The following is a 144,179-nucleotide window of genomic DNA, read 5'->3' on the forward strand; positions in this document are numbered from 1 at the left end:
CACACGCCACAGCTAGAGAGAAGCCCGAGTGCCGCAAGGAAAGATCCGGAGTGCCGCAACTAAGACCCGACTCAGCCAATAAAGAAATACGAGAATGAAGGGGTTTTTAGACATAGGAAATAACATAAGCAAAGAGAGCAGCAGAAGGACATAGAGGTCAGTTATAGAGAAAGACAAGTAGTCAACATAGGGTGTCTAAAGGGGAGGACTGGGGCATGAGAGTGGAATGGAAGGCTGGGGTCTAATCACTGGAGGTCCTTGAATATCTTATTAAGGAATTTGAACTTTAATACATAGGAGATGGAGAATCATAAAGATTTTTTAAGTCAGGGAATAAGATACATGATCAATTGTGCACCAGTCTGGATTACACTAGCTGCCTATGGATAGAAGGAACTGGAAAAGGCAGGACTTAGTGGGAAGATCAGATGGGTGGCATCTACCATCCTCTCAGTTAAAGGTGATGAGGCCTGAACCAGGGAACTGGTGGCAGGAACAAAGGAGAGGGCAGAGGTTGCACATCCAGTTACATCAGTAACTGGATGTGTAATCTCTGCTCTCTCCTTTGTGTAGTAGGGAGGTGTCAAAAGTAATTCAAAGCTTTGGTGGCTGGCTGGTAGGACAGTAGTATCATTAACTGAAATTGGAAACAGGTAGGATCAGATTTGGGAAGGGAGAGTTTGGTATTTAATAAAGATTCTATTCCTTGTTGGGTGTTCCTTTGGGGTCAGAGCTGGGTTGATAGTAGGCAGAGGAGTACTGACACATTGCTGTCACTTTCCCATTCCATCAGCCTGAGCCCTAGAATTTCTCAATGAATGCTATGGCTTCATAAAGTCAACAATTATTGAACTTCTACTATGTGCCTGGCACTGAGCTTGGCAGTGTGGAGGATATACAGAAAAATCTTCATCTTTGATGTTTCCTTGCTAAATCCTGATGCATAATCCTGTTACTAATGGTATTTTACTTTGCTTTTATCTTTCTTGAACACATAATCAAAATGTTTGTGTTCAACTCTATATAAAACACTCTAAGGGATTAAGAGAAAAAAGGAAGTATAAGAATCAGTCCCTCCCTCTCAGAGCTTACAATTTTACTGGGAAGCAATGAGTACAAAATGAACTGCACTCTGATTCTGAAAAGCCAGTAAGCTTACATGGGACAGGGACTTAGATCCTAGAGTCAGGGAGGCCAGCCAGGAAAACGCTGCAATAATTCAGACACGAGATAAGGGGGAGGTGAAGGTATCCCTGGCAAACAATAATGGAAAGGGTTCACAAGGCCTGAATTAGTCACTGAGGGTGTTGAAGAGGGAGTACTTCCATGTTGCAAGCCCAGGCAGCTGCGGCAGATAGAAGAACCCCTACTGGAATCAGGCAGCTGCACATGCCTTCACACAGCATACTCTCTACACGCCAGTCTGCCTCTTTCGCTGACACCTTGGCTGCTCAGAAAATCACTTTTCATTTTCTTTAATTTTTTTGGCCATGCCACGTGGCTTGTGGGGTTTTAGTTCCCTGACCAGGGACTGAACCTGGGCCACCGCAGTGAAAGCACCGAGTCCTAAACACTGGACCTCCCGGGAATTCCCACTTTTCATTTTCATCTTTTATTTTGGGGCAGGGATTTTTCTATTTTAGAGAAATAGATCTGAGCAGCCAACCCAAGGTTCAAGTTGAATAGCTTCTCTTTTGTCAAGGGGAGAACACAGCTGTACGAGAGTAGGAAAGAAATAGACAGTGTACTGTTCCTTCCTGAAAGTTTGAGGAAGAGAGGAAACTAATTTATCACTACAGATCTATGGTTAGCTTTTGATGCTGAACTTTCCCTGCCTTCTGAGACTTTTCCATACAGAAGAGTAGATAGAGGCTTTTATCTGCTCAGTAACAATTAGGACATACTTCCTTTTACCAGGTAGCTCTCAAGCACTGTAGTGGTATTAAAGTGTTGAGGAGAATAATTCAGGACTGGTTCTGGTATACAAAACTCCATCTAGAGGGCAAAGGCCAGGCAGATGTCTCATCTCATTGCCCTGAAGTCCATCCAAAATCCCAAAAATCAAAGCTAGAAATTCCAAACACATTTAGTGAGCACCTATTTGCCATACATTCTACTACACACAGATTGTACATCTAAAATGCGCAAAAGGATAGAAATAGAAGAGAATCTGGGGGGCTTCCCTGGTGGTCCAGTGGTTATGACTCCTCACTTCCAATGCAGGGGGGCACGGGTTCAATCCCTGGTCCGGGAACTAAGACCCCGCATGCCGCTCAGCAAGGCAAAAAAAAAAAAGAATCTGGGGAAGGGTGGAAAGGAGGTGCACATTCCAAGACAACTACATAAGACTGAGAGAAACGTAACCATTACTTCCTCCCACAGCATAAGCTTTCCCCTCTACTTGGGCAGGCTGAGCTTTGAGAAGCACAGTCTAAACATCATATGGTTCATAAGAATCTATGATCACTTCAAACAAGATGTTATTTGTAAACCATAACTCCCTCCATCCCTTCCCCACTCGAGTGGATGGGGCAACAATCACGACAGACTCTAAGTTTCCACAAATCATTGGTTTATTAGAAAGTTCCTTTCCCTAATTTTACAGCATATATATCTCTATCATATGTGATAAAGTTAAATACAATCTGTTATGCTTGTAAGTAAGGATAGGTTATTTCTTTCTTTTTTTTTTTTTTAGTTTTAAAATCACTATTCTGGAAATTAAAGGAAACTGCCTCCAGGAAGGCAGAGAGGCAGCCAGAGTATGGCTCAATCTACAAGCTAATGGGAAGCAGCACAAAAATGTTAATACTGTATTATTTAAATATTTACATGGGCTGAAAGCAAAGAAAAATGAGTCCCTTCACTTCAAACAGATGATTTCATTTTCCAGTGCTAGTTATCAAATAAGCGATGCTTCTGAATCAGATGAGGAGCACTGAACAGGCAGAAGGCTGTCAAGAGTCTTGTTTGCCCAGCACTTGCTTGTCATAAACTCAAAGCCTTTCTCTTTTGGAAATTGAAGAAGAAAGGCAGAACAGAGCCCTGGCCCACGTAAGAAGGGCTTGTTTTTCCTGTCAGGGGACCACCCAACCAATTCTAGCCACAGGAATAGGTAGGGATATGCCAAACAGGTAAGTACTAACTACACCAAAGAAGATGAGACCTACAATATAAACACCTTTGGGTCAGTGTATTAACTAGGTCTGAGAGCCGGGTGAAACGCAAGAAGAGGAGGAAGAGGAATTGAGGTGGTACTTCCCCTGATAAGTGTCATGGGAGAAAAGAAAAAAGGTATCTTTACTGCTTAAACTAAGCTGGGTAGAAGGCATGGAAACTATGAAGCAAAACAATCTGCAGAATCCATAAATGTGCTCACCTCCCAGTAAGTGGAAGAGGAAAAACTGTCCCAACTCTATCATCCTCCAGTCTACTTCTACTTCAGTTTCTAGCCAACCCAAAAGGCACATTAAAAAATTTTGTCAGAGGGGTCTAAGTACTAGGAAGGCAAATGGACTGCCTGGGACAGGCACCCCGGAAACCCAGGAATCCCCCAGGACAATCATACTGAATCTCACTGCTTCCAGAGTATAAAGCTCTTGAATCTCTCTCTCCTCCTCTGTGGGGCGCACCTGTTTCTCTGTATAAAACAGCAAAGCACGTGAGGGAGACTCTGTCGTAACTGAGTATCCCTCTGACACCCCCAGCTGACTGCTGCCCATTAGTTCAAAAAGTCTAGTGCTGGGGGCACCACTTACTGCAAATTTTGTCTCTGCAAAGAATGTTAAACAACGTTCCTTTTTCTGTTTTAACATTTTTATAGTTCATAACTTCAAAAAATACATGAGCTTGATAAAATATACATGCTAATCATTTTTGCATCTAGCAGAAAACAAATACTTTATTTTTTTGTTTTCATTTTATAACCTTTAAAGTTTCTTAATTCAACTAGGGCAAACATATTTACACAAAGCCACCAGAACAAGGATCACTTAAAGAGCTGGATGTAAAAAATATTATTGCAGTATACTACAAATATGGAACCTTTTTTATATGAGCTACAAAAAGCAGCATTTACGTTTATAGAGTTCAGTGCAATTTTTTACATTAAAAAATCCTATAAATTAAGAAGGAAACATCAACATGACAGAAGAAAATACACCCTTCAGACACATGAGCTCCTCTCTGGGGAAGCACATGGGCGACTCTATGTTCCGCATAGCTTCTATTCATGATAGGATCTTCTTTTCTGGGATATGCAGATGTCTCTTCTGGGATGAGGGACACGAGGACAACAGTGCCAAATGTGTGGCTGTTTGTGTGGGAAGTGGATCGAATGACAGCCTGAGTGGCACCTGGTTCCAGGTCAGACTCCCTTTCCACTTCACCCGGGATAAATAAGGTCACCAAGGTCAAAGACACTGATAAAGCAGGACCAGATGGAAAACCCGCCAGCCAGAGAGGAGGAAAATGTTTAAAAATTTATAGACAAGTGCAGAGGAAAGTAGAGAGAGGAGGGGAGTATCTAAACTCAACAGTTTGGAGATGTTGCCAAAGAGGGGTGGGTAGCACTTACTGGTGTTCCCAAGCTTAGAAACACAGGAGAGGGAGGGACAAACAGAACAGGGAAAAGGGAAAAAAATCCCTGATAGTAAACCCAAAGCAAACCTCAAATCTAAAACCACCCCTGCAAGCCAAAACTCAACTCTTTGGCTGTCAGACACTGCCCATTCCAGCTTCTACTTGCTGGTATTAATGGCTCAACACCCCAAGGGAAGATTTATGGGTCACCTTCCCTGGCCCTACCTGGGCTCCTATCCAACTCATGTTCCATGGCTGGGGGGGTGCTGCAGGTCCTGACCTGAGAAGATGGGGTGAAGTAGTGGGTGAAGGTGGAGGGCAGTGGCAGCTGCTGCAGCAGGCCGGGGGGCAAGCAGGGTAGGGTAGAGGGCAGCATGTGGAACAGGGTGGAAGGTAAAGGGCCCAGGATGGATGGCTGAGGCGGGAATGATATGGATGGGATGGCTAGCTAGAAAGGTGGCAGGATGGCCAGGGATGATTGAGTGAGTGAGGTGGGACAAGGAAATGGGGGTCAGGTGGGGCTGGGGAATATGATGTACTTGGGCAAGTGGCTGGGGATGAGGGTGGGGGTGAATGCCAATGGCAGCAGCAGCTGCTGCGGCATGATGTTGTAGGATGGCATGCTGAACAGTTGTGATGGAGGTGGCAGAGGCTGTGGCCGGCTGCTGAATGTGGATGGGCTGCAAGGCTGGAGTGGCTGGGGCCAGGGCAGCCGAGGCGGGAAAGGCCTTTACTTGCTTGGCCAGAAGCTGCTGCTGGATGTGTTGCTGCGCGGCCTGCTGGAGCTTGCTGTACTTCTCCATCTCCTCGGGAGTGAAGGTGATGGGCTGGCTTTCCAGTGGGGCTAGGGAAGCATCCTCAACCCCATCAGCTGACTCAATACTAGGCTCCCCACTGGGAGGTGCATAACTGGGGAAGTGCTCAAGGTCTGACGCTATAGGCAGCAAGCTGGATTCCACAGGGCCTGGCTGACTGCCACTATCCAGGGACTCGAGGGTGTCCCCATCACTGGGGTCAGGGAGGTAGTTATGGGAGATGGATGGGTCCCCAGGATAGCAGTCAGAGTGCACTGGGGTGCCTAACGGAGCCACAGGGTGATCAGCAGTAGCTTCTTCAGACTTTGGCTCTTCTGGGGGTGGGTCTGATAAGGGGCCAGCTGTTTCCTCTGAGGAGAACTGATGTCCAAATGGGGCATCACTATTCCCTGGAGGCCCTTCTTCTGTCTCTGACTGCTCTTGCTCTTCCCCCCTTTCTAAACCAGACTCTTCACATTTCTTGGTGTTGGGCTTTCGGGTAGCTGGGAGCTTCCCTATCAGTGGAAGGACAGGCTTATTGCCAAGAGAAGGGGGGAGCTTGGGCCCAAAATAACCTTGTGGAGGGTCCTTGAGCTTGAGCCCGGCTTTATTAGGGGTGGCCAGCACCTCCTCACTCACACTGGGTTTCCTCTCCACTTTCCTTGACTGGATCTTCTCCAGTAGCAGTTTGGCAGTGACAGAGTTCTTGTCTTCAGGGTTGCAGTCACCTTCTGACCCTCTTCCTGGGCCAGTGTTGCTGTTCTGGGAGGGTGGGCCTATCCCTTTACCATCATCTCCTCTGCCATCTTCTTTCTTCTTCTCCCCGGAACCTTCTCCCCGGCCTGATCGGAAATAGTGGGGAGACTGGGAGCGGTAGATTTTAGAGCGAATGAAGTCTCGACGACCAGAACGCCTCTCCTCAGGGCTCTCGTGACCCCATGATCCCTTCCTGGAGCCTGATCTCTGTGAAGGGCTCCGGGTGCTGCGGCTGCGGTCCCGGCTATAGCTCCGACTCCGCTGCCAGCTGTGGGCTGTGGTGCTGCGGCTTCTCCGTTTGCTCCGGCTGCGACTACAACTGCTGCTGCGGCTGCGGCCCCTGGATCTTGAGCGCTCCCTAGTATGACTCCGAGATCGGCTTCGGGACTGGCTGCAACTGAGGCTATAGTCGTCATCAGAAGATGAATATTTGTGCCGCTTGGACCGGTGCTTGGAACTGGTATAGTCTGAGTCATCAGAGTCGTGGGAGCGCTTGGAGTGCCTTCGTGATCGGTCACTATAATCACTATAGCTGTCATCAGAGTAACTGTGTTGTCTACTATAGCAGCTCTGGTCTGAAGAAGCATCTGAGCTACTTGAGTAAGAACGCCGGGAGGAACGGCGAGAGGAATGGTGCCGGCCAGACCGTGAGCGGCTACGGGAATGCTCGCTGCCCGACTCTTCTTCCTCTTCTTCCTCCTCCTCCTCCTCACTGTACTGGGATGGAGACTTCTGGTGCAGCCGGCGTGATGAAGCATCATCACTATCCTCATCTCCACTACTGGGTCGACTTCGATGGCTGGATCGGCTGCTCCATTTGCTGCTAGCTCTTTGCTGACAGGATGAAGTTGGAGGTTCACCTTTGTGTTTCCTCCCACCATGATCTTGGGAGCTGCCACCGCCTCCACCTTCATCCTTCTTGCCACTGCTCCCTTCTTCAGCTGGAATGGATCTCCGCTGGGAATCATCTTGGGCTCGCCGCCGTCTTCTTGGTGGTGCAGGGCTACCACTACCAGGGGGTTCTGGTTTGGGCCCCCGTTCAGAATCTGCTGGGGCTGATGACTTATTCTTCTTTCGTTTTCGCTTCTTGCGCTTCTTAGACTTCTCCCCAGACTCTGCCTTAGAGCTTTTCTCTTCTGGGTCAGGCTTGTGTTTCCGTTTGTGTTTGCTGGATTTTTTGTGCTTCTTCTTCTTTTTGTGTCGGTGGGACTTCCCAGATCGTTCTTTCTTGCTAGGAAGGCTTCTCCCTGTGTCTTCTGTCTCTGACCCATGGCTACCCCCAGGCTCCTGCTTATTCAGGCTGCTACAGGCCGACCCTGAAGCAGGTGCATCTATTCTGCCTCCTGAAGAATGTTCTACATTCTCTCCCTCCTCCTTGCTTTTATTTGGCTCACTAGGATCAAGGCTTTGGAGATGGTCCTTTGAGGAGCCTCCTATATCCTTTGGTTTTTCTGTCCCTTTAGCTCTGGCATCTTTGTTCCTTGAAAGCTTGAAGTCAAAATACAAAGGATTACAACTGTAAGAAATGGAGGGTTCTGCCTTCGTGAAAATTAGCAGTTCTGATGGCCACTGGAGGGCAGTGCTTTCATCTTTGCTTAAAACAGGAAAGAAGGGACCAGTAGGATGTTTGGGTCCCTCCTGGCTTTCTTTCCCTGCTGGGGTGGCCTGAGAGATTTCTTTAGGAGGATTAGACTCACACATTTGGACCTCTGAATCCTTCTGACTCTGACTCTCTAAACTATGCTCACTTACATCCCCTCCTGAGGCCTTCTTTGTCTCAGCTTTGCTTTCAGGCTCTGAGGGCTCAGCCACACTGGTTTCCATCTGCTGTTCAGAGACTTCACCAACTGTCTTTTCTGCTCCTTGGCTTGCTGCCACCTTGATGCAGCCTTTAGGCTTGGGAGAACTACTTTTTTTGCTGTCTAGGGCATTCTTTGGGTGTGTACTATTATCACCTTCCATTTGTTCACTGGCTCTCATAAAGAGTAGGAAAGGAAAATTAGGTTTTACTTTGCAGTGTGCTGGGGGGATGTAGTGGTAATACTCTGGCTCTGTAGCCCCAGCCCCTTCTTCTCGCTTCATTCTTTTTAACTTAGATAATGTTGAGGCAAGGGACCCTCCGTCCTGAGGGTCTTCATCCTCTTTTTTACCATCGATATTACTGCTACCATCGGAGTCTCCCATCTTCTGCAGTCCTTGGTCTGCACCCTTCTCATCAGCTTTTGTTCCATCTTCAGAGGTCCCTTCCTCTGCATGGTCCTTGAAAACTGATGCTATTGATTCGAGTTTGACAGGAGCCTTCTTGGCAAAAGAAAATGACACTCCCAATTTTTGCAGTGGGGTCCCCAGATTATTCTTAATGCCAAAGCTGATGCCTTGAGAGGCTAGCCCAGGAGACTGTGTCAGTCCAGTGGTATTAGTGATTTGTACTGCAGTGAAAGGGCCTCCTTTATCTGTGGAGAATTCAGATCCCAGGCCACAAGTGGCAGTGGCACTTGTGCCACTGTTTGTTGCTGATTCTTCTTTATCATCATCTCCACCTTCTTCATCTACAGCCACTGTGGTTGGTCTGAACATGGGACCACTTCCAGGTGCACTACACAATGGTTTAGAAAAATGAAAAACAAAAAAAACAGGTTTAGGGAACATTTCATACCTCTTTTTTTTTTTATTTTTGGCCTCCCCACGCAGCATGTAGGATCTTAGTTCCCCGACCAGGGATCAAATACGCACCCCCTGCAGTGGAACCATGGAGTCTTAACCACTGGACCACCAGGGAAGTCCCTCATACTTCTTATATGATACTAATCCCTTATGCTTGACCATTCATCACAGGCAGATCTTAAAGACACTGAGTGATGGTCATTCCCCAGCCCTGTGCTAACAAAAGGAACTTCCTCAGTGAGGTTAGGCAAAGTCTCACACTACTAATCTACCAAGCTACATTTGCAGGGATAGCCAGTTACTGCTGTTTCTTCCTTAGCTGTATAAAATATAAAAACTGAGGTTTACCTCTCAATTCGAATACACTATCATTACTGTCTGGTACAGCCCACCCGTCCTGTATCCATTCTTAATTCTTATTGTATCATCCTACCCATCAGTATGCTATCAAACATATGGCTGAACATCTATTCACAAAGGTTGCACAGTTCACCCTTGAATACAGGTTTGCAGGTTTGAACTGCAAGGGCCCACTTATGCACAGATTTTTTTTCAATAAATACATATCACACAATCTGCGGTTGGTTGAATCCGTGGATGTGGAACCGCAAATACGGAGGGTTGACTACAAAATTATACACAGATCTTTGACTGTGTAGGTGTGTGAGTGTGTGGGGGGGCTGGGGGTCATTGGCACCCCTAACCTCCACACTGTTCAAGGATCAACTGTATTTCATACAGCTAAAAAACAAAACAAAACAAAAAACCCCTCAATTTCTTTTGTGCTTTCAAATTTCAATTTTTAAAAACGTGCCTATTCCCTGAGTTGAACACAGTCAGAAACCTCCACTGTGCTACGCTATGATGGTTTGTGGTTAGGTTAGTATGTCTGTTATAGAAACTAAGAGTCTGTGCCTGTCTCCTGGCACCATGCCCAAGCATCAGCTTTAGTTTTGTGATACTTTCTGGGCATTCCATACAGTGATCATAATTCTACCAAGGACCTTCTCAGCTTTGAAAACAGGAGCACCAAGGAACCTCAAAGCCAGTGTTTTAAACTCCTGTCATGTCTGAAATTTTTACAGTGTGTGGATTATACAGGTATCTCTCAAGCCAAACTCAAGAACTGAAGAGAATTATTTGGATGAAGTCCTTTTAATCTAAACCCTAGCTACTAGCTGCCCTAAACTCAGGGACCATTGGATAATACAGTATCCCCTTTGCTATCTGAACTGTTGTTATTGTGGGATGGAACCCACAAGATTTGGGTAGCAAGAGATACTCTCACTGTGTCACAAAACCTATCCCATGGCAAAGAAACCGTCAAATTGAATTTTTAAAAATTATTTTGACCTTTTGCTTAGTCTTTGCCACGCTACTTCAATAACACTATGGGGTCACGCATTACTCCTAGGACAATGAAAGACCTGATGATGGGTCAAAACCTTCTTTTATTCTCCCAAGAGATTACTTGGTCATCTTTTAACTGTTTATTTCTAAAACAGAACTAATGCTGCACAGCGTGGCCAAAAAATAAATAAATAAATAAATAATAAAACATTCACTACCAAAGAAAAACACATATTAGAATATGTCCCAGGGCTTCCCTGGTGGCACAGTGGTTAAGAATCCGCCTGCCAATGCAGGGGACATGGGTTCGAGCAGCCCTGGTCTGGGAAGATCCCACATGCTGCGGAGGAACTAAGCCCGTGCACCACAACTACTGAGCCTGCGCTCTAGAGCCTGCAAGCCACAACTACTGAGCCCATGCACCACAGCTACTGAAGCCCACACGCCTAGAGCCCATGCTCTGCAACAAGAGAAGCCACCGCAGTGAGAAGCCCGTACGCCGCAACAAAGAGTAGTCCCCGCTCGCCGCAACTAGAGAAAAGCCCATGTGCAGCAATGAAGACCCAATGCAGCCAAAAATAAAATAAATTTATAAAAAAATAAACAAATAAAAATAAAATAAAATAAAATATGTCCAGAACTAGAAAGTGGTCTGGTATATATATTTTTAATATTTTATTTATTTTAAAAATAAATTTATTTATTTATTTATTTTTGGCTGCGTTGGGTCTTCATTGCAGTGCAAGAGCTTTCCTCTGGTTACGGCGAAGGGGGGGCTACTCTTCATTGTGGTGCGCGGGCTTCTCACTGCGGTGGCTTCTCTTGTTGTGGAGCACAGGCTCTAGGCGCGCGGGATTCACTAGTTGTGGTTCGTGGGCTCTAGAGTGCAGGCTCAGTAGTTGTGGCACACGGGCTTCGTTGCTCCATGGCATGTAGGATCTTCCCGGACCAGGGCTCGAACCCGTGTCCCCTGTATTGACAGGCGGATTCTTAACCACTGTGCCACCAGGGAAGTCCGAGGTAGTATATATATTTTTAAGGAGGTACCCTTGCTACAAGTCCAAGAGGAATGTGTTTAACATAAAGAGCTGCCAAAGAAGGAATCAGAACCAGTTTAATAGGCATTTTAACTCAACATTAGAGCTCATGGGTTAATTCTGTTTCAAAACTTACACTATATGTATTCTTTCCCTTCCTCCTTCCTCCAAAACACAAGAGAAGTAAATAAGTAAAAGGATCCAGAGACAAAAATCCAGAAAGTCTATGATCTTGGAAACTCTGGCCCCAACTTGGTTGTAAAGTTTTAAAAGGCACAGTCACAGCTTCTCCTTCCACCGTAACCAGTTCCTCCTTTGTTACTGGCCAGCCATTAAAAACAAACATAGGGACGTAAGTCCTTCAGATTGAGGCCCATACCTCATGAACTCTCAGATGCTCAAAGACTGGGTCCCCAAAGTCTAGTCGCTTGGAAATTCAGCCCTAGGTGGGATAAATTCCACCTCAGGCTAAACACCAGCCCCAAATTTATCATCAAGAACCATGAAGGAACATTAAAAACAACACTCAAGATGGCAGGAATCTACAGAGAAATAAATGGATAGAATTTCCTAGGTTTTAATGTTTAGTTCTAACTCTACTCTATAGTACTTAAAAGGCAGTTACAACACTTGAATCTGTGCCCAGTAGAATACTGTGATGTATATGCTTTTCTACATAAGGATAATAGTGGAGGGGAATTCCCTGGTCTAGTGGTTAGGATTTGGCGCTTTCACTGCCGTGGCCCAGGGTTCAATCCCTGGTCAGGGAACTGACATCCCACAAGCCGTGCAGGGCAGTCAAAAAAAAAGAAAAAAAGGGTTGGAAAATGGGAATAATAATTGTTGCATAATTTACTGATTTACTGAGCATCTTCTATATGCTAGGAACTCTTTTATAAGCACTTTGATATAACAACTTAATGACTTCTCACAACAACTATAAGAAATAAATTGTGATCATTTCATCTTACAGATAAGGAAACTGAGGCAAAGAGCTTGGATAACTACGGTCACAAAGATCATAGGATACGGCCTCAGGAGTGCATATTCTTAATCAATATGTTATACTCCAAGTATAGATATGCTTTTAGTTTGAAAGAAGGATCTATTAAATTTATTTTATTTTTTATTTATTTATTTTTGGCTGTGTTGGGTCTTCGTTGCTGCACGTGGGCTTCCTCTAGTTGTGGCCAGCGGGGGCTACTCTTTGTTGCGGTGCGCGGGCTTCTCATTGAGGTGGTTTCTCTTGTTGCGGAGCATGGGCTCTAGGCGCGCAGGCTTCAGTAGTTGTGGCTCGTGGGCTCCAGAGCGCAGGCTCAGTAGTTGTGGCGCATGGGCTTAGTTGCTCTGTGGCATGTGGGATCTTCCTGGCCCAGGGCTCAAACCCGTGTCCCCTGCATTGGCAGGTGGATTCTTAACCACTGCACCACCAGGGAAGTCCCTGAAAGAAGGATCTATTAAAAACTGAAGGATTGGGCTTCCCTGGTGGCGCAGTGGTTAAGAATCCGCCTGCCAATGCAGGGGACACGGGTTCAAGCTCTGGTCCGGGAAGATCCCACATGCCGTGGAGCAACTCAACCTGCGTGCCACAACTACTGAAGCCTGTGTGCCTAGAGCCTGTGCTCTGCAACAAGAGAAGCCACCGCAAGGAGAGCCCGCGCACCCCAAAGAAGAGTAGCCCCCGCTCACCGCAACTAGAGAAAGCCCCACGCGTAGCAATGAAGACCCAATGCAGCCAAAAATAAATAAATAAAATTTAAAAAAAAAAGAAAAGAAAAACTGAAGGATTATATGTCAATTATACCTCAATTTTTAAAAAAACAGATTATAATTCTTAAATCTTAAGGGTTATAATTATTTGTAGAATCCTCGGAGAGAAGATGTCCTCACCATTCAGCTTGTTTTCTTTGCTCTGCCAACTCGTGGAGCCGCCGTAGGGCTTTCTCCTGCTTCTTCTCATCTTTGCGGGATCTTGAAGAGACATTTCGAGCAAACTCTCTCTGCTTGAGATCTTTCAATCTCTGGGTAACAAAAGAAAGGAACAGGAAGTGGGTGATTTAGAATAACTTGGGGATCCTGAAAGCAAGGCTTTCAGAATATTTACCCATAATCAATGGTTATAGCACTAGCGTAGAATACATTGTTATACTCTCTTATGGTAATTGAAAACACAATGGCTGATTACTTTGGGTAAAGCACTTGGAGTATCTGCATTCATAATTAGGACAGCATACCATTTGCTTTATTGGGCAAAATTAAATAATTTCAGAAGCAACAAGCAACATTAGGAGAAAAGAACACTAGAAGAAAAGAAAAGGGACTATTTAATCACCTGCTCTTCCAGGATGCAAAACTAGACAAATAGAACATGAGTTAAATTGTAATAACACAAGCCAAAGAGAACAGAAAGGGGTTAAGCTAGTATAGAAAATTACCCAGGTGTAAGATCTTAAAAAGCAATGTACAGCTTACATGGGGAGGTTATCTGAATCATTCGGACTAATAGAAAGCATACTTTTATTTCACCATAAAAAGGTGCTATTCTTTTCATCATGGACAGTTTTCTTGCTAACTAATCAAACAAACCATCTTCCAGTGCTTGCATGTTCAGAGCTCACCAGTCTGACCACTTTCATCTGGTCAGTCTGCTGAAATTAGAGAGTAATATGTGTGGCTTTTCATTCCTTCATGGCCCTGAGAGGAACATCCAGGGAATGAGATGGGAGAGTACAGACAAGTCAAAGTATTACTTAAAATCCTGATAAAAGAATGGGTCTTTTATTCTCAGAAGCTACTATATATAATTTTCCTTAAAACAAAACAAAAACAGCAACGTTATGACACACTGATGACAGACTCCAGACATATCTATCTGCAATGAAGACATAACTAAAATTATTTACAACATACTAGATAATATAAAAGCAAACAAACCAAAACACATACATTAACCTATGCTTTTACAATAGCATTGGGAAAAGGAATCTGACCCAACATAAAGTGGACATTGCTTTGTTGGAAAGGCATGATGTTCAACAGACAGAGGAATTTTCTTATCTAATATTTATGAAATGTGTTTTGAATCTTTTTGAATTGGGAGGGGAAAAGGGTAGAAAGACACACACAAAAAAAGATACACAGCTAAAGACACTAGTAGAAAAACTCACTCTTGTGATCTGGGCTCCCAAATTAGAAGGATTTGCTTTCAATACATCAGCTGAAAATGTCACATCACAAAGAAAAAAAAAAAAGTAAAAAATAAAACAAGAATGGAAGAGAAAAAAAAAATAAAGCAAGCATTACTACACAAGCTCTCTTAGTGAATGTGCAAACTATTATACTGAACAATCAGGGATAAAGCCATCAACTCTAAAAGGGTTGGGGAGAAGGGAAGTACCTATACAAAACATGTATGTGTACATACACACAGACTGACACAGTAATAATCCCTTCTAGATAAATGGAACCATCTCCATTCCTTTAGGAAAAATGGTTACAGAACTTTAGGAAAGACCACTGTGGTCTAAAAGCAGTTAGTCTTATTTTCATTTACCTTTATTTTGGGGGCGTTCAAGTAACCAAGAGATGGCAAAATTGTTTTACTGAGGCTGGCTGCTCAGAATTAAGATTTTTATAAAAATCACTTCAAGATGGAGGAGCTCCAATTTCCTCCTTCCAAGGAGAATTGGGCAGAGAGAAAGAGCCTGTCAGGACTACTGTATGATTATTTTAGGCCACAAACCTAGTTTTTTCCTGCCCCAAACACTTAACAGGCTCTCTAGCCAAGATTTAAATAGAATGATATGTTTTTCTCATTTCTGCTGTCTTTTCTCTAGCCACCTCATAAGCCTGGAAAATCTCCCCATGCCCAGTCATTCCCTTCCCTCTTACACTTTTAGGAGTTATTTCCCAAACTACAGGACACTGTCTAAAAGAATGAGCATTTTATCAAACTCTGGAGTCTCCAAGCTAAGTCAATGATTTCCAATCATTCAGCAGCCACCTGGTACAAACTTGCAGTTGAAGGGATAGAACTACTTCCACATCAGCCTGAAGACACCCTATCTCAAATTCCCACCACAGTATAATTAAAGGTAGGGAGGGAAGAAAATGGGATGATGTCAATAAAACAAGTTCAAATCGTGGTCCTATATGGGGTGTAGCAAACACTCCTGTATCACCTTTACAAACTTTATAGTTAAGACTGGGGTCTTAAAAATAGAATTGGGAACCCTAGAATTCTAACCCAAACCTTAAAGACAGGGCTTGGCAACTCTCCCAAACCCAAAATGTATATTTGGGGTCTCTCTCAGATAAGGGTGTTCTGATGATAAAAATGGATTCCTAACTCCAAGTCTCTCCTTTCTTCTCAGGGTCAAACTAAATTCCCCTCACAAAGTCTCTACTGATCCCTCACATAAAGTAGCATTTTTCTTCTTTGTGAACTGTCTTATTAGCACTTTGTTATAGCAGTGATCTAGCAATCATCATATTTAGCCTGACTATACTTATTCCTGTCTTTCAGAAGGGCAGTTTGTGTAAAATTTCAGAGTCAGAAAGACTTGGGTTCAAATCCATTAATTACTGGCCAAGTGGTTTCACCTCTCTGAGCTGCAATTCCCTCATTAGAAAAACAGGGCTATCTAGCAATAGATTTACGAGATTAAGTGTCAAAATAAATACAAGTAAAGCACTTAGTTTGTCCAAACTGTTCAATACTGCCCCTTCCCCTTTATTTGGGGCAGGGACTATGGCTTATCTTTATAATCAACCCTGCAGCGTAAGAAGCAGCGCCAAGGCTACAGAACTCATCTGGTAAATGGCTGGTGAATAATTTGGCTTAAACACTGGATCCTTGATTTTTGACAAATCTTCGTTACCACCTGTAGGAAAGTTTGATATGAAACGTTTTCATGTATCAATATTTACTAGGGACATATTCAAGCTAAATAATGTTTTTCCTAGTTATTACTCTCATACAGTAAGGAAGTCTCTCTCTCTCTTTTTTTTTTGGCCACGCTGTGTGGCATGCAGGATCTTAGTTCCCCAACCAGGGACTGAACCCAGGCACCGGCAGTGAAAACATCAAGTCCTAGCCACTGGATCACGAGGGAATTCCCCGAAGTCTCATTCCTTAGAGAACCAAAAAACCTAAAAATTTAAACCCCTTACTCCTGAACAGAATTGGGCCAATGACAAAAAAGATACTGACCAGAAACTTCTCAATTTCCCATCTAAAAAGTAATTTTCATAAAGGTACAAGGCCCTCATTCAGAATCAGATTTTCCAGTTGCCTATTTTATTCCAAAAGGCTACCAAGCTTGGCTCATATGCCACTGAGTACCCGTATGAAATTCTCTCTGTGTGTGACCTGTACTTTTTACTTTCCACTTAAATTCTGAAGAGGAACTCAACTTTAGATAGCTTTTTCAAGGCAAGAATAGAGGAGCAACATAACTGACTGTCAGAGAAGAGACAGAGTTCAAGTAAGGAGACCAAAAAGTACAGATGTGTCATCAATCCAAAAACTATTTTCAAAGGCTGAGCAAATTCCATACTGTACACACAAATTCAAGTTAGCCTCCAAACTAGCACACGGTCTAATCTGAATGGATCTAATTAATCATTTAAGGTGACTCCAAAGCTACTATGTCCTTATCTCGGAAAATTATAAAGTATGCTTTCTGAAGAGTTACTAATAAATTTGCTTATTTATTTATGTTTACTAATATAAATTTAAGCCACATAACACATTTTTAGCTGAAAAATATTTGATTCAAGGGAAAGGAGACCAAACCCCATTCATAATGAAAGGGTTTGAAGATCTTGTTCTCCTGAAAAACGAATAGCATATTTCCATAAAAGTATACATCTGTGGCAGAGAACATAATTTCTCACTGATTTTCACTCACATGGTAGCTGGCGTTTCTATTAAATTTCCCAAAAGACCAGTAGAGGGAAGAACTTAACTAATAACCCAGCACTTGAAATACCCATCCACTGTTGGGCTAAAGACCACTTCAAATGTAAATGACATTCTAGTTCTTAAAACTAGCTAAACAGCACTGTGTTGGCAGAAAAATATCTACTCCAGACACAAAATCCTGCTCCACTATCCATCTGCAAACAAATTAAACCAGAGAAATGAAAATCTGGTAAATCTTACCAGGTTTTCAGTGTAGGTGATATATTTGTCCACATTATCAATAATGTGGAGTGTCAATAGCAGGAAGTGGCACTGTGTTTGAGCTGGGAATGAATGAGACAGTTTTCCCTATCAACAAAAGATAACAAGGATCTCAGTCTAATAAAATACTTTTTATATCTTTTGATGCTACTTTTCTCTCTTGAATCACAACAAAATTTGATGTTAGAAGCTTATATTTGATTGAGTATACTTTACTAGGAATAAATCTATTATCTTTATCAAGTATTTTAAATCTATTATTGCAATTTAAAGAATAAAAACACTGTTTCCATGTGAAGGGAATTTCAGGCATCAGAAAATAGGCAGAGTATTTTCTATTGCCACTAAAAATCCTATGTTCTAATATTTACTCAATTCTAAAGAGAAACCTAATTCTGTCTCTTCAGGGTCAGAAGATTATCTGTGATTTCTTTTTCTCACCAGACAGCAATCTCACTCTCCCAGAGATTGTTCTCAGTTTTCCTTTATAACTAACCCTGCAATGCACACACCATTGTCTATGGCACAAAAGAGACGTTCAGTAAACATTTATCAAACTGGTTTCAGTTTTAAAATCAGTTATTGCGAAAGGGAACACATACATATTTTTACGTATTATTTGTTGGTTACGAACAGAGATGGAGAATGGTGATCAAAGAAGCAGTGGTTGCTTGCAACTCAATCTGTTTTTCTGCCTAAACATGATCCAGCCCTTTCTGAACTCAACTACTCCCTTTCCATTATGCCAACAACCCCACATACCCAAAATCCATGGCCTCTTCTTCCCACTGTTTCCTGCCTCTCTCCAATGACATAACATTAATGAGGAACTCCTTTCCCCACCAAAACTGGAGTAGTCATGCTGTAGCTGCTTGGCCAGGTTACCCACTTCAAGTCTCAGTGTTTGATGCCTCTGGATGAGACCAGCCAGAACATCGCCATGTGATGAGGGAGGGAAAAGACCAGTAGAGAACACAGAAAGCCTCAGCGTTAAACTACTCACAGAAAAAATATTATAGTTGAAAGGTTAAGTAAATCCAAGTTACTGGGCATGAGGTGTAAATTCTTCTTTTAGCACATGCATATCAGTAAGTGATGAAAATGAGTTTTATTCAGTAACAGAGAAAACCAAATGTTTGGTTAACAGAAAACACTAATGATGATTACAGATACTGAAAAAAATCAGAGGGGAAATAGAGAAGTATACATTCTTTTGGCTAGGTAACAGTAGTTCTAATAGTCATTTACGGCAATACCATTTGTGCCCAATTACTCTGAAACACAATGACTTAATATCATTTGGTTAATATCAAATTAATTTGTCATAAAATCACTGTGTTATATTTGCTTTATATTCAGAAATACAGCAAAAAGCCTTAAAAGTATGTTATACTCTTTAATAGCACCAGGTGTATACTGCTTTAAGGTATTTTTCACACACACACATCCCACCCCCCCGTATTCAATATATGAAGTCACCATCATCACTACCAAAATTTAAGTTTGATAATGAAGTTTTTAAAAATAATTTTATTGCTACGTAATTCATATACCTTAAATTCACCCACTTAAAGTATAAAATTTAGTGGGTTTAGCATATTCTCAGAGTTGTGCAACCATCAGCACTAATTTTAGAATATTTCCATTATCCCCCAAGGAAAACCTATCCATTAGCATTCATTCCTCATTGCCCCTTTCTACCCAGTCCCTGGAAACCTGAACTATACTATATTATCCATAGATTTGCTTATTCTAAACTTTTCATATAAATAAAATCATACAACATAAGGGTCTTTTGTGACCGGCTTCTTCCACTTAGCGTAATATTTTCAAGATTCGTGCATGTTGTATTTATCAGTAAGTCATTCTATTTTATTGCTGAATAACATTCCATTGTATAGCTGCACCACATTTTGTATATCTATCCATCAGTTGATGGATATTTCGGTTGCTTCCAATTTTTGGCTATGATGAATAGTGCTGCTGTGAACAATCTTGTACAAGTTTTCGTGTGGACATATTTTCATTTCTCTTAAGTATGTGTTGGTCATCTGGTAGCTCTATATTTAACATTTTGAGGAACTGTCAAACTGTTTTCCAGAGGGGCTGCGCCACTTTACAACCCCACTAGCAGTGTAGGAGAGTTCCAATTTCTCCATATCTTCTCCGGCACTTACTGTGTCTTTTTCATTTTAGCCATCTGAGTAGGTGTGAAATGGTATTCCACTGTGGTTTTGTGGATAACAAGTTTTAAGTATATCTACATAATCCTCTAGAGATCATATCTGGAGGCAAAGATTTGCCCTCTAGGTAAAATCTGAAGGAGCATAATTCGAAAGAGTTGCTTAGGTCCAAAGCGAATGGAACAGCAGCATCCTAGTTCAGAGTTCTCTTTTCAGTACTGTCGCTCACAAACTTATCATTATTCCTTAAGTTGCTTTAACTTTTCAGACTACAATAGAACATAAAGCCTCATCCCAGAATCTCTGCCACAGTGCATCACTGTGATGAATGCATGTGTTCAGAAGCAGAAAACCAGTTGAAAGCTACAAAACATAAATAAGGTAGAATCATTTTTATTCACTTTGGAATTGTGTGCCAAGATAAAGAACAGAGTTAGAAATACATAGTATGAGAATACAGGGTTCACCAGCAACCTTAGCTCCCAAAGGGTCTGTTTAGGGTTACCTCGGCGCACAAAAGCAGACAGCTTCCCTAAACAGATGCAGAGTTTTCCAAGGTTAACTAGGTTGTGATAGCAGGGTGTAAGGAATCTAGTCTCAACAAAAGCACAGGTGGTGGGTATATAAGATTTAACGACATTCACAGAAAGACAGACAAGATGAAAAGGCAGAGGGCTACATACCAGATGAAGGAACAAGATAAAACCCCAGAAAAACAACTCAATGAAGTGGAGATAGGCAATCTTCCAGAAAAAGAATTCAGAATAATGATAGTGAAGATGACCCAGGGCCTTGGAATAAGAATGGAGGCAAAGATCGAGAAGATGCAAGAAATGTTTAACAAAGACCTAGAAGAATTAAAGAACAAACAAACAGAGATGAACAATACAGTAACTGAAATGAAAACTACACTAGAAGGAATCAATAGCAGAATAACTGAGGCAGAAGAACAGATAAGTGACCTGGAAGACAGAATGGTGGAATTCACTGCTGCGGAACAGACTAAAGAAAAAAGAATGAAAAGAAATGAAGACAGCCTAAGAGACCTCTGGGACAATATTAAATGCAACAACATTCGCATTATAGGGGTCCCAGAAGGAGAAGAGCGAGAGAAAAGACCAGAGAAAATATTTGAAGAGATTATAGTCGAAAACTTCCCTAACATGGGAAAGGAAATAGCCACCCAAGTCCAGGAAGCACAGAGAGTCCCATACAGGATAAACCCAAGGAGAAACACGCTGAGACACACAGTAATCAAAGTGGCAAAAATTAAAGAAAAGAAAAATTATTGAAAGCAGCAAGGGAAAAACGACAAATAACATACAAGGGAACTCGCATAAGGTTAACAGCTGATTTCTCAGCAGAAACTCTACAAGCCAGAAGGGAGTGGCATGATATACTTAAGGTGATGAAAGGGAAGAACCTACAACCAAGATTACTCTACCCGGCAAGGATCTCATTTAGATTGGATGGAGAAATCAAAAGCTTTACAGACAAGCAAAAGCTAAGAGAATTCAGCACCACCAAACCAGCTCTACAACAAATGCTAAAGGAACTTCTCTAAGTGGGAAACACAAGAGAAGAAAAGGACCTACAAAAACAAACCCATAACAATTAAGAAAATGGTCATAGGAACATACATATCGATAATTACCTTAAACGTGAATGCACTAAATGTTCCAACCAAAAGACACAGGCTTGCTGAATGGATAGAAAGACAAGACACATATATATGCTGTGTACAAGAGACCCACTTCAGACCTAGGGACACATACAGACTGAAAGTGAGGGGATGGAAAAAGATATTCCATGCAAATGGAAATCAAAAGAAAGCTGGAGTAGCTATACTCATATCAGATAAAATAGACTCTAAAATAAAGAATGTTACAAGAGACAAGGAAGGACACTACATAACGATCAAGGGATCAATCCGAGAAGAAGCTATAACAATTATAAACATATCTGCACCCAACATAGGAGCACCTCAATACTTAAGGCAAATGCTAGCAGCTATAAAAGAGGAAATCGACAGTAACACAATAATAGTGGGGGACTTTAACACCTCACTTACACCAATGGACAGATCATCCAAAATGAAAATAAATAAGGAAACAGAAGCTTTAAATGACACAATAGACCACATAGATTTAATTGATATTTATAGGACATTCCATCCAAAAACAGCAGACTACACTTTCTTCTTAAGTGCGCACGGAACATTCTCCAGGATAGATCACATCTGGGGTCACAAATCAAGCCTCAGTGAATTTAAGAAAATCGAAATCATATGAAGCATCTTTTCTGAACACAACGCTATGAGATTAGAAATCAATTACAGGGAAAAAAACGTAAAAAACACAAACACGTGGAGGCTAAACAATATGTTACTAAATAACCAAGAGATCACTGAAGAAATCAAAGAGGAAATCAAAAAATACCTAGAGACAAATGGCAATGAACACACGATCCAAAACCTATGGGATGCAGCAAAAGCAGTTTTAAGAGGGAAGTCTATAGCTATACAAGCCTACCTAAAGAAACAAGAAAAATCTCAAGTAAACAATCTAACCTTACACCTAAAGGAACTAGAGAAAGAAGAACAAACAAAACCCAAAGTTAGCAGAAGGAAAGAAATCATAAAGATCAGAGCGGAAATAAATGAAATAGAAACAAAGAAAACAATAGCAAAGATCAATAAAACTAAAAGCTGGTTCTTTGAGAAGATAAACAAAATTGATAAGCCATTAGCCAGACTCATCAAGAAAAAGAGGGAGAGGACTCAAATCAATAAAATTAGAAATGAAAAAGGAGACATTACAACAGACACCACAGGAATACAAAACATCCTAAGACACTACTACAAGCAACTCTATGCCAATAAAATGGACAACCTGGAAGAAATGGACAAATTCTTAGAAAGGTATAACCTTCCAAGACTGAACCAGGAAGAAACAGAAAATATCAACAGACCAATCACAAGTAATGAAATTGAAACTGTGATTAAAAATCTTCCAACAAACAAAAGTCCAGGACCAGATGGCTTCACAGGTGAATTCTATCAAACATTTAGAGAAGAGCTAACACCCATCCTTCTCAAACTCTTCCAAGAATTGCAGAGCAAGGAACACTCCCAAACTCATTCTATGAGGTCACCATCACCCTGATACCAAAACCAGACAAAGACATTACAAAAAAAGAAAATTACAGACCAATATCAGTGATGAATATAGATGCAAAAATCCTCAACAGAATACTAACAAACAGAATCCGACAACACATTAAAAGGATCATACATCACGATCAAGTGGGATTTATCCCAGGGATGCAAGGATTCTTCAATATACTCAAATCAATCAATATGATACACCATATTAACGAATTGAAGAATAAAAACGATATGATCATCTCAATAGATGCAGAAAAAGCTTTTGACAAAATTCAACACCCATTTATGATAAAAACTCTCCAGAAAGTGGGCATAGAGGGAACTTTCCTCAACATAATAAAGGCCATATACGACAAACCCACAGCAAATATCATTCTCAATGGTGAAAAACTGGAAGCATTTCCTCTAAGATCAGGAACGAGACAAGGATGTCCACTCTCACCGCTATTATTCAACATAGTTTTGGAAGTCCTAGCCATGGCAATCCGAGAAGAAAAATAAATAAAAGGAATATAAATTGGAAAAGAAGAAGTAAAACTGTCACTGTTTGCAGATGACATGATACTATACATAGGGAATCCCAAAGATGCCACCAGAAAACTACTAGAGCTAATCAATGAATTTGGTAAAGTTGCAGGATACAAAATTAATGCACAGAAATCTCTTGCATTCCTATACACCAACGATGAAAAATCTGAAAGAGAAATTATGGAAACACTCCCATTTACGATTGCAACAAAAAGAATAAAATATCTAGGAATAAACCTGCTTAGGGAGACAAAAGACCTGTATGCAGAAAACTATAAGACACTGATGAAAGAAATTAAAGATGATACCAACAGATGGAGAGATATACCATGTTCTTAGATTGGAAGAATCAATATTGTGAAAATAACTATACTACCCAAAGCAATCTACAGATTCAATGCAATCCCTATCAAATTACCAATGGCATTTTTTACGGAACTAGAACAAATCATCTTAAAATTTGTATGTAGACACAAAAGACCCCGAATAGCCAAAGCAGTCTTGAGGGAAAAAAAACGGAGCTGGAGGAATCAGACTCCCTGACTTCAGACTATACTACAAAGCTACAGTAATCAAGACAATATGGTACTGGCACAAAAACAGAAACATAGATCAGTGGAACAGGATAGAAAGCCCAGAGATAAACCCACGCACGTATGGTCAACTAATCTATGACAAAGGAGGCAAAGATATACAATGGAGAAAAGACAGTCTCTTCAATAAGTGGTGCTGGGAAAACTGGACAGCTACATGTAAAAGAATGAAATTAGAATACTCCCTAACACCATACACAAAAATAAACTCAAAATGGATTCGAGACCTAAATGTAAGACCGGACAGTATAAAACTCTTAGTGGAAAACATAGGAAGAACACTCTTTGACATCAATCACAGCAAGATCTTTTTTGATCCACCTCCTAGAGTAATGGAAATAAAAACAAAAATAAACAAATGGGACCTAATGAAACTTCAAAGCTTTTGCACAGCAAAGGAAACCATAAACAAGACGAAAAGACAACCCTCAGAATGGGAGAAAATATTTGCAAACGAATCAACAGACAAAGGATTAATCTCCAAAATATATAAACAGCTCATTCAGCTCAAAATTAAAGAAACAAACACCCCAATCCAAAAATGGGCAGAAGACCTAAACAGACATTTCTCCAAAGAAGACATACAGATGGCCACGAAGCACATGAAAAGATGCTCAACATCACTAATTATTAGGGAAATGCAAATCAAAACTACAATGAGGTATCACCTCACACCGGTTAGAATGGGCATCATCAGAAAATCTACAAACAACAAATGCTGGAGAGGGTGTGGAGAAAAGGGAACCCTCTTGCACTGTTGGTGGGAATGTAAATTGATACAGCCACTATGGAGAACAGTATGGAGGTTCCTTAAAAAACTAAAAATAGATTTACCACATGATCCAGCAATCCCACTACTGGGCGTATACCCAGAGAAAACCATAATTCAAAAAGACACATGCACCCCAATGTTCATTGCAGCACTATTTACAATAGCCAGGTCATGGAAGCAACCTAAATGCCCATCGACAGACGAATGGTTAAAGAAGCTGTGGTTCATATATACAATGGAATATTACTCAGCCATAAAAAGGAACGAAATTGAGTCATTTGCTGAGACGTGGATAGATCTAGAGACTGTCATACAGAATGAAGTAAGTCAGAAAGAGAAAAACAAATATCGTATATCAACGCATGTATGTGGAACCTAGAAAAATGGTACAGACGAGCCGGTTTGCAGGGCAGAAGTTGAGACACAGATGTACAGAACAGACATATGGACACCAAGGGGGGAAAACTGCGGTGGGGTGGGGATGGTGGTGTGCTGAATTGGGCGATTGGGATTGATATGTATACACTGATGTGTATAAAATTGATGACTAACAAGAATCTGCAGTATAAAAAACAAACAAACAAAACAACTAATACTAAACTTTCATTGGGTTATTTGTATGGAAATATGTTAATATAAATGTTTCAGACATTACATGAAATTTCTAAAAATCTTATATGTTCTGGTATAATGTTATAAGTCATAATTCTAGTTATTACTTTAAAATGTACATCTCAGAAAAAAAAAAAAAGATTAACTGTGAGTTGAACCTGGATGATGGATACAGAAGAGTTCATTATACTGCTATTTTTGTTTATATTTTATTATTTTTATTGTTTTCTATAAAAAAAAAGATTTAACAAGTGAAAAGGCTCAAATCATGCTCAGTTGTTGGAAGACTGCCCAAATGATGTCAATTCTCTTATTAGACAAAACAGTCCCAAAGAAAATGGCATCCACAGTGGTACAAAATATCACTGAACCTAAAATTTTCACCTCTCTGATACAGGTTATTAAAATACAACTATAATATGCTTTAGTTCTGAGATACATTCTTCTCTTCACACTTGCTTTTGCTTCTCAAAGAATAATCTCTTCAGAAGTGAACTGTGCTATTTAAGTCAACATTTATGAAGCTTGGGGATTCATAAATACTTTATGATTTTCCTAACCTGTTTCACATCTTTACAATAATCAATTTATGGTTTTCTAAGTATAAACATTCTATAAACACCTGAAATATACAGCACCTATGAAATATCTTCATTGGTATCTGATCTTAGTGATTTCAATTCTTAGAAAGGTCCTTTTCTTTTTATTTTAGCCCTAGAATTATCTTTTCTCACCTTGCCTTTTTAATTTTGTTTTTACTTCTGCGCCCCCCCCGCAACACCTGCACTGAATATCAAAGTTGCACTGAAAAAGGAATACAGTTACATTTCATCAGATCTGCAGTGGCTTCCCAGAGGTTCAACTGGCTTTGGTGTGCTTACTGTCCTGATGTTACATGTGCCAAGCATACAGAGGATCAAATGCATCGAGAGGCAAAAAAATCTGACCTGTCAATAGTGAAACTTTAGGTGGAAAGTACTCCGAACTTGAATGAAGTTCATGTGAAGTCCAAAAATGATCATTCCTTCTATCACCAAAGAATTTCTCAGAAAATACTTCAATTCAGAAGTATTAGACAAAGTTTAGACAAAGTTAACTAAACCATGTAGTAGTTATAGATTCTATTCTGTACAATTCAGAATAGAGAAATCACTAATGGCTGCTACAGGCTTGATTTGTTTTAGTTCAGTCATTTATAAAGCTCAGGAAACCACTACTTTTACAGCTAAAACAGACCTTGGTATTTCTTTTTTAAAAAAATATACTGAAGTACATGGGTTTTCATACTGAAGCTATCTTAGCAAAAAGAAGAGGCAGGCTGCAAGCATTCTTTCCTCTGATGGAGATACTGATTCTTTGTACAAGTTAAAGGAATTTCTCAAAGCTGCATTACAGTACCAGATTTTGATATTGGATTGGACTACCACAGATGGTTTTGAAATTGCAAGGAAGTTATACCCAACAATAAGGAGGAATAAGAAGGCATCTTTTCAATGTGCTACTTCCCTAGTGTCAATGAGCTACTTCCCTAGTGTCAATGAGAACCTGTGAGAGCCTGTGTGGAAAAGAAAGAAAGGTACAGGCCTGGGTCACAAATTCAAATGTTTAGAGGGATTTGGTAGGTAATGTAATGAGTTTCACAGGCTGATGTAAGAGAAGAGATGAAGTGGAAACCATATCTAATTGGAGAATGAGAACATGCCTTTCTAAAGAGAAGGCACTACTCAGCTTTACCCAACTGTTATGTTGACATACAGGCCCAATGTTCTCAGAGGTTTCAATTCTTCAAGATAAGCCAAAGCCTGAATGATATAATATCTCATTTTAAAAAGTTGGGAACCAACTGAAATTAAAGGAGAAAAAAACTGACACCACAAAGACCAGGCAAAATACAGCTGACCCTTGAATAACATGAGTTTGAATTGTGCAGATCCACTGATATGTGGATTTTTTTCAATAGTAAATACTATAGTACTATATGATCTGGGGTTGGTTGAATCCACAGATATGGAACCACAGATAGGGAGGAACGTCAGATATGGAGGGCTAACTATAAATCATACACAGATTTTCGACTGCATAGAAGGGTTGGCACCACTAACCCCCGTGTGGTTCAACGGTCAATTGTACATCTGTGGGACAATTTGTGATCTCTAGTTTATGTACTGGAGGCTAGTGAGGACAGCCCCTTAGTGGCACAAATAAAAGAGAGTAAGACTGGAAGAATCCTGAGTGGGTAATAAGGCACCAATAAAGCAAAAGCAAAACCAAAACACACCAGCATTAAAATAAGGCACCAACTACTGTGCTGCCACAAATTTACCTCTGGGAAAGAGAATATTCTTTGGAGTTTGAAATTTAAACCTTGCAAGGCTAAAGAAATGGTTTCCATTGTTATATCCATTAGCAGATATGTTTTTTAAAAAGATATGTAAAATAAAGAGGCACGGAGGTAGAGATGGAAAAATGTTTAGTTTCAAAGTCAACTTTAACTTATAACTAAGCCAACAAAGGTAGAAGATGAATACTAATGTTTATTGAGCACTCAGGCTTATCAGAACTTATATAAAAATGAATCATACATTGGGTTACCCCTTGAGGAATGGAAGGCTTACCCTTGAAGATCTCAAAATGTATGAAATTACCACTTTTAAAGAGGATTAAACTGCTAAAAAGAGCCAAAATATCTAATTAGGTTTTTTCATCTCTGAAAATCAAGCTGGGTCTTAATATCTGTGTATTAATGACTCTCTTCACAAAATATCTTAGAAAATTTGAGAAAAACTAGTGAATAGTGAGATGTATATAGCACCAAAGGGCAGGGGGATAAGAAATCACCACAAATGAGGGTGACCACATAGCTCCTTTTTGAGAGATTACTTGTGCTTAATAAAGATAAGGGCATGTTCAGGATCCTGCCGACACTAGTAAGTTTACCACTAACATAATAGATTATTTCTCTGGAAAATTTTAATGGTGAAAATTTGATGAAAGATGCAAACTAGGGATTTACTAATATAGGGTTGAATGTACTTACCTATTATCTCAGATTCATAATAATCCTGTGTGCCTTCCTGGAAGACAAGACAGGGTGTCTTTATGATTTTAGAGCATAAATTTGGAAAATGGTAGGTCCATTTGTATGGTAAGTTCATGTCCGTCAAAGAGGAATGAAAAATAGGACCTACCTCCTCCTCTTAGGGATTATTTAGCTGTGTTGTACCAAGGTCAGTTAAAGTCTCCTTAGAAATTCTAAGGGCAGGGAAAAGTAACTATAAAAAATTCAGTACTGTGCATTTTTTTGTTTATATATTTATAGCATTCTGTTTCAAGATTCTACCACTTGCATTGAGAACAGTATAAAGAAAGATGAAAAGCCTACATTTTAACCAAATAAAGAACACTACCAAAAACCAAACAAAATAACAAACTTACACCACATCTGTTCTTTGTTTAACACCTAAGATGGGCTTTTGATCAAGGTGAACAAATAAGCTTACATGCATTCATTAATCACACCAGCTAAAGACTTTCTTCCCAGACCAGGGATCACAGATATATTCTATATTAATGGATAAGGTAGTTCAATATAAGAAATCCTTAATTTTGTATTTTCATTTTGATGATAATCTAAAAAAGAGTAATAATAATAAATATTTGAGATCATTTAGATGAGAACAGTAGAAATGTTTACAACATAACTGGGGACTTGAAATGAAATTGACTGGTTTGTACCAAACAAAGGCCAAACAATATCACAATATCGTATGTATTTTAAAGTTTTTCAGTAGTCTTAAGAGAACAGAGTTTCTCAACCTCAGCACTACTGATCAACATTTTGGGCCAGGTAATTCTTTGTTGCAAGAAGCTTTTCTGTGAATTGTAGGATGTTTAGCAGCACACTTAGTCTCTACCCACTAGGTGCCAGTAGCACCATCTCCCTAGTTGTGATAATCAAAAATGTCTCCAGACATTGCCAAGTGTCCCCTGGGGGACAAAATCTCCCCAGATGGAGAATCACTGCAAAAGAGAAAAGTGATGAGAGAACAGAGCCAACACAAGGTGCACGGGAGAATAAACATGTCAAATTCAAATGAATCAGTTGTAATAATTTCTACTACTCTCAAATTGAGAGCAACATCACTAAAACATTATCATCCATCACATTAATGTTGTCAATGCGAATTTTATTAGTTCCGTATTTTTGCTCAGATTTAATTGTAAATCTGTTTTGCTCTGATAGAATTTTTTCCCCTTAAAAAGCAAGTCTATACATGATTCAAGTTTGAATCACACTTTTCCTGGTTCATTTTTTTCTAACTGAAAGAAAGAAACTTCTTTCAACTACGAATGTAACCTTTCTAATTGTTCTTTTTTGGTGCCTAAAGTTTCCTCTGGAGTCTTTTCATTTTTTTAAAAATTTTTATTTTATATTGGAGTATAGTTGATTTATAATGTGTTAGTTTCAGGTGTACAGCAAAGTGATTTAGTTGTACATATAAATATATCAATTCTTTTAATTTATCATACACAATTCTTAACTGAAGAAATTCTCAAGAGCCTAAAATGGTAGATATGTATTTAGGTGCTAAATATCTTTGTTAATTCCCCAAAACAAACAAAAACAAAACCCCAAATTTGAACTACACACACACCAAAAAGCTGGAAAAGTTACTGGATAAGCAACATTCATTGTTGCATCTGTCTTTCTTGACAGATGATTCTTTGAAGTAGTAAGGTAATTGCTAATATATCTTGTCCATATATATGCTCTCTAGATTTCTCTTCCTCAAATCAAGCAGAGCTGACAATAGATTAAAACAATGTCCAAAGTTGTATAAAAAGTTGAAAAGCTGTCTTCAATATAACTCTATCAGTGGAAGAATCTTAAACTGGTTAGGTATGGTTAAATGTGGAAAAAGTATAAGACCACAACCAGCTTACAAACTATTCCTGTGCCAGTAAAAGAAAACTTAGTCAAAGCTTGCCTTTTATGTGCACTAAAATCTTATGGTTGGTTGGAAGATGAAACAAAGGTTAAAAAAAAGTTGCTTCGACAGGTCCAGCTTATGAGAGCATTCCAGCAATGCTCACAAATCTTACAAATTTAACAACTACAACCATTGTACCCCCAAAGACTTAGCAAGTTCTGCTAAAGTCACCTAAGATCGAATGGCTCAAAATTCTTTAATAAGTTAGAATTGTTCTATAGATGTAAAGATTCATTTCCTCCTTCTAAAATCCCCCAAGGGAATTACTGCCGCCTTCTTTATGCCAGTACTAGTTAGGAATAAGTTTCTTTTCTAAATCAGTGAAAGAAAGAAAGAAAAGAAAGAAAAGAAAAGAAAGAAAAAGACCATAAAGAAGGTGTAATTCATTTTTCAGCAAGCTCTTCAACATGCAGCATCAGAATTTTCTGTTGAAGTTAAAATAGCATCTAACTTTATTTTTCTTCTCAAAAATTATCTATCCTCCAAGGTATACCAAGTAACAAAATGACTTACTGATAGGAAATAACCAATACAGCATGAATTCTTAGATACAGAAGATGAAATGACCACAGTCTGAGATAACTGTTCAAAGTTTAACAAGTTCAGAAAGGGGGAGAAAGGGAAACAAAGCTCCCAGTGATCCTTAGTTGAAAAATACAAATTTAGAAACCACTCAAAGCCAAAAATTTTATGCACGATTTATGAAGCTCACAATTCTTCACTCTATATACAATCTTGGAAGGATGAGGTCAATGTCAGGACTCTGTCACTGGAGAAAAGTCAAGTCAGTCAGATGACCTCAGATAAAGACAGGCAGATACAAGAAACCATAGTCAACAAGTTTTTTGGGGTACACTCATAAAATTCAATAGTTATAACAAATAAAGTATGTTTTTCTTTGTTAGAAATTAACTGTTCCTCACCTGCTTGTGTGCATGATCATAGGAGTTGATATGGTTGTCAAATTCCTGATGTTTCTGATATTGCTTATCACAGAGTTCACAGTAAAAGTTGGCTCTGAGGTCTTCCAACGCTTTGGCAATTGCCTTCTCTTTATCAACATAATCCTGTAAGAACCACAAAATAAAACAAAAAATGACTTGGTAGAGTTTTAAGTGAATGTTATAAAAAAGTAGTCTTCCCTGAAGAGGGAAAAAGGGTTTTTCATAACATTTAATGGTACCAGTTAAAGTCAGAGCAGAAGTAGCAATATGGTGGGGTAATTAGCATGTGGTTATACTAACGGTTGTCTTCAAACAAAGTTCAGAGTTTAATTTTACTTTCTCTTTTGGCAGTGCGGTGGACTAGATACTGTGGCATTCCTTACTCCTATCCCTGGCTAAAAACCCCTCAACCAACCAGATACATAAAACACAATTTTCACTGCACTGCAGGAACCACAGAGAGAAAAGTAAATCCCCGAGAAGGGCAATCGGAGAAGAAAAAACAAAACAAAATTTAAAAATCAGCTATGACCTGAAACTGAAATCAGAGCTGTGATGGGCGAGGGCTCTCCTTAGGACATGTGGGTGACACTGGAGCTTGAGGTTTGAGCAAGGTGGGGGAACTAAACTTGAGAAGCCTCACTAATAAGGAAAAGAACCTGGAAGTAGGCTGGAAATCCCAGGATCTCTGGGTCTTGGCAGTGGGAGTAAAATATATTCTCAGAAAGCATCCTCAATTTTGCTCCCAAATTTTTTCCTAGATTAGGATCAATAAAATATGAGTTACAATCAAAGATTACTACACACACAAAAGGAAATCAATCTATCACAAGCAAGAGTCACAAAAAATAAGCAATAGGTTTAGTCCCCAAGAACTCAGATTTTGGAATAGTCTGTAACAGAATATAAAGTAACTATAAAATGTTTAAAATATAAAATGGAATTACAAAAATTAGCAAACATAAAACACTCTAAAAAATCAAAACCGGGCTTCCCTGGTGGCGCAGTGGTTGAGAGTCTGCCTGCCAATGCAGGGGACACGGGTTCGAGCCCTGGTCTGGGAAGATCCCACATGCCATGGAGCAACTAGGCCAGTGAGCCACAATTACTGAGCCTGCGTGTCTGGCGCCTGTGCTCCGCAACAAGAGAGGCCGCGATAGTGAGAGGCCCGCGCACCGCGATGAAGAGTGGCCCCCGCTCGCCGCAACTAGAGAAAGCCCTCGCACAGAAACGAAGACCCAACACAGCCATAAATAAATAAATAAATAAAAATAAATTAAAAAAAAATCAAAACCAAAAAAATAGGCAGATTGCAGAAAGAACCAAATGAGATTTTTACAATTGAAAAACCTAATTGTAAAAAATAAACAAAAAAATTCACCAACTATCTACGGGATGGGTTAAAAGACAGTCAAGATACAGCTCAAAAAAATGTAGCAGGGTGGTGAAAACGTTCTGGAATTAGATTGTAACAATGGTTGCATGACCCTGTGGAATGTACTAAAAACCACTGAACTGTACACTTTAAAAGGGTGAGTTTTATGGTAGGTGAATTATATTTCTATTGATATAATGGCTGAGAATTTTTCAGAACTGATGAAAGACATGACTCCGCAGGTACAGGAAGCACAGGTATACCACACAGGCTAATAAAAATAAGCACCTAGAAACACTCTAGTGAAACTGAGTCCCATAACTATGGGATCAAAGACAATGAAATCATAACACTACCCAGAAAAAAATTAAGGATCACCCACAATCAGATTGACAGAAGATTCAAAAGCAACATCAAAAGATGGAAGATAGTATGCTTTGGTGTGTGAGAGAAAACATTTTCATTTGTATACCAAATGAAAATATTTTTCAGAAATGATGAAATAAAGGCACTTCCAGATAAAAAGAGAATTTACCACCTACAGATTCATTAAAAAGGAACTTCCTAAAGCAGTATTTCTGAAATCATAGATTGTGACCCACTAGTGGGTCACGACATTGATTCCGTAGATTGTAACACGCAGAAAAAAAGGAAAAAAAAAAAAAAGAATAGAAAAATACAGAGGATATTTCACATAATAAAGGTAAATACTGTCTTGTAAAACTTTTGTTTCAGTTGTGTTTGTGTGGTTGTAATATTAAAAATATTTCTTACTGAGGACTTGAAAGTCACTGTTCTAAGGAAGGAAAATGATGCCAGACAAAAGGTCTGAAAAACTAAAGGTAAGTGGTAAGAAATGAAATTAATAAATATATAGATTAATAATCACAACAGTAACAACACCACCTAGCTTGCAGGATGGAAAAGGGTTTAAAAAAAAAATGCTAGCAGACACAGCCATATATAATAGGAGAGGGTGTTTGAAATTAAAGCGTTCTAGAGTCCTTCTACTGATTGAGATGGAGTTAACTTTAGACTTTGTTAAATTAAGCATAATTTGTATTAGAATTCCAAGGGTTGTTACAAGAATAGGAGTAGTAAAGGGGGAAAGATTTATAAAGGTAAGACAGACAACAAAAAACAGAAAAATCAGGAAAATAGAAAGTAAAAAGATGTAAGAAACAGATTTATAAGTAATCACAAGAAATGTAAATGTACTAAAATAAAAAACTGTCAGAAAAACAAATCCAACTACATGCTGATTATAAGAGATATCCCTAAAACATGAGGACTTAGAAAGTTGAAAGTTAAAGGACAGAAAAAGATATGCCAGGCAAGTTACTAACCAAAAGAAGCTGGAGTAACTATTAACGTTCAACTTTTTAGACTTTATAGCAAAAAGCATTACTTGAGACTGTGGCCAGCTATGGGGTTAAACATTACAAGATTATTCTCCAAATAAGCTGCACTGCTAATTTTGAAAAGCCAGCACAGATATGTTGGTTATCCATTAGTCTTAATAAGGTTTTGGCTCTAAACTGTGGGACTGACCCAAAGAGGTGCTCCAATTTGCCTCAGCAGTTCCACTTAAAAACTAGACATCAAAAGACATCTCAAAGCAAGTTGAGTATATTCATTTGCTATAAAGCAGCACAGAAGAGTGAGAAGGGGAAAGGAATGATAAATGATTGCTTGCTAGCCTTCTACAGCAGGGTAGATGAGTAGCTCCTTCTAGTTAACAGACCTAAAGATAAATCTCATTTCAAAGGCTCTACAATCAGCTTTTCTTTTATTCAGTTTAGTATCTTTTGGATACACTTTCAAAGCATCTCCATCATCTAACATCTGTCCACTATTTCTCACATAAGCTATTTAATCAGTATGCAAGAGAAGGCTGATGTATTTTGTGGAATGCCAGTACTGAACTCATTTGGATACATTAGTTAAAATTGAAAAGTGAATATATAGCACATTATGATTTTTTCCCGATTCGATCCTTCTCAATAGTTTTCTCTCAGAATCCTGGGCAATTTCATGTTGTCTGGCTATTAAGCAACTTGTGGATATTCTTCCTTATCAGTGCTAGTTTCCCAGACAGAAGTCAGAAAGCTCACTTTCCCAACTTCCCTTAAAACTAGGGTGCAGACATACGGTCTACCCTCTTTTCCTGTGAAATGCATCTGCATGAGACTTTCATTCAAAAGTGGGCAGTATAAAGAAGCAGGTGCCAGGACCTCCCTGGTGGTCCAGTGGCTAAGACTCTGTGCTCCCAATGCAGGGGGCCTGGGGTTCGATCCCTGGTCAGGGAACTAGATCTCACATGCCGCGACTAAGAGTTTGCATGCCTCAACTAAAGATCCCGCACGCAGCAGAGAAGACCCCGCGTGCTGCAGCTAAGATCCGGCTCAGCCAAATAAATAAATAATTTAAAAAAAAAAAAAAAAAGCAGTAGGTGCCAAGTGGAATCCATCTTCTAGCAATGGTGGCTGCAGAAGCATGTTTTAATTCTATTTTGGTTTTTATTTTTAATTCCATACAACATTGGTTTTTTATAATGTTTATATAGATTTGGAAGATTTACTCTTCCAAAAAAGAGATCAGAAGACTGGATATTAAAAAAACAAAAAACAAAAAAACCACATACAATCCAATTAAATATTGATTATAAGAGATTCCTTATTGCATCTCAAGTCTTTCAAAGGGAATCACATTCCTTCTTTCTTAAGTACTTTCTTTGAAATTTCTTTTAGAAGAGTCTTCTGGTGGCAAATTGATTTTTTTATCCGAAAATTTATCTATTTTTAATCTCTACTCTTAAAGATATTTTTGCTGGGTGTACAATTCTAGGTTGATGGTTGTTTGCTCTGAGCACATTCAACATTCCATTAGATTATAAGAGAATTGACACTGTATTCTGACTTCCGTGTTACTACAACAGTTCTTCAAAGATTGTGTATTTTTCTATGGTATTGTACAGTTCTACCAGGATGTGTCTACATGTAGACTTCTTTTTTATCTTGCTTGAGATTCATTAGGCTTCCTGAATCTGTGAGTTGTGTCTTTCATCAAATTCTGGGATCTCCTCTGAATGCTGCCTCTGCCCTATTCTTTTTCTTTCTTTTGTTCTGGAACTCTGTCTAGACACATTAGAGCTTCTCATTCTTTATCATCTAACTCTTCATCTCTTCATGTATTTTCCACCATTTCTCTTTCTTTCTTGCCCTCCCTCTCTCCATTTTTTGCTGCATCCTGATACTTCTTCAGATGTGTTACAATATTCAACTTTGTGCAAAACGCTATTAAATCCTCCCATTGAGTTTTTATATGGTCTCTTGCCCTTTACTCATGATCTCAATCCCTTTTTATTCTTAAACATATTAAATATGCTTGTTTTACACACTGTAATCTGAGCTGACAATTCCAATATCTTAAGTCTTAAGGGGCCTGACTCTGCTCTTTTTTTTTCTCCATTAACTCTAGCCCATAGTGTCTAGTTTCTCAGTTGGATTTGTGATATGACTATGATCTTCTGTTTTGGGGAGCTTTATCTAGGAGTTCTTTTTTTTTTTTTGGCTGCGCGGCTTAGTTCCCCAACCAGGGTGTGAACCCAGGCCACAGCAGTGAAAGCGCCGAGTCCTAACCACTGGACCACCAGGGAAATCCCTATCTAGGAGTTTTTTGAAGCCTAAGTTGTTCTAAAGAAGTTTGAATTTTCTTCTTCCCAAGGGCCTGAGACCACTTTACCATATATCTCATTTACTCTTAAAATGTCATTATTTTATGTCCCACTAAAAAAAGAAAAGAAAAAACTTCTTAGCCATCATCTCTTGGAATCTATCCCATTTCTCTCTCCTATTGGGACTTTAGTAATATTGTATTAAACTGTCTGGATATTACCCCATTGATCTTGGATAGTCTGTTCTGTTATTTTACTTTTTCTTTCAATTTCAGTTTGGATAATTTATATTGACTTGTCTTCAGATTTACTGATTCTATCTTCTGCTGTGTCTAGTCTGCTGATAAGCTCATGGAAAGAATTCTTCATCTCTGATACTGTGTTTTTCCTTTCTCCCTGGGTGATTTAATCCATTTCAGTGACTTCATCAATATACTAGACATCTCCCAGTCCAATATTTCTTGCTGAGACCAAGAAAAGAATGCAGAAATAAAGAGGAAAAGAAGTGGGGAAAAGGGAGGTGGAAAAAAAAGAAAGGACAAAATGAGATGGCAGATTTAAATCCAAATATACTGGAAATGACATTACCTATATTTAGATTAAATACTCCAATTAAGAGAGACTGGGGCGGTGGGGGAAAGATATTGGAAGACTAGATAAAACACCTACAAATAACCCAACTAAATGTTGATTATAAAAGCTAAAAGAAAAAGGGTGGAAAAAAACATCAGAAAATACACTAACCAAAATAAAGCTATCAAAATTGGTATCAGACAAAAGAAACTTTAAGGCAAAAATATCACTTTATAATAATAGGCTCAATCTATTAACAATTATAAAGTTGTATGCAGCTTCAAAATACATAAGCAAAAATGCCAAAGCTATAAGAAGAAATGGAAAAATCCACCATCAGTGGGAGATTAACATTCCTCTCTCAGTAACTGATAGTTCAAGCAAGCAAAAAAATTTAGTAAGAGTATAACTGATTCAAGGAATATAATTAACAGTCTCAAACAAATAGGATATGTGTAAAACTGCAGCCAACAACTGCAGAGGATATATATTCTTTTCAAGTAAACACAGAGCATTTAAGAAAACTGACCACTTTAACACATTTCAAACAACTGGTATTATTCTCTGTATTACAATTAAATTAGAAGTCAGTAATACAATAATCAGGGGAAAAAACAGTCACATATTTGGAAATTAAGAAACACTTTTAAATAACTTAGTAAAGAAGAAATCATAATCAAGTAGAAAATATTTCAAACTGAGAGATAAAAATGACACACCTCAACTCCTAAGATGTAGCTGAAATGGTAACACTGAAGTGAAATGGGAGGGGAGGGGGAAGGGGAGGTAGAGGGTGGAAGCAAGGAAAAGGAAGGAAGGGAAGGAGGGAGGCAAGAAAGGTGTAAAAAATGGAAAGGAGGATGCTGAAATGTCACTATTTGCAGACAGTATGTACAAAATCCAACAAACTCTTCAGATAATAAACTCTTACCAAACACTAGTAATGGAAGGTTGCTGGATACATAAAAAACAAACAAACAGATCATGTTTCTGTACATCAGCAACTAACAGAAAACAACAATACCAGGATTTCTGGTATGAATGTGGCAACACAGGAAAACAACTTTCTTTTTCTCTGGAATACTACCCAAAAGCAAAATGGTGATATGATCTGGAGAATGAAAAAATGCATAAGAGAAAAAGGCATAAGAGAAGTTATGTAAGGAGAAATGAAGCAGAAGCCATTCAAGGCCAAGTGAGCAGTGAAAAAAGGCCAGCAGTAGCAGACTTCAGAAAATGACAGCAAAAACATACTTCAAGTATGATAAACGGCTCACTTGAAGTGATACACCTACATCTCTTGCACTCATCAAGAATTTCTGAGATCTAGAAAAAGCAGAGGGAAGAACTTGGATTGGAGCAATGGGAGACATCCCTTCAAATATACAAATATCCAAATCCCTTCAAATATACAGGCCAAAAAACCAAAACCAAAACAAAAAACCCCCACCACATGCCTTGATCTACATGTTGAAGGGGCACATTTTGTGCCAATGAAAACAGTCCCAAAACAGTGGTCATAATCAACACTGTAGTAAAGTTATTGAATCTTAAAGGTAAAGAAAGACTCCTCTGAGCAGCTAGGTAAAACCATCAAAGGGAGAAATCAGCTCAGCCTTCAATTTCTTCAGGATTATATTCAATTCCAGAAGCCAGTGGTACAACACTACAAGATATCTAGGGAAAGAAAGTATTAACCAAGGATTTTATAATGTACATATATTTATATATGTGATTGAATTATTTTTATAGGTTCATATAACATATGAGATTATATAATGCTTATATTATAAATATATAATATAAAATATAATCTCATATATTATATATATTTTTATATATAAAAAAATAATTCAGGAAATATTGTTTGTACAACCCCCTTTAAAGAAGTTACTAGGAAATAAACAACAGAAGTGATGAGGAAAAACTCAACAGAAGTACTGGAAGGCTGCTTTGAATACATTTACATGTAGAATTGAGGTTAAAAGGAGTGGGGCTACTAGGGTGTCAGATTACAATGTACATGTTATATGCCCTCACAAGAAAGAAATGGTGTAACTAATATAACATGGGGAGGGGGGTAGAGATAAGTAAATGGGAATTAGAATTTGCCTTTCGTTACAACTATAATAGACGTAAAAAAGAACTCCATTTAAAACTGAAAATTAAGTAATGTAAGTATTATACAACCATATTTAATTGTATGCTACATACACACTAAGTTTACTGATATTAGGTGGTAGACGAAATGAAAGGGAGGAAAAAGAGGAAACAAGGAAACTTTCCCCTGCTTACAGTATGAAAATGATGGATACTCTCTAAAAGAAATAAAGAACGAAAGGTAATTTTATTACGTTATAAAGGTAATTACAACAAAAATATAATCCAACCTATATCCACCTAGCTATATCTATCCATCTATCTATATAGCTTTATTTACCTTACACTCATAGAAGAAAAACAGAGCACAGACTCAGTGACTTAAAAAGATAAATATGAACTAAACATATCTGTCACATAAAATATAAAAAATTAACTCAAAAAAGTTTTTCATACTGTAACACAAAGCAAAACCCAACTCCATGATGATCATAAGGGGCACATTCCAAACAGGGTGATTCAGAAAGACTCAAAAGGATGGAGACATACTGAGCAACACATATACAAAAAATGAAAGCAAGAGTCAGGGTTTTTACTTTCAATCAAGGTAGAATTTACATTAAAAGCTTTAAACAAGATAAAGGTACTTATAATGTCAATGAGGGCAACTCATGGTATCTAAAAATCTTAATATCTAACTATCATAATCTAGTAGCAACATCCATAAAGCAGAAACTAGAGGAGATTCAAGGGAAACACATGAACATACTAAAGTAAGGAGACTCAAATCATCTCATTTCATGACAGGTCAAAGAGATAAAAAATAAACAAGGATACAGAACACCTTAAGGATATTTTAACACGGTTATGTGCCTGAAAATAGGGCATACATCTTTTTTAAAAGTACTCATAGAACACTCACCCCAAAAGACCCTACTAGGCTACAGAGGAAACCATAATAAATCCCCCAAAGAAGAAATAATAAAAGCAACATATATGAACACAGTACAATGAAACTGGGAATTAACATTTTTAAAAAGGCCTTTCTACAAATCTGAAACCAGAATATCTAGGGAAAAAATGATAATGACAACATTATATATCAATATACACAGGCTACAGGTGAAGCAGTGTTTAGGAAAAACACACAGGTTTAACTACTTTAAAGCAATCAAATAATAACAAATAAAAGCCATACCCTGGATAAACTCTCATACGTGTATACCAGGAAATATATGAATCCATTTATATAAAAGTCAAAAACAGTTAAATTAAACAATACACATTTAGGGATATGAAACACATGGTAAAACCATCTTAAAAAGGAAGAGAAAATAAAAGAGGTGATAACACTTTCTAATTCATTCCATGAGACCAGTATTACCCTGATACAAAGACATCACAAGAAAACTACAGACTAACATCTCTTATAAATATAGATGCAAAAATCCTGAACAAATTGCTAGCAAACCAAATCCAGCAGCATATTAAAAAGATTATACACCATGACCATGACCAAGTAGGATCTATCCCAGGAATGCAAAATTGGTTCAACACATAAAAATGAAATCTATATAATATACCACATTAATGGGGGTGGGGGGAACCTCATGTTATTTTTTTCATAGATGCAAAAACAGCATTTGACAAAATGTAACACCCTTTCATGAGAAAAACACTCAACAAACTACAAATAGAAGGGAACTTCCTCAATCTGATAAGGGCATCTATGAAAACCCCCCAGCTAACATCATACTTAAAGACTGAAAGCTTGCCCATTAAAATCAGAACAAAGATGTCTCTTCCCCTCTAAGACAGAGCTATCTGCTCTTGTCATTTCTACTCAACATTATATTGGAAGTTCTAAGCAGGGCGATTAGACATGTTTAAAAAAAAAAGGCATCCAGATGGGAAAGCAGATGGAAAAAAGCAGAAGTAAAACTATCTTTTTTCACAGATGATATGGTATTATATGTAATAAACCCTAAAGGATTCACAAAAATAACTACTAGAGCTGCTAAATGAGTTTAGCAAAGTTGTAGGATACAAGATCAATATAAAAAAATCACAGTAGCATAAAAAATGAGAATTCTTAGGATTAAATTTAACAAAAGAAACAGAGCTTAAAAAAAAACATTATTGAAAGAAATAAAGAAGATGTAAATAAATGAAAAAACATCCTATGTTCATGGACTGGAAGACTTAACATTGTTAAGATGGCAATACTCCCCGAACTGATCTACAGATTCAACATAATCTTTATCAGAATCCCAGCTGACTTCTTTGTAGAAATTGACAAGCTGATTCTAAAATTCACAAGGGACCAAGAATAGCCAAAACAATTCTGAAAATGAATAAAGTAGAAGGGCTCACACTTCTCAATTGCAAAACTTGCTACAAAGCAACAGTAATCAAGACAGTGTGTTACTGCAAAGACATAAAGATCAATGGACTATACCAATAATTGAGAGAAAAAAACCCACATATCTATGGTCAACTGATTTTTGAATGGCCAAGACCATTCAATGGGGATAAAATAGTCTTTTCAACAAATAGTGATGGGACAACTGGGTAGGCACATGCAAAAGACTGAATTTGGACCCCCTACCAAACATGACATATAAAATTTTTAAAAATTTATTTATTCATTCATTCATTCATTTATGGCTGTGTCGGGTCTTCGTTGTTGTGCGCGGGCTTTCTCTAGTTGCGGTAAGTGGGGTCTACTCTTCGTTGCGGTGCGAGGGCTTCTCATTGTCGTGGCTTCTCTTGTTGCAGAGCACAGGCTCTAGGCGTGCAGCCTTCAGTAGTTGTGGCACGTGGGCTCAGTAGTTGTGGCTTGCAGGCTCTAGAGCTCAGGCTCAGTAGTTGTGGCACACGGGCTTAGTTGCTCCGCCGCATGTGGGATCTTCCCGGACCAGGGCTCAAACCCGTGTCCCTTGCATTGGCAGGCAGATTCTTAACCACTGAGCCAACAGGGAAGCCCACATGACATATAAAAATTAATTCAAAATATATCAAAGACCTAAATGTTAAGAGCTAAAACTATAAAACTCTTAGAAGGAAGCATAGGTGTAACTTTTCATGGCCTTGGATTAGGCAATGGGTTCTTAAATATGACATCAAAAACACCAGCAACAAAAGAAACAAAGATAAAATGGACTTCATCAAATTTTAAAACTCTGAGCACCAAAGGGCATTATGAAGTGAAATGACAACAAAAAATGGAAGAAAATATTTGCAAGTCATACACCTGACAAGGGTCTCATTCCAGAATTCATACAGAATTCTTATAACTCAACAATAAAAGGACAGCCCAATTTAAAAAATGGGCAAAAGATCTGAATAGACATTTCTCCAAAGAACATAGTTAAAAGGCCAATAAGCACATGAAAAGATGCTCAACCAAAACCACAAGAAGATACTACTACTTCACACCTACTAGGATGGCTATAATAAAAAAGACAGAAAACAACATGTGTTGATGAGAATGTAGAGAAATTGTAACTCTCATATAGTACTAGTGAGAATACAAAATGGTGCAACCATTTGTGGAAAAGAGTCTGGCGGTTCCTTAAAAGTTAAACACTGAGTTACCATATAACTAGCAATGCCATTCCTAGGTATATACAAAAGAGAACTGAAAAATATATTCACACAAAAACTTGTACAAGATATTCAAAGCAGCATTATTCATAATAGCCAAAAAGTGGAAACAACTCATATGTCCATTAACTGATGAATAATTAAACAAACAAGTATATTCATACAATGCAATATTATTCAGCCCTAAAAAGGAGTAAAGTACTGATATATGCTATTTATATGGATGAACTTTGAAAACATTATGCTAAGTAAAAGAAGTCAGATACAAAAGGCCACATATTGAATGATTTAATTTATATGAAATGTTCAGAATAGGCAAATGTATAGAGACAGAAAGTGGTTGCTGGGGGAGGGAGAACACGGGGAATGAGGAATGACTGCTAAAGGGTACAAGGTTTCTTTTTGGGGTGATGTAAATGTTCTGGAATTAGTGGTGACAGTTGTACAACATTGTGAATATGCTAAGTCACTAAACTGTATATTATATAATGGTTAAAACAGTGAATTTTATCTCAACAACAGCAAAAATCTACCTGAAAAAATGCAAGTGAATGATAAACACAAAATCCAGGACAGTGCTTACCTCTGAAGGAGGAAGAAATGGGACGGGATCATAAAGTTATTGATATGTTCTTCTTAAACTGAGCAGAAGACACACAAGTGTCTGTAGTTACTCTTCATATCTTACACATATTTTTAAAATATCTTATCAATATTTAACAAGATACTAAGGGTATCAAAACGGGACTGCAATTTTTGTTTTTGTTTTTTTTTTCAGTTAAAAGCATGGTAGAGCTATTTGGCTTTAAAACTATGTACAACTTTCATAAAAATGAAAATTAAAAAAAGAAGAATAGAAGGCAGTGAGTGTAGAGACTATTCTTTCAGAATTTTGGTTCTAAAGACAAGTAAAAAGAAAAGATGGTAGCTACAGAGAGTAAGAGTCAACAGAGTAAGGTTTTTTTTATTAGTTTTAGTGGTTCTTTTCCCCCAAGAATGTGTGAGCATGTTTACTGGTGATAGGAAATGAATGAGTGCAAAGTGAGTTTGCCAATATAGGAAAAAAGATGTAAGGTCCTTGATAATACAGAGAGGATTAGGATCCAGAATTCAGGTGTAGGTAGGAATTTTCATTTGACAGATTATGAAACAAGGGAGAAATATTTAAGGATGGAAAGAGATAGACCCAAGTTTGATGGCAGATATTACAGGTAGAAGAAGGCACTCCCATTTGATAGTCCAAATTTTCTTTAAGTTTTCTACTAGGAGTAAGGGAAGATGGAGGAAGGACAAGGGTAGCTGAGGGAAGATGAGGGCTTAAAGATCAATGTTTGAGAATGACAGTTGAAGAGACTAAGAGGGAGTTGATGCGTGAAAGGATTCCTCGGCAGTTCTGGGAGTCCAGTGAGTTGGCACCAGTCCCACACTGCACTACAGTAAAGACGTAGAAATGAAGAATGCAAGTATTTCTACTGAGTGGGGATAGGTTCTTGGTGAGTAGGTATGACAAAAGAAGGATTAGGAAGTAAAGAAGTTGGAATCAAAGTGTTGAGAGAAGTAAAAAATCAATCTGTGGTGCTCAAGAAGTATAAATTAAGGAGGGGCTAAGTTACTAAAGTCAAGGTTCCGAGGTCATGTGAAGGTGAAGAACAAATATGAAATAAAGGCGTGACATCAAGAAGGGGAGAGGGTTTCGCAAGCTGTATCATTCAAAGTTGACAAGATTTCTGAGTAAACAGTCTGATCAATAAAATGGGAGTAAGTAATTCTTGTTGTACCTACCACAAAGAGTTCAAAAGTGAAATAATTTCTTGGTCGGGAGAGAAAGGGCCTCAAAATATATTGTGTAATCTAATGAGGTTGTGAATTACTCAGCTACTTCATGTATTTATTATTTACTTGATAGTGTAACTTTTACTTGAAAAACAATAAAAATGTATTCTCTAAAATGTTTATATTTCTGACAGTATACCAAATAAACCTGGTTTTCTCCATCATTTCCAAGAATTTATTTGTTCGACTCATATTTATTGAGTACTTATGTGCCAGGCACTATACTGGATGCAGTATACATATTGCCAGACAAATAGACAGTTTCTCTCCTCAAGGCCCTTTCTTTCCAGTACTGTAGTCAGCTTATAAATAAGGTTACAAGCAAAAATTTATAATTATAAATTATATATGAGAGTGTTGCAAGAGAATAAAGTAGAGGATTTATTTAAATTGGGTGGTTAGGAAAGATTTGTAGTGAAGTAATATTTAAGCTAAGACCTAAAGGATAAAAGCCAACCACGTGAAAAATTTCAAAACAGTGGCATGACGATTCTATGCTTAAGGACAGTGGTTAGACAGAGAAAGAGGGCCCAGGTCCTAACCTGAAGAACTCCAACATCTAAAGTTTAGGCAGCTCTTTTTTGTGGTGCCTCGGAGGCAATCAGCCACTTCAGGATGGAGCGGAACATCTCTTTCCCGGCTACTGGCTTCCAGAAACTCATTGAAGTGAACGATGAACGAAAACTTCGCACCTTTTACGAGAAGCGTACGGCCACAGAAGTTGCTGCTGATGCTCTGGGTGAAGAATGGAAGGGTTATGTGGTCCAAATCAGTGGTGGGAACGACAAACAAGGTTTCCCCATGAAGCAGGGTGTCTTGACCCATGGCCGGGTCCGCCTGCTACTGAGTAAGGGGCATTCCTGCTACAGACCAAAGAGGACTGGAGAAAGAAAGCATAAATCTGTACAGGGTTGCATTGTGAATGCAAATCTGAGTGTTCTCAATTTGGTCATCGTAAAAAAAGGGGAGAAGGATATTCCTGACTCACTGATACTACTGTGCCTTGTCGCCTGGGGCCCAAAAGAGCTAGCAGAATCCACAAACTTTTCAATCTCTCTAAAGATGATGTCCAACAGAGTGAAGTAAGTCAGAAAGAGAAAAACAAATACCGTATGCTAACACATATATATGGAATCTAAAAAACAAAAAAAAAATGGTCATGAAGAACCTAAGGGCAAGACGGGAATAAAGACGCAGACCTACTAGAGAATGGACTTGAGGATACGGGGAGGGAGAAGGGTAAGCTGGGACAGTGAGAGAGTGGCATGGACATATATACACTACCAAATGTAAAACAGACAGCTGGTGGGAAGCAGCTGCACAGCACAGGGAGATCAGCTCGGTGCTTTGTGACCACCTAGAGGGGTGGGATAGGGAGGGTGGGAGGGAGGGAGACGCAAGAGGGAAGAGATATGGGAACATATGTATATGTATAACTGATTCACTTTGTTATAAAGCAGAAACTAACACACCATTGTAAAGCAATTATACTCCGATAAAGATGTTAAAAAAAATAAAAAATAAAAAAATAAAGATGATGTCCGCCAGTATGTTGTGAGAAAGCCCCTACACAAAGGTAAGAAACCTAGGACCAAAGCACCCAAGATTCAGCATCTTGTTACTCCATGTGTTCTGCAACACAAATGTCAGCGTACTGCTCTGAAGAAACAGCGTACTAAGAAAAATAAGGAAGAGGCTGCAGAATATGCTAAACTTCTGGCAAGAGAATAAAGAAGGCCAAAGAAAAATGCCACGAACAGATTGCCAAGAGACGGAGGCTGTCTTCTCTGAGAGCTTCTACTTCTAATTCTGAGTCCAATATAAAATGAGATGTTCTAAGCATAACAAATAAATAAGAAGAGACAAAAAAAGTTCAGGCAGAAGAGAAGGAGTCAACAAAGGAATCTATATAGAAGCAGCAAGAGAGATAAGGAGGAGGAATCTAGGAAAGTATAAAATCTTCAAAAGCAAGAGGAAAGAAATTGTTTTAAAGAGAAAAGAGTGGTCAATTGTATTGAATGATGCAAAGAAGCAGGACGTGGAAGAAAGTAAGAACTTTAAAAGGTCTACTGGATTTAGCAAATAAAGGTATTTTGCAGCCTTGAAAAAACTGGTTCAGTGAAAAGTGCTAAAGCCAGTCTAAATGGGTTGAAGAGTGCATAAAGAAAGGGGTAGGGAAAAGAGAACAGGGAAAGAAAAAAAGGAAGAGAAGGAAGAGAGAGATTTCACCATATTATAACTCCGGATAAAATAAAACACAAAAAATTTAATATATAGCTGAGCTCAACAAGACAGGGCAATCCCTAGGCACCTAAACATGAGGCCTCAGGACCTTGATGGTAGAAGGCCTACTAAGCTCTCCCTGCGAAATGCTCAGAGAGATGAATGGTTGCCTCCATCCTTGAAACAGGGACTAGAAAAACGGCACTACATCATCACCTGCTATCCCCTGAACGCATCAAAAAACTCACCATCTACCAAGGTATAAATGGAAAAGGTCATGCATAGAAGGTTGGAATTTCAGACCACAGTCATTGGTGGACCTAAAGAATTTACACCTTTCATCCAAAGCAGGAACCCTTAGCTTAGGTATTAACATTTTAAAACCAGTCCATATAAAGTTCTCAGGTCTTCAGTTAAAGACTTGAGTCTCTAGCAAAAGCACATATGGAACTGCCCCATAAGAACGCCTCTAAAATCCAGGATACGAGAAACATCCAGAGGATGAGATGACAATCAAAACTGCAAACCACACAAGGAAACAAACCACTGCAAGAAAGTCAGAAGCAGCAAACTACAAAAACGCTTACGAAGTACTACAGATAACAGAAGATTTGAAAGAAATTATAAAATAAGAACATTTAGAATGTTTTTTTAAAAAAGGCAGAAACAGTAACCAAAAGGCAAAAAATTTTGTTTTTGTTTAAAGAACAAAAAAATAGCAAATTTTGGGGAAAAGAATCAAAAAGATATTTTAGGAACTAAAAAAAGGCACTTAAAAAAGTGATTGATATATAATAAAACAATATTTATAAGTGTTAATTGTAGAATATAGGTGGTAGGTATATAGGTATTCACTATATAGATCTTTCAGTTTTTCTGTATGCTCAACAATTTTCATTATAAAGTATCACTGAAATAAAAAATAAGTAAATACGTCAGGTGCGGTGAAAAGAGAAAATCCTCTAATATCTTCTAAGCTCTATGTTTTTTCCTTTTACATTTAAATCTTTAATCCACCTGCAATTGATTATTGTATGGTATGGGGTAGAAGTTCAAATTCACTATTTCCCATATGGATAACCAACTGTCTCAGAACCTTTTACTGAAAAATTCATTCTTTCCCCCACTTATCTGCAATACCATCTTTGTCTTATCAAGTGGTCAAATATGTAAGGGTCTGCAACTGGGCTCTCTTTTCTGTTCCATTGGTCTAACCTTGTGCCAATATCACATATCTTAATTACTTTAGCTTTCTATCTTATACTTTAAGAATGCTTTGACTATTCTTGGCCCTTTATACTTCCATACAAAATTCCATACAAAATCCTGTTGGGATTTTTATCTGATTGATTTGAAATATATAGAAAAATTGGGGGAAAACAGATACCTTTACAATATTGAGTCTTCTAATTCATGATCATTAAAAAATCTCATTTTTAAAATTCATTATTCTTTAATGCCTCTAAATAATGCTTCAGAATTTTTGCCTCAAGTCTCCCGCATCTCATTAGATCTATACCCAAGTGTTTCATGTATTTTTTTTTGCTATTACAATTGGTGACATTTTTGTTATATCCATTTTCTAATATGAAAATTTAAATGTATGATTTTGTATCTAGCATCCTGCTAAACTCCGTTATTTGTGTAACTAATCTGTAAATTTTCTTGCATATCATGAACATAATCATATCTGCAAACGATGACAGTTCTGTCTCTCCCTTTCATCTCTTGTATCTTTGTTTGTTTCTGCCTATTTGTCTTACTGTGCTGCTTAAGACCTCCAGCACAATGTTTAATACAATGACAGCAGGTATCCCTGTTATGTTTCCCCATCTCAAAAGGAAAGCTTTCGACTTTTCAATATTAAGTATGATGTCTCCTATATAGTTTTTGTAGGCATTCCATCTGGTTAAAAAAGGTCCTTTCTTTGTCAAGTTGGACAAGACTTTTCATCATGAATGAATGCTGTATTTTATATAATGCTCTTGGTTTTTTTGCATCTATTGAGATGATCATATAAGTTTTTTCCTTTAATCATTTAATATGGTTGACTACATGAATTGATTTTAACATTAAATCAATCTTGCATTCGTGGGATAACTTGGTCATGGTATATCCTAAATTGGTTCTGGTGTTTTAAGATCTGCATCTGTGTTATACATCAACGTCATATAATTATTCTTATCATACTGTCCTTGACAGGAGTTACCATCTAGTCTCTAATTAAATGAGCTGGGAGTTTTTCTTCATTTTCATTCCTCTGGAAGATGAGAAATTGTGGGTCAAGACTGAAGTTATTTCTTTTATGAATTGTGATAGAACTCATTATGAAATTATTTGGGCTGTATGGAAAGATTTTTCACCACAGATTCAATTTATATAATTTACATATGTTAGAGGATTACCAAGGTTTTCTATTCTCTTCAAGTCTATTTTAGCAAGTTATATTTTTTAGGAGTTTGTCCACTTAAACCTATCTTTGCATTCAAAGCATAAAATTATCCATACTATTTTTATCTTTTAGTGCCTGCTGCATCTGCAATGATATCCTCTTTTTTTCATTATTGACATTGGTTTTCTATGTTCTTTTCTTTCTTAATATCACAAGTATGTCAAAGAACTAACTTTTGGATTTGTTGTATGTTTGTTTTCTGTTTCATTCTCTTTTGTTCTTATCTTTATCTTATCTTCATTATTTCTTTTCTTTAACATTCTTTGGGTTTATTTTGCTATTCTTTTGCTAACTTCCCAAGAGGAACGTTTACTTCATTTATTTCCTGCCTTTCTTTTTTTCTAAGATAAGCATTTAAGGACATGTATTTGCTATCAAGACCTAAATAGACATTTCTCCAAAGAAGATATACAGATTGCCAACAAACACATGAAAGGGTGCTCAACATCACTAATCATTAGAGAAATGCAAATCAAAACTACGATGACGTATCACCTCACGTGGTCAGAATGGCCAGAATGGCCATCGTCAAAAAATCTACAAACAATAAATGCTGGAGAGGGTGTGGAGAAAAGGGAACCCTCTTGCACTGTTGGTGGGAATGTACACTAATACAGCCACTATGGAGAACAGTACGGAGGTTCCTCAAAAAACTAAAAATGGAACTACTGTACGACCCAGCAATCCCACTACTGGGCATATACCCTGAGAAAACCATAATTCAAAAAGAGTCATGTATCACAATGTTCATTGCAGCTCTATTTACAATAGCCAGGACATGGAAGCAACCTAAGTGTCCATCGACAGATGAATGGATAAAGAAGATGTGGCACATATATATGATGGGGCACATATATGATGGAATATTATTACTCAGCCATAAAAAGAAATGAAATTGAGTTATTTGTAGGGAGGTGGATGGACCTAGAGTCTGTCATAGAGAGTGAAGTAAGTCAGAAAGAGAAAAACAAATACCGTATGCTAACACATATATATGGAATCTAAAAAAAAAAAAAATGGTTCTGAAGAACCTAGGGGCAGGACAGGAATAAAGACTCAGATGTAGAGAATGGACTTGAGGACACGGGGAGGGAGAAGGGTAAGCTGGGACAAAGTGAGAGAGTGACATGGACATATATACACTACCAAATGTAAAACAGATAGCTAGTGAGAAGCAGCCGCATAGCACAGGGAGATCAGCTCGGTGCTTTGTGTCCACCTAGAGGCATGGGATAGGGAGGGTGGGAGGGAGACGCAAGAGGGAGGAGATATGGGGATGTATGTATATGTATAGCTGACTCACTTTGTTATACAGCAGAAACTAACACACCACTGTAAAGCAATTATACTACAATAAAGATGTTAAAAATAAAAAGGACATGTATTTGCTATCATATATCATATTGCTTTAGCTTATCTTACCAGTTTTGATGTGTAGCATTTCTATCTTTCAGTCCAAAATATTTTCCAATTACCATTGTGATTTCTTCTTTTACTGATAGGTTATATGTAAAAATGTGCTTCTTAATTTTGAAACAGAGATTTTTAAAAAATTGTTTTATGGCTTGATAACTTGATTTCAGTTCTTTGAAATCTGTTGATACTTTATGACACAGAACATGGTAAAAAATTTGTTTAAATAAATGTTTCATATATATTTGAAATTTGTTACTTTCAAAGTGATTGGGTGCATAGGTCTATATAATCATTTTGAAATTTGTTAAATGAGATGTTCCAGTCTTCCAAACATCCTTGCTGATTGTTTTCCTCTACTTTTATCAATTACTGAGAGGTATATTAAAATCTCCAACAACTGTGGTAGGTATAACATTGCTCCTTGTAGTTCTGTCAGTTTTTGCTTTATATATTTTTTTTACGGTAGAACAGATTTTTAAAAATGAATCCCTTTTCTCTCTTCTCACCTTAAGTATCATGACCAAAATCAGTTTCTATATGATAATCTTCACTAATTCTGTTTCTTATCTTCAAATTTACCTATTTTATGGTAGAGATTGGGCTTACTAAAACATCTTGAAAGGCATGTACCCTTGTCAGTCTTTTTGAAAGCTAACTTATAACATGTTCTAAGCTGCAGTTTCCTATAACTACCTGCTTAAAAAGGAAGATACTGAAGTTCTCAATTGTTTGTCATTCTTCAAACACCTCATCCATTAAAAAAGGAAAGGCTTATCAATAGGTATCAAGCTCTCAAAGGACTCACCAATTTTTACTGCTATTACTACCTAATGTATACCAGGCACTGTGTTTTCAAACACTAATGCACTCTCCCCAACAGATAATAATACAAAGTGGTTATTATTATCTCTATAGTTTTTACAGAAGCAATAAATAAGAAAGTAACAGAAACCCGAGGTCTAAGACTAATCACCACCAAAGGTCAAACAAATGTTGCTGTCAACAGATTCTTTCCACCAAAATGAATATCTCAGTGTGAACACCCCACATGCAAGAATGGCTTCATTTAAGTACCTTGTACTTCTGTCTCAGTTCTTCCGTGTCTTCTTTTTCCACTTCTAGGACACGGCGCCGTTCGGTAGCATCTTCGGCATAATCAAGCTTAACAAAAACAGATATAATTAGTCTTAATTCCTAAAGTACCCCCAATTAGTCATAAAAAAGTCATTTACACAACTACAGTATTGTATGAAAATAAGAAACTTCTAACTTTTTGCTCAGCTACCTCTTGCTTTATTGTCACCCCACAGAGAAAATAGCATGCAAAATAGTTCATTAATCCTTTCATGCTGGTGGTTCCCAACAGGCACATGTGTTGATGATAACAGACTTTACTTCAATGTTCAATGCCAAAGAATTAGGAGTAAATGGAGAAAAATATTTCAGGCAATGAAAAGAAGATATCACAGATGACAGCTGTACACAGCTCTACAGAGACAAAGCTTCTACCACAGCAATTATTTTAAGAGTTGAGCAACACTGCCTATGGAAATGAGCACCGGGGTCTGGGTTTAAATCTGACCTTGCCTTGTGGCATAACCCTGGGGAAACCATTCAACTTCTTTATAACAGGGGCATTATTTGCCACCCACCTGCCTCAAAGGCAGCACTAAATGAGAATGTAAAATACATTTTAAAATTTCCCCTCAAAAACATTAAAACTACATCTGAATTTGGAATTAGTATCAATTTTAAATATCCCATAAAACAAGTGAACCAATGAGATCAATTTACCTCCATTTCCATGCGACCCATGCCCATGACATCATACTTGACAACGATTGGAATGGGATCTGTTCTCCCTGTAACAGGAACATATAATCAAGGTGAGATGCAAAGCTAAGTCAACAGTTCGCTTTACACATTGGGTTTGGGTGGTTAGAGATCTTGCCTTGGAGTGCAGAGACCAGAAAGCTACAGTGAACCAAACACAAGCCATTCTCACAGCTTACAACCAAACCTACTTCTCCCAGTTTAAGCCCAACTAACCACCTTGGTTGACCTGCCAGTTGGGGATGATTCCAGATTACTATGGCAAAATTAAATAAGTAATGCAAAAGCACTTCCTAAGCAATGGCACCAGGAAGTTTAAAATCAAAAACATTAGAAATTCCTTTTTAAAAAGACCTCCAAATAACTTTCCACCAAGAATCACTTCACTCTTACTGTCCACTGACATCTTCCCACACACACTTTTAAAACTGGTAATAAATATCTCAACTGACATGTTTAAATCGGAAGAGCACAGTTTCAAACATGATACAGGAAAATTCAATAACAGCAACTCAGAGTGTTTAATATTTTTTTTATATTCAAAAGATGCTTTACAATTAAATGAGGTGGTGAAAAAAATTAAATAGAAAGCAACAGTTAGTTGCCCTTAGGAACAAAAAATAGTTTCACTTTTAAACTGGTGCTCTGAGGTCCCATTTTCCAGAGTGGATTTAACACTGGCTGTGGCAATCAGTAAGCTGTGAAAAGGACTAGTTGCGAAGAAAATTGACTTTAAACTAATTGATCTATGCTGGAGATTTTAAAAAATGTATATTTAATCCACTCATAACCAGCCAAACAAAGCAAAATGGGGCAGACAAGCACTTTACTACCACAGCTGTTTTACATCACAACTTGCGCTGTTTATTGTGATGTAAGTCCACTGAAAAGAGGACTTACCTTATCCGTTGTATACCTTTAGTGAAAAAACACAATGTTTACTTCCCTCATCATTTCACTCAGGCTGGTGTAAACAATTGTTTTTTTATTTTTGTTTTTTTGTTATACACACATATATATTATACCTTTGGGCTAAAAGTTGAGTTTTGTCAGGCTAAATCTGAGATATTACCAAAAACAAATTTGCAAAAAGAAAAAAGCAATAAAAGCCATGATCATGACTAGGATTAGTCCAGGAGGAAAAAAAAAAGAAACTGTTTCCAAAGTGACCAGCAACCACTTGCATCCAGTTGCTCTGTATTTGTGGGATTAATGTGTGTTTCAAAAAGTAATGAAAAACAAATTCAGAAGTTCAATTACTTATCACCAATATCCCATTATTGCTTGTGAACAATAAGAAGGTAATTAGGAACAGTGGAAAAAAATGTTTAATAAAGAACATCTCATGCCAGAAAAGAGAACAAAGTTCTAAAATACAGCCGTCTTTTAGATACTATCAAATACTGCCAGTTAAACAAAATAAAAATGCATTACTATGCCCAATGGTATAATAAATAAGCAGTGACTGCAATCTTTAGCAAAAGAACCAAATTAAAGACAGGTTATAAAAATGACTTCCTAGGTGCAATATCACTTTCATAACGTCTCAATCAGGGATTTACTGGTAAAAAGAAATGGTCCAATGAAAGAATTGAAAAGAAATGTCAAAGTAATTTTACTTTTTTTTAATTTGATATCTTTTTCAGTTTGTCAGAATTTGCTTTGTAAGAAAATTTGGTATAAATTCATTACCTCTGTAAACCCCTGTTATAAACTCTATATTAGTACTTTTGCCTTCTAAGGCAGTCAAAGTTTGTTTTAATTTATTTATAGATTGCAGTAGCAAGTGCTAGTGCCCATTATATTGTGGGGAAATCAAGTTTTTACAGTATTAGAATTTAATGTTTTAACTGATTTTTTTTTTTGGCAGTTCTAACACAAACAGATACATCCCTTCTTAACATTACCCTTTAATGAACAAGGATCAGACAAGTTGCATAAGGAAAGGAAAGGAAAATGAAAAAGACCAAGCAGAAGGATGAAGGCTACAACAGAGAAAGTAAGCCTAACATATTGGTGCACTGATGACAAAAGGAGTAATTCAGTCTGAAAATAAAAAATTACCACTGCTAAGTTTACCATCACCACAACAAGTCCAGGATCATAATGCTGTAAAAAAGAAACACCATTTGTTAGGCAGAAACCATTAGGGTAGGAAACAGGCCTTCTAGCAGGCAGACAGGATGGGGTAAAGTAACAATTGGGCTTTGTCCCTCCCCCAATTTCAGCTGGGGACACAGGAAGGACACTTTGTGCTACAGCGGTTGTTTTCATACTGGTTAAGTCAGGGTGTGAGATTTTTGTACTGCTACTTGAGAACATGAACAACCTCCTCTAAAATAATGCAGGGGGAGGGGGGAAGGTGGGAGAAAGTGAAAAAACTGGCTCTAGCTTCCGATCTCTCATTTAACTACTCATCCTGGTAAATCAGTACTCAGGGCCCAAGGTGGGACTTTTTCCTTAAAGAAATAACATCAAAGACAGATCAACTGGACAGTGACCATCAAGTCATTTGCTACACTAAAAGAACTCTAAGAGGATTTGGGGGGTGGAGGGGTTCATCAAGACCTTACTGAAAATATATAATAAGTAAAAGGTCTGGAAAATAACCTTAGATCTTCAGTGCTTGGAAAACTTATGTGCATTTGAGTTCTGTTATGAACGAATAAAACTCTTGAACAAGGGAGCTTTCCTTAGAACTTGTTTCCTTTTAATGAAGTCTTCCCAAGTCCGCCAACATCTCTCTTTCTGCACACAACAAAGCCAAGCTCTGAAGAACACCAGTAACTCCAGAGAAAGTGGCATTAAAAGGGCTGTCACATTTACAATTAGTCCACTCAGAGGTAACTCACAGAAAACAAACAGTCTGGCTTTAAAAACAATCTGAAGGCAACATTACTGCCTGCGCCAAATAGTAATTTCTTTCATTAGAGGCTCCTGACCAAGGAAAAATCTCACTGGGAAAAGACACTGAACAATACATACAGGAAGAGGTTGCAGCATTTAAAAAAAGAAAAAAATTCCCTCAATTTATTCATTTGTGATCAATGATAAATCCTATCATAGAGCACATCACTGTGGAACATCTGAATAACAACCTATAGTTATGACTTTTCAAAGGGTAGGTAGCAACAGAATGTTTGCTAATATAATATTCCCTAGAAAACTCAACTTCTTTTTAAAACAAATTGAATGAAATCCAGGTTCCCTATTTCTTGGTTTCTCTTAACAGGGACAAATATTTCTTAAAATCCATTAAAATAAGAACATTTTGTTGTTTATTTCATTTCAAAGGAGGCAGCTTCAACCAGAACACTAAATACTTTCCTTAAAAGAAACTGTCCTCTTCAGCCAAAGATCTATATATAGATACTATGACTGTGATCTAGCCAACTGGACAAGGAGGGAAAAAGGAAAGAAAACATATCACATCTAGAATGTTCCAACACCAATGTATTCATGTGATGGGGAAAAAAATTGATATTCATATTTTCTAAATCAAAACTGTAAATCTATATGCAAATATCAAATCATTATGTTGTAAACCTGAAACTAAAATAATATTGTATGTCATTTGTACCTCAATTAAAAAACTTTTTTAGGGGCTTCCCTGGTGGTATAGTGGTTAATACACCTGCCAACGCAGGGGACACGGGTTCGAGCCCTGGTCCGGGAAGATCCCACATGCCGCGGAGCAACTAAGCCCGTGCACCACAACTACTGAGCCTGCGCTCTAGAGCCTGCGAGCCACAACTACTGAAGTCCACGTGCCTAGAGCCTGTGCTCTGCAACAAGAGAAGCCACCGCAATGAGAAGCCCGTGCACTGCAACGAAGAGTAGCCCCCGTTCTCGACAACTAGAGAAAGCCCGCGCACAGCAATGAAGACCCAACGCAGCCCAAAAAAATCAGTTAATTAATTTAAAAAAATTTTTTAAAGAGATGGAAAAAACTTTAAATGATGTTTCGTTAACCAAACAGTATTGTACATTCTGTATTTAGAAGGTAGGCTTACTTCTACAATGACAAACATGCTAAAATGTTCACATATTCATCTCTTGCTAAAATGTGATGGTATTATGACTTATCATAACTGAAGAGAGAATAAAGCTAAATACCAAAATCCACTGATTGCTTATAGCCACACTGTTTCTGAGAATAATCCCTCACATTAATCAGTTTTGATTTTGAAACACTTAAGGATATACCAATCTACAAAACTGGCCCAAAGAACTGGACTGTGAAGAAATAATTTTTTTTTTATACAAACACTATTTTTTAATTTTATTTTTAAATTTTATTTATTTATTTATTTTTGGCTGTGTTTGGTCTTCGTTTCTGTGCGAGGGCTTTCTCTAGTTGCGGCAAGCGTGGGCCACTCTTCATTTCGGTGCGCGGGCCTTTTCACCGTCGCGGCCTCTCTTGTTGCGGGGCACAGGCTCCAGACGCGCAGGCTCAGTAGTTGTGGCTCACAGGCCCAGTTGCTCCGCGGCATGTGGGATCTTCCCAGACCAGGGCTCGAACCCGTGTCCCCTGCATTGGCAGGCAGACTCTCAACCACTGTTCCACCAGGGAAGCCCTATTTTTTTATTTTTTTTTTAAGATTTTTTTTTTTGATGTGGACCATTTTTAAAGTCTTTATTGAATTTGTTACAATATTGCTTCTGTTCTATGTTTTTTGGCCGCGAGGCATGTGGGATCTTAGCTCCCCCACCAGGGATCGAACCCACACCCCGTGCAGTGGAAGGTGAAGTCTTAACCACTGGACCGCCAGGGGAGGCCCACAAACACTACTGTTAAACAAACTAACTCCAGGAATAGAACAACTGGGAAGAAAATATTAAAGGACAACCATAATCTGGTAATCAGCACACTTCAGAAACAGAAGACACGTGACTTCTCCACAGAAATAAATTAGAAATGAAGACGCTTCTGAAGTGATTAAAACACTAGTTGGATATCAACAGAGGTAAGAACACCCAATTTACCTCAGCTGCCTTTTCCTTTACTGAGAGTCACTCAGCAACACTTACTGAATTGCTACTATATACCAAGTACTCTTGGAAGGCTTTGGGCATATGGCAGTGATTAAAACAAAGTCCTACACCCCATGAATTACCTATAATTAGGCAAAATAATCTTACCAATTTAAACTTCTGGCATGGGGGGGTGGCGGGCAGAACACTTGTGGAGCCAATGCACATATGGTTCAAAAAGTTTTTAAATGTCTAATGTTCTTTTAAAGATGTTTAAAACTGTTTTTAAAGACTGACCCTAATAAAGCAGAAGTAAATATAAATGCCATCAAAAATAACACAACATTGTAAAGCAACTATACTTCAATAAAAATTAAAAAAAAAAAAAGCCATCAGAGAGTCACAAAATCTACTTCCAAAAGGCCACTAATAAAAGCCAAGAACCTCACCTGACATCTTTAAATCTATTTCATACTTTAAGCAACTCAAATACGTATGTGAAAATCAAGAATAATACAAAATTAGGATGGTGACTACTCTCTGATTTGCAAAACTATTCAAAATAAGACTCTATAGTAAGCTATGTTAGTGTGTTTAAGTATAATTTCATTTACTAAAACAGTGATTAGATAAAACTTTCAGAAATACTTCCTGGGTAAAAAGTGGTACGTTTATTTCTGAATCAAAGCTTCACTTTTGCAAATTTCTCCTGAAAATAATAGTCTTCAGTAGCATAAGAACAATGATTACTTTCAGCATCATTTAGATATTTTTTCCTTAGGAAACATCAAGCATATTAATTATTCCCTATCGAGTTTCTAAGGTTTTTTTTTTTTTAAAGGCTTCCTACTCAAAAGAGAATCCAAATTCTCTAGCACTACAAAAACTAACTATATTCTTGTCACAGCCTGTTTAATGATCTATACAACAACCGGGTTATTCTGATTTTCAAACACAGGTGTTTTTTTAAGAGCACAGAAGTTTAACTGTGACCAAAAGATCCTTCCATCTTCCCAAAGTATCAGAGCTGCCTTCTAGGAGAAAATAGTTCAGTTTTAATCATATAATCTAATATATTAATAAACAAGGACAGAGAAGGGGCAAAATAAATTATAAATTAAAATAAAGTGTTAGAATCAGATTGTTAAGCCTGGAAAAGATATCTCATTCAGGGGTGACATGAGATACTCAAGCCCTCAGGAGAGGTAATAAAGGGAATGCCTGAGGTACCATAAATTAAAAAAAAAAAAAAAAAAGTCACCTAAAGGAAATCATACTTTCACTCCAAATTTAGCTTAAATCACATCAACTCACTGAACACTGCCTGCTTCATGCTAACCATTTGGTAAGATAAAATCAATTTATTTTTTAAATGAGAAAACCAATTTAATAAATAAATTTCAGGGTAAAATAATCTAAAATATGAGGCATAGGGGGACAAGGTAAAGCAATTTTAGGTTCTTAGTTTTTAAAAAATGGGGGAACACTTTTGTGCCCTGAGTTTTACTTATGTTTATATCCTGAATAACTGACACAGTACTGGGACATAATTTGATATAACAAATTAAAAAGCATTTGTTGCCTCAAGAGAATGAACGTGTTCATAGTGGGTCTCACCTTGTTCAGGTATAAATAAATATTTAGTCATCAGAGTGCTTTCTACTTGATGCCACAAGATACTGATGATTTAACTGTCTTGTAATCAAGGAATTATTTTATCAAACAGAAGGTATATGCTATATTATACAGGTCTCCATATCTCAAAAAATATATAAGCTAATATAAAGAAATAGTTGAGTTTTGCATTACTATTCATTACAATCTTGTTCAATTTCTTTTATCTATCATCACTCATTAGCAGACAAGAAGCAGGCACCAAATGTTTAAGGAGTTAGACAGACTTAATGGTCTCTAAGGTTCACTACAATTCTTAAGTTTGAAGAGTAGAAAATATTTTGGGGAGTTACGTAGGTAGTAGCCAGTCCTATGGTACTGTAATAATCCAACAATCCAATACCTTCTTAGAGTTGTATCCTCTTACTATTGGTTAAGTACTTCCATTAACTACACTGAGAATTTCTTAATATTCCAGGATCACTCTATAACCCCAAAAGACCTTCCAGCTTCATTTAGATTGCTCTTCCTTTACTCTACACATCAACACCCTCCTCAACTCATCTTTAATTATTTTCTTTCTATATTTTTCTAGGTAGTCCCTAAAAACGCTGGCTACAAAAACTCAGTTCTCCAATGAGGGAATTTCTAAACACTGTGTGACTTTTGACAATCAGCACATGAGTCTCAGCAGCCTCTCCTGCAAAATGGAGATATTATCTTCACTTTCAGGATTGGCATGTAGATCAAAAGAAACAACAAACAGAAGATGCTTTGTAAACCCTAACGTTTCACTATAAATCACTATTTAGGATGCTGTTGAACTCTTAACACTGTCATCTTCTTAAGGCCTCAGAAAATTAAAAAATCAATTTGTTCTTTCATTTCCAAAACTGGCAATAAGTACCTTAAAATTAAAGACACTCTTAAGAAGCTGTGATAAATTTTAATGTTCTACCTACAATTTGGTGATAATGAAACAACCCTATTTACAGATGGAGAAAATTATCACCAAAGTATTACCCTCAAATCCTTCCCATGTTATCATTCCATTAACAAAAGAGTGACCACTGAGTTTGAAAAGCAAGGTTACACAAATGTTAAATCCAAGCCGAAAGAATGAAGCATACTTTAGCAAGACCTTCTCCAAATTAAACATATAGTACAAATCGTCTAAGAAAATTAATTAAGCCTAAGCAAAACAGAATAAATTAAAATGCTTACTATTTTATTATTACTGTCATCTGGAGGAAGACAATAGCACCTATGTATGTGTATTGAACAGCAAGTTATTAATCCATAGTATGCCAAATTTGTAACAGATGAAGTCCACGTGGAATGTAGGAGTAAATTCAGAAAGTCAAGTAGATTGAAATTACTCAAAAATCCTCCTTATTTCCTCTGAAGTCTGCTAAAAAGCCCAGAGATCCTAGGTCATCCACAGAAATTTTCTTTTCCAATTCTAAAGTCTATGATTCCATACAACTTTGAGGGCATTTTTGTCTCCTCTTAGTTCCTACTTATCAAATATTGGTTTAACTAGTGAAAGTTTATATTTTCAACTATTTCCACCTGATTGGACTACTCTAATTACAATGAAATCACTGTCACTCTATACTTCTAATTTTAAAAGTTTCTTGGACACTCCACTTTCTTGCCAAAGTAAGAAACCAGTTTCCACACAAACCAATTTCATTTTAATCATGCAAATTAACCTAGGGCAAGAAGTCCATAAGTAATAATGTTGGAAACAGTGTAAATCAGGCTAAGACTATAAGAAAAATAAATAGCATTATACTAATTCGGACTAAAAATTACTAATATATTTTGGATGAGCAAAAGAACCAACTGTCTACCCTACTTACTACAGTCAAGGTAACATTCTTAGAAGCTTATTTTATTCATACGGTCCAAAGCAAATTATTTAGGGAGCCTGTTTAAAATGTTACTTCCTGAACCCCACCCCAGACCTGCTGAGTTGTGCTGGTTGGGAATCCACATTTACAAAAAAAAAAAAAATTATATGTATATATATATATACATATAATTTTTTTTTTTTTTTGGCTGCGTTGGGTCTTCGTTGCTGCACGCGGGCTTTCTGTAGTTGCAGCAAGCGGGTGCTACTCCTCGTTGCAGTGCGCGGGCTTCTCATTTGTGGTGGCTTCTCTTGTTGCGGAGCATGGGCTCTAGGCGCACAGGCTTCAGTAGTTGCAGCACATGGGCTCAGTAGTTGTGGAATGGAGACTCTAGGGCATGCGGGCTTCAGTAGTTGTGGCTCTTGGGCTCTAGAGCGCAGGTTCAGTAGTTATGGCGCACGGGCTTCGTTGCTCCACGGCATGTGGCATCTTCCCGGACCAGGGATCAAACCCATCTCCCCTGCACTGGCAGGAGGATTCTTAACCACTGCACCATCAGGGAAGTCCTAGGAATCTACATTTTTAACAAGCACCCAAGGTGATTCTGCTACACACTAAAGCTTGAGAATCATAAGTCTAATGGAAAAAGTACTGGAGTAGAGGTCAGAAGACTTATAAACATAGCTACTATCCTCAGCAGTTTGACCATGGATAAACACTTAAGTTTCTCCATCTATTAAGTGGCATTATCTCCGCTCCATGTATTAGAGAGGAAAGTGAGATAGGACACAGGTATAAAACTTATATACCATCATGTTTAATTTCCCCAAACAACTCCCAAATCTTTTAAAAATTTGGGTATATTGAGGTTATAACAAGGTCACACCACTTACTGGTTGTAGAGCTTGAATTTAAACCCAGGTCAAATTTCAAATGAGGTCATAAAGTGGTAACCTGTGGATCAAATATGGGCCTTGCACATGTTTTGTTTATCTCAGATTATTTTAAACTTTGAGCCAACGTTTATCAATTAGTAAATGTCACCAAAATATCTGGATTTCTGGTTTCTTTTTTAAAAAATTCAGGTCTGGCAATACCTGAGACTATATTCTTACATGATAACAATGAGCATGAGCTAGCTGAGTGGCAGTTTTTCCTCTCTAGACATGGCACAACTCACACTACTTTCTACTGTCTCACACTCAGTGGGCTTCAATTGTGTATGTTACCACCTGGCCCCAACAGGCATCAGTTTGCAATTCCTACTCCTGAGACTGTCCTTTGCTCCTTCCTTCTGAGCTCCCACTAGATTTTCTCTGTAACTCTCATTTGGTAGCTATCTACTTCACAGGTTTGGAAAGACTCAGAGAGAGAGAAAAGACTGAATTTAAAACTAGTAAACCACATTTATAAATGAAAGATAGTATTATTTTGTTCCCTTTTCTAAATGTATAATCCCATTACTTCAAATTTTGGTAGCCATTTTTAATAAACAATTTTTAGCTTTTTTCTTTATTAAAATATATTTCTCACAAAACATACTTTTTTTTTTTATGACTATTTGGTTTTTTTTAAAAAAGTATTTGTTTATTTATTTATTTATGGCTGTGTTGGGTCTTCGTTTCTGTGCGAGGGCTTTCTCTAGTTGCGGCAAGTGGGGGCCACTCTTCATTTTGGTGCGCGGGCCTTTTCACCGTCGCGGCCTCTCTTGTTGCGGGGCACAGGCTCCAGACGCGCAGGCTCAGTAGTTGTGGCTCACGGGCCCAGTTGCGCCGCGGCATGTGGGATCTTCCCAGACCAGGGCTCAAACCCGTGTCCCCTGCATTGGCAGGCAGACTCTCAACCACTGCGCCACCAGGGAAGTCCCAAAACATACTTTTAACTTTGTGTTCTTATCATGTTTACATTTGGTCCTACTTTTAAATACCAGTGTTTCTTATGGAGGAATGTGGAGAGTCCATGTATCAACTGACTAGTTGGGCAAATATTGATATAGTTGTTTGCTTCCTTATTCGCACAATATGAGATTTCTCACTTGTTAAATCATTCAAGAAATAAGTTGAAATTCTAAGTTAGGTTGTTCAATTCTCTATTAAGCCCCCACTGTACCTTTAACTTCACAATCATGATATTATACTGCATTGCATTACATTTATTTGTTACATTCGTGTCTATATTAGACATGAGCCTCTGGAGGGCAGAGGCTATATCTTATTCATTCTTCGACTCTTTTAAGACTTACTACAGATCTGCACATTCGAAGGATTCAATAACTGTGCAGAATAAAAAAATATGAAAAACAACAGAGAACACATAAATGCCTAGCAATTATTATCATTTAGGAGTTTAATGAGAGCTAAGAGACACACATACACTAATTATACAAGGTAGAATATTTAAAATGCCACAGGAGAGAAATATAAAGTATAAGAAAAAATAAACGAGGAAATTATAGTATGAGACAGAAATTACAGTATTTTCTTTTTCCCTGGAGATCAATTACCAACCATCCTTAAAAATGTGGCCAAGGTTCTTACCACTCAACCTAGCCTCAAGCTTCTAGCAAATTTATACAAATTTATATTTATCATAAACATATAAGAGCACTTCAAGTGCCCTAAGAAAAAATATCACATTCAAAGCTATCTCCAATTTTTTCAGCCAGAATAACTATTGTATATTTCAATTCTGCAGTACTTTCTCACCACCATCACATTCCTCCAGGAGACAGAAGTAACCCACCACACAGCACTGAAGTACATTATAGATAGCATACTGATTAAAAGCATAGGTTTTGGCAACATGATTCTACCACTTATGCTGTAAGATCCTGGGCAAAGTATTCCTTAGAATGTCAATTTCCTCATCTGTAAAGCAGGAATACCTACCGCAGAGAGGATTTAAATTAGACTATGCATGTGCAAGCACTCATTAAACACTTAATAAATGCTAGCTATTATAAAGGATTAACACTAAACCCAGTGAACAAAGGCTTGCTAGTAAGACACATGCATGAATTGACTGTACATTATGCTTCGTAGTTGATTTGTTTTATCATCCTTCATAACTATACTTTCCTTTCCAGTTCCATTGCTATCACTCTATTCTATGCTCTTATCAACTCATACCTAGACAGCTTTCTAAATGGTTTTACATCTTCATCTTCAGACATACTTTGGCTAGACCAGTATTTAACTTCTACCACCAATGTCCTCATTGCTATAATGGAAAGAACAACAGATCACAAATCAGAGAATTGGGGACTGGGTTTCAGCACTTTGGAACCCTAAACCTAAATTTCTTCATCTGCAAAATGAATTTCAGATTAAATTAGCTTTAATATTTCTTCTTGCTATAAAACTCTATACCTCTCTTCTAATCAAAAACTGCCTTTGCGCGGAGCAACTGGGCCCGTGAGCCACAACTACTGAGCCTGAGCGTCTGGAGCCTCTGCTCCGCAACAAGAGAGGCCGCGATAGTGAGAGGCCCGCGCACTGCGATGAAGAGTGGCCCCCACTCGCCGCAACTGGAGAAAGCCCTCACACAGAAACGAAGACCCAACACAGCCAAAAATAAACATAATAAATAAATAATAAAAATTTAAAAAAAAAAAAAAAAAAAAAAAAAAAAAAAAAAAAACTGCCTTTGGCTTACAAAATAAAGTTCCAAATTGGAGAAGCATTAAAGCCTTCCACATTCAGTGTGGTAGTTAGAAGCATGGGTTTTGGAGTCAGAAAGACCAAGGTTTGTATTTTGATACTGTCATTTATTTACTGGTAGCTTATTCTTGAGCAATTTGCTCAACTTCTCTAAGCCTCAGTTTCTTCCTCTGCAAAATGGGAATAACAATAATTATCTCATAGACTTGCTTTAAGAATTAAATGAGATATCTGTTAAGTGCCTAGGACATAAACACTCAGTAATATTAGATTTGTGCCTATTTGAACTAATTTCCCATTACTGCCTTCTAGTTATGGTTTCCAGACTGCTCCTGGAGACCTAGAACCCTGCTTCAAACAAACAATTGTGGTTTTTTTCCACCCTCTCTTTTATACATTAAGGTTCGACATTTTAAAAATATGTAATTTGAGAGGTTCTTCTGCTTTTAAAATGTATGAAATGCACTGCCCCATGGGCATTCTCTGCTCCAGCCAGCCAGGTCTACTCTTTGCCAACTGTAATCACTTTGTATACATCAGTATCTCCTTTCTTTGGTAATACCTATTCCTCCTTCCTCAAGACTTCATTGCGAAGTCTTCCCTAGTCATTCATCCTTACAGAATTTATTCTTCAGCTTTCTTCCACTTATCTCCTAAAATAAATGGCAAACTCTATGAGAGTAAGGGCGGTATCTTATAATGTCATGTATATTCTTTATTATGGTCTCTTGAACATAGTAAGTATTTAATAAAAGTGCAACTAATTCCATGTAATTCTTCACCAGCGATTGCTTCTTTTAAAGTAATCTACCTTGATAATGTGCAAACTGCTTCTATAACTAGTTCACTCTTTTCTTAGAAAAAAAGTACTAGAATGATAAAATAGCCTCTTATACTTATCTGTTCTAAATCTTCATTAGTAAAATTTGCTACTTCCTTTCTGGTTATTTTGCTGTGAACTTAACATATATTTAATGTCTTCTGATTAAATAACGTCTTAACATACAGTTAATGTCTGTCTTTAAATGTGACGATCCCTATACTGAGAAACAAGTAGTCTATATGGCATCTGAATTCACCATTTCCCCTTCTCCCCTCCCCCAATCCCTTTTCCTTTCTAGTCTAGCCCTAAAACCTAGACTTCTTACTACAGACTGACAATTCTGACTAATTTTGTTTACTAACTAGGTTCATCTCTTTTGTTTATATTAACTAAATTCCATTAAGATAGTCAGAGGTTGTATAGAATCTGTATCTTACTAAATTTGATACATGAATTATTAAAATTATGCTTACCTTTGGCAATGTATAAAGACTGCATAGCTCATTTAGTTGGCAGGGAACAGAGGCCATTATAGCTACAGGTTCCTTCAGCTAGACCAGCAACAAGTATAACTAAGCCTTTCTGACAATCCATACTCTTTTGATTTGGGGGAACTACATGTCTGCTGTCCCCCTCAAACCTACTCTTATTTTCAGTTATCAGCTTTTTCTGAGAAGGGAAAAGATATAAATGTATTGGGTTGGCCAAAAAGTTCCTTGGCTGTTAAAGTAAAAATAAAAGACAAATTTTTCATTTTCACCAAGAACTATATTGAACAACGTATTCACCCTTTTGTTCCACTACCTTCAGCCATTTTCCAGGCAACTTCATAATTCCATCTTCCCAAAACTTTTTTTTTTAATTAATTAATTTTTTTTAAATTTTTGGCTGCATTGGGTCTCCACCACTGCGCACGGGCTCTCTCTAGCTGTGGCGAGCGGGGGGCCACTCCTCGTTGCGGTGCACGGGCTCTAGGCTTGCGGGCTTCAGCAGTTGTGGCACGCGGCTCAGTAGTTGTGGCTCACGGGCTCCAGAGTGCAGGCTCAGTAGCTGCGGCACACGGGCCCAGCCGCTCCACAGCACGTGGGACCTCCCCAGACCAGGGCCCGAACCCGTGTCCCCCGCACAGGCAGGCGGATTCCCAACCACTGCACCACCAGGGAAGCCCTTCCCAAAACTTTTTATCTTTTTGAGCAAAGAACCGTTCCAGGTGTCTTTTACAGTTTTCCAGGGAAATCAAATTTTTTCCATTAAGAGAATTTTGTAAAGACCAAAATAAATGGAAATCCGAAGGTGCTATGTCTGGTGAATACGGCGGATGAATCAGAACTTCCCAGCCAAGCTGTAACAGTTTTTGCCTGGTCATGAAAGAAACATGCGGTCTTGTGTTATCCTGATGGATGATTATGAGTCTTCTGTTGACCAATGCTGGACACTTTTCGTTGAGTGCTGCTTTCAGTTGGTTTAACTGGGAGCAGTAGTTGCTGGAATTAATTGTGTGGTTTTGCAGAAAGAGCTCATAACAGAGGACTCCCTTCCAATCCCACCATATACACAACATCACCTTCTCTGGATGAAGACCGGCCTTTGGTGTGGTTCGTGGTGGTTCATTTCCCTTGCCCCACGATCTCTTCCATTCCACATTATTGTACAGTATCCACTTTTCATCGCCCGTCACAATGTTTTAAAAACGGTACATTTTCGTTACGTTTCAGTGGAGAATCGCATGTGGAAATATGGTCAATAATGTTTTTTTCGCTTAACTTATGTGGAACCCAAACATCAAAGCTATTAACATAACCAAGCTGCTGCAAATGATTTTCAATGCTTGATGTGGATATTTTGAGTATGTTGGCTATCTCCGGCATGGTATAATGTTGACTGTTCTCAATTAATGTCTCGATTTGATCGGTATCAACTTCAACTGGTCTACCCAACCGTGGAGCATCGTCCAGCGAGAAATCTCCAGCACGAAGCTTCGCAAACCACTTCTGACACGTTTGATCAGTCACAGCACCTTCTCCATACACTGCACAGATCTTTTTTTGTGTTTCAGTTGCATTTCTACTTTTCTTGAAGTAATAAAGCATAATATGCCAAAAATGTCGCTTTTTTCCCATCTTCAATATTAAAACAGATACACAAACATTCACCAATTTTGATAAGTTTTTAAATGCACGCTGATATGACAGCTGTCACAATACAATCTAACAAAATTGTTTCGAATGAGGTTAAAGACAACTAAGCACTACTAGAGCCATCTTACAGAAAAAAATGAACGAACATTTTGGCAAACCCAATAGAAACAGTGATTTCAAAGTTAGGCTTATATTCGAATGGCAGAGACTCAGTAGCTGTATGACCTTTCCAAAACTATTTCTTCAGTTATAAAATGAGCATACTAAAATGTATTTCATTAAGTAGGACATGCAGAATGTTTAGATTCTAGATTTGGCACATAATACATACTGAGTTAGGTGCTATTTCCTTTTCCCAAAGAAAAACAAATTTCAAAGGGAAACTAAGGTAGAAGGACAACTCAGCTTTTACAAAGACCCTATCCAGAAAATTTATCTATGTCATCATAATATTAAAGGAAAGCTATTTTCTCCTCAGCCAAAGAATGACTTTTCTTAGGAAGTTAGGTTTTGAAGATCAACATTCTAATTTAACAATAAAGTCTAAATTGTAACACCACATATTTCTATTGTATTGCATTCAAATCTAGTTTTTCTTCAGTCATAAAATGTAGTAGAAGCACTGTTGGGGCTTAGCTAATGCAGGGTTTACCCAACTATATTAACCATTTGTTCGCTAACTGAAACTAGAGTGGGAGGAGGGACACGTGCATAAAACCAAAGAAACCAACTCTACTCTGCTTTGATTCTGCCTATTCTAAGTCTTTTTCAAAATAATTATTTTCTATATTTTTAATAGTAATACAAGTATATCATATCAAATTTTAAAAGAATACAGTAAAAAGCAACCCACTTTCCCTTCACAGTCTGCCTTAACAAAGATTTTTTTCTGCATAGTCAAGCAAATAAAAAATAAATATATAGGCATACGCCACAGAATGTACCCTTCTAATATTTCACAGTGAAATGCCTCAGTTCATCTTTCTTGACACAACATTTTCCAGACAATGGTTTCATACAGTAAAATTTTTATCTTTCAATCTCAAAAATCTAATTCAACATTTTTAAGGAAAAGACAAGTGAGAAATCTGGAGATACATCCACATACAACTTGTAGGACTTTGGGAAAGCTGCTTAAGTATCAACAAAAGGTATGGACATGTTACTACATAGAAAGCAACTGTTAACAACCATAGTAATTATTTGGTAATCAGGAAGAAATGTTTAAGTATTTTATACCTTAATTTTTAAAAAAATTCATAAACAGCCAGCTATGTTTTAGAAATTGGTTAAGGGTTGGGTTGACGTGTAACCCATTTAGAATAATGGTAAATAGGTTCCCAAGTAGGGTTTTCATACAGAAGGTCTGATTTTCAGGAACAAACTAGTGATTTTTAAGCAGGAGGTATATATCTATCTGCCCACATATATATGTATATGATATATATCATTTAACACAAGTGGTAGTTTACTATAATACACACTGTTCTGCACCTTGCTTCTTTACTTAATGTATCTTGGAAATTGTTCTATAAATACTGAGTACATATGAAACTAACTCAATCCTTTTAAAGCTGCATGGTTTCCCTTTACCCATTTTAGTATCCTATTTCTTCAAATCTAAAATGCCATTAGGGCTCCCCTGGTGGCGCAGTCGTTAAGAATCCACCTACCAGTGCAGGGGACATGGGTTCGAGTCCTGGTCTGGGAAGATCCCACATGCTGCTGAGCAACTGGACCCGTGTGCCACAACTACTGAGCCTGTGCTCTAGAGCCTGCGAGCCACAACTACTGAGCCCACGCACCACAACTACTGAAGCCCGTGTGCCTAGAGCCCGTGCTCCGCAACAAGAGAAGCCACCGCGATGAGAAGCCTGCGCACCGCAACAAAGAATAGCCCCCCACTTGCCACAATCAGAGAAAGCCCACGCGCAGCAGTGAAGAGCCAATGCAGCCAAAAATAAATAAATTAAATTAATTAATTAAAAAAATTTAAATGCCATTAACTGTAAAACAGCTTTATGTGCCACTAAGAAAGAAATTTAAAAAGCTGCCAATTATAACTGTACTGCCATTAATAAGGTGTATCTGATTTTACCTTTATTAAAATATGAAAAACTGTCTTAGAATCAAGGAAATATGGTAGACTATTTCCAATCTATCGCAGTGATATAATTAATAACTTCAATCATACATTATTTTGTGCATTTCATGAATAAGTTAAAGATAGATAGATAGAAACAGAATTACTGGATCTAAGGATACATGTATTTTAATCTTTAAGTAATTCAAATTGTCCTCCACAGTGGTTTTATCAGTTTATAGTTTCACTGGCTATAATGTAAGAACCTTTTCTCCAAAATCTGACCAGGCTAATCTTTTTTTTAAGCCTTTTCCAAGCCAACAAGTGAAAAATGATATCTCATAGTTTAATATGCATTATCTCTAATATGAAAAGCATTGAGAATATTTTCAAACACCTAAAGGTCATTTGCATTACTTTTCTGTAAACAGTGCTCATATCGTTTCTCCCTTTCTATTTAGGTTATAAGTCTTTTACAAACTGATGATAAATACATAAGGAAATCTGTCCTTTGTCTGTAATGAAATATTACAGATACTTCTCCCAGTTTGTTTTTTTCTTGTTGTTCTGTTTTTTTACTTTATTTATGATGAAATACAGTCAAATTTATCCTTTTTTTAATGTCTTCTGGGTTTGGAGTTGAACTTAGAAAAGTTTTCCTCATTCTAAGATTATTTTTAAAATAATAATTATCCCATTGTTCATCTTAATGATTTCATTTTTTACATTTAAATATTTTATTCATCTGGAATATACTTTTGGGTAAGGTATGACAGTGGGGATCAAACTTCTTTTTTCTGGGTTGCTATCCAGTTGTCCCAACACCATTGCTCAGTGACTGACGCTCTTTTAGATGTTCTAACTAAGAGCTCAGAATTACTGAAACAAACACCAAAATTAGGGGCTTAGGACCCTAAAACATATACAGCATTAAAAGCACAGATCTGGGAGTCAGATATCTAGCATATCATATTAAGCTACTACTGTTACAAATTCTGGGAAATAGAGAGTAGCAAGATAGAGGCTTCTCTATTTATGATTTTTATTATATTTAGGTTTTTGATGAAGACCTAAAGATGGATTATCTCAAATTCAGTTAAAATATCTAAATATACACTATACATCAGAGGTGTTAATAACAAGTAGCATTTATATAGTGTTTTACAGTTTGTATAAAGTGACTTCACTTAGGTTAATTTACTTTATCCTCATAATCACTCTGTGAGAATAGAGGCAGAGATTTTAATCCCCATTTATTGCTGAGAAAAATAATTCAGTTATGGCAACTTGTCCCTTAAAGTAAGTGGCAGAGCCAAACTCTAACCTAAATCTTATGTTTCCAAATGCTGCTCACACTGCCTCATACCCTACACCAAGTACTTTTAAACAAAAATAAAAGAGAATCCCTACTCTCAAGGAACTTGAAGCACTTTGTCAATTAAATATTCAATTGATCACATACTAAAAAATATAAAACATGGCCCCTGGCCTTAAAAAACCTTCAAAGGTGTACAGTAAGTTTAAAAAGCAAGACTTGGGGGACTGGAAAATAAGCCTGAAGAGCAGGAATGATGTCTTATCTACTATGCCCATGGCTTATGCTATTTACAACTGGCATAACCAGAATACATTATTAGCTCAGTAAATGTTGGTTGTCTGTTACTGACTGAACCCTCTAGACAGCGTGAAATATGAAATAATACCACACCTCATTCATTTTTCTCAGGTGCTGAACTTTTCTTTGTGACCAAAAAATCAGCCAAATCGTCAAACGGCTTAGAAAATATAACAAAGGAAGTTCAGGCACCACTTCCGGGCTACACCTACTTACCTATTTCATAGCAAAATAAAGATTCTGAGCTACAGTCCATTCCATTTCAAAGCTGCCGGAAGGTTATAAAACAATTTCAAGAACCAAATCCAGCTCAACAGCCACAAAATACAACTATCATTTGCTGTTGCTTTATTCCAAATTAAACACATCCTCTGCTTCTATAATAAAAAACTGTCTGTAACATTTCTCATCAACAGGCCTTTCTTTATGTTGTTTCCTTCAGACATCTTGTCAACATATCTTTTCTACAGGTCTTTTAGTTTTTTAACACTAATAATCACTTACCTGCCACACACAAAAGTTCCTATTTTTTTTTAACTTTTGAAATATTTTAATAAATACTAGGGGAGAACAAAAAGTGAATAATAAGGGAAATTCAACTACAAAATTAAACCCACTTTACAAAGTTTAATTTTCTATCGTACCACAGATAATTTTGCTTCAGAGTTGGCATACCCTATTCTCCAACCTATCCACTGACAAGTTATATACACTGTAGCCCCAGGGACTGGCACTCTTTGTGAAAGTCTTGCATGGGTTGAAATAATTTTTAAACGTTAACAAAAAAATCCTAAAAAGATCAGGTTTAAATTTAGTGGATGGCTGCATGTTAAAAATGTTAGAGTCTTAAAATCAAATAAAAGGAACTAAAGGTTGACAATAAATGAGTAAATGCAAAGAACTTACAAAGCCATGAGCCTAGAAATTATTTGCAGTGACTGGTCTATACAATAACAAGGAGGCATGATTTTCAGTGGAGCAACAGGGCTTTCTTCAGTGGTTACTTATAGAAAAGGTTTGGTACAATGAAAAAAATCAGTCATGAATTACCTCAATATACCATAAATGTGGCTATATTCTAGGTCAAATCATGTGGGTATTACAGAAAGAGCTATGTAAGAGAAACCAGCACAATGTCTGCACAATGTTGAATGTGACACTAAAAAATAAAAGAGCCATTTACAAGACAATTAAAGTCACCCCTTAATATTGGCAACAGAATAAGGTCCCATTCTTTTTGAAGGGTAAAGACTGTACTAGCCATTCAAGGCAGATGGGCTTTTGCACAACAATGTGAATTTAGTAAACACTACTGAACTGTACACTTAAAAATGGTTAAGATGGCAATTTTATGTTATGTGGGTTTTGCCACAATTAAAAAGGAAAAAAATAAAAGATGGGCTTCAAATTTCCCTGTTATTTTAAATAAATAATGGATTTATGAGTTATTAAGTGCTTATTACATGCCTATCACCATAGAGATGAAGGTGAAATATGGATAAAACTTAATTTCTCTTTTCAAGGAGCTCAAAGTTTAAAGAGAACCAAATTGAAAACTGTTCTTAAAATGAAGCAATAATAATAATTTTCCATCACCCAAAAATAGGTGAGTATCCATTTACCTCACCTTTCTTAAACTCACTGTCTGTATGTCTCTCACTCTCTTTCCCTCTGCAGGTTCTAGTTGTACTTTAAAGTCTCTGATGTTTACAATGAAAAATTCTAGGATTCAAACAGATTTGCTAGCCCCTATGAAATGCCCCCCAGTTCTACTCCCTTGTGTGCCTGAACAAAGAGAGTAACAATCAGCAATGCTCCTGGGAATCTCTGAATAAGAAGAGAGGTTTCAAACAGTAGGGAAAGATCAAATCCAATCTTCAGACCTTATTCTGAACTATCGCCTCCATTCAAGTCAACCCAACACCTAACTATGCAAACCACTGGGACTAATCCTATCAAGAAGTCATTTCTACTTTAGTCCTGATTACCCTTTCTCTCTTCTGGACTCTTAGAAAATCTATGGTCTATGCCATACTAATTGCTCTCAACTGTAGAGTATTCTTTATATTGTGTGCAATAAGTTCTTGTGTCACTGGAAAACAAGTTTAAGGGTGATCAAATCTTTCTATCTGCCCAAAAGAATAGGTGAATGCTTAGTAATAAATATTAATTTGAAATATATTTTTTGAGCATTTCCTTTGTGTTACCACTGAATAGAATTTGTGGATGTAAAATATAAAAAGCAAAGGTTTTAAAGACTGAAACATCCTGCTTCATGCCCTGTCCTCTTGTGTCCCTTAATATACACATTTGAACTGATCAGACTTCCCATTCAAATGGTGGAAATTCATTTCCCAAATTCAAAGAATTAGGCAATAGTAGCGCCCCTCTCCCCAAAGATCCCTTTATACAACAAGACCCTCCATGACCAGAAGCAGAAGTGCAACGATTTCCATCATTTCTGAGGTAGTGTTCACATCTGCAGAGAACAAACAGTAGCCCTTGAATATGAGGGAGCTAAAAAGTGAATGGAGTTGGTTGGTTGGTTTCCAACTAGCAAGAACTCAGAAGCAGGAATGTTAGTATTTTGTTATCCAAATGATTAGTATAGTTAAAAGAAAAAATAAATGCAATGGAAACTTTAAGCCATACATTTCCCAGAGACTGATCTAAACTTGAGAAATGGCCTCTCAGAGAACCCTAAGAAGCCTCTGCTTCCATCTTATGTTTCATATAGGTTAATTTTTCTCTTTACTACTACATGGATTCTGATTACAGAAAAAGAACCAGGGCAATCACCAGCTTCAGGGAGAATTTGGGAGGGCAAAAATTAAACTCTGCTGTTGAATGGTTTTCTTTATAATACTGAAGCCACAATACAACATCACTAAATAATACAAAGAAAGCACACTCCAATACTATGTACTTCATTTACTTCACCCACCCATCACCTCCACCAAAAGAAACTTAAAACAGGTTGAGCCACACACAGTATGTCTGATCTGAAAGTATTCGTGACACAGCAGCTTACTCTTGCAAATTATTAGCTTAATAGTGATTTAAAATATAGTCATAGGAAAAATAGACTATTCTAGGGAGTAAAAGGCAAGTGGGAAAACCCAAACACTTTTTAAAGAAAGACAACAAATATACTCAGGCATAAGATCTGCCATCAGAAACATTTTCTTTTTCTTTCTTTTTTTTTTTTTTTTTGGTATATTTAAAAAACTTACCCTGAAGAGATTTTCCCAATCCCTGGCCCAGCTTCCACCCATGTTTCTGGAGTAAGCGATGTCCAATATTATCCTGACAGACAGAACAGAGAGACAAACCAAAAATATTCCAATAATATATTCTTCCCTTCCTAGTGATATTTAAACAGGTGATGAACAAGAGATAATTCTACATATATGCATGCAAAAAGGTGCTAATAATAGGGTAAATGTGCCCAATAAAGGGGGCATTAATGTAAAAAGAAATACTGTCTAGTATTTTATATGGGAAGAACATACAGGGTAAGGGTCCTTTCTGATGGTGTGCTGGGCAACTTTTGTACATAACACTTTTAAAAGGAGAAAAAAGGGAAGGGGAAAAGGGGAAGAATACACTTATGAAGTTTAACACTAACATTAAAAAGCATAAAATCAAGGTACTTATACAATCATATCCACCACCTAGACAGCACCACTTTATAAGTTTTTTAAAGAAAATCTACATTGTGTTTAGTTATTCTGCTTATGTGTCAGGCTTTCATGATACAAAGTAAGTTGTAAGTGTAAGACTGCCCCACCACTAGAAATGAAAACACAATCAGAGCAAAATCCAGGCTAGACTTGATTGGTTTTTTTAATATATATATAAAAATATAAATATTTAATTAGCATGCAGCCAATATTAAACTGAAAAAAGTGAGGTTAGTAAAATAAGAAATTAAATTGATTAAACAGAAAAATAAAATGAGCTCAAGCACAGACTGAGTGATGCATTTCAACATGTAATCTAACAAAAATACTAAAATGTTAGAATGAAACAGGCCTAGCAGTAAGTTAACAGTAAAGAACCATTAGTGCATGTAGGGGAAAAAAACCAATATACATAATGTCTCATCTTCCTAGGAGCACAGTGGAAAAGATCTTTCAATGTAAACCCATGAAAAGACACCAGAAACAACAATTAAGTGTCAGCTTTTGTGTAAGGGTTCAAGATCTTAGAAAACTCTGCAGACCTTTGTCCAATTCTTTGCTTTTTACAAATACTGCGAAGTACAGAGACAAAGCCAAAATAACCATTAACTGTATCAGATAAAATGATGCTACTCATCCAAAAGAAAACATTTAAAAATTTTAAACACAAAGTGTTCTGTATGCATTAAAATGTAATTTATAATATTAACTGGGTATCACCATTTGAAAATAATCTCATATTTCCTGAAATCAAATTATGAAGTCAACTAAACCAATTAGTCTCTGAATTAGAATCAAATCTCATATTAAATTGCTTTTTATCTTCCAGCTCCATATTCAACGGTAAAATGCTCTTCGGAGTTACAAAGGAAAGAAAAAAATTATTTCACTATTATATTCTCTGATAGTAAGTTACAAAAGGAAGATTAAGCCTCCCCAATGCTCTGTTTAAAAATTTTAAAAAAGGTCAATTTCCTTCTATGAGTTTATGACAGGATGCCAACTGGAAAACTGGGCTGAATTTCATTGATCAGAGGAACAAAGATCAGGATACTTAAAAAAAAAAACAAAAATGTGGCAAATGATAATGAGAAGTCTGTTTCTAAAACAAAACATGCAATTGTTTTAAACGTATATGTACAAAATCATTACTGTGCACAAAAGGTCACTAGAGATTATTTTTTGCTAGCAACTGAGAGAATGAGAAAATGCTATGGCTATGTGTAATCCCAGTACAGAATGCCTAACTATTTATACATAACTTTATTGTTAAAAAAATTTTTTGTAAGTCTTAATACAAGTAATGTTAGCAGAAAAGGAAGATAAAGAGGCCTTTATAATACTACTGTGGAAATAACCTTACCTGTACATAAAATCATTGTTTTACATTGTAACTCCTACAACTGAATTAACTATGGGAAGGACAAGGATAGCAGAATGACTCTAAGATTATGTAGCTGACTGAAGTAGTGTTTAATTTTTTAACAGACTAATTTTGTAACTATACTTGGCACAGATTTACGGTATTAAACCATGCTGACAAAAATTGTTGTCCCTTTTTTTAATTTAAGAAAACTCAATCTTTTGGCTAAGTGGAGATGAGACATTATGCTGACTGTGTTATATTATGAATGCACTAAAATAAACAGACAGATGAAGCAGTATGCTATTTCCAAAAGCAGTGCAAGTGGAGTGAAAGCATTTCCATACGAACCTGGCTTTAAAAACTGGGCTGTCAAAAGAACAGTTAAATGTAACACAAAGTAAGAAACTGTCCAATCACTAACGGTCGTTTTTTTTTTTTTTTGTCTTGTTTTCAATTCACTGCTTGCAATTAATGTATTTATTAAAGAAGAGTGAAAGCATAAGTAAATTCACGAGTCAAGACCAGCTGAGAGATTCAAGAGCAGCGTGTTGTGACTGACAACAGTGAAAGGAAAAGCAAATGTTAAAGGGAGAAGGAGGAAAAAGAAAAATTTAGGGTTATACACATTAGCACCACTTTTACAAAACCACTCAAGATGGCTGTCACCTTCTCAAAAAAACTATTGATACAAAATGGCAGTGGCATTTCTCTTCTAAAACTTTAGGTGAAAACTGTTCTTTAATTAAATCTACTTCCCCAAGTATGCACAGGGAATGAACTGTCAGGGGTTATATTAAAATTATTAACATGCCACTCTGTGTCCTTGCAGTTATAACAAACGCAAAAAAAATAATAGGCGTATCTCCCAGAAAGTCTTCCCCTCTCCAACCTCCTAGATTAAGTGAATGACTAATACAGAAAATCTAAACCTTTCCTATCATTTCAGCCTATCTGCTTTTGGAGGAAAAAAGGCAGTTCTGTGACTCTGCAGAAACGACTAGTATTCATTATGGTCCCTTTTCTTACCAAAAAAAGAAAAAAGTTTTATAAACACTAGTCAGAACTCCAACAGGCTTAAGGATGATGGGTAACACAAGAAAGGCACACCAAAATACCTTATAACAAAGTAGAACAAAGCAGACTTGTCTAATCTGAAGTGATCAAAATGTTCATTGAACTTTCACTGTGAAAGAGCAAGGAATTCAATGGCCAGCCTGTGAAAATCATTAATCTACTCTCTCTGGTTAGGTTGCCAATTATTCCCGTGAATGTTATTTATAACAGTAAACTGCAGTAAATAATTTGTAGCCCAAACAGGTAATCTAGACATAACATGGGCAATGAGTACTATTTAACTTCTGAAATAGTAACAATTTACTATTTTGGTCACTATAATAGTGACTAAAAAAACTTTCAGTTTTTTATTTTTAAATAAAATATATCATTTGCAATTTAGTTATAATCTCATAGAAGCAAAAGTAAATAATAGATTTTATTTTTTCTTTTTTAACACAGCCTGGTTTGTGACTAACAAAGGGGCATGTACAGTGACAGGCTGTTTATAATTTAAATGCACATGGAAGAAATGCAGGGAAATATACAATTAATAAAACAACTGAACTTTGCCCAAGGGAAGTAGGCAAAAAGCTGGTTTTCCACATGATTCATAGAGCTCCCGCAACCTATTTGTTTTTTTGTTTCAGGCTGTGTGGCACAGCCTGTGGGATCTTAGTTCCCCGACCAGGGACTGAACCCAGGCCCTCAGCAGTGAAAGTGCAGAGTCCTAACCACTGGACCACCAGGGAATTCCTCCCACAACCTATTTGTTAGTCTCTGTGCTTGAGACTCCAAAAATGGTGGCAGTGCAGCATTTTCTTTGGTTAGGCATGAAGTTTTTCTTAATTTTGGTTAAACTATAAAGCTGACCTAAAAACTCAAACTTTTTTCACCTAGATTACCTAAATTGGCCTTTACATTTTTTTGTATTTCTAAACTTAAATGTAAATTAAAGTGCCATATTTTAACCCTTTGTTCCTCTGTATTATATGTGTGAGAAAGAATATAATTTTTAAATGGGAACATCATTGATAGCAAGAAATGTGTATTATAAACAACTACCAATATGCTGAAAACACAATATCAGCCCAAAAACAAAAACAAAAAACCAACTCATTATTGTTTCATCCATTCCTCGACATTTTTATTAATTAAATACCAAGTAGAAAACTTTCCCAGGAACTTTGCTCCATGAAGCTGTACACCACCAGAGTAACAATGATCATTTTGGCAACAGCACCACCAATCTGTATAATGGGAGCCTGCCAAAATACAGATTAAAATTTACTTCACCGTGTGGGGCTGATTCCACGTTTTTAATAGCAGAAAATAGAATATCACGTCTCAAGAGAAAACTATACTACAATTATGTCAGTGACTAGATGAATACTAATTCCACACCGAATTTTCTTTTAGTTGACAGCCACATTCAATTTACACCATTTAGCTCATTTTCAACAGTGACAAAAATGGCAAGTCTCTTGAGTGGATTGTAAGCTTTGCTGATTGTGTATTAAAGACTCTATAAGCAAAAACCAAGTGCTACTAGGTGAACCCATGCAAACAAGTTGTAAAAATTCCCAAAACAAAAAAATCTATAGCTCACTACAGATGACACAATGAAGACTAGAGAGAAAAGCCATATAGTAATGCTACACCATTCAGCTCCAAGAAGCACATTATTTATAGTGCAGTCCACATATGGTCACTGCTAAATGTCAAATCAGCAGTCTTACGGAGTTACAGTTTGGAACTAGTGGAGTCCACAGATCTAAACAGATATGCAACATGACAAAATCCACTTATACATATACTTCTAAATCCCCAGATATGCAAAGGAAACATCAGCAACTGGAATTTGAAAACTTAACATTAATTTTTAAAACCTGCTCGGTCAACCTGACAACTATACAGACAGAATTTTAATCAGTCAGGTAGAACAAAGACCAACTAATGGCTGATGGGTAGTTTTACTTCCAGCTTCAACAATGACAACATATTTTAAGTCTATGGTGCAGGCATTTTAACTTTTGTATAGCTTATAATCACTCTCCCATCTGATTTCTCATCTTCTTTCTATGATAAAGATCATAAAGGACCATATATCCTAAATCACATCAACCAATTCTTGGATCTATGGTGGAATCCTAGACTGGGCTATGGTTTTAGATTAAGTTTTATTTGTTTTCTAAATATTTTATCTTTAAGTATATAGAGGTTATAATTAGAGCTGGGACCTAAAAATCTCATAAAGCAATAACTTAAAATATAAGTTCTAAAAGTTTTTTGTAATGAGGGTAAATATTAATACTTTCTACTTTCCTTTAATTCAGATAATCATGTTGTCTGGCAATTCTTTAAAAATTTTCTTAGAACAGTGTTTTATTCTTGACCAGAAATTTCCCTGAAAGATATCTGGTTGGCTGAAGTAAAGAAGGGAAAATAAAACTTTATAACAAAGATTATGAAATACTTTACAAATGCTGGATTTTGATGTGTTTTAAATATTTCCTGATTGAAACTGAAACACCTATATCATCTAAGGAACAAAGCTAAGCTTCAGAAGTTTACCAAAAGCATAATGCATTATCACATCTTTGTATCTCATTTCCCATCTTGCCGGTTCGCAACAAATTTACCCTATTACAAAACAGAAGGACCTTAATCCTATACTCACAATAACCCTTCACAAGGGCATATTCTTGGCACAAACCTGTGCAGAGACTTCCTCGGTTACCAGCTGCTGCAGATTACCTTTGTTAGAAAAAAAAATGACTAGACCTTTAGCTCCTGCAATGATCTGTAGACTCCCAAAGCTGCATATTTCCAGCCACTTTTGAGTTGCATGCTGTAGCAAAACAGTCAGCACCTCTCAATAGATATTGCTGCAGAGAAAGATTTTAATTCAGCAGAGACTCTTTCTGTGTGTTAGAAGCAACGCCATTTCCCCCTAAGAACAAGATAGCTCAACAGCTCAACAAGATAGCCAGCCAGCCAGACATATAACTAATATACACTTACTTGGTGAGCATTCCTAAGGTGACAGGGCACTTGGGGGTTACTACACTATCTATTTTGATGCCAATCATTTTAGGACTTTCTTTTAAAACTTTAAATTTATCCCCAAATGATTTGGTAACAGAAATAAAATCCCTCTCTTTTTGTCCCACTTCTATCTAACACCATGTCAGCTATGAAGCTCCTCCCCGCTACTACCTAAACTACCACATCACAATAAAGCATATTTTAATGTGTTTCGGGAGTAAATTTTTATTGTAAGTATAATTTATTAATATACATCTCTGAACATATAATTATTCATAAAAAAATAAATATCCAGTCTGAGTACTATATACCATTTGCTATTTTTAGTGGAGAAGATAATAACCATTTAATAAATAAGGCATATATCAATTCCACTCCTACTTGTTGAGATTACTCAGTCGGACTGAATTCTGATAGTGTTCTCCCTATGACATGTGCTGGAAAAATTCCTGGACAGTGTGAGAGGAAAAAGAGCACTAGTCCCACATGCCAAAGGAATGACTTTTCCAAAACTCTTTAAATGTAGCCCTAAAAGAAGGCTTTAAAAACGTTAAATATCATTTAATTTACTGCTTTTAAAAAAACTTGCTTGAGTATAATAATAATGACTACTAGGCTGCAAACTCAGTCTAGCTAAATTTCCTGTTACTGTTGAGTCAGAGTACCCACAGAATTATAGCTTGTATAGTATTGACCAACCATGTACCTTGTAGAATATGGTACTTGGGCCTTTCTTCTGACAGCTATCTGTTCTTAAACTTTGACCCAAAGAAACATTTAAATAAAATGGAAAAAAATAAATTATTTTTCAAGTACAAGGTATTGACCTAGCTAGCCTACAGATTTTATGGTAAAACTCTACCTTGTGATAATTCCCAAGATGATACAGAACAAGGCAACAACTTCAGTGATTTTTAACTTAGCAAAGTGGGCTTGGCATTTTATCCTTAAGTCAAAACAAGACTGGGCTTTCAGCACATCAGGTGTGAATTCTCCCTCTGCAGCATTATCACATGCGTCATCAATTACTGCCATGCCTAAGTCTAGCATCATGCCAGCACATTAAGACAGAGGTACTATATGCAGTGTTCACTGGACCAGAAGAACAGAAATAAGAAGGGGAGGTGGGGGAGAAAGAAACCCTAGAGAAGAAATTAAAAAAAGGCAGACCGTGCAATACAAACCAGATCATGGCTGCTTAGCTAATATGGGCCAACTGCTGTGGAAGAAAAATGTCGAACACCCCAAGTTGTGTAAATTTCTGTAAACATCTAAACACACACACAAACACACACAACACCAACCTAATTAGGAACATAAATATATGTGGATCCTTTACTATGGTACAGTTATGAAAATAAAAGCTAAAGTTAAAATATCTGCTCTCTAAATTGCCTTATTTTCCTGAGGGAGGAGAAGCTAGTGTTTCTTAAAGGGAGAAGGGGGATGTCTTGACTGCTATAGAGATTCTCTCTTTGATGATTTTTCATTCAAGTTAACCAATAACTTCCTGAAACCCTTATTAAATACGTACACTTAAGCACAAATATTAAATACCGACAATACTGACAAGTTTAGACATTTTAACAATGGGCTGTGTAATCTGAAAATAAAGGGCTTTTCAAAATAAAAATAATGTTCAAAAATTAAGAGTCAGGAAAATAAATCTCCTTGTTCTGTTGCTTTGCATCAATATTTAAAATTAAGTTGTGTGAAAAGATACAACCAACTTTTGACAAAAACCAGACATCTCAAGCCACAGAAACCAAAATTACCATGTTTCACAAGAGTCTGGTAAATAAAACATATTAGTCCTTAACTGTTCCTAATGGAACATTTCACACATGATTGTGTTGCCCAGGAAAGGTGAAGCTTTTTAAAGGATCAAAATACATTTTACTCCTTTATTCAATTTACAAAAACACTAAACTTCAACTTGCTATCTTTAACAGGATATCAGTATGGGCCAAAAATGATATTTTTCCATCGAAATTCTAAATTGTTTCTAGATTTTTCACTGATTTCCCAACATATTAAATATTAGATTACAACCCAAACTCTACTTGATTACTGTAGGGCATGCAAGACCTCTAAACTGTACTATAAGTTATTAATAAGTTTAACTTCATTCACATCAAGTGTCACACGAACACTACCTATCTGTGACCCAAAATTAAGCACTGATCTTACCGATTCTATAGGCTTGTCAAGTGACGCTTGTTCAATTTCCAAATGTCCTTCTTCATACTGATCAAAGTGATTACCCTGAAAAAACAAGACTACAGTTATTTTTTCCGAAAGCATAAATGCCAAAATTATTAGTAAAACTAATCAAACTAGGGGTTATTTTAACTTTTCAATCTTTTTCCGTAAACAATCAAACTATGCCACAAATTCAGACTTTCTTAAATTTATAAAAACAATCAGAAGTCTAGATCTAGTAATGTGAACTCGTCTTCCTATGATGAACATTGAAATTGCTAACTAAAACATCAACCATTTGGGCTATCAACTCTTTCGTAGACTGACTATTAGGAAGACTGCAGAATCTTAAAAACAAAGGGCTGTATTGTGTTTTACTTTTCCTAAACAATCTTGTGCTACAGAAGATAAACCCTAACAGTAGAATGCAAATAAAATCTGTATTACAATACTGTTCAATGTTGACAAACATTGCTTTTAACTAAAACTGCTAAAACATTCAACTTTAAATCATCAAGTTCTAACTCCAAAGTTTCAAGGAATTCAGAAACACAATCTCTTGACACAGTATCCCAAAGACAGCTATTCCTCTAATGATCTGCCAAAAGAGATAAGCATGCCTGTATAATGCCATATTTGACCACAATCAAGCAAGCTGTCACTGCAACCAGAATAAGTCAAAACAGCTCAATTGAGGACAGGTGCAGACAACTAGGAAATTCTCTCTAATCCTGGTTTTCTCTGCTCCATGAGAAAGGAAGAGCCCATAATTTGGCTTTAAATCAGAGTATCAATTTTCCGGTTTCCTTCGTGTTACAAAGTAGAGGGCATGAGGATTTGTGAGTTCTGAACTGACCTAAGTCAAAAGACTAAAGACTTCAGTCTAGCCTAAATTTAATTCAAGTGTGGAGTGGTATGACAACTTGAATGTTAACCTAACCAAAAATTACTTTGCTTTTTCAAAGTAAAATTTCAGTTGAAAGAATAAAGCTTAATGATAGCAAGCTCTAACATACAGTTTGCCACACTGTATCATAAACATTAGGTTACTTGTTTCCCTCACCAGAATGTGAAGTCCCTAAGGACAAGAAAGGTGGTCTTGTAGTGAAGAAAAAGTTCTGCAACTAGACAGTGGTGATAATGGTCGTACAACATTGTTAATGTATTTAATGCCACTGAACTGTGCACTTTATTAAAATGAAAATTTTTATGTGTATTTTACCACATTAAAAATAATAAAACTGTGTGGTAGAGTCTATCCAAAAAAAGAAAGGAATAATAGGACAGGAGTGGGGTTTCCAAAGACAAAAAGCTAATCTTAAAAATGGAATAGGATTTAAGAGCAGGTATCCCTTCCAAGAATAAGAAAGAGCAGGTATCCCTTCCAAGAATGAGAAAAAGCAATCATCAACAAATACTAAAATGTGAAAAAATAGCTATCAATCTTGAAAGTCTGTCTTAATCTTCAATATTTTGTCCAACGATCTCTTTAAAATAACACCTGCCTCTTGGCATTTTAACTTCTATTCCAACATTTAAAGGTTTAACAGTTACTTAAAAGGTATTAATTGCAAAGTACAGCTAAATTCCTAAATAATAAACATCCAGATAATTAGATTAACTCAAACCTCACAGTATTATAGAACACCAATGTCCAGCCAAATCTCATAATTCTCTTTCATTCTATGGCTTGATATGATCTAATTATAAAAGAATAATCTCAAACTGCCAACAATAATTGGGTACTATTTTTAAAATAATTAAATCTTTAAAGTATTTAACTTAGGACAACCGTGTTTCAAATCAAAAGAGAACTGCTCCCAAATTTATCACTATCAAAAATGATATAATAAAAGCACAAACACTTAGATATTATTAGTGAACTACCAAGTAATTCTACAAAAAAGAAAATGGCATCTGGGAAAACCCATTCCAGTTCATCCTTAGTACACGAGAAATAACTCGAGTTTTTCCAAACAGATCACGAATCATTAGCAAAATCTTCTTTTTTTCGGTGGCCGAACCGCACGGGATGTGGGATCTTAGTTCCCCGACCAGGGATTGAACCCGGGGCGGCAGTGAAAGCGCAAAGTCTTAAGCACTGGACCGCCAGAGAATTCCCTACAAATTACTGTCCATAAATACCAGATTCTAAACACAGCTAAGTTTTCAAATCATTCTGCATCTATCTAACACAATACAAAAGAGCATTAATAATAGTTTGAGTCCAGAAAAAGACCCATACATTTATGTTTTTTTGAAGTACAGTTGATGTACAATATTTATGATTAATTGATCTTCGACAAAGGTTCAAAAACAGAGAAATAAGTATTTACAATATATGGTGCTAGAACTAGGTACTCATATGCAAAAAAATGAGCCTCAATCCATACCGCACACCATAATAAAAATATAACTAAAAATGTATCACAGACCTAAATGTAAAACCTAAAATTATACAATTTCTAGAAGAAATATACAGGAGAAAATCTTGGTGACCTTGGGTGAGACAAAGATTTCTTAAGATACAACCCCAAAAGCACAATCTATAAAAGAAAAAATTGAAAACCTGGACTGGGAGAAAATATTCACAAATCTCGAAAGACCTGTATCCAAAATACATAAAGAACTCTCAAAACACAATAATAAGAAAACTCAGTTTTAAAGTAGGCAAAGATTTAAACAGACATTTCACCAAAGAATATATACAGATGACAAGCACTCAACATCATTAATCATTAGGGGAATACAAACTAAAATCACAAGGTGATACCACTATGCACCTATTAAAATAGTTAAAAAAAAAACCCAACAATATCAAGTGCTGATGAAATTGCACAGAAACTCTCATAGATTGCTGGTGGGAATGTAAAATGGTACAGCCACTTTAAAAAACAGTTTGGCAGTTTCTTATAAACTTAAACATACACTTACCAAATAACCCACCAATACTGTCCCTAGGTATTTACACAAGTGAAAGGAAAAACCTACGTTCACACAAAACCTGCCTGTGAATGTCTGGAAACTACTTAAATGTCCCTCAACTGGGAAATGGATTTAAAAACTATGGTTCACCCGTACAATGGACTATTTTTCAGCAATATAAAGGAACAAACTACTCATATAAGCAACAACATGTATGAATTTCAAACACATTATGCTAAGTGAAAGAAACCATACTGAAGAAGTTGTGTCATTCTGTTTATATAGCATGTGGAAAAAGCAAAATTAGAGAAAAGAAAACTGGTGGTTGACAGGGGCTGTAGACTGACTGTGGTGGTGGCCACACTGTGATACATTTTTAAAAAATATTTATTTATTTATCTATCTATTTACCTATTTATTTATTTTGGCTGTGCCAGGTCTTAGTTGCCGCACGGGACTTCTTAGATGTGGCATATGAACTCTTAGTTGCGCCATGCATGTGGGATCTAGTTCCCCAACCAGGGATTGAACCTGGGCCCCCTGCATTGGAAGGTGAAGTCTTACCCACTGGACCACCAGGGAAGTCCCCTGTGATACATTTTGTTAAAACACAAACTATACACATTTAAAATGGGTAAATTTCACCTATAATGGAAAAGAATCTGAAAAAGAATATTTATATGTATAACTGAATCATTTTGCTGTACACCTGAAACTAACAACACTGTAAATTAACTATTCTTCCATTTTAAATAAATAAATAAATAAATAAATAAAATGGGTGAATTTCACTATATCTTAATTATACTTTCATTTTTTTAAAAAACTGAAAAAGGGTGGGAAAAGCCAGTATTTCTACATTTCCACCCTTTAAAAAAATATTTTTTAAGCATTAAAAAACCTTAAATCCTATTCTGTACACACACTATAGTGGTAGTCACTTGCATCTATACATGTGTTAAAATAAAAATCAATATTACTCTATGATAGTTTTTAAAATTAAATAAAACAAAGTAAAAAACACGCATAGACAGCTCTAGAATACATACGAGGCTGATTCTAGAGGTTAACTCAGAAACCTAAGTGTCTAAGAGACAAGAGATGAGACGGAGGCCCCGTTTTTAACTGCATATGTTTTTTTTCTTTTGAATTTTTTTTTCACACACACACACTGTATTTTATTTTATTTTATTTTTTTTCACACACACACTGTATTTTATTTTTACAAGATATAAATAGACTGACACCAAGCATTGTACATGGATGACAACAAAAGCAACAATGATTGCAATTATCAAACATGAAACACACTCATACTATGTCATAAAATTGACATTCAGTCCAGTAATCCTCCACTGTAACAGCTCCTTTACTTTGCAGTGAAAATTGATTTGTATATTCTTTGCCTCTGAGTCCTTGTGGGATTTTTTTTTTTTTTAATTCAAACAGAAAGTCACAAAAATTATACTCATCCTCATCAGTTCGCTCGGTCCCATGTAATTAATTTTTTTTTTCATCTTGATCTTTTGTTAGCACTTTTATCAGTTCATCAGTTTTTCATTAGAGTTCTGAAAATGCTTATTCATTCAGTTCAGCAGTACAGTCAGTTACCAGAAACCTGTATTTGTCAGTCTTTTCCATGAATTTCTTGAAGATGAAACCCTTTTATAGGAACATATTTGCAAAAGCATCAGAGTACACCCAGAACTGTCTGTAAATGACAAAAGACTTAAAAATGACCACGGTTAAAGATTTGATAATAATTTCATAATAATTCATATAATTTCATAATAATGCAGTTGACAAGAAAATTAGTTATTTCTGAGATATACATTTTAAAGTAATAACTAGGATTATGACTTATAACATTATACCAGAACATATAAGATTTTTAGAAATTTCATGTAATGTCTGAAACATTTATATTAACATATTTCCATACAGATAACCCAATGAAAGTTTAGTATTAGTTGTTTTGTTTCTTTTTTTATACTGCAGGTTCTTATTAGTCATCAATTTTATACACATCAGTGTATACATGTCAATCTCAATCGCCCAATTCAGCACACCACCATCCCCACCCCACCGCAGTTTTCCCCCCTTGGTGTCCATATGTCCGTTCTCTACATCTGTGTCTCAACTTCTGCCCTGCAAACCGGCTCATCTGTACCATTTTTCTAGGTTCCACATACATGCGTTAATATACGATATTTGTTTTTCTCTGACTTACTTCACTCTGTATGACAGTCTCTAGATCCACCACGTCTCAACAAATGACTCAGTTTCCTTCCTTTTTATGGCTGAGTAATATTCCATTGTATATATGTACCACAGCTTCTTTATCCATTCATCTGTTGATGGGCATTTAGGTTGCTTCCATGACCTGGCTATTGTAAATAGTGCTGCAATGAACATTCGGGTGCATGTGTCTTTTTGAATTACGGTTTTCTCTGGGTATATGCCCAGTAGTGGGATTGCTGGGTCATATGGTAATTCTATTTTTAGTTTTTTAAGGAACCTCCATATTGTTCTCCATAGTGGCTGTATCAATTTACATTCCCACCAACAGTGCAAGAGGGTTCCCTTTTCTCCACACCCTCTCCAGCATTTGTTGTTTGTAGATTTTCTGATGATGCCCATTCTAACCGGTGTGAGGTGATACCTCATTGTAGTTTTGATTTGCATTTCCCTAATAATTAGTGATGTTGAGCATCTTTTCATGTGCTTCGTGGCCGTCTGTATGTCTTCTTTGGAGAAATGTCTATTTAGGTCTTCTGCCCATTTTTGGATTGGGGTGTTTGTTTCTTTAATATTGAGCTGAATGAGCTGTTTATATATTTTGGAGATTAATCCTTTGTCCGTTGATTCGTTTGCAAATATTTTCTCCCATTCTGAGGGTTGTCTTTTCGTCTTGTTTATGGTTTCCTTTGCTGTGCAAAAGCTTTGAAGTTTCATTAGGTCCCATTTGTTCATTTTTGTTTTTATTTCCATTACTCTAGGAGGTGGATCAAAAAAGATCTTGCTGTGATTGATGTCAAAGAGTGTTCTTCCTATGTTTTCCACTAAGAGTTTTATAGTGTCCGGTCTTACACTTAGGTCTCTAATCCATTTTGAGTTTATTTTTGTGTATGCTGTTAGGGAGTATTCTAATTTCATTCTTTTACATGTAGCTGTCCAGTTTTCCCAGCACCACTTATTGAAGAGACTGTCTTTTCTCCATTGTATATCTTTGCCTCTTTTGTCATAGATTAGTTGACCATAGGTGCGTGGGTTTATCTCTGGGCTTTCTATCTTGTTCCATTGATCTATGTTTCTGTTTTTGTGCCAGTACCATATTGTCTTGATTACTGTAGCTTTGTAGTATAGTCTGAAGTCAGGGAGTCTGATTCCTCCAGCTCCGTTTTTTTCCCTCAAGACTGCTTTGGCTATTCGGGGTCTTTTGTGTCTCCATACAAATTTTAAGATGATTTGTTCTAGCTCCGTAAAAAATGCCATTGGTAATTTGATAGAGATTGCATTGAATCTGCAGATTGCTTTGGGTAGGATAGTCATTTTCACAATGTTGATTCTTCCAATCCAAAACATGGTATATCTCTCCATCTGTTGGTATCATCTTTAATTTCTTTCATCAGTGTCTTATAGTTTTCTGCATACAGGTCTTTTGTCTCCCTAGGCAGGTTTATTCCTAGGTATTTTATTCTTTTTGTTGCAATGGTAAATGGAAGTGTTTCCATAATTTCTCTTTCAGATTTTTCATCATTAGTGTATAGGAATGCAAGAGATTTCTGTGCATTAATTTTGTATCCTGCAACTTTACCATATTCATTAATTAGCTCTAGCAGTTTTCTGGTGGCAGTTTTAGGATTCTCTATGTATAGTATCATGTCATCTGCAAACAGTGACAGTTTTACTTCTTCCTTTCCAATTTGTATTCCTTTTTTTTCCTTTTTCTTCTCTGATTGCCATGGCTAGGACTTCCAGAACTATGTTGAATAATAGTGGTGAGAGTGGACATCCTTGTCTTGTTCCTGATCTTAGAGGAAATGCTTTGTTTTTCACCGTTGAGAATGATGTTTGCTGTGGGTTTGTCATATATGGCCTTTATTATGTTGAGGTAGGTTCCCTCTATGCCCACTTTCTGGAGAGTTTTTATCATAAATGGGTGTTGAATTTTGTCAAAAGCTTTTTCTGCATCTATTGAGATGATCGTATGGTTTTTCTTCTTCAATTTGTTAATATGCTGTATCACGTTGATTGATTTGCGTATATTGAAGAATCCTTGCATCCCCGGGATAAATCCCACTTGATTGTGGTGTATGATCCTTTTAATGTGTTGTTGGATTCTGTTTGCTAGTATTTTGTTGAGGATTTTTACATCTATATTCATCAGTGATATTGGTCTGTAATTTTCTTTTTTTGTAATGTCTTTGTCTGGTTTTGGTATCAGGGTGATGGTGGCCTCATAAAATGAGTTTGGGAGTGTTCCTTCCTGTGCAATTTTTTGGAAGAGTTTGAGAAGGATGGGTGTTAGCTCTTCTCTAAATGTTTGATAGAATTCACCTGTGAAGCCATCTGGTCCTGGACTTTTGTTTGTTGGAAGATTTTTAATCACAGTTTCAATTTCATTACTTGTGATTGGTCTGTTGATATTTTCTGTTTCTTCCTGGTTCAGTCTTGGAAGGTTATACCTAAGAATTTGTCCATTTCTTCCAGGTTGTCCATTTTATTGGCATAGAGTTGCTTGTAGTAGTCTCTTAGGATGCTTTGTATTTCTGCAGTGTCTGTTGTAACTTCTCCTTTTTCATTTCTGATTTTATTGATTTGAGTCCTCTCCCTCTTTCTCTTGATGAGTCTGGCTAATGGCTTATCAATTTTGTTTATCTTCTCAAAAAACCAGCTTTTAGTTTTATTGATCTTTGCTATTGTTTTGTTTCTATTTCATTTATTTTCGCTCTGACCTTTATGATTTCTTTCCTTCTGCTAACTTTGGGTTTTGTTTGTTCTTCTTTCTCTAGTTCCTTTAGGTGTAAGGTTAGATTGTTTACTTGAGATTTTTCTTGTTTCTTTAGGTAGGCTTGTATAGCTATAAACTTCCCTCTTAGAACTGCTTTTGCTGCATCCCATAGGTTTTGGGTCATCATGTTTTCATTGTCATTTGTCTCTAGGTATTTTTTGATTTCCTCTTTGATTTCTTCAGTGATCTCTTGGTTATTTAGTAACGTACTGTTTAGCCTCCACGTGTTTGTGTTTTTTACGTTTTTTTCCCTGTAATTCATTTCTAATCTCATAGCGTTGTGGTCAGAAAAGATGCTTCATATGATTTCAATTTTCTTAAACTTACTGAGGCTTGATTTGTGACCCAAGATGTGATCTATCCTGGAGAATGTTCCGTGCACACTTAAGAAGAAAGTGTAGTCTGCTGTTTTTGGATGGAATGTCCTATAAATATCAATTGAATCTATCTGGTCTACTGTGTCATTTAAAGCTTCTGTTTCCTTATTTATTTTCATTTTGGATGATCTGTCCATTGGTGTAAGTGAGGTGTTAAAGTCCCCCACTATTATTGTGTTACTGTCGATTTCCTCTTTTATAGCTGCTAGCATTTGCCTTAAGTATTGAGGTGCTCCTATGTTGGGTGCAGATATGTTTATAATTGTTATAGCTTCTTCTCGGATTGATCCCTTGATCGTTATGTAGTGTCCTTCCTTGTCTGTCTCTTGTAACAGTCTTTATTTTAAAGTCTATTTTATCTGATATGAGTATTGCTACTCCAGCTTTCTTTTGATTTCCATTTGCATGGAATATCTTTCTCCATCCCCTCACTTTCAGTCTGTATGTGTCCCTAGGTCTGAAGTGGGTCTCTTGTAGACAGCATATATATGTGTCTTGTCTTTCTATCCATTCAGCAAGCCTGTGTCTTTTGGTTGGAGCATTTAATCCATTCACATTTAAGGTAATTATCGATATGTATGTTCCTATGACCATTTTCTTAATTGTTTTGGGTTTGTTTTTGTAGGTCCTTTTCTTCTCTTGTGTTTCCCACTTAGAGAAGTTCCTTTAGCATTTGTTGTAGAGCTGGTTTGGTGGCGCTGAATTCTCTTAGCTTTTGCTTGTCTGTAAAGCTTTTGATTTCTCCATCCAATCTAAATGAGATCCTTGCCGGGTAGAGTAATCTTGGTTGTAGGTTCTTCCCTTTCATCACCTTAAGTATATCATGCCACTCCCTTCTGGCTTGTAGAGTTTCTGCTGAGAAATCAGCGTTAACCTTATGCGAGTTCCCTTGTATGTTATTTGTCGTTTTTCCCTTGCTGCTTTCAATAATTTTTCTTTGTCTTTAATTTTTGCCACTTGGATTACTATGTGTCTCGGCGTGTTTCTCCTTGGGTTTATCCTGTATGGGTCTCTCTGTGCTTCCTGGACTTGGGCGGCTATTTCCTTTCCCATGTTAGGGAAGTTTTCGACTATAATCTCTTCAAATATTTTCTCTGGTCCTTTCTCTCTCTCTTCTCCTTCTGGGACCCCTATAATGCGAATGTTGTTGCATTTAATGTTGTCCCAGAGGTCTTGTAGGCTGTCTTCATTTCTTTTCATTCTTTTTTCTTTAGTCTGTTCCGCAGCAGTGAATTCCACCATTCTGTCTTCCAGGTCACTTATCCGTTCTTCTGCCTCAGTTATTCTGCTATTGATTCCTTCTAGTGTAGTTTTCATTTCAGTTATTTTATTGGTCATCTCTGTTTATTCTTTAATTCTTCTAGGTCTTCGTTAATCATTTCTTGCAACTTCTCAATCTTTGCCTCCATTCTTATTCCGAGGTCTTGGATCATCTTCACTATCATTATTCTGAATTCTTTTTCTGGAAGGTTGCCTATCTCCACTTCATTGAGTTGTTTTTCTGGGGTTTTTTCTTGTTCCTTCATCTGGTATATATCCCTCTGCCTTTTCATCCTGTCTATCTTTCTGTAAATGTGGTTTTTGTTCCACACGCTGCAGGATTGTAGTTTTTCTTGCTTCTGCTGTCTGCCCTCTGGTGGTTGAGGCTATCTAAGAGGCTTATGGGAGGCTCTGTTGGTGGGTAGAGCTGACTTGCTGTGGCGGTCAGAGCTCCGTAAAACTTTAATCCACTTGACTGTTGATGGGTGGGGCTGGGTTCCCTCCCTGTTGGTTGTTTTGCCTGAGGCAACCCAACACTGGAGCCTACCTGGGCTCTTTGGTGGGTTTAATGGCAGACTCTGGGAGGGCTCATGCCAAGGAGTACTTCCCAGAACCTCTGCTGCCAGTGTCCTTGTCCCCACGGTGAAACAGAGCCAGCCCCCGCCTCTGCAGGAGACCCTCCAACACTAGCAGGTAGGTCTGGTTCAGTCTCCCCCAGGGTCACTGCTCCTTCCCCTGGGTCCCAATGCACACACTATTCCATGTGCGCCCTCCAATAGTGGGGTCTCTGTTTCCCCCAGTCCTGTCAAAGTCCTGCAATCAATTCCCACTAGGCTTCAAAGTCTGATTCTCTAGGAATTCCTCCTCCTGTTGCCAGACCCCCAGGTTGGGAAGCCTGATGTGGAGCTCAGTACCTTCACTCCAGTGGGTGGACTTCTGTGGTATGAGTGTTCGCCAGTCTGTGAGTCATCCACCCAGCAGTTATGGGATTTGATTTTACTCTGATTGCGCCCCTCCTACCGTCTCACTGTGGCTTCTCCTCTGTCTTTGGACGTGGGGTATCCTCCTTGGTGAAGTCCAGTGTCTTCCTGTCGATGACTGTCCAGCAGCCAGTTGTGATTCTGGTTCTCTCACAAGAGGGAGTGAGAGCATGTCCTTCTACTCCGCCATCTTGGTTAATCCCCTGTGGTTGGTTTCAATTTGTGCAAGATCTTTTTTGACCAACCTCCTTGTATCCTGGGGTTAAGGTCTGCAACTATCTTCAGAAGCATGTTTTTCTTTAACTTTGTTGTGACTTTCAGTCTCCATCAGAGTTAGTCTTGATCTTGAATCCATCACCTTTTTTCCTTTGTGCACAGTCTAGTTTTACTTGCTCATACGGTGCTTCGTGCAAAGGCTTTCACCCCGCCTTTCAGACCAGAGTTCTTCATGTAATGTGGCTGTGCCAACATCTCACACCACGAGCAGAAGTGCCACGCGAGACAGCTCAATTCAAGATGGAGGCAGCGGGCCATGGGTGGAGACCTCTTTTGAATTTTATACTTCAATACTCTAATACTCATACCCTAATAGAAATCATTTTGTGTTTACCTCTGAATATTTAAAATGAAAGCTATATGTATTTTTGAATCAATACCACTTTAAAATAGATTTTAAAATATTTCCCTAGAAATGTATTTTAAATGGTGTTGATTCAAAAATACATATAGTTATAACACAGACGTAGAGAACAAACTTATGGATACCAAGGGGGAAGGGGGTGGTGGGAGGAATTGGGAGATCGCGGCTGAAGTATATACACTACTGATACTATGTATAAAGTAGACAACTGATGAGAGCCTCCTGTGTAGAGCAGGGAACTCTACTCAGTGCTCGGTGGTGACCTACATGGAAGGGAAATCTAAGAAAGAGGGAATATATGTGTACGTATAGGTGATTCATTTTGCTATACAGCAGACACTAACACAACATTGTAAAGCAACTATACTCCAATAAAAAATAATTTTTAAAAATGTTAAATAAATAAATAAATAAATAAATAAATAAATATAGTTATGTATTATGCTGCATTACTTTCTGACTTTTTTCCCAGAAGGAAAAGGTAAGAGGGGGAACACTGGGAGAAGAGTATCACATTTTCCACAGCTATTACAAATTTAAATTGCAGATGATATTCACTGTAACACTTCTTTTATATTTTAAAAAGTAGAAACTAATGTCTAACAGGGGAAGAGTTTAATACTGTTTTATTAATGCAACAATTAGGGAGTCATCACAAAAGTTTTAAAACTATATAGAAATATGTTAATTTGAAGTTAAATGGAAGGGGAAAAAAATCAAAAAGACTGTGTAAGACTATTTATGTGGACAAGAATTAAGCAGTGTTAAGCAAATGTGACAGGAGCTGGTAAGTATACCTGAAGAAAAACATCTGACAAACAGCTAAAGTTTAGTTTTTTTTTTTAATTTAAGTATCTGCTGACTTTAGTGATAGCACTTCACTTTAAACAGCCTGAAAAGAAATATTCTACAAATAACCATAACTAACTTAAAGAACTGACAGAGATCACTTCTCAACATTTATGAATATCTGTTTGATTTGCCATAATAAACCACACAATTCGCTGCAATACTTTAAAAGCATGAAAAATGTTTACAGTTTCTACTGTTTTAAAACTTACCCTTTTAGAGCTTACCTGGTGGCACAGTGGTTGAGAATCCACCTGCCAACTCAGGGGACTTGGATTCGAGCCCTGGCCCGGGAAGATCCCACGTGCCACGGAGTAAATAAGCCCGTGTGCCACAACTATTGAGCCTGTGCTCTAGAGCCCGTGAGCCACAACTACTGAGCCCTCGTGCCACAACTACTGAAGCCCATGTGCCTAGAGCCTGTGCTCCACAACAAGAGAAGCCACCACCTCAATGAGAGGCCCGCACACCGCAAGGAAGAGTAGCCCCCGCTCACCGCAACTAGAGAAAGCCCGTATGCAGCAACGAAGACCTAATGCAGCCCAAAATAAATAATTTATTTAAAACAAAAACAAAAACAAAAAAACTTACCCTTTTAAATACTGGGAACCATGACACCAAGTCACAAAGAATAAGAAACACCCACCAACAAAAAAAGTACTTTTCATACAAGAAAAATTATCAATACATCTCCCACCTCAGTTCTTTTTTTTTTTTTTTTTTATTTATTTATTTATTTATTTATTTATTTGGCTGTGTTGGATCTTCGTTTCTGTGCGAGGGCTTCCTCTAGTTGCGGCAAGCGGGGGCCATTCCTCATTGCGGTGCGCGGGCCTCTCACTATCGTGGCCTCTCTTGTTGCGGAGCACAGGCTCCAGACGCGCAGGCTCGGTAGTTGTGGCTCACAGGCCTAGCTGCTCCACGGCATGTGGGATCTTCCCAGACCAGGGCTCGAACCCGCGTCCCCTGCATTAGCAGGCAGATTCTCAACCACTGCGCCACCAGGGAAGCCCCCACCTCAGTTCTTTAAAACCAGTTATCACCAACTCTAAGTCTATTTTTATTACTAATTTGCTGTTTGATCTCATACAAATCATGTTATAGTTCTCTCCATTCTGTACTCATTTATAAAATGAAGAATTCGAACTAGACACTCTTTTATGTTGTTTCTTGGTCTAAAATTCCATGAATTTGCAGATTTAAACTGAATTAAATGCACCCTATAGGAAAAAAAGGCTGACATTTAAAATTTGTTACTACAAAAACATAATTACCATCAATTTCCACAAAAGCAAAATGTTAACCACAAAGCCAATATCCTTGGCGGTGAAGCATAAAACATTTTTCATCTACCACCAAAATAAACGTGATGACATGAAAATCAAGTAAAAGCTAGCAATAATCTAGGTGACCCTGGGTTTGGTATTGACTTTTTAGATATTACACCAAAGGCATGATGCATGAAAGAAATAATTGATAAGTTTGGACTTTATTAAAATGTGTAACTTCTGCTCTGTGAAAGACACTGTCAAGAGAATAAGAAGACAAAGCACAAATCAGGAGAAAAATTTGCAAAAAAAACACATCTGATAAAGGGCTATTATCCAAAATATACAAAGAACTCGAACAATAAGAAAACAACTCAATTAAAAACTGAGCAGGGGGGGCTTCCCTGGTGGCGCAGTGGTTGAGAATCTGCCTGCCAACGCAGGAGACACGGGTTCGAGCCCTGGTCTGGGAGGATCCCACATGCCGCGGAGCAAATAGGCCCGTGAGCCACAATTACTGAGCCTGCGCGTCTGGAGCCTGTGCTCCGCAACAAGAGAGGTCACGATAGTGAGAGGCCCGCGCACCGCGATGAAGAGTGGCCCCCACTTGCCGCAATTGGAGAAAGCCCTCGCACAGAAACGAAGACCCAACACAGCCATAAATAAATAAATAAAATTTAAAAAAAAAAAAAAAAGAAAAAAAAAACAAAAAAAACAAAACTGAGCAGGGGTTTCCCTGGTGGCGCAGTGGTTGAGAATCTGCCTGCTAATGCAGGGGACACGGGTTCAAGCCATGGTCTGGGAAGATCCCACATGCCACGGAGCAACTAGGCCCGTGAGCCACAACTACTGAGCCTGCGCGTCTGGAGCCTGTGCTCCTCAACAAGAGAGGCCACGATAGTGAGAGGCCTGCGCACCGCGATGAAGAGTGGTCCCCGCTTGCCGCAACTAGAGAAAGCCCTAGCACAGAAACGAAGACCCAACATAGCAATCAATCAATCAATAAATCTTAAAAAAAAAAAAAAAAAAACTGAGCAAAATACCTAAACTGATACCTCACCGAAGAAAATATACATATAGCAAATAGTATATGAAAAGATGCTCAACATCTTATTTCGTTAGGGAATTGCAAGTTAAAGTGAAATACCACTACATATTAGAATGGCTAACATCCAAGACACTGAAAACACCAAATGCTAGAAAGGATGTGGGAGCAACAGGAATTCTCATTCACTGCTGGTGGGAAAGCAAAATAATACTCTGGAAGATAGTTTGGCAGTTTCTTACAAAACTAAACATAGCCTTACCACATGATCCAGCAATTGCATTCCTTGGTATTTATCCAAATGCATTTAAAACTTATATCAAACAAAATCCTGCACATGACAGTTATAGTAGTTTTATTCATAATTGCAAGAACTTGGAAACAACCAAGATGTCGAATAGATGAACAAATTAACCGTGGTACATCCATGCAATAGAATATTATTCAGCACTAAAAAGAAATGAACTATCAAGCCACAAAAAGACACAGAGGTATCTTGAATACATATTATTAATACTAAGTGAGAGACGCCAACCTGAAAGGTTATATACTGTTATGACTCCAAATATGTAACATTCTGGAAAAAGTAATACTATGGAAACAGTTAAAAAAACAAACAAAAAAACAAAACAAAACAGTGGTTGCCAGGGGCTTAAAGGGGAAGAAGGGATAAATAGATGGAGCATAGGAAATTTTTAGGACAGTGAAACTATTCTGTATGATACTATAATGGTGGATACATGTCATTATACTAATTTGTCAAAACCACTGAACCTACAGCAAGAGTGAACCCTAATGTAAACTACAGTCTTGGTTGATAATCATGTGTCAATGTTGGTTCACTTCTTGTAACAAATGTACCACTCTGGTGGGAACTGTTGATGACAGTTGATGTGAAGGGGGGAATGGATATATGGGAACTCTGAACTTTGAGCTCAACTTCGCTGTGAATCTAAAACTGCTCTAAAAAATAAAGCCTATATTTTTTTTATAAGTAGCAACAAAAAAAGTTAATAACTTGAGTAAACCCGTAGTCAAAATTTCTAAAGCATTTCTTCAAAACAGTATGTCCATTTTAAAACCTGACTACAAAATTGTAAAATTGATAACAATGATTACCTCTAAGAAATGAAATGGAGAATGCAGCACTTTCTTTCACTTTTTACTTTGTTACAATGTAGCCTGAACTTTTAAACAATATCCACTTTTACATTTGTACTACTTGTTCTGTTTTCGTTTGGGGTTTTTTTTGTTGTTTTTTTGGGGGGTTTTTTTGCTTTTTAAAAGCTTTTTAATTGCTTTATTAACTTTACATTTTTCCAGGCGAATGGGTGAAACTGTACTGTTGACAGAAACTTCGACTGGGTGCCAAGGCAATCTCTAATTAGAAGCTGGTAACACCTGACACATGGAAATTACATGAGGTTCACAGCAAATGGATCAGTAAAGGCATATCAGGAAAATGCAAGGAAAAAGAAAACAACATTGGGAATCACAGTATTAATCTCAAGGGAAATGGCAGGAGTCAAGGCACAAGGCAAAATTCATCATGATGGTCATGGTGATTAGAGAGCTCCCCTACAAGTATACAAAGACAATTCCTCAACTGCAGCTCCCTAAGTTTTCTCCTGATTTCTCTCATCCCCTCCATTAACATTTCCATTTCCACCCATCCCATCACTGACCTGCCTACTGGGTATGGCCCACTGGAAATTACAGGCAAGTCAGCGAGCCTTTCCCTGTGTATTATTTCCTGCTGGCTGGTGGTCCACTCCCAAAGGGGGGTCTTCCTCTCCATTCTGCATGGGCTGCTCCATTTCTTCATTTTCCTAGGCCTATCCTTGCTGTCTCTTGCTTCTCCGATTCTCGCCATGAGTGCACTGCTGCAACACTTATACCCACAGACCTGCTCCACTTTCCCTGGAGGGATGAAGGCTGCTTTGCTCTGCAGCTCCCAGTCATGTGAGGGCACCACATCACCGCCAAGCTCACCCCCCAACTCCTGTAGCCAGTGCAGCAGGAGTGCACCCCTCCTGCTTCAAGCAGAAACTCCCTGTATTACTGTTTTTAATAATACATTTTAATAAAGGGGGCACAATGTTCTAAAAAATTAAAGACGTTATTAGCACAAAGCTTCCTTACCTGTGACAAGAGGCTACTGGACTACTTGCTATATCTAGGTATAAGAGTAAACGTCTACCTACAAGTTGAGTCTAACAGAATGTCTGGGGAAAAGTCTTTTACAAAAAACACCCCATCAAGGGCATAATTTGAAAAGTGCAAATCACCTTTTTTTTTTTTTCCGGCCACACCACGAAGCTTGTGGGATCTTAGTTCCCCGACCAGGGATTGAACGCAGGCCACCACAATGAAAGCACTGAGTCCTAACCACTAGACAACCAGGGAATCCCACAAATCACCTTCAAAAGACTGAAAAAATTAGGGGACAAGGGCAAGGATGTGGAAATACCGAGTCCTTACAACAGTTAAAAAATCATCTTGCCTCTTTTATGTATCAGTTCTCAAAAAATCATCAAGCCTCTTCTCTCTTTATTTACATAAAAGGACATGTTATTCTAACCCAACACGTAATATTCACTAATTTTTTGTCACCTACTAGGAAGTGTTCTGGCACAGGACACATAGATAAAGACAGAGTGCCTGGACTTAAGGAATATGCCTTATGGAGAAGGAAATAGCTAAACAGTGAATTACAATATGGTTAAGTGCCATAACAGAGATGTAAATGAAGAGCTGGGGGAGCATAGACTAGGAGTATCAAGCAAGACTTCAAAGGGGAAGGGGGCTGGATCATAGCCAGGTGAAGGTGGAGTGTGGAGACTCCTCCACTGAAAAGTATAAGGCTGGCTTTGTAGAGCACAGGATTTATTCTCTGATCTATGATTTACGCTATATGCAGCTAGTAGAGGTCTTTAAGAAAGAGAATGGTATAGTAAGATTTGCTTTTTAAAACTGTTTATTAAGATTTTTTTTAAGGAGGTGGGGAGGAGGACCAAATATACAGAAAACAAAGGGGAAGCTGGAAAAGATCAAAGACAATGGAGATTTGGAGGGAATTGCCTTGAAGACTAGATAGCTCCTTCCTCAAAGAAGAGTTAAGAAGGACTATATTTTTGTTGGGCATTAAGGTGGTCAAAGAAGATATATGAAACTCTTCCTTTTTCTTTAGCAAAGGAAGCAAGCAGTCCCTTGTTTCCCCTGAAACAGATCATTTAAAGCAAATCTTTCTTACCTATAGGAACAATGTTAAATTTTGGATCCATGCTCCTAATGAAGGCTTTTATATCAAATAAGTCATAAATTTATCTAACAATGTCCCAAACACAAATGTACAAGTCAAAGGGTTTGCTTTAAAAGATTAAACAAATATACAATAAACATAAGCATAGGGCCCCACTGAGCTAGAGAATATATATAGGTACTTATGATTATTGAAATACTTATTAAGTATTAATTACTCAAAATTAATGACAATTATAACATTAACTAAATTTTTGCTCAATGTCAAGAAGAGTCTAAGGAGCCATGACAACTAAATGTAATGTGATATCCTGTATGGGATCCTGGAATAGAAAAAGGACATTAGGGGAATACTAAGGATATCTGAATAAAGTTAATAATAATGTATCAAGGGACTTCCCTGGCAGTCCCGTGGTTAAGACTCTGCGCTTCCAATGCAGGGGGTGTGGGTTCGTTCCCTGGTTGGGGAACTAAGATCCCACATGCCTCTCGATGCGGCCAAATGCTACTACTACTACTACTAATAATAATAATATATCAATATTGGCTCATTAGTACAAATATGACATACTAATGTAAAATGTTAACAGCAGGGGAAAATGGGCACAAAGTATATGAGGTATATGTGTATATATATGAACTCTGTACTATCTTAGCAATCTTTCTGTAAATCTAAAACTGTACTAAAATAAAAGGTTTATTTAAAAAAAAAAAGTTTTTTTTTTAAATTAATTGATTTATTAGTTATATTTGGTTGTATTGGGTCTTCGTTGCTGCGCGCGGGCCTTCTCTAGTTGTGGTGAGCAGGGGCTACTCTTTGTTGCGGTGTGCAGGCTTCTCATTGCGGTGACTTCTCTTGTTGTGGAGCACGGGCTCTAGGCCGTGCGGGCTTCAGTAGTTGCAGCACGTGGGCTCAGTAGTTGTGGCTCGCAGGCTCTAGAGCGCAGGCTCAGCAGTTGTGGCACACGGGCCTAACTGCTCCATGGCATGTGGGATCTTCCCGGACCAGGGCTCGAACCCGTGTCCCCTGCATTGGCAGGCGGGTTCTTAACCACTGTGCCACCAGGGAAGCCCCCAAAAAAAAAAAGTTTTGGGAAGGGTCAATACCACTCCATACACACAGACATGTACAGCTTCTTTCAGCTTTATAAAATACCTTTAGAAACCTTATCCTAAGGTTATTAGGATAAGCTCATGAGATACTCAATACAGGATTTGGGAATCAGCTGAATTTAGGAGATTTATTTTAATCATCCCTATTTTACAAACAAGAGAACTGATACATAAACTGATACAGAGATTGTCACAAATTCACAAAGGCTTCTGATTCTTAGCCCCATATTCCTTCCACTGTATTCCCATACAAAGCCCAAAGATTAAAAAAAAATAACCTTGCCTCCATAATTCTGAAATAATATTCCCTATAGAAAGCAGAGTTAGTCAAAACCTAGTTATCAATATATAACAGAGATAACTAATAAGAACCTGCTGTATAGCACGGGGAACTCTACTCAATATTCTGTAAGGGCCTATATGGGAAAAGAATCTTTAAAAAAAAAAAAAAAGTGGATATATGTATATGTATAGCTGTACACCTGAAACTAACACAACATTGTAAATCAACTATACTCCAAATAAAAATTTAAAAAAAAAAAACCTAGTTATCACAAAAGACACGGAAAGACTGAGGATGTGTTATACATTAGAGGAGACAGAATAGCTAAATGTAATCAATGTGGAATCCTGGATGGGATTCTGGAACAGAAAAAGGACATCAGTAGAAAAAGTGGTAAAATTCAAATAAGCTCTATGGTTTAGTTAATATTATTTTACCAATGTTAATTTCCTAGTTTTGATAATTATATTATGGTTATTGTACAAATACTGTAGCAGGAGAAGTTCGGTGAGTGATATACCAAAACCCTCTATACTATTTTTGGGACCATTCCATATGTCTAAAATAAGTTTAAAATAAATTAGTTTAAAATAAAAACAAAAAACAAAAATCTTTTAGTTATTATTATTGCTGAAAGCATATTATTATGAGAAAAAAATCAAAGTGCTGAAAAATGTGCTTGCATGCTACCGTTGGAAAGATAGAATGGAGAATGCCTGTATATATTAAGTAACTCTGAAAGAACCCACATATAATTGGAAATAGTGGTTGTCTTTGAGGTTAAGTGGTTTAACTTTTCACTCGGAATCCTTTTGTCCCTTCTGAATGTCGTACTAGAAAAGCAAAACGAAGAAGAAAGGAAGGGATATAAAAAGTGATTTCAAACTTCCAGGGCACAAACTATGATAGTAGTAGCAGTGATGATGACGATGATGATGATGATGATAATGATATTTTATTTCTTGCCTCTCTCTCCCACAAAAATTTTTTTCAAGTCATTCAGATGAACTTACTAAGATCCTTCTTTCCAAAAATAGTCAGTATGGCATCTGATTATCTGAAGACCTCAACAGGGATTTGAAGAGAAGTAATTTTTTCTGCTTTACCCTGCTTTCAAAACCACATTTAGATCTCTCAAATCCCGTTAGAGCTAGAATGATCGTATCATACAAACCAGGGCACTCAGAGTAAAAGGGAGTGCTAATCGTAATTAATTAGCCAGGACAAGAAGCATAAACCAAACATTGGGTCACCCTAGTGAAAATGCACAGATCCTATGTTAGAGCATTCTTAAAATTTGGTTTCAATGATGACTGCTTTGAACACTTATTCCATTGTCTAAATCAACTCTTCCTTTCTAAATATTACCTGCTTTCAGAATTGAAGTATAGCTTTTCATTTATGCTGATCAGAAATGTAAGTTCAAAAAGATCAGACACGCACACACCAAAAAATGTGTCAAAGATTTTTAAATGCACACACATGTATACATACACCTAGCTGACTTTTTTTCAACTGCTTCTTCTCTCAAAAAAGTATCAACTTGTGGTAGGTCTAACTACAAATGAATAGAACCTGACTGACCTGCATGTCATTAAAGTACACGGTAGCTCTAGTTCCTTACAGGTCAAGGATTCTGCTTCCAAGCACAGGACAAATGTGGAAACTTCTCATTACAAATTTAGCTGTAGTGATCATTTAAATATAAATAGAGACAGGGGTTGCCCTAAATTTATCCATATAAATAATCTTGTTTTTTGCTAACCAGTGCTAATTTCGGAATCCACATAATCCCACAGCTGTACCTTTTCCAGTGATTAACTGTATGGTAATTAATAGGGAAAATTAGAGCTAAAGAAAAGTGTGGGACAATTCTTTAAGGATCACAACAAACAGCCCATAATTTCAAATAGCAAAACACAATATTTAAGACCCTAAAGAGGTGAGTCTCTTCCATCTTCCTATGACTATTAAAATTTAATACCATTTCTTAAAAAAAAAATAATGAAAAATATTACTCACAAAGTCAGCAGATCCAAAGTTCTGATCTGAATAGTCAAATCAATCATTAACACAAGGATTATACAGACTGAGATTTTAAATCCTGTCTGGCTTTTCCCATCTAGACTAGGTATGAGCCAAGTTTAAAAGTTTTATCTTTGGCAGTTTATTGTACCACTCATGCTAACCCTATCTTAGCACCTGGCTCTGGCTATTTAGCTGCATACTGTAGATGTTCCTGTCTCTCTCTGCTCCAAATCTCGCCAACCAAAATTTATCTTTTGTACTGTATTTACCATTATCCCCTTAGAGATTGTCTAATGTCTCCAAGTGTATATATTAATCATAGCCCTACATCACAACTCAAATAACATACTTGTTTATAATCTGGACTTTCTAAATTCAAAACATATAATGATGCTGAGTCCACCTGCCATGGACCCAAAATAGTTTTGTTTAGCAGACAGAGCCGTACAGAACAGCTTCATATTTCATCTATGAACAAAAACAGTCCTCCTCTGTCAACAAATAAATATGAGAATTCATCTCTGTCTCCCTCTACCCTACTCATTCCAAATAAACTAATTCTAGTATTATCTTAATTCAGAAAGAAAATGTCTCAGGATGAAAAACCTATCCAAAAAGAAATGGACATTCTGGGACTTCTCAGGCAGTCCAATGGTTAGGACTCCACGCTTTCACTGCTGAGGGCCCAGGTTCTATCACTGGTTGGGGAGCTAAGATCCCACAAGCCGCTTGGCCAGAAAAAAAAAAAAAAAAAAAAAAAGAATAGAAAAGGACATTCTGGGGGATTCTTGATGTTATTTTATTAGTACATTTAAAATTTATTTCAATTTAGAAAATAGACAGAAACACCATTATGGTCAATTCCTCAAAAACCCCAGTTCTTCAATACTGTTTTCTTAATGATATAGTCTGATTTCCAATGACTTCCAGTATATTATTGTAAAGCCAAAGATCTCTGAAGTCAGAGACACCAGAAATCAAATCATTACTATCTGCTAGCTGTATAACCTGGGGCAGATTACCAAACCACTCTCTGGGCTTAGGCCTGTTTCCCCAGCTGTAAATTCCAGATGATTACACTACAGTATTACTGCATAGGTTTTGAGATTTAAAGAGTTACAAAATAATGAATTATTATTTTAAGGCACTGTTGAGGCCAGTCAGTAACCCAGAAGAATAAATTCACTTATTAAACTTAACTCTATGTAATCTGGTAAGAAAGATAATTTGCTAAGCCATCTCAGTAAATATCTAAGAACTTGAAAACACATTACACTGAGTCAAGGGTATATGCATATCACACACTCGTCTAAAAATACACGTACATCTGTTTGACATATCAAATTTTCTGGATAATTTGACTAGAACAAGAAAGGACTGGTTTCCAAAAACTCATAACACTGAAAAATTAGGAACTTTTTAAAACCCCATAGGAGGGCTTCCCTGGTGGCGCAGTGGTTGAGAGTCGGCCTGCCAATGCAGGCGACACGGGTTCGAGCCCTGGTCTGGGAGGATCCCATATGCCGCGGAGCAGCTGGGCCCGGGAGCCACAATTACTGAGCCTGCGCGTCTGGAGCCTGTGCTCCACAACAAGTGAGGCCGCGATAGTGAGAGGCCCGCGCACCGCGATGAAGAGTGGCCCCCGCTCGCCGCAACTAGAGAAAGCCCTCGCGCAGAAACGAAGACCCAACACAGCCGTAAATTTAAAAAAAAAAAAAAAAAAAAAAAAAACATTAGGAGAAGTCGACCTTTTTCAGAAATTCAGGCGAAGTCAGTAAACAATTTTTGAGGCATTCAAAAAGATACGGAGACAAGAGTTAAGTCCTCTGAAGGGCTTCCCTGGTGGCGCAGTGGTTAAGAATCCACCTGCCGGTTCGAGCCCTGGTCTGGGAAGATCCCACATGCCGCGGAGCAAGTAGGCCCATGTGCCACAATTACTGAGCCTGCGCGTCTGGAGCCTGTGCTCCGCAACGAGAGAGGCCGCGATAATGAGAGGCCCACACACCACGACGAAGAGTGGCCCCCACTTGCCGCAACTGGAGAGAGCCCTCGCACAGAAATGAAGACCCAACACAGCCATAAATAAATAAAATAAATAAATAAAGATACATGAAATTGCTAAAATTAAAAAAAAAAAAGAATCCACCTGCCAATGCAGGGGACACGGGTTCGAGCCCTGATCCGGGAAAATCCCACGTGGCTTGGAGCAACTAAGCTCATGCGCCACAACTACTGAGCCTGTGTGGTACAACTACTGAAGCCTACGTGCAGCAACGAAGACCCAACGCAGCCAAAGATAGACAGATTAAATAGATAGAAAAAATAAATTAATTAATTAAAAAAAAAAAAAGTCCTCTGAGACCCATAGCAATGCTTATTATTTTTCACCACTGGCTGGTATGATAAATGTCTATTTAGACGTTTGACAAAAATTCTGCACTAGTCCAAGGAAAAACAATGTGTATGTACAATGTGTCACACAAAAGGAAACTCACAACTAAAAGACTGCTGAAATTATATACAATATAAAATAAAGTGAGATTATAACTCTCCGTAAGACAACCTCCACACTTGAAATATCCTTCAACTGGCTTTAGGATGTCACAGAACTAATAGTTCAACCTATATAATCCACAGCACAGCAGGAAGTTGAGCCACCAAATCTGGACATTCTTCTTAGAGTCTACGAAGTCTTTCCTTCCTACATACACGTCTCTACTTAACCATTAATTCAAATACCTGAGCAACCTGTAGGTGCCAGACCCTGACTCAATACTAGAAAAATGAATAAAACAAGAAAGACTGCATTCAAGGAGTTCCACGTCCAGGGAGATGAGATAAATTATAAGTATTATAATAAGTATTACAAAGTATACCGTAGGAGAAATAAAACAACACAGTGCTTAAAGGCTGAGACTGGTCCAAACTACTTGAAACCTACTTCTTCGACTCACTAGCTGTGTGAAGTGGGTAAGTTCTTCTTTTGTAAAATGGGGATAAAAATAAAACCCACCTTAACGGGGATTACATGAGATAATAATGCATACCATAGTACCTAACAGAGAGCACTCTGTACTGTTAGCTACTACTATTACTAATAAAAGTGTTGTTACTGAAATATGACCAAAGTGCTGTGGGAGCACAGAAAATGAAGCAACTAACTCTGCCTAGGGAAGACGTCAGAAACAACAGCAAATTGAGTCTTGAAGAATGAGTAGTAAGGGGACTTCCCTGGTGGCGCGGTGGATAAGACTCCCTGCTCCCAATGCAGGGGGCCTGGGTTCAATCCCTGGTCAGGGAACTAGATCCCACACGCATGCCCCAACTAAGGAGCCTGCCTGCCGAAACTAAGACCTGGTGCAACCAAATAAATAAATAGATATTTTTTAAAAAAGAATGAGTAGTAGGAATTCCAGACAGGTAAGAACATATGCAAAAACAAAAAACAATGAAAGAGTCTAGCATGTCCAGATAATAACATAAACTACAAGATGGCAGGACAGGACAATGAGGGGGAAGAAATACACCTGCTACAATGGCACCAGATGCAATACACCTGTTACAATGGCACCAGATGCTTAAGAAGAGTCTTAGAAACCAAGTTAGTGCGTTTGTATCTTATACTTGAAACAATCAGGAAAGACAGGAAAAGTCATATTTTAGGAGAAAACAGTGTTTAAAACTGAGTTTACTGTGTGGCCTCAATTTCTGTTTTCTCTTCTGTAAAATGAAGGATACCACCACCTGGTTTGGATGGTTACTTAGATTAGATAAATATCTCCAAAATGCCTTGGCACAAGGCCTGGCATGTAATACTACTCAAAAAATAGTAGCTGATAGTATCATCATTAGATTCCACAGCAGTCAACTTTTGATGCTATAATGGTCATGGATAAGTTTTTGGTACCCTAATTTGACAGTACCCAGTAGAAGTACCACTCTTCTCTGCCATCTACTCTTTTACTGGAACAAATTAACAAAATGGACTAATTTTTTAAAAATCTTCTTTTCTTATCCTTTTATGATGCTATGCTAACAAACAGGCACTCAATAAATGTTTGGGAAATGGAATGGAATTTCTGGTAGGCCTATAAACAGCAAAAAGGCAAGCAAGAAGTCATGAAGAACCAATTAAGCTTATAACGCTGAGATGGTTCTGGGAAAAAAAATATTTAATAATAAGCATACCATCTATTTCCTACCAGTTAGTTAACTGGTAGAAAATGCTGCTATGTATTAACGAGAAACAATGCTTTGCATAATGTAGACAATACCAACACTCATCTCCTCAGAAAGAGGCCAAACTATGTACCACAGCAGAAAGAATGCTACAAAAGAAATCAGAAGATTAAAGTTCAAAACTCAGCTCTGTACTAGGCAAATACTTAATTTATCCTCAGTTTCTTCATCTATGAAAGACTTACTACCTATACTACTTATCTTGCTGAGTTACTGGGAGAATTAGACAAGAATGTATACAAGGGCACTTATTAAACCATGACAGTATGCAACTACACAATATTACCATTCTAATATCTAGGTTAGATGATTTTACAACACCCTGGTGCCTCAGTTCCCTAACTTCCTTTCCTATAATGATCTTGACCTCCATTCTACCCTAGCCATTTCACTCTCATGGTCATTACTAATAACTTCAACCCTTCCATAATCTCTACTTCAAATACTGTGCTCTCCAACCATAACCTCCTGTCCTTCCAGCTCATTCCCTCTAGTACCTCCACTCCAACAATTCTTAAACCCCATCAGAACCTACAATCCATTGATCCAACATTTTTCTCTACCCTCCACCCCAAAAGTCCTCACTTATCTCTCTGCCATGCTTAAAATCACATAGCCCATTATCATAATCACTCCCTTGTATACGCCCTCTACTCCCTTGCCCCCACTCACATTAATTTTGGTTAATGGAGACTGGTTATCACAGCTTTAACTGTATGTATAGCACATCTAACACAACTGTATCTAAATCAATCTTCCTATGTCTATTCCCCTGCTTAAACAACACCTTAAATAGCCAGTACATGCCTGCCTACAGCATTAAAATAAAACTTACTTTTGTATCCCTAGCTTTCACTTTTCCCCTATTCCCAATGTTTTATTCATTGTCCTAAAAAAACCAATTCTAAAAAAAAAAAAAACCCAATTCTGCTAGTTCCACTTCTATACTTTTACCCTATTTTCTCCAACTGAATGCCTCCCATTCTTTTCCTTTGCAAGGATGCAAACCCATCTTTCAAGACCCAGTTTAAATGCTAATTTCTTCATAAAAGCACACCTAATTATTCCACTTTAAGGGCTCTCTCTTTTCCTTAGGGTTTTGCATTTACTGACTATAATACTATTCATCTGATAATCATGCTAGTCTTGTGTGTAATAAACTTAATATTATTACTTTTTTTATCTCTCCAGCTAAAACAATAGCTCCTTGAAAAACACCACTTCTTAACCAACTCCACCACATAATCATACATGCTATTCTTAGTACAACCCCTATGCAAATATTGTTTTAACAATTTTAATTAGCTTATATTCTAAAAAATATTCTTGAAGTAAATAAACTCCTTTGCATCTCTTGTGCAGATGATACCCTAAAGTAGTATTAAACCAATTAAATTTTCAACCACTTTTGCCCCTTCTTTTAAAATACTCCATAATTTTACTCATAGCAACAAGAGAAGTTATTGACACTACAGCATATAAACCACAAGCATCAGCTTTAGTTTCTTCTATAGTCAAAACCTAAAGTATCAAATTAATTTCTTGATTTTTTTATCAGTACTGCCTATAAAAAGGGTGAAAAATTAAGCTGTTCTTCTCTCATCAACTCTGGAAAAATACTATTACATGAACCATGAGATACGAACACTGACTCTTCCAACAAGCATTATTTAAAATGTCAGATACAAAACATGATCGGACTTCCCTGGCAGCGCAGTGGTTAAGAATCCACCTGCCAATGCAGGGGACACGGGTTCAAGCCCTAGTCTGGGAAGATCCCACATGCCACGGAGCAACTAAGCCCGTGCACCACAACTGCTGAGCCTGCGCTCTAGAGCCCGCGAGCCACAACTACTGAGCCCAAGCGCCACAACTACTGAAGCCCACGCGCCTAGAGCCCGTGCTCCACAACAAGAGAAGCCACCACAACGAGAAGCCCGCGCACCGCAACGAAGAGTAGCCCCAGCTCGCCGCAACTAGAGAAAGCCCCCGTGCACCAACAAAAACCCAACACAGCCAAAAATATATAAATAAATTTATTTATTTATTAAAAAAAAACAAAACACCATGATCAATGACTTTTCTCTATTACGACTTTTGTATTTCAGTTCTATAAAACACAGCGATAAATTGAAATTCCCTCTCGAAATCAATGTAATTGCCAAAGAGTGGCAAGGATGACAAAAAATAATTGGAACCTCATGAGATGAGAGTAAATGTAATATTACAAAGATAACTTTCTGGTTGCTTGACTGACACAAAACACAAGATTTATCTTACCCTAACATTGTCAGTAAAAAGAAGAATTAAGGCAAGAAACAGGAAACTCGTGGTTTTGGGTCCTAACTTTAATTTCTTGCTCTCTATAGCACTTACTAAAACATTATGTGCTATTAACCTATGTACAATGCCAAACCAACTTTAGCTATACTTTTTTCCCCATACATTCCTAAATTAGTATAAAATACTAAGTGTATGTTAAATCCCAAAGATATCATTTTGTGTAAGAATGACAACACAGTATATTCAGCCTGGGCATATTTAATTTTTTGCATTGATTAATACAATATGCATTAAGCACATTTGGTTAGACTTCCAAGTTAAATGGACAATTCATTTTTTATAACTGGAAAATCATTACAACATCTTCTGGTATTCACTGCAATATCAAATCAATGCCTTCTTTCAGTATTTGTGGTGGTCATTTGTAATTCCTTTGGTAATTGCCATGAGTCAGCTTTCACTTAATACTAAATGGCAATGCTAATATGAAAAGAGAATGCCAGACATACAAGCAAAAGTACCAAGTTGTTTCAGGAAGGAATTTGAATAGAATTCAAGAACTGGATGTCTACCTCAAGCTGGAATCCATTTTCATTAATAAAATATTAGAAACTTATTAAATCACAAGAACAAAAATGAAACCTCTACATGGGTTTCAAACCCATAATTCAAGATTTCATGAACTTCTGCTACAACTTTTCCAAAAATGGTAATCTTGACCACATCAAGAAAACAGACTGTCCTTTATTCATTTTATCATGTACCCAAATAGATTGAATTTATATGGAAATTATCTCAGCAATGAAGCAGCACAATCAGGATAGCTAATTATATACGTTTTAAAAAAAATTTTAAGTCACAAACTTTAGTTCTGGTTATATAACTTAAAGACCTGAGAAAATGTGATAAAAGAATCCTTCGCAGTACTTTAATGAGAATTCTGTGACGCATACAGACTAAAAGGAAGGAATACAACAGGGACACCTATTTTTCTATAATTTTGACGGCACTCAGCCTAATGATATATTTGTCTAGATCTGTTTCTTCTTGGTCTTCCATGCCTACTTTGAAAACAAATAAATAAGGGTACCGTCACATGGAGCCCTATGATCACACTTCTCGCCAACCCCATCCTCCCTTCAATGCAAATTATAAGTGTCTCTATGATGTTATTCCTTAATATGTCCCACGTTTTTAAGTGCCTTTTGCCTTAAATATATACCCTCTACCCTTCAAATCACCACCAGGGAGCTTTCCTTTATTCTGACCTTTCTTTGGTCACTCTTGATCCCTTGAGAATATACTAACCAATAACTTTGCATTTGCTAATAATAATCATGCCAATTCATCATCAGTATTTTGAAATTTGCACAGCCTTGGTTCCAATCCTTTCCACCTATCATAATGTATATGGGAAACGAAATAGTAATGATTTTGCATAAGTTTCAGTCTCCCAAGCAAAGCTGACAATGATTTTCATAGCTAGTGGCATCTTTCAGATGATAGGAAACACAGGAAACAGAGATTAGAACACTTGCCCATGTGTGATCTCTGGCATGCCTGCATTAGAATGCCAACTCTATTACACAGACCCACACAGAAAATATATTAATATATTTCTATGACCTAAATATTTTAAAACTGTAAACCTCCTGACTTAATGGTCTCAATTAAGAATTATCTGGGGGCTTCCCTGGTGGCGCAGTGGTTGAGAATCTGCCTGCCAATACAGGGGACACGGGTTCGAGCCCTGGTCTGGGAAGATCCCACATGCCGTGGAGCAACTGGGCCCGTGAGCCACAACTACTGAGCCTGCGTGCCTGGAGCCTGTGCTCCGCAACAAGAGAGGCCGTGATAGTGAGAGGCCCCGGCACCGCGATGAAGAGTGGCCCCTGCTCGCCGCAACTAGAGAAAGCCCTCGCACAGAAACTAAGACCCAACACAGCCAAAAATAAATAAATAAATTTATTTTAAAAAAATTAAAAAAAAAAAGAATTATCTGAAGGTCACATCCTGGTATCATATATGAAACACAAAAAGGAATCCTACAAACATACTACATAAAAGTAACACATGACTTGCTTATTGCTGTGTACCATTATGATTACTATATAGGTTATAGGAAGTTCTTGGGTAATTTTTACATTTTTATTATCACCTTTAAGATAGTTTTTCTCTATCACTCACTGATCTATTATTGTAGCTCCTTTTCATTAGAAATCTTATGCAGAATACATTCAGAACAAGAAGAAATGAGAGGCTACTCTAAATCACCAGTCCTCTGCAGGTACACAAGCTGAAGAACACTTCCTCACTAACATTCAGCTGCATCATCATTAATAGCTGCGCAACCACTAAATGCTAAGCAGTGTGTACACCTCATAGCTGTACATCACTGTACAAATAATACTTTCTTTAGTGTACTTGTAGTTCAAAGTGTTGAACACATCTATATTGTAAATTATACTATGTTATTTTCCATTAGTTTGTGTAACATTTCAATCTGTGAACAAGTATGCCTTAATCTGGTAAACGTAGGCAGAAGTCATGTCTCATTCAGAAATTGAGGTCAGATTCTTAAAGTAGCTAAAACTCTTAAAACATTAAAAAAATAAATACATCAGCCTAAATCACAAAGACCTCCAAAGATAAAATACCACTTAAAAGGGGTACACAAAAGAATGTCTGAACTAAAACAAGTTAACAATATATCCTGTACAACAAGGTGTAACTTATCACTGTCAGGAGCCTCCCTAGAAGCCTTGGGAGACCAAGGAGAAACAGATCTGCACAAAACGCAACAGAGTAAAAACTGTAATTGTATCACCTCTCTAAAAGCTCATTTATTCTTTGTGACCTATAAGTTTATCCTACACATTTGATGACTCAATTACAGTTATATAAAATACATAATTGCCAGTAGAGATAATGGTCATGAGCACAGGTTCAAAAGTCAAAAAGCCAGAGTCTGAATCCAGGTTCTGCCATTTACCAGCTGCGTATACTTGGCCAAGTTATTTAATTATCTGTGCCTGAGCTGCCTCATTTGAAAATGAGAGTAACAGTAACTACCTCCTAGAGTTATTGTGAAGATTATGAGATAACACACGTAAAGCTCATAGAATAGTACCTGTTTATTAAAATGAAGTTATCAAATGTTTTCAAACATATGTCCCTGATAATAATTACTCTTTATATTCATAAGTGCTTCAAGTGGCATACCAGTTAAGCTCCTCACTATATCATACAAGACACCTTTGAAACTTTAAGTGTTCACAAAATCTAATAGTGAAGCCACCTCTGACTCCATACTGAATTCAAGAGACAGTATTCAAACTCCCCAAAATTTGCACTTGACAGTAAATTGGCAAAGAGTGAAATTCTAAATTATCTTGCCAAATTAAGGGCAAAGAAAATGATAATCATCTAGAACTTACCAGAGAAGGTGCACAGAAAAATTTCCAGTGCTAGAAAAAGATATGTTTAAAGCAACAGGATCTATACACTGTGTCTGGAAACCTACTTTGGATCTGTTTTCAAGTGTACTTACTAGCTTCACCTCATTTATCACTTAAAGCCTTAAAAGAAGGCCACAGTTAATTTTGAATAACCTGACCCTGAACAATGTTTCAGATATACTATATGCAGGAGCATCCTATTATGTCTTCTCTCCAATAACTAAATCAAATGGCATCATTAATGAAAATCAATCTATATTTCCCCTTTATTAAAACATCCAGAAAACAGTACTTTTAAGTATTTTTAAATGAATGATTTTTTTTAATGTTAGCACAATAATTTACAGAAGTTTTATTATCCTGTAATTGTCTAAAAGTTTTTCATTACCAATGCCCTATTTATCCAGAATGCTGGGACATCTGTATTTTAAATACCAATATTTACCTGGCTGACCCAATACAGCAGGAATTGGGTCTTCCAATATAAAAGCAGTACATAAAATATATGTAGTATCTTCAAAGGACTACCAAGCAACCAAAAGCAGATCTTATACAAACGCAATTACAGCATCAGAAGAGAAAGTCATCATCTTACTTGAAAAAGTAGAGGCTTTCTCAGTTTTTTCAGGTGACGGCATTCATACTCTGCTCTCCAGTTTTCAAAATCTTTCAAGGCCCTGCAAATCCTGTTTGTTTGACTGCTGAAATCCTGTGGTTGACAAACATTTCCCCTCAAAACTTAATTGTCCATATTATTTATTTTCAATTTTATTAAGTGATCCCCAAATTCTCTCCTCTGAAAAGCACTTGAGGATTAGTTACCAACCTGTCTCCTTAAAAAACTACCAATAAATCCCACACATCTTGCAGCCTACTCATGTTTTATGCTGCTCCCTAAAACAAACAAACAAAAAACCACCTTTCCCAGGGTTCAAATGGCTAATATGAACTAACTGCTTCCAACTTCCCAGGACCTGCATTATAGCCTTAAACACCTTGAGATCCTGTATTGTGCTGCAGCTATCAGCAGGCGCATGATCACAAGGGTTTTCAACAGCCCCAGATCCTTCACTGCTGCAAAACTTCTCATAAGCATTCTAGGCACTAGATTGTTAAGTGTTGGCTTAACTGTTTTACCTGTTTATTTACCAACCCAAACATCTCGGGGAATTCAAAGTCTTCAAACTGCCTTCCGAAACCTATCCCGTGTTACTTTGAGAAAGATCTGCAGCGGGATATTAATTTGAGTTCGGCATCCCCTGACCCAAACTGCTGTTGCCAGGATATGCGGTAGTAATGCAGTGGTTTCTTTGAGATTGAGGATGTATTTTACCCTAGAAATAGCCCATCTCTACTAAATCCCTTTTAGTACCCGAGATTGCTGCGGTAACAATGCTTAACTGGAAGGTATTCGAAACAGCCGAAAGACGTGTTGTTCTAATTTGGCCTTAATTTTTTCCTCAATAATGCTTGCCATGGCAAGGACATTTTTCCATACAACGTTTGCAACTGAAGAAAGAAAAATCAAGCTTTTGGTACTAGTCATCACCTGCTTGTAAAGTCCATTATCAGGACGCTTCTTACACATCTCTCGAGGTAGGATTTGGGGCTAAGCTTACATCAACCATCATCCTGTAACTTACTGTTTTCCAAACCCATTTAATGGTCTAATGACAACAGCAACATTTACGCCCGGAGAAATCTCAATGTTTGACTAACCAAGAAGGCGTCTGATAACTAAAGCCCTCTTTCTCCGGGTGAGGACATGGAAAAATAGACAATGAAAGGGATTTATCTGTTACAATGAGGAAAGAGGGGGAAGGACTCCAAGAAGAGCCGTGCGAGCAAAATCCAGGGGTTCGGGAGCCCCGATCTCAGCAACACTCGCCCCAAGCCCTCCCACCCCAACCCAACCGCCGTGTCCCCTGGGAGACAGCCCAGCGCCCGCAACACGCTGGGCACACCCGAGGGCAGCACAACCCTCCTCCCACCCCCAGCAGCCAGGCTGGGGCTCCCAAACCTGCAGCCCGAACAGGCCGAGGCCGCAAACCCGGCGGCCTGAGCTAAAGAGGTAAGAGGATACGGGGTGAGAGGAGATGCGACCTCGCCTCAAACCGGGAGGCCCCTTGAGGAATCGGAGGAGGGAGAAAAGGGAGCCGGTTCGGAAGCCGGAGCAGAGCCCGGAGAGAAAGCGAGCTGGGAGCGGGGGATGAGGAGGTTCCGGCTCGGCCAGCGCCTTCCCCGGACCTCGGCGACGCCCGTGTTTACCTGAAAGTCTCGGTCCTCGTTGAAGCGGGAGAAGCGGTCCGCCATTTTGCCGCCTTCACTCCTCTCAGGACGACGCTCTCCGGTTCGCTCCTTCCCTCCCGCGACACCCGCCCCCTCGCTCCCCTCCAGTGTTCCCCGCCTCCTCCCACGCCCACCCGCGTACAGGCTAGGGAGGGAGGAAGCGAGATATGCGCGTCCCGACCGGAGCCCCGCCGGCGCAGGCGCCTTTCTACCCTGGAGGCGGAACCTTCCCTCACGTCCCCGCTTCGCGCGCGACCCAGAGAGACCCCCGGCGGCCGCGCGTGCGCACTCGCGCCAGAGGGCTGCAAACGCTTCCGGAGAGAAAGGTCACGAGAGGGCGCTGCGCTCCTAGAGCCGGATGTTTTCCACCTGCTCCCTTCTCCCAGTAGGGTATCTCTTTTTGCCGTCTTGCTTGCCTGAAAACGCAGAAGCCCATCTGCTTTCTTTACCAAATAGCAGCATAATGTAGTGGCTGAAAGCGCGGATTTTGGAGTCAGGCTTAGTTTCGAATCCCAGGTTCACCCTGAGGATTAAACGGTGAACGAGACAGGAAAGATCCCTTCTGTCATAGGGCTTACATTCCAGTGAGGATAATCAGATAAAATAATAACATAATTTAAAAAATGAACCAGTGCTACAAAAAACAAAACTGAGGGGCGGTGGTGAAAGGAACGACCTCTGAAGCGACCTTTGACCCAAGGAACAGCAAGGAGCCTGCAGCCTTTGGACAGAGAGAACCTTAGACCCAAAGGGCCAAAGACTGCTAATAATGTGGCATTTTCAAGCGATCATTTGAGAGAAGTATTTCCCAAGAGACCAAAGTTGATCCAAATCGACTACAGCTCTCTGGGCTTCAGTTTCCTTTTTAAAAATAAGGAAATTGGTAATTTATACTGCCCCTGACCCTCACTGTCTTTGTGTGGGTTATGAATTAGACTTTTCCATCCTTTGACCTTCCTGAGCACCCCACCTAGCCCTACAGCTCCCTTAGCCAAAATACATAAAACACATAGGAGAGGTAGCAGGACTTCCCTGCTTTTGAAAAGAGTAGTTGACAGAAATCGCACGATGGAAAAAGGGCTCTTACCCTACCCTGAGAGAGTCAATGGAACGTAATTTTTTGGAGAAAGTGTGTGTATCTTCTATTCCTTTGTTACCTTCTGCCTCACCTAACCCCCAGTCCAAGCGGAATACAGTTCTAAGCAGTGAATAGAGCTCGCTATTTAAGTAGAGGCAGAACACACAGAATTGAAACACTGTGAAGAGACTTGAGGGTAAAGGTGGCAGGTTGAATCCCATGAATACACATGACACATTCACCTCTACTCCCTCTCCCAACCCCACTGAAATGACAGTAAAAGGATGAGAAGGGCATAAATTCACATGGACAAAAAGACCTGAAGAAAGGACAATAGCAGACGAGATGTCAACATCATTCGGAAGCTGGAGAGCATAGATAAATGGAAATGGCTTTAGTAGAATGGAGAAAGCAAAGTCCTGGAGTAGGGAAGCCAGGAAACAAGTTGATTGATGCTAAGGTGTAATAGAAAGGCTCAAGAATTGGAATCACCAGGTACCACTGAAGGTGAAGGTGTAAATGGTGCTAAAAACAAGAGGACTGGTTACAAGGCAGTTAAGGGAGCAGTTAGACTCTAAATCCCTTTCCCACCCAGGTAACGAACTGGAGGGTTCTCCTCTGAAAAGGCTGAACCAGAGAGACTTCATATCTGTGACAACTGAAGAGGGAGATATCATGCTGAAAATGGGAAGATTTGGTAAAAGGCAACATTCTGGTCAGAGAGTCAGGCTTCTCCCAGTGAGAGACTATAGGACCTATTGACTGAAAAAAAAACGCACAACCTAAAAGTTGAGAGTTACGTTTTGTTCGGCATTCTGAGGACTTCAAGCCCAGGAGATAGGACTCTCAGATCACTCTGAGGGACTGCTCTGAAGAGGCAAGGGGGGAGCCAGGATCTATAGGAATTTTTGCCACAAAGACCAGGTAGTCGGAACATCAAATATTACTATTAATTAAAGAAAATCAGGTATCTCAATTTAAGGAATTTAGCACTTATCTATGTATGGGAAGATGCAAGAGTCTGGGCTCGCTGAAATCACTCCTTTCATATGCACCTCAGTTATATGGGGCCAGTATCCTGTGTTTTCTCATCCTGAGATTCTCAGCGTGCACTATTGGGGTGGCTGCAGTGTGGGCATTCTGCTTCCAACCAGAGTTCCCTCAGGGCTCACTGTCAGGGAGGCTGTAATGTTATGGGTTGACGGCTGCAACATCCTTTGTTTACTGACATGGCAGGTGATATTTTTCATTCACAGATCCCACTCTGGGAAATTGACTGGCTTAGTGGAAGAAACCCCAACACGTACCAAAAATGGGAGTGAGGGGTGGGTTGTCCTCAACACGAAGGTCTTCTTCCTGCCCAAATATCCCACAGAGAAGTCCATCATTCAGGTAGCCCCATCACACAGAACTTCCACTCAACTCTTATGTATGAATGGATGGCCAAGGATTACCAGACATTGAAGGAAAATTGTAACAGGAAAGACAGAGACAACCCCATCCAAAACCAAAACAAGACAAAACAACAGGAAAAGGGGATTCAGAGGAGTCAGAGATAATGGAGGTAGCAAAAGAAACCTGAAAAGACTTATAATCATTATCTACGGAGACATAAGATCACATCAGGGAACAAGGGTCCACATCAGTGAGCATAGGATGCCAAAAAAGAAAAAAGAATGTTCAGAAATTAAGAAATAAGTTAGAAGTCAAAATTTCTTAAGCAGAAATTAAAAATCCAATAGAAGAGTTAGAAAATAAACTTGTGGGAATTTCCCAGAAAACAGAATAAAAAGACACCCAGGTCCAAGCCACCTTCACTTTCTCCTTAATTATTGCAATAGCTACTAAATGTTCTGCTTCTACCCCTGACCCCCTACACCAGCAGCCCCCAACCTTTTTGGCACCAGGGACCGGTTTCGTGGAACACAATTTTTCCGTGGCCGGGGGCGGGGGGGCGGCGGATATGGTCCAGGCGGTAATGCGAACGATGGGAAGCGATGGGAGCAGCAGATGAAGCTTTGCTGGCTCACCCGCCACTCACATCCTGCTGTGCGGCCCTGTTCCTAACAGGCCCCGGACCGATACGGTCTGCAGCCCCGGGGTTGGGGACCCCTGCCCTACACTGTTCAAGCTATGGTGATCCTGCTAAAAAAGTCAATCAATTACATCAGTCCCCTGGTCCAACCCTCCAGTGGCTTTCACTGTCGTTCACAGTAAAATCCACCAACCCCCACTTCACCTCTCAGACCTCATTTTCCTCTCTGCCCTCTGCTTCCCTTCTCTCTGCAAAAACTGGCCTCCTGGCTAAGCCTTGATCCCATGGGCTTGCTCCTGCCTCAGCCTGCCCCATATAGGGGCTAATGTATATACTATTCTGCCCCCATTTAGGGACTAATGTATATACTATTCTTTCTGCCTATTATTTTTTCCCAGATATCCACTGACATGGCTTGCCCCCTCATCTTTATTCAAATATTAATTTCTCAGTAAGATCCCTGATCACCCTATTTACAGAGCCCTGTATTCTGAACTTCCTAGCCTCTTTCCCTAATTTTACTTTTCTCCATTGTGCTTATCCCTTTCTAATATCTAATGTAAACTCCATGAGAGCAGGAATTTTTCTCAGTTTTGCTCCCAGCATCTAGAATAATGAATGGTACATAGTAGGCATTAAATAAAGATTTGTTGACTGGATGAGATGGAAAACAGGAAAGAACAGATGCGAAAGTGTGAGGATCAATCCAACATCTGAATAGGAGGATTTCTAGGAAGAACAGGGAAAAACATGGAAGGAAGAACATATTAAAGAAATAACATGTAAACACTTTCTGCTATTAATGGCCTGAGTTTCCAGATTGAGAGGGCTTAGCACAATGGATGAAAAATAACTTGCTGCCATGTACAGCATTGTGAAATTTCAGGACACATGAGACAAAGAGAAGCTCCTTAAGGTTTCCAAAGAAGAAAAATAGATTGTATATGAAGGACCAAGAACTGGAATGATCTTGGTCTTCTGCAAAACACCAGAGGGGAGGAGACTGAGGAACAATGCCCTGAAGATTCTAAGAGAGGATGGTTTCCAACCCAGAAATCTATATCCAGTCAAATCATTAATCAACTATGAGGGAGAAAAATGACATTTTTGACCTGCAAGCTATCAAAAAAAATTATTTCCCATGTACTCCTTCTCTGGAAGCCACTAAAGATGTTCTACAGCAAAAAAAAAAAAAAAAAAAAGAGTAAAACAAGAAAAAGGGAGACCTGAAATCCAGAAAGCAGAGCTCTAACCTGAGAAAGATGCCAAGAGAGTTCCCAGCGTGACTGTGTAGAGACATTCCAGGATGACAACTGTGCAGCAGACCTAAAAACACCCAATACAGATGAGAACAGTAGGACACAGGAGGACAGAGGCCCCCAGGAATGTTGTTGGCAAAAAGAAATCTGATGGAGTATACAGTTGGTTTGAAAAAAAGATTTACACTTCTTTAAAGTGTTTGATGGGAAAAATCAGGATAGGAATATAGAAAACTAAGCAAATGGGAAAAAAAGGGAATTAACTTTAGGGGAAAATTGTAGGGAAAAATATAATCATAGTAATCCTACTATACAACATGGTTTAACTGTGAAAAATATTTACAACCACACTAATACAAAAACTGAATATTGATCTAACAAAAATGTCTTATAAAATTATATTGTATACGCCAATAAAGATGTTAAAAAATATAAATATATGAAGTCAAAAGTAAAAAAACAGTATGTGGTGAAGATGTGGGAAAGGAAAAGGAAGATAGCCTGAGAAATTTAAATCTTCCTGTTATCGAAAAACAGTTTTTTGTTTTTGTTTCTGTTTTTATACTAGCGAAATGAGTTTATTCAGAGCAGCAAAGAATTGCAATTCAAGCAACTACAGCAAACCCCATGCATGTCCCATAAAGCAAAGGAGAGTAAATCCTTTTAAAGAGGAGAAGAGGAAGTTGCGAGGGACTGTTATAAACAAAAAGCCCACTGGAGGAAAATAGGAGTTCAAAATATAATGGCTTTTCACTGGTTGAGTTGTGACAGTCTCTCATGGGCTGTGCTGTTGCTAGGCAAGGAGAAAATCTTTCTTCTTCCTGCTGGTGGTAGCAAAGTAGTGTCACTTCCTGCCAGAGAAGAATGGTACATTTCTCCCTGTTGGGATCTGTTTTCATATCATGAATGAAAAATGTTCCCTGCCATATCAGTAAACAAAGGATGTTGCAGCCATCAAGCCACTACAGCCACCCCCTATGATGAGCCCTGAGGGAACTCAGGATGGGAAAGAACAGGATACTGGCCCTAGATAGCTAAGGTGCACATCAAAGGAACGATTTCAGTGAGCCCAGACTCTTGCATCTTCCATACATAGAAAAGCGCTAAATTCATTAACTTGAGATGTCTGGGTTTTCTTTAATTAACAGTAATCTTCTGCTGTTCTGACTACCTGGTCTTTGTTGCAAAACTCCTGTATATCCTGGCTCCTCCTTTACCTCTTCAAAGCAGTCCCTCAGAGCTATCTGACAGGCTGCCTCTCAGGCCTGAAGTCCTCAGAAAGTCCACCAGATAAAACATAATTCTCAACTTTAGGTTGTGCATTTTTTTTCAGTCGACAACATGGAGTGATATGTGAGTGAGAGCTCCCCCTTCTGTCCTCCCGACTCCATTTTAGTGAGGTTTCCCTTTATTAATTTTCACACATTTAATTTCAAAATCATCTAAATAGCTGATAACATGATTATCCTCATGGGGTAGATGAAGAGGCAGGGCTCCAAAAGGTCAAATCATTTATTCTTTGTCACACAGCTAATCAGATTCAAACATGGTCTGTTCATCCTTTCTCACTCAGAGGAAAGACAGGAACTTAAGTGTGAGACTTGGGATAGAACTAAGGCAGTGGGAGAAAAGGAGCCTATGGTATTCACAATGCCCAAAGAAAAAAAAGAAAACGCTGCTGGCCATTGGATTCCCCTGTGGTAGGTGGCCAATGCTAGACCAGCTTCCTTCAGTGTTTAGGCATACTCGTTCCTTTACTCATCAAATATTTATCCTGTACCTAGTCTGAAGCAACCCTGCTCTAACTGCTGGAGATACCAAGCTGAGCACAACAGGGAAGGTCCTTCATGGAGTTTAGATTCTGGCCGTGGGGAGAAGGTGGGGAGAGACAGACAATACACAAGTAAAAAATGAGATCGTTTCAGATATGGCCAGGTGCTGGGAAGAAAATAATACCCAGTGATGTGATAGAGAGGAATTGGGTGAGGTTACTTTAAATTCAGTGATAATCAGGTGACACCTCTGGTGAAGTGACATTCGAGCTGAGAGATGGCTGTTATAAACTGGGGCAGACAGTTCCAGACTGAGGCAGGGCCAGTCACACAAGGATCTGTAATCAGAAGGGCTCTATGCTTGGTTTAATGCTCTGCTGTCACATCTTGAAATTCTCAATAATTTTTTAACAAGGGCCCCACGTTTTCATTTTTCACTGGGCCCTGCATGTTATATAGCCAGTCCTGGTTAGAGGTACTGCAAGAAGTGAAAATGTTGCAGGAAGGGGGACCCAGGGCCCAAGAGTGGGCTCTTGTCCAATGCTCAGAAATGAATTGTCACATATATACACTAACATGTATAAAATAGATAACTAATGAGAACCTGCTGTACAGCACAGGAAACTCCACTAACACAACATTGTAAAACAACTATACCCCAATAAAATATATATATAGAGAGAGAAATGAATTATCATTTCATTTATCATTTCATTATCATTTCTTTGTGTGTATATATATATATATATATATATATATATATATATATATACACACAAAGAAATGAATTATCTGAGGAGACACACATGCTGACAAAGCAAAAGACTTTACAGGGAAGGCGTGCCTGGGCAGAGAGCAATAGGGTAAGGGAACCCAGGAGAACTGCTCTGCCATGTGGCTCACAGCCTCAGGTTTTATGGTAATGGGATTAGTTTCCAGGTTGTCTCTGGCCAATCATCTTGCTTGGCCCATATTTGGTCTGACTCAGGGTCCTTCCCGGTGGCATGCGCATCTCCCAGGCAAGATGGATTCCAGCATGAAGGAGTCTGGGAGGTTGGTAGGACAGTATTATGGACTGGCGTCTCCTCCCTCCTTTTGGCCCCTCTCAAATTCTCCTGGTTAGTTTTCGGTGGAAGCACCATGTTCCTTGCCGGAACCTCCTGTTGTGAGGCAACTCATGAAAGTGGTTATCATCATGCCTGGCCAAGGCTGGTGGTTTCGGTCAACGGTTCCCTAACAGAAAGGGAGGCAGGGACCGTCTTACCTAGGAGGACCTTGAAGTCATGGCAAGGAGCTGGAGCTTATTCCACACAGGAGGGGGGGTCTTTGACTGATTTGGAGAAGAGGAGCAATGTGACCCTACTTACATTTTCAAGAGATCCATCATTGACTGTATGGAGTATGGATTTTAAGGGGGCAAGAATGGAAGTGGGGAGAACAGATATGCTGCTACTGCAGTAAATTCCATGAGAAGTGATAGATGGTGATGGCCTGGACTAAGATGGTGGCAGTATAGATGGAGAGAAGGCAATTTAAGGTACATTTTGAAGAAGGATTGGCAAGATAATGGATTAGATATTGGGGATAAGAAAAGGATGGAATCAAGAATGGCTTCCAGGTTCCCTTCCATGTGAGTAACCAAGTGGAATGGGGAGTTATTTGCTGAGATTAGGAGGGTTGGGTGGGTGGTGGACAAATTTAGAGGGTATCAAGAGTTGCATTTTGGATGTACTAAGCCTGAGACGTCTCTGAGAGTTTAAATGGAGATGAAAAGAAGTTGTCTATGTGGATCTTGAGTTTGGAGGAGATTCTCAAAATGTGGTCAGAATAACATGGGAGTGCTGTTTAAAATGCAGATTATGGGACTTCCCTGGTGGCGTAATGGTTAAGACTCTGCGCTCCCGACGCAGGGGGCCTGGGTACGATCCCTGGTCGGGGAACTAGATCCCACGTGCATGCCACAACTAAGAGTTCACATGCCACAACTAAGGAGCCTGCCTGCCACAACTAAGACCCAGCACAACCAAATAAATAAATAAATACTTTTTAAAATTAATAAAATGTAGATTACGGTGCTCCCCCTGCCCAGTTCTGCCAAATCTTAATACCATCCCCACCGCCCAAAACATGATTCTGATGACCATGAAAATGTGAGGCCAACTGCTCTAAGAGTGTTGGCTCTTAGAGAATCTCTTTAAGAGATTCTACAGGGCCAGGGGCCATAGCTTCCACCTCCCTTCTGCAGATTCTCCAGGCTGAGTGATGAACCAGTCACTTAGGGAGATTTACTGAATATTTATCCTGCGGCTGACCTGGGTAATAATAATGGCCCATGACCCCCAGGAGCACCAGACTTTGGCGGAGACGGAAATGATTTAGGTACAATTCTTAAAGTCCCTGGGTCAGGCGTAGGGATAGGAAGGAGTCTGTAAGGGGCATGGTGTGGGTTCAGAGGTATGACTCAGAAGAGGTCAACTCTTTTTTTTTTTTTTTTTTTTTAATTTTTTTTTTATAGCTACTTTATTTATTTATTTATTTATTTATTTTTGGCTGTGTTGGGTCTTCGGTTCGTGCGAGGGCTTTCTCTAGTTGCGGCAAGCGGGGGCCACTCTTCATCGCGGTGCGGGGACCGCTCTTCATCGCGGTGCGCGGGCCTTTCACTATCGCGGCCCCTCCCGTTGCGGGGCACAGGCTCCAGACGCGCAGGCTCAGTAGTTGTGGCTCACGGGCCCAGCTGCTCTGTGGCATGTGGGATCTTCCCAGACCAGGGCTCGAACCCATGTTCCCTGCATTAGCAGGCAGATTCTCAACCACTGCGCCACCAGGGAAGCCCGGTCAACTCTTTTTGATAAGAGAAAACAAAAGACATAATAGAACAAGATAATTGTCTGAAATAGATTTTTTTTCCTTTTTTTTTTTTTCGCTGCACAGATTACCGGTTCTTAGTTCCCTGACCAGGGATTGAACCCTCCCCCTCAGCAGTGAAAGTGCGGTGTCCTAACCACTGGACCACCAGGGAATTCCCATTTTTTCCTATTTTATTCTCATCAAGTGTGTTTGTTTTTTCCACATATCAGCATAAATAATTTAACCTAAATATATGTGCTATCTTCCAAAAAATTTTTAAAAGCAGTCTTCTTTAAACAAAAAATAGATTTTCCCTCTCCTTCTTCCCCAACCAGGTAATCCAAATCTGCAATGCAGTTTGTATTCACTCACTTTTTTTTTTTTTTTTTTTTTGGCCGCGCCACATGGCTTGCGGGACCTTAGTTCCCTGACCAGGGATCAAACCTGGGCCCACAGCGGCAATGAAAGTGCACAGTCCTAACCACTGGACTGCCAGGGAATTCCATGTATTCAGTCATTTTTTAAAAATGCTCATATAATTGTATACACACACGTATATACATGTGCATGAAATGTTTTTATTGTTGTTAGTTTTACAAAAACAGGGTCATATTATTCACACTTTTCTGCATCTTGCTTTTCTTTTTTTTTTTTTTTGAATTTGATTTTATTTATTTTTTTATACAGCAGGTTCGTATTAGTCATCCATTTTATACACATCAGTGTATACGTGTCAATCCCAATCTCCCAATTCATCACACCACCACCCTCACCCCCCGCTGCCTTCCCCCCTTGGTGTCCATATGTTTGTTGTCTACATCTGTGTCTCTATTTCTGCCCTGCAAACCAGTTCATCTGTACCATTTTTCTAGGTTCCACATATATGCGTTAACATACGATATTTGTTTTTCTCTTTCTGACTTAATTCACTCTGTATGACAGTCTCTAGATTCATCCACGTCTCTACAAATGACCCAATTTTGTTCCTTTTTATGGCTAAGTAATATTCCATTGTATATATGTACCACATCCTTATCCATTCGTCTGTCGGTGGGCATTTAAGTTGATTCCATGACCTGGCTATTGTAAATAGTGCTGCAATGAACATTGGGGTGCATGTGTCTTTTTGAATTTTGGTTTTCTCTGGGTATATGCCCAGTAGTGGGATTGCTGGGTCATATGGTAGTTCTATTTTTTAGTTTTTTAAGGAACCTCCATAGTGTTCTCCATAGTGGCTGTATCCATTTACATTCCCACCAACAGTGCAAGAGGGTTCCCTTTTCTCCACACCCTCGCCAGCATTTGTTGTTTGCAGATTTTCTGATGATGCCCATTCTAACTGGTGTGAGGTGATACCTCATTGTAGTTTTGATTTGCATTTCTCTAATGATTAGTGATGTTGAGCAGCTTTTCATGTGCTTCTTGGCCATCTGTATGTCCTCTTTGGAGAAATGTGTATTTAGGTCTTCTGCCCATTTTTGGATTGGGTTGTTTGTTTTTTTAATATTGAGCTGAATGAGCTGTTTATATATTTTGGAGATTAATCCTTTGTCCGTTGACATGTTTGCAAATATTTTCTCCCATTCTGAGGGTTGTCTTTTCGCCTTGTTTGTAGTTTCCTTTGCTTTGCAAAAGCTTTTAAGTTTCATTAGGTCCCATTTGTTTATTTTTGGTTTTATTTCCGTTACTCTAGGAGGTGAATCAAGAAAGATCTTGCTGTGATTTATGTCAAAGAGTTTTCTTCCTATGTTTTCCTCTAAGAGTTTTATAGTGTCCAGTCTTACATTTAGGTCTCTAATCCATTTTGAGTTTATTTTTGTGTATGGTGTTAGGGAGTGTTCTAATTTCACTCTTTTACATGTAGCTGTCCAGTTTTCCCAGCACCACTTATTGAAGAAACTGTCTTTTCTCCATTGTATATCCTTGCCTCCTTTGTCATAGATTAGTTGACCATAGGTGCATGGGTTTATCTCTCGGCTTTCTATCTTGTTCCATTGATCTATATTTCTGTTTCTGTGCCAGTACCATACTGTCTTGACTACTGTAGCTTTGTAGTATAGTCTGAAGTCAGGGAATCTGATTCCTCCAGCTCCGTTTTTTTCCCTGAAGACTGCTTTGGCTATTCGGGGTCTTTTGTGTCTCCATGCAAATTTTAAGATTTTTTGTTCTAGTTCTGTAAAAAAAATGCCATTGGTAATTTGATAGGGATTGCATTGAATCTGTAGATTGCTTTGGGTAGTATAGTCATTTTCACAATGTTGATTCTTCCAATCCAAGAACATGGTATATCTCTCCATCTGTTGGTATCATCTTTAATTTCTTTCAACAGTTTTCTGCATACAGGTCTTTTGTCTCCCTAGGTAGGTTTATTCCTAGGTATTTTATTCTTTTTGTTGCAAAGGCAAATGGGAGTGTTTCCTTAATTTCACTTTCAGATTTTTCATCATTAGTGTATAGGAATGCAAGAGATTTCTGTGCATTAATTTTGTATCCTGCAACTTTACCAAATTCATTGATTAGCTCTAGTAGTTTTCTGGTGGCATTTTTAGGATTCTCTATGTATAGTATCATGTCATCTGCAAACAGTGACGGTTTTACTTCTTTTCCAATCTGTATTCCTTTTATTTCTTTTTCTTCTCTGATTGCCATGGCTAGGACTGCCAAACCTATGTTGAATAATAGTGTTGAGAGTGGACATCCTTGTCTTGTTCCTGATCTTAGAGGAAATGCTTTCAGTTTTTCACCGTTGAGAATGATGTTTGCTGTGGGTTTGTCATATATGGCCTTTATTATGTTGAGGTAGGTTCCCTCTATGCCCACTTTCTGGGGAGTTTTTATTATAAATGGGTGTTGAATTTTGTCAAAAGCTTTTTCTGCATCTATTGAGATGATCATATCGTTTTTATTCTTCAATTTGTTAATATGGTGTATCATATTGATTGATTTGAGTATATTGAAGAATCCTTGCATCCCTGGGATAAATCCCACTTGATCGTGGTGTATGATCGTTTTAATGGGTTGTTGGATTCTGTTTGCTGATATTTTGTTGAGGATTTTTGCATCTATATTCATCAGTGATATTGGTCTGTAATTTTCTTTTTTTGTAATGTCTTTGTCTGGTTTTGGTATGGGGTGATGGTGACCTCATAGAATGAGTTTGGGAGTGTTCCTTGCTCTGCAATTTTTGGAAGAGTTTGAGAAGGATGGGTGTTAGCTCTTCTCTAAATGTTTGATAGAATTCACCTGTGAAGCCATCTGGTCCTGGACTTTTGTTTGTTGGAAGATTTTTAATCACAGTTTCAATTTCCTTACTTGTGATTGGTCTGTTCATATTTTCTATTTCTTCCTGGTTCAGTCTTGGAAGGTTATACCTTTCTAAGAATTTGTCCATTTCTTCCAGGTTGTCCATTTGACTGGCATAGAGTTGCTTGTAGTAGTCTCTTAAGATGCTTTGTATTTCTGTGGTGTCTGTTGTAACTTCTCCTTTTTCATTTCTAATTTTATTGATTTGAGTCCTCTCCCTCTTTCTCTTGATGAGTCTGGCTAATGGTTTATCAATTTTGTTTATCTTCTCAAAGAACCAGCTTTTAGTTTATTGATCTTTGCTATTGTTTTCTTTGTTTCTATTTCATTTATTTCTGCTCTGATCTTTATGATTTCTTTCCTTCTGCTAACTTTGAGTTTTGTTTGTTCTTCTTTCTCTAGTTCCTTTAGGTGTAAAGTTAGATTGTTTATTTGAGATTTTTCTTGTTTCTTGAGGTAGGCTTGTATAGCTATAAACTTCCCTCTTAAAACTGCTTTTGCTGCATCCCATAGGTTTTGGATCATCATGTTTTCATTGTCATTTGTCTCTAGGTATTTTTTGATTTCTTCTTAGATTTCTTCAGTGGTCTCTTGGTTATTTAGTAACGTATTGTTTAGCCTCCATGTGTTTGTGTTTTTTACGTTTTTTTTCCCTGTAATTCATTTCTAATCTCGTAGCATTGTGGGCAGAAAAGATGCTTGATATGATTTCAATTTTCTTAAATTTACTGAGGCTTGATTTGTGACCCAAGATGTAATCTATCCTGGAGAATGTTCCATGCAGACTTGAGAAGAAAGTGTAGTCTGCTGTTTTTGGATGGAATGTCCTATAAATATCAATTAGATCTATCTGGTCTATTGTGTCATTTAAAGCTTGTGTTTCCTTGTTAATTTTCTGTTTGGATGATCTGTCCATTGGTGTAAGTGAGGTGTTAAGGTCCCCCACTATTATTGTGTTACTGTCGATTTCCTCTTTTATAGCTGTTAGCAGTTGCCTTATGTATTGAGGTGCTCCTATGTTGGGTGCATATATATTTATAATTGTTATATCTTCTTCTTGGATTGATCCCTTGATCGTTATGTAGTGTCCTTCCTTGTCTGTCTCTTGTAACATTCTTTATTTTAAAGTCTATTTTATCTGATATGAGTATTGCTACTCCAGCTTTCTTTTGATTTCCATTTGCATGGAATACCTTTTTCCATCCCCTCACTTTCAGTCTGAATGTGTCCCTAGGTCTGAAGCGGGTCTCTTGTAGACAGCATATATATGGGTCTTGTTTAAGCATCCATTCAGCAAGCCTGTGTCTTTTGGTTGGAGCATTTAATCCATTCACGTGTAAGGTAATTATCAATATGCATGTTCCTATTACCATTTTCTCAATTGTTTTGGGTTTGTTTTTGTAGATCCTTTTCTTCTCTTGTGTTTCCCACTTAGAGAAGTTCTTTAGCATTTGTTGTAGAGCTGGCTTGGTGGTGCTGAGTTCTCTTAGCTTTTTGCTTGTCTGCTTTTGATTTCTCCATCGAATCTGAATTAGATCCTTGCCAGCTAGAGTAATCCTGGTTGTAGGTTCTTCCCTTTCATCACTTTAAGTATATCATGCCACTCCCTTCTGGCTTGTAGAGTTTCTCCTGAGAAATCAGTTGTTAACCTTATGATAGTTCCCTTGTATGTTATTTGTCGTTTTACCCTTGCTGCTTTCAATAATTTTTCTTTGTCTTAATTTTTCCCAATCTTTGCCTCCATTCTTTTTCCAAGGTCCTGGATCATCTTCTCTATCATTATTCTGAATTCTTTTTCTGGAATGTTGCCTATCTTCACTTCATTTAGTTGTTTTTCCGGGGTTTTATCTTGTTCCTTCATCTGGTACATAGCCCTCTGCCTTTTCATCTTGTCTATCTTTCTGTGAATGTGGTTTTTGTTCCACAGGCTGCAGGATTATAGTTCTTCTTGCTTCTGCTGTCTGCCCTCTGGTGGATGAGGCTATCTAAGAGGCTTGTGCAAGTTTCCTGATGGGAGGGACTGGTGGTGGGTAGAGCTGGCTGTTGCTTTGGTGGGCAGAGCTCAGTAAAACTTTAATCCGTTTGTCTGCTGATGGGTGGGGCTGGGTCCCCTCCCTGTTGGTTGCTTGGCCTGAGGCGACCCAACACTGGATCCTACCTGGGCTCTTTGGTGGGGCTAATGGCAGACTCTGGGAGGGCTCACGCCAAGGAGTACTTCCCAGAACTTCTGCTGTCAGTGTCCTTGTCCTCACGATGACACACAGCCACCCCCTGCCTCTGCAGGAGACCCTCCAACACTAGCAGGTAGGTCTGGTTCAGTCTCCTATGGGGTCACTGCTCCTTCCCCTGGGTCCCGATGAGCACATTACTTTGTGTGTGCCCTCCAGGAATGGAGTCTCTGTTTCCCCCAGTCCTGTCAAAGTCCTGCAATCAAATCCCACTAGCCTTCAAAGTCTGATTCTCTGGGAATTCCTCCTCCCGTTGCCGGACCCCCAGATTGGAAAGCCTGACGTGGGGCTCAGAACCTTCACCCAGTGGGTGGACTTCTGTGGTATAAGTGTTCTCCAGTTGTGAGTCACCCACCCAGCAGGGATTTGATTTTATTGTGATTGCGCTCCTCCTACCATCTCATCGTGGCTTCTCCTTTGTCTTTGGATGTGAGGTATCTTTTTTGGTGAGTTCCAGTGTCTTCCTGTCTATGATTGTTCAGCAGTTAGTTGTGATTCTGGTGTTCTCGCAAGAGGGAGTGAGAGCACGTCCTTCTACTCCGCCATCTTGAACCAGTCTCCCTGCATCTTGCTTTTCTTACTCAACCATTCCTCATGAGGATCGATCGCTCCAAGACAATTGGTACAGCTCTCATTCTTTTTTTTTTTTTTTTTTTTTTTTGAGATGGTTAAGCAGGCGCCTGTATAATTGAATTTCATGCTCATTATTTCCCTCTGAAGTGGTGTACACGAGCAATCATTGGAAAGCAGGGATCACAGATACACTGGCCAGGGCCTTGCTGAACTTTCCAAAAGTTTCCAGGTCTTTTCAGCATTTACGGTCACTGTGCAATACCTACGAGGCGATACTGATACGGGCCATGAACTCAGCAGGTTCAAGACAAGCCTCCCCTCCATCAACAAAGTTATCATAGGTGAGCTGTGTCAGAGTCCAAAGGAAGAAAAGTCCAAAGGTCTGTATGATACTCTGAGTGTGGGGGGCGGGGGGGTTATAGGAAATCTCTGTACCTTCTGCTCAATTTTGCTGTGCACTGAAAATTTCTCTAAGAAAGTAAAATCTTTTTTTAAAAGTGTAAAATAGGGTCACTGTTGTGATAAAAGTGGACTATGATGGCCCCCTTTGAATGCTTGTTTCTTCTTCGCTACTCAGTTTTTTTTCTTTTAAAGGAGGCCTAGAAGAGATTGTTCGGTGCAAATGAATGGACTACCCATAGTGAGAATCCAACGGTCAGTTGGGAAAAATTCTCAGACCCTTGGATATGACCATGTTCTATAAATTGAAGCTTGATTTGAAGCTATTGTCTGTAGGTCCCACAGGGGACTTCCTCCTAGGTGGGGAGAGGAGGGAGCTGCTTCTTTGGACCCCACTGTCTTCTTAAGAAGTTTAGGGACAAGGATTCACAAGCACATCTTTCCTCCCCAACAAAGGCTTCTAATGCCATGTTCTGGCAAGCTTCCTCCCTACATGTTCTCCTGGAGTAAGGTCAGGGTTCAGGGGTCTCAGGTATTGACTGCAAGGTCCTTATAAGTCTTCTTGGGGACAGAGGAAAGGAAGGAACTACCATTTCTTGAGCTCCTATAATATGCCAGGCACTGCGGCCAGGCCTGCCGTACATGATCTGAGAGGTGGGGATGTCGTCATCCTTACCCGTGTTTCTCAAACTGTCTCCAGAGAAAGACCAGGGGTTTTCATTGCTCTGCATCAGCACCAGTCTGTGCAGCAACAAGATGTGCACGATGGTCAGAGAAAGTAAGCCACTTGCCTGTGGTCCCATGGCCAGTGAGACCTGCGATCCCACTTCAGGTCAGGGTATCTCCAGCACCTCCAGTTCACCTACAGCAACTGTAGAAAAGATTGTGAAAGCAATTATGCCAAAGCTACTAGAGTTCAAATGAATTATCCATGGAAAGAGACCGGAAGGAAGGATAATCTCTCACTTGCCTGAATTCTACTCTCCTGTTTCTACAAGCTGATGAGCCCCTCCAGGGAGGACCAGGAATCTCCATGACGGTTCTCGTATCTTCTTCCCACCCCATTCCCTGCTACAGCCGCCCCTTACCCCTTCCCAACGACTCTCTTAGCGAAGAGTCTGGAATTCAAGGGGGTGGCGGGGAGGTGCAGTATCAGATAAATGAAATAAATTACAGAGTCCAAAGAGCGCTCAGGGATCCAAACAGAGCAAAATTATTATGTTTAACGTAGAAATTGAACTTCAAATAATTCTTCTCTGTGTTTAATAACAACAGGTATGGCTCAGCTAAGCCAAGTCAGCTAGGTGCCCTCAGCCAGACCGCCTGGCTTCTCTTAGCAAAAAGATAAAGCAAACGAGAGCTCTTGAAGTTTCATAGAATCTCTCACCTCCCAAAGAATGCAAACTGTGTAAATATTCAGGTTTTAAAATAAAATCCCCCAAAGCCAGCTTTGCCAAATGAGGTCAGCTGGGTCTGACAGGGCCTGCTGGCTCCTCGTCCCGGCTGGGTGACAGTGCATTCTGTGACCCGGACATCGTGACATATGGAGGCAGTCTTTGCCTCTAGACTGTATATTGAAACTGTGAAAGCAGAACTCCCATGGCTCAAGTTTATAGAAATACGTGACAGTGTTTGAAGTAGCTGAGCTGAGACTAAAACAGTCTGACATCACAGTCTTGGAGAAGATGATGGAAATTTCTTAATTTCTTTGGAAAATTGAAAAAACAGATTCTTTTCAGGTGTTCGATTGGCCACCCAAGCGCAGCTCTTGGGCTGCTGTTCTCTGGTTTTAGAAAATCACACAGAAATGCAGAGCCTGTGCTGAGGACGTCAGCCACATCTTAGGATTATGGTTATCAGACTGTGCTGGGTACTTTCCATGTACTTCCCTCCACACCCTGCCCCCGATTCTTTCTCGATCCTACTCTGCTTTGCTCTGTGCACTTGGAGACTGACCCTGATGGATTGTGTTACCTGGGCTCCCCTTACTTTGGACTTCCAGTTGGATTTGGCCAGTGGGAGCCACAGCAGGAAACTGGTGGGAGGGAGGAGAGAGAGGTCAGGGACTATTCCCCTCCTTTGCCATACCTCTAGCTGTCCAGGCTCGCCCACACAGTTCGGCCCTTTTTGGCCAAGGTAAAAGGCAAGAGTTTCCCACTGTCACAGACCCCTGGGTGACTCACCTCATTCCCTTAATCCTGCCAACGGACCTATGTGTCTCCTGTAGGGACCCTGGGTAATATGCAGACTTGCCCCTTCGCCTTTAGCTCCTGGTCAAGAGCTTCTGTGTCCTCATCTTAATTTGATATTGTAACACTATACTGACCGTGTTGAGGATGAATGAAGTACACTCATATCATTAAGGACAAAGAAATATATGAGAATTTCTTTCCATCTCTCAAGAGTTTGTTTTTTTTTTGCATGTTGCATCTTATCACCTGTTGATGGCGAAAGGAAACAGTGCTTTATCATTGTTTTCTTTTTTAACTTCTTTATTGGAGTATAATTGCTTTACAGCATTGTGTTAGTTTCTGCTGTATAACAAAGTGAATCAGCTATATGCATACATATATCCCCATATCCCCTCCCTCCCACCCTCCTTATCCAACCACTCTAGGTGGTCGCAAAGCACCGAGCTCATCTCCCTGTGCCATGCAGCTGCTTCCCACTAGCTATCTATTTTACATTTGGTAGTGTATATATATAAATGCTACTCTCTTACTTCGTCCCAGCTTACCCTTCCCCCTCCCCGTGTCCCCCAGTACATTCTCTACGTCTGCGTCTTTATTCCTGTCCTGCCCCTAGGTTCACCAGAACCTTTTTTTTTTTTTTTTTTTTAAGATTCCATATATATGTATTAGCATACGGTATTTGTTTTTCTCTTTCTGACTTACTTCACTCTGTATGACAGACTCTAGGTCCATCCACCTCACTACAAATAACTCAATTTCGTTTCTTTTTACGGCTGAGTAATATTCCGTTGTATATATGTGCCACATCTTCTTTATCCATTCATCTGTCAATGGACACTTAGGTTGCTTCCATGTCCTGGATATTGTAAATAGTGCTGCAGTGAACATTGGGGTGCATGTGTCTTTTTGAATTATGGTTTTCTCAGGGTATATGCCCAGCAGTGGGATTGCTGGGTCATATGGTAGTTCTATTTTTAGTTTTTTAAGGAACCTCCATACTGTTCTCCATAGTGGCTGTACCAATTTACATTCCCACCAACAGTGCAAGAGGTTTCCCTTTTCTCCACACCCTCTCCAGCATTTACTCTTTGTAGAGTTTTTGATGATGGCCATTCTAACTAGTGTGAGGTGATACCTCATTGTACTTTTGATTTGCATTTCTCTAATGATTAGTGATGTTGAGCATCTTTTCATGTGTTTGTTGGCAATCTGTATATCTTCTTTGGAGAAATGTCTATTTAGGTCTTCTGCTCATTTTTGGATTGGGTTGTTTGGCTTTTTGATATTGAGTTGCATGAGCTGCTTGTATATTTTGGAGATTAGTCTTTTGTCAGTTGCTTCGTTTGCAAATATTTTCTCCCATTCTGAGGGTTGTCTTTTCGTCTTTTTTATGGTTTCCTTTGCTGTGCAAAAGCTTTTAAGTTTCATTAGGTCCCATTTGTTTATTTTTGTTTTTATTTCCATTTCTCTAGGAGGTGGGTCCAAAAGGATCTTGCTGTGATTTATGTCATAGAGTGTTCTGTCTCATTCTTTTTAAAGACCGCATAATATTCCATTGTGTGGCTGTGTCACCATTTATTCAACCACTCACTGATGGGCATTCACTGTTTCCAGTGTCTTTGCCATTAATGCTACACTGAGCATCTTTGTACACTTGTCCCTATGTAGTGGTGGTTTTATTTCCATGGGATAAGTTCAAAAGAGTGGGATTGCTCAGTTAAAAAGTAGAAGTGTTTTAAACTTTAATAGATGTTGTCAGGTTACTTTCCAGAGAGGCTGCACCACCTCCTTCCCTCAACAGTAACCGACAACGTCTGAGAGTACACCTTTCTCCATATTACTGCCATTAAGTGGTGAGTTGGCCTCCTTTGATTTTGGTTACTCTGATGGGTATAAAGTCACATGTTATTGTTATTTGATTTTGCATTTCCCTGTCGACTTGTGAATTTCCGTCATTTTTTATTATTGTTCTTCCATGAATTGCCTGTTCATGACCTTGTCATTTTTCTTAGGGGTTGTCTTGAATTTGTAAGAACTTTTTGTATGGTAGAGCTGTTAACCCATGATTTCCCAACTGTATTACATGGTTTATTTTCCCCTAAATCTATCATTAACCTAACAACTGTGTTTATGTTCTATTTTTGCAACCAAAAAATGGAACTTTTTTCCAGCTTTATTGAGATATAATTGACATGTAACATTGTGTAAGTTTAAGGTGTACAACATGATCATTTGATATATGTGTATATTGCAAAATGATTGTTTCAACATATAGAGTCACACTTTTTTTCTGTTACAGCTTTTGTGTTTTCAGTCTAATATTTTCTCACTTTTACATTGTACATGCAGGCTTCTAGATTTTCATACCAGATTTTATGAAATTATTTTGATATAATTGACATACAACAATGTGTAAGTTTAAGGTGTACAATGTATTGGTTTGATACCTTTTTATATTGCAACATGATTACTACAGTAGTGTTAGCTAACACCTCTATCATGTTTATCATTTCTTTTCTGTGTTAACAGTTAAGATTTAGTCTCTCCGCGATTTTGTAGTTTATAACACAGTATTATTGACTATAATCACTATGTTGTGCATTAGATCTCCAGAATTTATCTATCCACTAGTTGTAAGATAAATTTATTTTTTAAATTTAAAATTTTAATCCATCTACACTTCTTTTTTGTGTATGGTGTTAGATAAAGCTCTAGTTTTATTTTCTTTCATTTGGAAAGCCTGCTATTGCAAAATCATTTTTATTTTTTCCCAATTAACTGAACAACCCCCTATGTTATATCTTAGAAATTCATATGTAGTGGGACTTATTTCTGGATTCTATGTTCTGGTCAATCTTTCTATTCCCATAGCAATGCTATAGGGACTTAATTCTGGAGGCTTCAAAGTCTGTTCTTCTTCTTATTATTATTTTTTTAATATTTATTTATTTATTTGGTTGTGCCAGGTCTTAGTTGCAGCAGGCGGGCTCCTTAGTTGTGGCATGTGAACTCTTAGTTGCAGCATGCATGTGGGATCCAGTTCCCCCACCAGGGATGGAAACCCGGCCCCCTGCATTGGGAGCGCAGAGTCTTATCCACTGTTGCCACCAGGGAAGTCCCCATAGTCTGTTCTCATACCCGGTAAGGCAAGACCTCTCTCTATTTTACTCATACTTTTCTTGGCACTCATTATCATCTGTAAAGTTTAAGATCATTGTAACCAATTCACAAAACAAACAAAATTTTTTTGAACTGAGAATGGTTAGGAAAGTGGATTGAAAGAGCATTTAAGAAGGTGGTCAGCAAGGGCAAAGTTTAAGTAGTCAAGAAACAACACTGGACAGGAAACTGGAATTTGGTGGGGATCGCCGTAGCACGGGGACTAAGGGGAGAGGAGACAGGGAGAGGGTTGGAGAAGTTGTTGACCGTATTCTGTTTTGGGCACTGGGGACCAACAGGAGGTCCGACTTGGGGCAGTCGCATTCCGTCATGCCCTGTTCGGTCCCAGCCCCACCCGGAAGTCCGCGAGCAGTTGCCAGGGCTGCAATGAGAATGTGTGTGCTGCCACCTACCGTCGACTAGATGCAGTGCAGTCGCCTTCGAGCCTCCTCGCCCAACTCGGGGAGATCTCAGATTAGACCAGGGGGGTCCAGACCCGAAGCAACCTCTCCCAGAAGCCTCCAGCTCTGGGGAGGAGGTTCGCTGGGGCCAGTAGGGATTTAATGCAGCGGGGGTAGCGGGGGGTGGGAGATCTTAACCTGCACTCCCAGATGCCTGGTCAGACCCAGAATTTGCTTCAAACCTACTGAACCCGAATCTCCCCCATCCCCACCACACCTCCTGATCGTCAGGATTTGGAGCCACTGGTCGTAGCTATTCCTGCCTTCCCTAAGCTGATCATCTAGTAGGGGAGGTAATAAATCAATCCGTAAATTATTTGATAAGTAAATCATGCAAGAGACGTCCCAAGGTGCTGCCACTGAATGGGGACAGTCAGTTCTAGTTCTGGGGTAGGAAAGCTCAAAGGGGGCAGGAGGAGGAAGGGCTGGTGGAAGAGGTGGAAGTGGAGGCAGGTCTTGGAGAATGACTCCAATTTGAGGCAGCAGGGAAGGGAGAATACATACAAGCAGCGGGAATGAGGATCTTCAGAGCAGCCTTCTCAACACAATAATGAAATCCAGAAGCCAGTGGGATGATATCTTGAACATGCTAAAAGAAAATAACTTCTGCCCTAGAGTTCAAGAGTGAATTTTCAAACAAAACTAGTAAAATTAAGAAAACTTGCTGCCAGCAGAACCTCACTGAAGGAAATTGTAAAGGATGCAATTCAAGCAGGAGAGTGACACCAGATGGAAAGTCTAAGATGCAAGAAGGAATGAAGACTTGTACACAAATGTTCACTGCAGCATTATTCATATTAGCCTGAAAGTGGAAACAACCCAAACAGATGAATGGATAAACAGAAGTGGTACATCTATCAATGGAATATTACTCACTCATTAAAAGGAATGAAGTGCGGACACATGTTACGATATGGATGAATCTTTAAAACATTATGTTAAATGAAAGAAGCCAGACACAAAAGGCCACATACTGTGTGATTCTGTTTATATGAAATGTCTAGAATAGGTAAATCCATAGAGACAGAAGGTAGATCAGTGGTTGCCAGGGGGTAGAGGGAAAAAGGAATGGGGGATGACTGCTAATGAGTACAGGATTTCTTTTTGGGGTAATGAAAATATTATAAAATTATATAGTGGTGATGGTTGTACAACCTTGTGAATATATTAAAAGCCACTGAATTGTACACTTAAAATGATGAAGTATATCTCAATTAAAAAATATTTTAAAGAAGTGAAGAGTAAAGATATGTACATCAATCTAAATAAGCATTGACTTCATAAACAGTAATAATAATGTCCTATAAAGTTAAAGAAGAGAATTAAAATGTACAACATAAATGATAAATGAAGTTAAAGTGTTCTTTGGTCCAGGAGGAAAGTAAGTAAAGGAATAAATTAACTTTAGACTTTGATGAACACTGTAGTTTTTAGGATACAGACCAAAACAATATGCCCTGTATATAATTATAGGATATAATTTATAGGATAATCACTAAAAAATAGAAACAAAGGCATGGAAATGGCAATCAGGCCTGGTGTGGCCCATTGGGGATCCATCTATTCACAATAACACCTGGCTGCCTGAGACTAGTGTTACTGGATGGAGCAGACAGAGATTAGGGGAATCACAAGCAGGACCTGAAGGGTTGCCTGATTCAGCCCACTCTTTTCACATGACCATTTCTGTCACTTATCAGGTATGTGGTGACTCATCCTAGGTTCCAGGCATGGTGCTAGATGCTGGGGCCGCAGTGGCGCCTGGGCTCATCTTTTGTGGAACTGTAGGTCCAGGAGAGGAAGCTGGAACCAGAGCTCAGCCACACAGAGACTGGTAGGTCAGACCAAGGAGCTCACCACTGATGCCAAGGGCAGTAGAAAGTCACTGAGAAGTTTTCAGGAGTGGATGATGTGATCATTCCAGCTGGAGTGCAGAATGGCTCGGGATGCAGCGTGGTGGGCGGATGTGCGAGAGTAAAGGGAGAGGACCGGATGGGGGCAGGGCACTGAGAAGAGGAGTCCAGGAAACTGAGAGGCAGAGGTCCAGGGACTTGCCAGGCTCCTCAGAGAGCTGGTGGCTGAGCCAAGGCTGAGACTGAACCAGGGTCTCTTCACCACACTGCATCAGAGACATGCGGACACCCACGTGGAAATACAGGCCCATGAGAACCAGACAATCTGGAGCCAGGAAGCCGGGATTTGGCATCCTCAGCCTGTGTGTGATGGTTGAACCTACAAGAGGCCAAGTTCTCCGGGGAAAGAGGATGAGGGAAAGATGGGAAACTTGGCACACAGCTAGGCTAGCACGTGGACGTGGAACCAGCAGGGGGCTTCCAGCAGAGCTGTTAGCAGACCCCCAGCTTTACCACTGTGTAATCCCGGGCCTCTCCCTAACCTCTCTGAGCCTTAGCTTCTGTGGTGGACAGGCTCTAAGATGTCCCCACCTCCTGGTGTTTATGTTCTTGTGTGATCCCCCTCCCTTGCTTGTGGGAGGAACCCTCGAGTTGCTTCTGACTTTGTAGAATCTGGCAAAGGGGATGGGATGTCGCATGATTCTATACGGACTATATGGCTCCTTCTTGCTAGGCAGCTCACTCTAGAGATGCTCTTGCTGGCGTGGAGAAGCAAGTGGCCCCGTGAGGCACGATGGCAAGTGTTATGTGTCAGCTTGGCCAGGCTCTAGTACCCAGTTATTCAATCACACACTTATCTAGGTGCTGCTGTGGAGGGACTTTGTAGATGTGGTTAATATCTACAATCAGTAGACTCTAAGTATAGGAGATTATTCCTGGTAATGTGGGTGGGCCTCATCCAAACAGTCAAAAGGCCTTAAGAACAAAACTGGGGACTTCCCTGGCAGTCCAGTGGTTAAGACTCAGCGCTTCCACTGCAAGGGGCGCGGGTTCCATCCCTGGTCAGGGAACCTGCAAGCTGCGCAGCGTGGCCAAAAAAAAAAAAAAGAGCAAAACTGCAGTTTCCCTGAGGAATAAAGAAGAAATTCTGCCTTAAGACTGCAGCAAAAGCTCCTGCCTGACTGTTTCCAGCCTGCTGATCTGCCCTATGGATTTCATGCTTGCCAGCCCCCACGAGGATGTAAGCCAATTCCTTGGAATAAATATTTTTATACACACACACATACACACACACACACCCTATTGGTGCTCTTTCTCTGGAGGACACTGACTGATACATTGGGAAAGCCCTTGTGGAAAGGAACTGTCTTCAACCGACAGCCAGCAGGAAGCTGGGATGGTCAGTATACCCTAGAGGAAATGAATTTTGCCAACAACCTGATGGAATTTGGAAACGGGGTCTTCTCCAATCAAACCTCCAGATGAGAAAACAGTCCAGCTGATACCTTGATTGCAGCCTTGTGAGACCTTGAGCAGAGGGCCCACCCGCTAAGCCATGCCTGGACTTCTAATACGTATTGTTTTAAGCCACGAGGTTTGTGGCAATTTGTTATGTACCAATAGAAAACAAATACACAGGGAACTCCCTGGTGGTGCAGTGGTTAAGAATCTGCCTGCCAATGCAGGGGACATGGGTTCGAGCCCTGGCCTGGGAAGATCCCACATGCCGCGGAGCAACTAAGCCCGTGTGCCACAACTACTGAGCCTGCGCTGTAGAGCCTGCAAGGCACAACTACTGAGCCTGTGTGCCACAACTACGGAAGCCCGCGTGCCTAGGGCCTGTGCTCTGCAACAAGAGAAGCCACTGCAATGAGAAGCCCGCGCACAGCAACAAAGACCCAACACAGCCAAAACTAAATAAATAAATTTATTTTTTTTAAAAAAGTAAAGAAAAAGAAAACTAATACACTTCCCCATCTGTAAAAGGGGGGAGATGATAGTAGTCATTGGGCCATTATGGGGCTTCAATGAGATAATCCAACAGTGTGCTTGGGATGGGGCCTGGCATGTATTTAGTGCACAGCAAATCAATAAATGTTAGCCCCGATTTTTTTCAAAATCAAGTTGCAGTGGTCAGAGACTCAGACAGAACTAGGAAGGTCCAGATTCATGACGCACCTGGACTTATCATATGTCACATAAGGGGGAAAGTGGTTCTGATCATTTCAGAGAAGCAGCAGGTAGCGAGATGGTTTAGCGCACACACTCTGGAGCCAGAATGCCCAGGTCAGCCTGGTCCTGCAATCTGTCAGCTGTGTCACATTAGGCAGGTGACAAAAATTTCTGTGCCTCGTCTGTAAAATAATAAAAGAATAGCACCTGGCACAAATTAGGGCTATATAAGCATTAGTGGCTATTATTACTATTATTTGCCTCTAACACATAGCCCTCTAACTCCAAAGGATTATGAGGTGAAATTAGTATAGTTCCCATGAATCTACACCAATTGAGCAAATAAAGATGATCCAATAGACAATTACACTTTAGGGGCTGCTCATTTTGCTTAAGCTTTCTATATTCTTGTCAAAGGATTCCGATTGTGCGATCTCCTCAGGAGTGTCTGGGGGATCAGGAAGGACTGTATTTGGCACAGAACTTTCCCTGCACAGAATTTTGTCACCCCCTCCCCTAATCTCCAGCACCTCGCACGCCCGCTGCTGCCCCAGGTTCCCAAGTCCAGCAGAGGGCGCTATGGCCTCAAAATGCAGCCGGCATACGCTTCCGTCTCCCAGGAAGCCTGCAGCTAGGAAGGGAGGGTACCTGCAAGGGGGTGGGCCTGACCCCAGTCAGACCCTTTGTCCTAACTAGTCCCTTTCACCGCGAACTCGGCAAACTTCCTGTCACCCACCGCCAACTGGTTTTCCAAACTTCACTTTGCTCCTTGAAGCGTTTTCTCAAGGCTCCAGCGCTGCAGACCGCTATTCTCTGAACCCCAGAAGCTTCATTTCAGCAGTGAATCATCCCAGCCCGGTTACTGTTTCCAAATTCCATGGCAGCACAGCTGTAAACCTTGGTCTGGCCCTCGAAGGAGCCTTCTGCCAGCCACCCACAGCCTTCTCCTCTTCCATCCTATTCCAACTCCTCCAGAAAAAAACTCACTCACCCCACCCAGCTTACTTCTGCCTCAGTCTGCTACAGGGCAAAGGACTTTTTTTTTTTTTTTAATTCTGTCTTTCAGCTTACAGTTGTTTGGGGCCAAGGTTAGCCTCCTTCGGAGATGAAGACTCCAATCTTTATAGAACACCTACTACTGTGTGCCACATGTTGTTCTACGCACTTCACATAATCCTCACAAAGATCCTATGAGGCTTATTAGACCCATTTTACAGATGAGACAGTTAAGGCAGGGACATGTCTAAGATCATACAGCTAATAGGTGAGCTAGTATTCAAAGCTAGGCAATCTGTTCCAACAGCTGGGCTTCTTAAACAAGATGCTATCTGAACTTTTAGCATAGACCTGGGGCTCCATCCCTGATTTCTAGAACTGCGCTATCCAATATGGTAACCACAAGCCATGTGACTACTGAGCACAAAACTAATCCAAATTGAGAGGTGCTGTGAGTGTAAAATACATACTGAATTCCAAAGACTTAGTTTGAAATACATGTGTATATAATATACAGCATTAATAATTTTAATATTGATTACATGTGGAAATGATCATAATTGGATCTATTGAGTTAAATAAAATCTATTATCAAAATTAATTTCACCTGTTTCTTTTTACTTTTTTTCAATGTGGCTACTAGAACTTTTAAAATGGTATAGGTGGCTCACCTTTTATTTTTGTGGGAACCAAAGAGTTCTAGGAGCTCTCACCCCGGTGGAAAGACAGACAGGCTCTCAGTTCTAAAACAAGGGAAAATGTGGTTTGTGTTCTGACAAGTGAGAACAAGGTGGTGTGAAAGGAACCAGGGTCGCTTTCTTCCAAAGGTCCTGGAGAGAAGAGTGGTGGGGACAGATAAGGCCAAAGCAGCAAAGCAGAGGGAACAGCAAGTCAGGCAGGGAGGCTGAGGCATCTAGGGCTTCCGGGATAAATAGTGGGTGCCAAGGCCAGAAGACCTCAGACTGCGGGGGGCTTTGACTGTGAGGCCAAAGGCTCTTGACAGGACAGAGCTCCAGACACTGAAATTTGGGGAAGGCTTGGAGGCGCTGGGGAAATTGTCAGCTCAAGGCTCCAGCAGGGATGGGAGAAAGGGAGAGAGGGTGGGGCAGTGAATGGCAGGCCCCGCCTCCTCCTTCCTCCGGCCCAACTTTCTCTCCCCTGCCCAGATCCTCCCACCTCCTGCTCCTGGAGGGGAGTGCAGTGAACAAACTCCTTGGAGGAGGTTCGCTGTGGGAGGATGGCTCTTGAGGAGCATTTCCTGCCTTTGGCTCACAACTGCTTCCTGCCCAGAGCTCCAAACACTTGACCCCCATTAAATCCCTTCCTCCCAGGGGAGGTGGGTGGCCATGAGGGCCTCATGGGTTTCGGCAGGTCCAGAGACCCCAGCACTTCAGCAGCTGAAGGAGGCAGGATCCCAAGTGTCCAGAGGCCCAACCTCCCCAGGCCCTTCCAAGGACCTGGAATCCAGGCCTCGCAGTGAAACTCCCCGAGGACAGATTTTGGAGGAGCCGACCCTGCCTCTCTCCCCTGGGGTGAAGATCTCACTTTGCTTCCTTTTGGCCCCCTTTGGGCCCCTCAGCTCTGGGTGGGAACTCACATCCCTTCTTCATTTATGGGGCACCTTTTCTTCCCAAACGGAGGATCAGGGTTTGTAAAGGGAAGGGAGGGGTATGTGCAAATTCCGCAGGAAATAATGCTAAGTGATTCCTTCCCTAGAACTACCTGGGGCCTTGATTTGCAGTTTCCTCCCTGGTTCTGATGTGAGGCTCCAAGGATGCAAGTTTTGAGAGCCCACTGAAGGTTGGTAAAGAGGCCAGATCTTTCCTTCTTACTTCCCAAGCCCGAACCATGCCCTGCCCCGACATTGGCACGGGTAGTATAATATCAATACTTAAAGAACAGGGAGAGGAGCACCTAAAACAGTCGAGCTCATCTCGGCTTAACCATGAACCCCCTGCTCTGCTTCCAAGTCACCCTTGTCCTATTCCCTTCGTAAATCCTGAGGACCCCAAGGGGGTGCCCCCAAATACCAACCCGCGATCCCCAACTCCTCCAAAAAAGCTGTGAGGTGGGCAGGCTGAGATGACCCCAGGGGAGCCTTAGTCCCTTTACCTTGTCACGTCCCTCGATGGCCAGCCAAACCATGGTGCTGGACATCTCGTTCCACCGCCCACATACCCT

General features: G+C 38.7%; 1 protein-coding gene, 1 long non-coding RNA gene and 2 pseudogenes across 13 annotated transcripts; 1 reads left to right on the plus strand and 3 right to left on the minus strand.

Annotated features, from left to right (window-relative positions):
• Nucleotides 1-2,555: 2,555 nt before the first annotated feature.
• Nucleotides 2,556-115,926, minus strand: GPATCH8 (G-patch domain containing 8). Of its 10 annotated transcripts, XM_082442597.1 has the most exons (11): nt 115,651-115,669; nt 82,348-82,422; nt 76,405-76,422; nt 74,241-74,313; nt 54,310-54,354; nt 52,207-52,274; nt 51,487-51,573; nt 38,037-38,108; nt 31,138-31,281; nt 13,073-13,203; nt 2,556-8,727 (listed from the first exon to the last, which is right to left on the minus strand). In XM_082442597.1, the coding sequence occupies exons 6-11, from the start codon at nt 52,231-52,233 to the stop codon at nt 4,824-4,826; spliced, it is 4,365 nt and encodes a 1,454-aa protein (XP_082298723.1). In that variant the 5' UTR covers nt 52,234-52,274; nt 54,310-54,354; nt 74,241-74,313; nt 76,405-76,422; nt 82,348-82,422; nt 115,651-115,669; the 3' UTR covers nt 2,556-4,823. The 10 variants fall into 10 exon arrangements, with proteins under 10 accessions (XP_082298723.1, XP_082298715.1, XP_082298721.1 ...); XM_082442589.1 differs by lacking the exons at nt 54,310-54,354; nt 76,405-76,422 and adding an exon at nt 113,978-114,091 and having other exon boundaries at nt 115,651-115,926; XM_082442595.1 differs by lacking the exon at nt 54,310-54,354.
• Nucleotides 44,869-50,365, plus strand: LOC309650826 (small ribosomal subunit protein eS6-like; annotated as a pseudogene). The gene is made up of 2 exons: nt 44,869-45,398; nt 45,856-50,365. The product of its transcript is annotated as a small ribosomal subunit protein eS6-like (transcript).
• Nucleotides 94,969-96,062, minus strand: LOC309650829. Its single transcript, XR_014257742.1, has 2 exons — nt 95,422-96,062; nt 94,969-95,101 (listed from the first exon to the last, which is right to left on the minus strand). It is a non-coding gene; the product is annotated as an uncharacterized lncRNA (long non-coding RNA).
• LOC309650825 (protein BEX3 pseudogene) lies at nt 97,071-101,054 on the minus strand (annotated as a pseudogene). The gene has a single exon. The product of its transcript is annotated as a protein BEX3 pseudogene (transcript).
• Nucleotides 115,927-144,179: the final 28,253 nt, after the last annotated feature.

The sequence above is a fragment of the Balaenoptera physalus genome (assembly GCF_965194825.1).
Source record: "Balaenoptera physalus genome assembly, chromosome: 20".
NCBI classification, from domain to species: Eukaryota; Metazoa; Chordata; class Mammalia; order Artiodactyla; family Balaenopteridae; genus Balaenoptera; species Balaenoptera physalus.

What these genes read in the sequence shown, in the direction of transcription:
- GPATCH8 (XM_082442589.1), bottom strand. Translation starts at nt 115,695, where the DNA reads ATGGCGGACCGCTTCTCCCGCTTCAACGAGGACCGAGACTTTCAG. An exon ending in TTGACAAGCCTATAGAATCG is followed by an intron (nt 74,314 to 82,347) that starts GTAAGATCAGTG and finishes TCTGTCTGTCAG; the next exon opens with GATAATATTGGACATCGCTT. An exon ending in AGCCGTTTATCATACTTGAA is followed by an intron (nt 31,282 to 38,036) that starts GTATGTTTTTGC and finishes TGGTTCTTACAG; the next exon opens with GATTATGTTGATAAAGAGAA.